General features: G+C 37.6%; 3 protein-coding genes and 1 long non-coding RNA gene across 5 annotated transcripts; 1 reads left to right on the top strand and 3 right to left on the bottom strand.

Annotated features, from left to right (window-relative positions):
• Window positions 1–65,349: 65,349 nt before the first annotated feature.
• Window positions 65,350–82,254, bottom strand: LOC127956657 (transcription intermediary factor 1-alpha). 2 transcript variants are annotated; one of them, XM_052554778.1, is made up of 18 exons: window positions 81,728–82,254; window positions 80,600–80,718; window positions 80,336–80,483; window positions 80,024–80,156; window positions 79,391–79,507; window positions 78,776–78,890; window positions 76,577–76,723; window positions 76,266–76,380; window positions 74,123–74,532; window positions 73,709–73,840; window positions 71,389–71,503; window positions 71,197–71,242; window positions 70,653–70,782; window positions 70,224–70,444; window positions 69,194–69,326; window positions 68,971–69,045; window positions 66,279–66,425; window positions 65,350–65,891 (listed from the first exon to the last, which is right to left on the bottom strand). In XM_052554778.1, exons 1-18 carry the CDS (start codon window positions 81,981–81,983, stop codon window positions 65,559–65,561), a joined length of 2,892 nt encoding a protein of 963 aa, XP_052410738.1. In that variant the 5' UTR covers window positions 81,984–82,254; the 3' UTR covers window positions 65,350–65,558. The 2 variants fall into 2 exon arrangements, with proteins under 2 accessions (XP_052410738.1, XP_052410739.1); XM_052554779.1 differs by having other exon boundaries at window positions 71,389–71,500.
• A 3,227-nt stretch (window positions 82,255–85,481) lies between these two features.
• Window positions 85,482–87,214, bottom strand: LOC127956756 (uncharacterized). The gene is made up of 3 exons (XR_008153632.1): window positions 87,177–87,214; window positions 85,782–85,938; window positions 85,482–85,693 (listed from the first exon to the last, which is right to left on the bottom strand). It is a non-coding gene; the product is annotated as an uncharacterized LOC127956756 (long non-coding RNA).
• Window positions 87,215–92,799: 5,585 nt separating this feature from the next.
• LOC127956645 (ras-related protein Rab-21) lies at window positions 92,800–101,369 on the bottom strand. The gene is made up of 7 exons (XM_052554725.1): window positions 101,008–101,369; window positions 99,951–100,010; window positions 98,788–98,895; window positions 98,428–98,491; window positions 97,774–97,828; window positions 94,366–94,454; window positions 92,800–93,894 (listed from the first exon to the last, which is right to left on the bottom strand). Exons 1-7 carry the CDS (start codon window positions 101,137–101,139, stop codon window positions 93,752–93,754), a joined length of 651 nt encoding a protein of 216 aa, XP_052410685.1. The 5' UTR covers window positions 101,140–101,369; the 3' UTR covers window positions 92,800–93,751.
• A 3,225-nt stretch (window positions 101,370–104,594) lies between these two features.
• LOC127956668 (tyrosine-protein phosphatase non-receptor type 5) lies at window positions 104,595–129,826 on the top strand. Its single transcript, XM_052554790.1, has 13 exons — window positions 104,595–104,816; window positions 108,673–108,965; window positions 114,873–115,016; window positions 116,320–116,430; window positions 120,810–121,159; window positions 123,267–123,456; window positions 123,639–123,723; window positions 125,180–125,259; window positions 125,488–125,625; window positions 125,708–125,818; window positions 125,989–126,146; window positions 126,539–126,652; window positions 128,029–129,826. The coding sequence occupies exons 1-13, from the start codon at window positions 104,759–104,761 to the stop codon at window positions 128,120–128,122; spliced, it is 1,926 nt and encodes a 641-aa protein (XP_052410750.1). The 5' UTR covers window positions 104,595–104,758; the 3' UTR covers window positions 128,123–129,826.
• The last annotated feature ends 14,353 nt before the right edge of the window (window positions 129,827–144,179 follow it).

Below are 144,179 nucleotides of genomic sequence, written 5' to 3'. Positions count from 1 at the left end.
TGAAAGTTATTTTTTTTTAATTGTGTTCAGCAATGCGGGGTCATATTTGAATTTGTGACCCGGGTTGAGAACCACTGGTCTATGGTCACCACCTAACAAGTGGATAGCAAGGTACATAATGGAGTGCCCTCTAGAGGAGCTCATGGGTACTCCAGCCGTTTTAGTTTCTGATAGTTTTGTTTCTTTTCATTTTCGTTTTTGTATTTTCATATTTAAATGAAGAGCAAACAAATGGATATCTGTTTTGAATATTTTGTATCTGGGAAAAGGTTTTGCATGAAACCTAATGTATAAATATGCAAATATGCATGTTGGGATCATTCAGTCTGCTTGTTGATGCAGGTAACTTATGTGATCTGGTGATGAGATGGTTTTATTACATTTTAACGCTTAAGCTCTTTTTTATTGAATTGTGTTTGTGGAAAGAACATCTAGAATAACAACAGTTTCAGGATCCATACATACTTTAAATCCATCACCAATGGACAGGCTGTTTCAGTTGCTTTTTTTCTCAGGTAAGTATTTTTTAACAATGTTTTAGTAAATATGTCTTTAAACACTTTTGGAAAATTAATTCTCACAGGTCAGTTGTCTAGTTTTTGCTTTAACAATACATAAACATAACCCAGTGACTGAAATTTAAATATGTAAAAGTAAATTTAACCAATTTAACAAACTATAATTCACTATAATTTCAGTGGAAATCTAAAAATATCACTTTTAAACTGTTATTTGTATTATATAATTGAATTTTTAATTGATGAACTTAAAAGTCAAAGGAGATTGTCCCATGGTGTTTTTATGCACAATGTTTTTTTGATTAATTTGTTTGATTAGAGTTCCCTTTCACAGGAACTCAAAGCTGCATTATAATGCAATGGGAATATATTAGACTGATGATACTAAATAAATGCTCATAAGAAGTTGCATATTATCACCCTTATAAGTGCACATATTTCCTTAGTGTACATTAGTCAGCTAGTTGTTCCAGTGACTCACCATTAGGTGGATTATTTCTTCTTTTGAGAGTTGCACCAGAGGCTGTCAGGAGTGCATTCATTCTTGTATGTTTTCATCTTTGGTGACAATGTACGTACATGTACGTAAGTGTGCATAATCTGTTTGGGAGTTTGCACTGTGGGAGCTGTGCTGATGGACATGACCACCCCCGCTTGCAAACTCCTGAGTAAAATAATATTACTTGAACAGTATGTCAGAATTTTTTCTACTGAGCTCCACATACAATATAATTTCATTCACGAGTTAACACTTACATATAATTAACAGAGTAAAGGTTTTGGTTTTTTGCATATTCGGCGTGCTCAGAACTCCAAACCAGCAATACCTCCCAAAAAGCAACAGAGCAAACAGACAGCCGTCAACGAATGAACAACCCCCCCCCAAAATGAGCACCAAAATTTGGTGGGAAGAAGTCTAGTCCTTTAACCTGGAGGGCCCACACAAATTCCAACGGGAGCAGCTCACGGCGCTGGGTGGATGGGCCCTACCAGCTGATGGATGAGGAACAGTGTGAATTGGGGCACTCAATCGGGAAGGGTCTCACTGGTTCTTGATGGGAGCAGCTCGTGGCATCAGACCGGTGAACCCTACTGACCAATAAAGGAGGAGCAGTGTGTTTTGAGCTGTCAGACCAGGGGTCCTTACTGCCTCCAACAGGAGCAGCATGCAGTGTTGGGAAGACAGGCCGCACTACCCGATGGACGAAGAGCAGCGTGATTTGGAAAGTGTGATCAGGAGGGCTCACACCTCACTCTTGACAGAAGCAGCTCTCAGCATCAGACAGGTGAGCCCTACTGGTCAATAACGGAGTGGACGGGTCTTGAATCGCCTGAAGGTCCACATAGCATTTAATGGGAGCAGCTCACACCGTCATATGAGTAGACTTTACTGGATGATGGATGGGTTGAACTAAATTTGAAGTGCCTAGCTGGCTAATATAGATAGACAGGTAAGCCTTGTCGGTAGACAGATGGATGAATGACAGATGAAAATGAATTGTAAAACTGAAAGTTATTTTTTTTTAATTGGATGGACTGATGCACTGATGTTTATGTGCATATGGCATAAAAACTAATTACAATTCATTTTAGTTTTTTATGGCATATGGCATATGGCAGGAATGTACGAAAAAATCAATTAAAGACATTATCAAACAGACGATGAACACTATTAACAGCAATTATTATATGATGCAATCAAACTTATAGCAAAATTGGGTAGTTCTGTATGTTCTTTCAGGGTTAGCATCATCTGAGGTGCTCTGAGTGGTTGGCATTATCTCTTCTCAGGTGTTCTGGTTCCAGACTGAAGCTTGTGTAAATTTTTTGTTATCACGGAGAAACAAATAGAGATATAATTAGCATAGCTGCTGTTCCAACCAACTTTAATTAGTTTAACCCAAACTAAATAATAATAATGTGCGTTTGATCAGATATAATTGCAAAAATTATGAGATCCATTATTTGAATGCTTGGCCAAAGTGATGTGTTTTAATCTAGATTTAAACAGAGAAAGTGTGTCTGAACCCCGAACATTATCAGGGAGACTACTCCAGAGTTTGGGTGCCAAATGTAAAAAAGCTCTACCTCCTTTAGTGGAATTTGCTATCCTAGGTACTACCAAAAGTCCAGCATTTTGTGACCTTAGGGAGCGTGATGGATTGTAGCATGGTAGTATACTAAGACTAGTTAAGTATGCAGGAGCTAATCCATTTAGGGACTTAAAAGTAAGTAATAATATTTTGTAACTGATATGGAACTTAATAGGTAGACAGTGCAGAGACTTTAAAATTGGTTAATATGATCATATTTCCTTGACCTGGTAAGTACTCTAGTTGCTGCATTTTGGATGAATACTTGTAGCTTGTTTATTGAAGATGCAGGACAATCACCTAGCAGTGCATTACAATAGTCCAGTCTAGAGGTCATTGTTCCACGTACTAGCTTTTCTTCATCAGAAACAGGTAACATGTTTCGTAGGTTAGCAATGTTTCTAAGATGAAAGAATGCTATATTTGTAATTTTTAAAAAGATAAGTTGCTATCTAATATAACACCCAGACTTCTGACTGTAGATGAAGTAACAGTACATCTGTTTAGTTGCAAATAGTAATCTACGAGATTATGTGTATACTTTTTTTGGTCCAATATTTGATATCTCTGTCTTATCTGAATCTAATAGGAGAAAAAGATTGGTCATCCATTTTTTTACATTTTGGACACACTCTGTTAGTTTAGATAATTTTGAAATTTCATCTGGTCTGGTTGAGATATACAGTATTGTTCAAAATAATAGCAGTACAATGTGACTAACCAGAATAATCAAGGTTTTTCGTATATTTTTTTATTGCTACGTGGCAAACAAGTTACCAGTAGGTTCAGTAGATTCTCAGAAAACAAATGAGACCCAGCATTCATGATATGCACGCTCTTAAGGCTGTGCAATTGGGCAATTAGTTGAATTAGTTGAAAGGGGTGTGTTCAAAAAAATAGCAGTGTGGCATTCAATCACTGAGGTCATCAATTTTGTGAAGAAACAGGTGTGAATCAGGTGGCCCCTATTTAAGGATGAAGCCAACACTTGTTGAACATGCATTTGAAAGCTGAGGAAAATGGGTCGTTCAAGACATTGTTCAGAAGAACAGCGTACTTTGATTAAAAAGTTGATTAGAGAGGGGAAAACCTATAAAGAGGTGCAAAAAATGATAGGCTGTTCAGCTAAAATGATCTCCAATGCCTTAAAATGGAGAGCAAAACCAGAGAGACGTGGAAGAAAACGGACGACAACCATCAAAATGGATAGAAGAATAACCAGAATGGCAAAGGCTCAGCCAATGATCACCTCCAGGATGATCAAAGACAGTCTGGAGTTACCTGTAAGTACTGTGACAGTTAGAAGACGTCTGTGTGAAGCTAATCTATTTTCAAGAATCCCCCGCAAAGTCCCTCTGTTAAAAAAAAGGCATGTGCAGAAGAGGTTACAATTTGCCAAAGAACACATCAACTGGCCTAAAGAGAAATGGAGGAACATTTTGTGGACTGATGAGAGTAAAATTGTTCTTTTTGGGTCCAAGGGCCACAGGCAGTTTGTGAGACGACCCCCAAACTCTGAATTCAAGCCACAGTACACAGTGAAGACAGTGAAGCATGGAGGTGCAAGCATCATGATATGGGCGTGTTTCTCCTACTATGGTGTTGGGCCTATTTATCGCATACCAGGGATCATGGATCAGTTTGCATATGTTAAAATACTTGAAGAGGTCATGTTGCCCTATGCTGAAGAGGATATGCCCTTGAAATGGTTGTTTCAACAAGACAATGACCCAAAACACACTAGTAAACGGGCAAAGTCTTGGTTCCAAACCAACAAAATTAATGTTATGGAGTGGCCAGCCCAATCTCCAGACCTTAATCCAATTGAGAACTTGTGGGGTGATATCAAAAATGCTGTTTCTGAAGCAAAACCAAGAAATGTGAATGAATTGTGGAATGTTATAACAGCTGAGAGGTGCCACAAGTTGGTTGACTCCATGCCACCCAGATGTCAAGCAGTTTTAAAAAACTGTGGTCATACAACTAAATATTAGTTTAGTGATTCACAGGATTGCTAAATCCCAGAAAAAAAAAATGTTTGTACAAAATAGTTTTGAGTTTGTACAGTCAACGGTAGACACTGCTATTTTTTTTAACACACCCCTTTCAACTAATTGCCCAATTGCACAGCCTTAAGAGCGTGCATATCATGAATGCTGGGTCTTGTTTGTTTTCTGACAATCTACTGAACCTACTGGTAACTTGTTTGCCACGTAGCAATAAAAAATATACTAAAAACCTTGATTATTCTGGTTAGTCACATTGTACTGCTATTATTTTGAACAATACTGTATAGTTAAGTATTATCAGCATAACAGCGGAAACTAATCCCGTATTTTTGAATAATATTATCAAGGGTCAACATGTATACTGAAAATTGCAGAGGACCTAGGACAGATCCTTGTGGCACTCCATACTGTTTTTTACTGGTGATAAATGAGATGACTCCTCGTTTAAATAAACAAAGTGGTAGTTATCGGACAGGTATATCTAAACCATTTTAACCCTCTGGAGTCGATTAACAGTATACTTGTTATACAAGTCATTTTCTCCTGATAACCCTGAAAAGAACTTAAATTACACTTTCAGTTTTGAACGTACAGATAAGAGCAATATGAAAAGGGTTTACTTTTTTTGTATACAAACATAATAACAACATAACTTTGTGCACTTATAAATAAAGATAAAAAACAAGGTGTGCTGTCTGCAGCCTTTGTCTGCGTTGATCTTCATTTACAAACACGTCATTAAAATGAACTGCAACTCTGTGAATACTCAACGAAGAGAGAGATATATTTATAGAAAGCCTAACATGTATACTTTTAAACTAAACAAGTGCTGCCAGAACCAGATATTCTGTGATGAAGTAATCAATATGAAAACAAAGCGATGTCCGTTTTTCACGTCTCCCTTCATTATCTAATGTGACTACGCCCCCGCGCTGAATGCTCTATTCAGATTTCTAAAGTTTCAAACTGAAGCGCGCGGCTTGAATACGCCCACACAGAAGAAAAAGCATGCAGACTGTTCTTCAAGTTTTTTTATTTTACTGTTTGCTTCACGACAAGAGGAATAATACATTATTCACCACGAAAAGATGTGATGTGGTTGAGAATTTGAGATTTGGATTTCCTCAGAAAAAAAGGATGAAGTGCTTTATTCAGCAGAGATCATAAACATGAGTAAGTCTCTTTTTATTTATTTATATACTTGTACTAGTTTTCACATAACGTGTAAACATTTTACTAGTTAGATTTTTTCCAAAGACTTTTTCAAAACCATAATTCCTGACTTAATGTATAATCAAGTTAAATATTATGAAGTTTCAGTAACACTATACAATACTATACCATTCAGAAGCTTAATGTAAATAAGATAAATGTAACAAATAAATGTAACTGTAAAAATGTAACATACAATGCTGCTCTTTCAATTTATTCCCACTAAAAACCTGAAAAAATATTCTTAGTTCTTTTCAATATGAATTATAATAATGATGATAATAACAATACATGTTGTTTTTGTAGAAAATAAGATTGTTAAAAGGATTTCTGAAGGATTGTGTGACTGGAGAAATGATACAAAAAATCCAGTTTTAAAGTCAGCTTTGATTGTTCCTAATAAACTGTTTAACTGCTCCCCCAAGTGGATATTATATTATGTTGTGGGATAATTAAATATATTCTAAATAAACTACAAACATAAAATGATATAGATTTATTTTGTCCTCACATTCTTTCTTGTAACTCCTCAGACTAATGTTGCTTAAAATATCATCATAAGGGACTTCCGGTTTGGTGAGATGGCGTAGACACGCGTTAAGTCTCGCTACCACTTTTTTTTTCTGTAATAGTTTTAAAACCCCACGACTTCTTTTACTTCAATACCAAGTGGGCAATATTTTTATTTCACACATATTTGCATCAAATTATGGCAGCTAAAACTACAAAACAAAGCAAAAACGATCAGAAAGTCGAGGCGAGGGGAGACGACGGCAAAGAGGTTAACATGGCAGCCATCGCTAGCCTTTTTGAGGAACACCGCTTCGCTCTTTCTGCATACTTTAATACTGCCGTTTTAGCACTCGAGGTAAAGCTAGACCAAATTCAAACGGCCGTGACAGACCACGCCTCAAAGATTGCCTTGCTCGAGACACACGTAAATGCACAGGATGAGCACGTGCAAGCCTTGGAAACGACTTGTAATATCCTAACAGAGAGCAACGCTAAATTGCTAGCCAAATCTGTAGCCGAGTCCCCAAATGGATCTCGAGTCATGTAGCCGGCGCAATAACATAAGAATTATTGGACTACCTGAATCCATTGAAGGGCCCTGACTGTCTATCTTCTTCTCGGAACTACTTGCGGAAGTATTTGGGGATGGAGTACTGGAATCCCCGCCGGAATGTGATAGAGCCCACCGGTCGCTGTCGGATAAACTGAAGTTGGGGCAGAGGCCCAGACCTGTTATCATTCGGCTACATAAATTCCAACAAAAGGAAAAGATCATCCACGAGGCCAGAGCGAGGAGGGGAAAGCTTCACTACCAAGGCACACCTATCTCTATTTACGAAGACTATGCGACGGAGGTGATGGAACAATGCTCCAAGTACAGAGAGGTGCTATCTGAACTGTACAATCTTGGCCTAAAACCGGTGCTGTTGTTTCCGGCTAGGCTCACTATCGTGACGAAGGATGGTGAGAGGAGAAGATTTTCATCGGTCACTGAAGCTAAGGCCTACATTGCATCTATTCGTCCTGCTGAGATCAAAACTCAATGAGTAATTACATTGAATTCAATGATACCCCTGAGGTCAACAGTGGATTCTTATGGGAAGCCCTTAAAGCCTTTGTTCGAGGTCAGATTATTTCCTTTACTTCGTACATGCGTAAGGCTGAAAGGACTAAGAGGCAGGATATCCTAGACAAACTCCTCAAACTTGATGAAACTTTCGCTGTCTCTCCCTCACCTGCCCTTTATAAAAAACGACTTCTGTTACAATCAGAATATGATTACCTGATGACTCATATTGTGGAGAGACAACTGCAGCAATCCAAGCAACGTTTTTTTGAACACAGCGATAAGGCGGGTAGACTTCTAGCCCAACAGGCCCGTGCAGTCAGTGCCTCTAGATTAATTCCAAGAGTTATGTCCCCTAGTGGTAATCTTATTTCAGACCCAGCTGAAATCAACAGAGTTTTTTTAGACTTTCACATTAACCTTTATTCCACTGGGCAGTCTTCAGCTTCAATAATGTTCCCCAACCGACTAAATTCTTTAATATTTCCTAGAATTGATGAAGATTTGGCTAAGGAATTAGGCAGCCCCATTTCCCCCGAGGAAGTCAAAGAAGTGATTAACTCAATGCAAAATAAGAAATCCCCAGGCCCCGATGGGTTTACAGTTGAATTCTACATTCTACTTTACTAGTCCCAATTTTAGTGAGGATGTACAATAATTCATTTCAACAAGGCCAACTCCCACGACGCTGTATATGGCTCCTATATCCTTGCTTTTGAAGAAAGACAAGGTTCCCACTTCCTGCGGTAACTACAGACCAATTTCTCTACATGTATTAAATGTAGACTACAAGATACTAGCCAAAATTCTTTCTCTCCACCTCTAAAATGTAATGCCATCCATAATTTCATTACATCAAACAGGCTTTACATTGGATAGACATTCTTTTTTCAATACTCAGAGATTACTTGACATTATTTTCTCTCCCTCATCTAATACCCCTGAAGTCATAGTTTCATTAGACGCGGAGAAAGCTTTCGATAGGGTCGAGTGGGAATACCTGTTTTTTGTGTTAGGAAAATTTGGGTTTGACCCCAAACTCATTTCTTGGATACGGCTTTTGTACGCTTTCCCGTCTGCATTGGTATATACCAATGGTGTTCGATCGCCACCTTTTTTACTTCAGCAGTGGACGCGTCAAGGCTGCCCGCTTTCGCCTTTGCTATTTAATATAGCTATTGAGGCCCTGGCCTTCTGGCTTCGAAGTCACGATGCATTTCAAGGCATCACACAGCATGGATTGGTCCATAAACTTTCCCTTTATGCAGACACTTTGTTATTGTACGTCTCCGACCCTATAGCTTCTCTCCCCCCAATACTATCTGTTCTAGAACAGTTTGGCCGCCTATCAGGGTACAAGTTAAGGACTTGTCTCTTAAGCTAACCTGGAAGCATGATTTGGGCATTGACATTTCCAATGACCAGTGGAAAAACATTCTCAGTTTAGTTCACTCCTCATCTATTTGTGCTAGACACGCCCTAATACAATATAAAGTGCTTCACAGAGCTCATTTCACTAATGCCAGACTGGCTAAACTGTTTCCTAACAGAAGTGATGCCGATCATCTTCACATGTTCTGGTCATGCCCAGTGCTATCAGATTATTGGTCCGACATTTTCAGAACTCTCTCACAGGCCCTCAGTTACACTATTGTCCATAATTCCTTGACTGTCCTGTTCGGCCTTTCCCCAATCTCATGTATACCAGCTACAGCGCACTGCGTCATTGCCTTTACTACTTTGCTGGCCAGGCGTGCCATCCTCCTTAAATGGAAGCATGTTTCTCCTCCATCACATGACGACTGGATAAGAGAGGTATTGCAATGCATCCACCTTGAAAAAATTAGACATTCTCTTAAAGGTTCGCTGAGATTATTTCATAAAACCTGGAGCCCTGTACTGACTACTATTGAAGGCCTTATCGGGATGTCAAGACCTCCTGATTAGTCTTCTGTGGGGAGGGGGGAGACTTTTCTTTTTCTTCTTTTGTTGACTGTTTTTTTTTTTTTAACTGTTTATTTATTTATTTATTTTTAGTTTATTATTTTTAATTTATTTTATTATTATTTTTTATTATTATTATTATTTAATCTACTTGTGAGTGTTACTTGTGGCCTTAGGGGTGGGGGGGTTGTTGGGTAGGGGTCTATATTGCTGTGTAGAACTGTTCTGTTGATTTCCTTTTTCTTTCAGACACCCAGTTTCATTTTAAATCTGTTGTAACACCTCTTATATGTCTGCAGAAAACTTAATAAAAAAACAATAAAAAAAAACCCATCATAAAATAATGAACATCAAAATATCAAGTGAACCCATAAATGGGCTGATACCATATAAGAAAGGCTTTGCAAATGAAGCAAAAACATTTTGCGTGCTATTTTTGGACCCGGTACCGGGTCTGCAGAGTCAAAGGCTAAAATTTTAGACATAAATGGAGGATTTGAAAGGGGTCTGTAATTTGACAGTTCAATAGGATCTAGTCGTGGTTTCTTAATAAGAGGCTTAATAACCTCCAGCTTGAATGGTTTTTGTGACGTGACCTAAAAATAATGACATTTAGTGGGTAAAGATATAATAAACATGTTGTTGTTTAGATGCAGTGATAAGTTTATTTTCCTCTTTTTGTCCTATAGTTTTAAAGCACTGCAGTTTATCTTTGGGTGCGATGGAAGAAACTGAAGTGTTAGAAGCTGTAGAATCTACATTTGTTGTTGCATTTCGGATATTATCTATTTTATCAGTGAATAAATTCATAAAGTCATTACTATTTAACTGTGAGGGAATATTTATATTGGGTGGCATGTGGTTATTTGTTAATCTAGCCACTGTGGTAAATAAAAACCTTGGATTGTTTTGGTTCGGGTTTGTGTATATGCTCGGCCCTGGCAGTTTTTAGAGCCTGTCTATTGTTGCTGTTCCATGCAATTCTAAAAACTTCCAAGTTAGATGTTCTCCATTTGTGCTCAAGACTACGAGTTTCTTTCCTAATGGTTATTGCTGTTATACCATGGCACAGTACGTTTATCTCTAACCTTTTTAAATTTATGGGGGCATCAGCTTCTAATGTATTAGAGAAGAGAGTGCCCATGTTGACAGTCATTTTGTCTAGTTCATGTGTATTTATGGGTACATAGAGAAGTTGAGATAAATCAGGCAGGTTATTTGTGAATCTGTCTTTGGTGGCTGGAACAACAGTTCTTCCAGGACGATAATGCAGAGCCATATAGTTGGTATCAGTAATACGCAGAATGCATGATACAAGAAAATAACATCAGTACATTCATTTTGGGGAACAGAGAAAAAAAAATCCACACCGCTGGATCTGATATGATGGAGTCCTTCTGTCATTTACTGGAACACAGGAGATGGAAGATCCAAGTGCAGTGTGAGTTTTAATAGGGAAATCCAAAATCAGAAACCAAACTAGGAGGGGTCATAACCAAACATCAGTCCAAAACAAACAAACAGGGAACAAGAAACTAGAACACAAGGATTGCAAGGAAACTTGGTGACGGAAAGTAAGGACTACCATGAAAACAAAATGAAATAGACCGGATTATATAGGCAGGGTAATTACTATCAAGTGAAGACACCTGAGTGCAATTAACAGGAGTGAAATTAGTGTGATGAAGGGACAAGGCTTTGTGGGAATTGTAGTGCCTGTGGTGAGGTGCCTATGGGGAAGTGAGACCACTAGTGGACACCCAGGGAAACAGAGACCAGACACCGTGACATCCTCTCCAAAGGGAGATATTTAATTTAAAAAAAAATCAATTTTCAAGAACTGCACCAAATGGCTTGTTTGGACTACAGCATTGTTTTCCAGCAGTTTGTGATGTCACAAAATGGACCTTTAGAATATAATTAAAATAAATCCAGGCTACAGAAATGGTTGGGGGTGGAAAGTGGGGAGTTAAAAGGCTTGGTTGAGTGGATCAGACAAGATGACGACAAAGAAGTGCTGCTGTAGTGTCAAGTTTTGAGGGGAGTCATGAGGGAGTACAGTTGCTGGTTTTGCCTAAAAGACAAAGCAATTACTACTTTGTCGGGACAATCTGCTGTATCTGCATCACAGCCTGTAAGCGTGTTGCATCATTTGTTTTTGTGTGTGTTATTTACGTTTCAAAGTATAAGTTCAATGCTGTTTCGGTGGTGTAACCAGTGCTTAATTTGGAAATTGCGAGGTGCCGCAACACTCAGAATCAGAATCAGAATGAGCTTTTTTGCTAGGTATGTTTACACATACGAGGACTACCCTCTGTTGTCTACTGAGGTCCGATTTTTTCAGCTGAGCTGAACCAGACAGTTACTGAAGTGCAGAGGATGGATTCAATGATGGTGGAGTAGAACTGTTTCAGCAGCTCCTGTGGCAGGTTAAACTTCCTCAGCTGGCGAAGGAAGTACAACCTCTGCTGGGCCTTTTTCACAATGGAGTCAATGTGAATGTCCCACTTCAGGTCCTGAGAGATGGTGGTGCCCAGGAACCTGAATGACTCCACTGCAGTCACAGTGCTGTTCATGATGGTGAGTGGGGGGAGTGTAGGGGGGTTTCTCCTGAAGTCCACTATCATCTCCACTGTTTTGAGGGTGTTAAGCTCCAGGTTGTTGAGAGTGCACCAGACAGCCAGCTCTTTAATCTGGCTGCTCCTATCAGCTCCTATCTGTAAGTAGACTCGTCACCGTCCTGAATTTAGTTTCTGCCTCTAGGATGGTATAAGATGAACCAGAAGGTGATCAGAACGTCCCAAAGCTGCTCGTGGAACAGAGTGATATGCATCCTTTATTGTGGTGTAACAGTGATCCAATATATTACTGTCTCTTGTGGGACAAGTAACATGCTGTCTGTATTTTGACAGTTCACGGGAGAGATTGGCTTTATTGAAGTCCCTGAGAATGATTAAAACAGAGTCCGGGTGTTGTTGTTCTGTCTCTGTGCTCTGATCAGCGAGTTTCTGTAAAGCCAGGCTTATTTGCACTTGTGGAGGAATGTAAACACTCACCAGAATGAATGAGTGAAGCTCCCGCAGTGAATAGAACAGCTTGCAGTTGACAAACTGCATTTCTAGATCAGGACAGAACATCTTCTTTAACACAATTACATCTGTACACCACCGTTCATTGATGTAAAAGCATGTCCCACCGCTGCACGATTTCCCCGTTGAACAAAGCAGAGTAACAGATCCGGCATGTGATTACAGAAGGGAAAGGTAACGGAGCATTCGCGCAGTCACATTGGTGGACCAGTTTAAGTGATTAAGAGCGTGCATCAGTTGCTTTTAGGGTCTGTAAGGTCATTAATAACCCGGAAATGCCATGCAGATATAAAACAGCAATTTCCTGGACTATAAAAAAAAAAGTTTTGAAAAGTTGTGGAATTTTATTTGACATTTCGCTGTATAATAGAGTTAGGCCTATATTTAATTATATATTCGCGCAATCACATTGGTGGACCAGTTTAAGTGATTTGTGAGTTGAAGACTTTCACTCGCAATTCGTGACAGCTGACAGAACTGTCACTCGACTACTCGGGTCATTGTTGCATTGTCACAAAAAAAATATAATTTGCACCACAACCCTTATGAAAAATAACCATGGTTTTATTATAGTAAAACTGTAGTAACCCATGGTTTTTTGGCGTATTGACTGCCATTTGTAAAACCACAGATTTACTACAAATACCATGGTTAAACTATGGTTAATATAGCAAAACCATGGTTAATTTGTGGTTACCATGGTTTAACTACAGTAACCATGGTTTTTTGGTTTTATTTGTAGTAAAACCATGGTTAATTTTCATAAGGGAAGTATCTTAATCAATTGGTACTCAGGCGCTTCTAAGGCTGTATTATGTGCCCTCACAGTCACATCCAAAGTTTGTGCATCAAGCCGCCTCGCGAGTATTCTTTAAGAGTTATTTTTCATAGTTTGTTGAGTTTAAGCAACCCATCAATATGATGTCTGATGGGTGTTCACAAATAAAACAGATCATGGCACACTCTACTAAAATACGGTGGGGGAGGTTGGGGGGGGGGGCAACTTCATTGTTGGTATTGTAACAGACACATGCACTTAACATTAGGCTATATGAAAAACAGGCTCAAATGGAGTTAAAAAGGTTTTTGGCTTGCGAATGAGGAGATCTGTGTTTTGTCTGTAAACAGAATGGCAAGTGCATAGCATTTTACACTTTCATCAACTTTTACAGGTTATATAACACATTTATTGTTGCTAGGCGCTTACTTTTTCTTATTGTTTAATTCACTTGGCCAAAATCTCATGATATAAACGATTAAGCGCTTATCTACAGGATATTTAATATGTAAAAAAGTAAATTGGCTAAATGGCAAAATCCTACTTCTAGTGTTTGAGTAAATAAAATGCTATACTATTCAAACAGTTATTTGCCTACCCTTAAAGCGGAGATCTGTCCCCTTAAGGCAGTGTGCGGCGCGTCAATCTCAGTGGAGACGGGTGAAGTAACTGAGAGCTGAGAGCTTGAGGATCCAATGGCGTTACATAGATCTTACTGACAAGCTCAGTTTAAGACTTATCATTGGTTAAATGTTTGCAAAATAATAATAACGGATTATCATAGAGATACGAAGACTGGATAGTTTTTTCACAGCACATCTGACTGGATTAGAGTATGGCAACTGCCCTACTCTGCCATAGAGCCCTGCACGGGCCTCAAATTTAGGCCCTAGCCCGGCCCGTGTCCAACAGCTTCTGACTAAGAAGCTTATACTACTGTTTCAGCTACTAAAACAGTTTTGTATGTAATAGCAAAGTATTTTTTTTCTTTCGTTTTTATTAAGGTCAAGGTTAAGGTTAATTCATGGCTGTTTAATGGTCTGCTTTTATTTGTGTACATTTAAAATATCAACAAATGTTGTGGTTTTGTAGAATGGGGAAAAAACATGATGTGCTTTCCGCAGTCTCGTCTTTTACAGGAGTACAAAAATGAACAGAAATTCGAAAAAAGGCGTGTCTAATGATGAGTCAGGCTCGGCAACTTCATCCTTGCGACACAGGCTCAGAAAACACTAGTTTATTAGTAAATTATTCAAATATATCCTTACTATTTCCCCCCGGTTTCGTGTTGTTTCCACCAGCGCAGCAACTATTATATTTTTCATCACTAATTGATGGGTCTAAAATATAAAAATGAGGGGGAGCCTAAAACAGACCCTACCCGTGTCTAAACTATGACCGGAAAATTTTACCAAAGCTGGCCCGATGAGCATAAAAATGGCGGAGCCTGTCGGGCCCAGGCTGAAAGGCAGGGCTCTACTCTGCCATATGGAAATGCCGGCCCTCTACAATGCGAAAACCAGTGTGTTTTGTTTAAAGTTGCTATTATCCACATGGATCTTTAATATGAATCATTTTTGGTATTTAAATATCACCGGCTAAAAAATAACTAGTAACCAGTACTCTAAGTAGTTTTTGAGAGGAGTACTTTGTACTTTTACTTAAATACTGTTTTGACACCAGTACTTTTAATTGTAATTGAGTATTGTTTCAGCAATGTAAAATTTTCAGTACTCTCTCCACCACTCCAAAACAGACCTTTTTTTTTTTTTTTTTTTTACTCTCCAAAGTGAATACATTTTGAAAAAATGGTTTTCGCGTTGTAATGTAGACTGTGGAAATGGAGGCTTTTGGAAATTAAAAGGCATTTTTAGTCTGATAATTTTATTTTCTTTTCAATTCATATGTGTATGTTTCATAAGCCTGTCAAGGCACCTTTTAAGAGCTTATATTTAGGTATGGGGATCTGCCAAAATGAGTTGCCGGATCCAGATCTGGCTTGTTCCGGCACAAATTAAGCACTGGGTGTAATACATATTAACGTTGCACTTATCTGTACATAGTTAATGCAGTTGTTTTTAAGTGGTTGTTGACATCCTATCTAAAATGTGATTTAGCAAAAAAAAAAAACAATAATGTCACCACACTCTAATATGTCTTGCAATATACGAGCGTGCAAAGGTTCTGTGCGATCCTCTTGTTTAATATTCTCAGGGCCTGAATCTGGCTCAAATTGATATGGCAATATTGATGCCATCCTTAACTAAACTGAAGCAGAGGGAGCTTGCTGCTTTGGCAAGGGTGAAACACCAGCTAAATCCCACACTCAGCAGACCACTAACCTCTCAAGCTTACCTCCACATTTTAAAAAACCGCATTGAGCTGGATCAATGCACTTAAGGCTGTTGGCCCGGATGGCATTCCTGGTCCTGTGCTTAGGGCATATGCGGAGCAGCTTGCAGGGGTCTTCACAGACATTTTCAACCTGTCCCTTACCCAAGCAACTGTGCCAATATGCTTTAAGTCCACATCCATTGTGCCAGTGTTGAAACACTCCTCCCCAATGTGCTTAAATGACTACCGCCCCATAGCACTCTCTCCTATTGTTATGAAGTGCTTTGAGTGTCTGGTTCTAGCACACCTCAAAGACTGCCTCCCACCCACACCAATTTGCCTACCGTAGAAATAGGAGCACAGAGGATGCAGTATGCACAGTTTTGCACTCTGTACTCACACACTTGGACAATAACAACATATGTACGGATGTTGTTTGTTGACTTCAGCTCAGCATTTAACACTGTCATTCCCTCCAAGTTGACCACAAAACTTGGAGACCTGGACATTAACAACTCCATCTGCAACAGGATTATGGACTTTCTGACTAACAGACCTCAGCATGTTAGGTCAGTCCAAACCTGCTACACCACCATCACACTCAACACTGGCGTACCACAGGGCTGGGTTTTGAGTCCATTCCTCTACACCCTTTACACCAACGACTGCAAGCCTGTGCATGGATAAAACTCCATCATTCAATTTGCATATGAGACGACGGTGATTGGCCTCATCAGAGACAATGATGAGACTGCCTACAGGGAGTAGGTACAGTACAAGAAAGGAAGCACGCATGACCCAATCCACATTAATGGGATGGTTGTTTAACTCCTTACCCCTCCTCTTCACTACATCTGATATCTTTATTTACAAACAAAAGCAAGCAAAAAACTGTAAACTTGTTATTACTTGCACTATTGTCTTTTCATCCAGAATACTGAGTAGTCCATTTGCATACTGGAATATTTTCTATGCACTTTACTGTCCATTGTACTAGTGTAAATGATGTTCATAGTTTCTGCCTATAGTGTGCATACACTTTTACATAATCCATCTGTATAGTATGTTCATAGTACAGCTATCTGTATATCATGCTGATAATATTTAAAATCTGTAAATTATGTCCATAATACTGCCTTATTTGTATATTTATTGTACATTTGTTACATATTGTAGACTTTATATATTCTGTACTTACTGCTTATTGCACTTCTGGTTAGATGCTAACTGCATTTCATTGCCCTTACATGTGCAATGACAATAAATTTGATTCTGATCTGATCTAATAATGTTATGCTCGAGGCTCTGCTCTCTGGCCATAACTTGTTTTTCTATAACAAACTATAAAATATTTTCTATAAAAACGTTAATGTCCAGGCAGTGACAAATAGCTTGTTTTAAATTTTATTTAATTACATTAATGTTATACGTTAATATTTACAATAAATATTTTAACTGCTAACATGTAAAAGGAACAGTGCTGTAAAAAAGCACCTTATTTGTTAAAGAGTTTGCAAACCAAAATATTATTACACTTTTTTTCATATAGCAGTTGGCCTTCTTTTAAATTAAAAAAGTGCACTAATTTTGAATGCATTATTAGTTTTGTGCATAACAATGCGATTAATTTTGATTATTCACAGACAATTATGTGATTAATCACGATTTTTAAATAAATTATCATTGCCCAGCACTAATAAATGTAATTATCAATGAAGATTCGGGAGGAGCGCGTCAGATACTTAGCCTAATCATCACAGGTGGACCACAATCAAGTAATCAATCCCACAGTATAAATATCGCTGACTTACCTCTATCCATTGACGGTTTATCAGCATGCTGGTTCGCTTCGTCAGTCACCTTATGACAGACCCAATTTTCGTACCAACGAAGAGCGCTAAACCGGGGATTTATAAGACCTGCTGCTTTTGCCGGACCCGAGATCATTTCTACCCAGCCAAACACGGCCGTCGAGCAGCATTAAGCGTCATCGCGACAGCTGCTATCCTCGCCAAGCCACACATCGTGGCCAATAGACCGTGCAACTCCGAGCTCGTCTTGCTCGATACACGATCGTGCCGCCCGAGACCGAGCTCTCGTCGAGCGCTGGATTGCAGCAGAAAGAATCCAACCACGGCTCAGCCTTTCACCACGGCGTTCCGGCCGAGTGGCAGTTTGAGGCCGCTTCCTCTAGCGGCGCAGACTAATACATTTCCAGGCGAAGACGCTAAAAAACAGGTTCTTCTTTTTCTTCATTGGATCTTTACGGCAGTTTGCATTCAAAGTGTTGCATCTAAAAGCAGTTTTGCGGCTAAAGTTTTGTTAAACTACGTCTTGACGTAGTTCCGTCTTCTACTAGTAGCGTTTTATGGCGGTTTTGGCAAACCAACGTAAAGGTGCATTACCGCCACCCGCTGATCCGGGGTGAGGATCCCGCATATATTTGGACTACAGATACACCGTTCCGTCGGATGATGATGCCACTTTTTAACCACGAAGCCAAAGGCATTAGGTTAGATTATTGTAATGCCTCGTTCTCAGGCCTTCCAGCTAAATCGTTGAGCAAGCTTCAGTATTCTGCCCACGCTTGTACTTCTCCTCGCGAACACATTACACCGGTTCTTTCACAATTACACGGGCTTCCCGTAAACGTGAGAATTGATTTTAAAATTTCTATCTTAACATACTAGGCACTTCATGGGACTGCACCTGAGTATCTTTGTGAACTCATCAGTCCTTATATTCCATCACGCTCTCTTCGCTCTCTCTTTCACTTCACCAGCCATAATTTGAGCTAAAGACCATGGAGGAAAGAGCCTTTTCATATAAAGCCCCTAAGCTATGGAATGTACTTCTTCTACACGTCAGATATGCACCTATGTTGGGCGTTTTTAAAAAGTTGATTAAGTCACATTTATCCAAGACTGTCTGTCTTTAATGAATTGTTGTATTGCTTTTGGCGTTTGTTTCTACAAATAAAATGCATTATTATTATTATTATTATTATCGTTACATTCGCCTTACCGCGCACGTTTAAACCTCGCCGAAATGATACAGACATAAGTTCAAAAAAAAAAAAAAAAAGTCTCTGGATAAAAGTGCCTGCTAAATGCTTAATTTAATTTAAAATTTTAATTTCCATGCAAGTCTTCTGGTAGGACCAAATCATTTAGGGACCTATTTTACCATTCACTGGCGTGATTACTCAAAATTAATCTAAAACGCATCTGCCCTCGTGTTTAGATGCAGGATAGCAAGCGTGAGTAAAATTACCATCGCCTTTTAAGGACCGTAATCCGAAAAAACCGGAAAGTAAATCTCTTTAGAAACCACTTGGAAGCGAATAGCACATAACTGCTGTTAACCCATTTGCTGCAAGCATCGCCAACGGCCCCAGTCTACGTTTCATTTTCACAGCACGTTAAACATCACTCTCTTACTTGATCTGGATAAACCGCGCATCAATTGAAGTCCAAAGACTTTGGCTTTTATATTTGACCAATATTTCGCTAAAACATAATTCCAGTGATTAATTTTCCATCATGTCAGGAAAACTATTCCTATTCCTGAACGGTAAACGTCAAAGTGTTAGCTCGTGGACAAATGTTGATCATGGATCTAGTCAGAAAGAATCATGAACAGAAACATCTTTATTTTGGGTATATAATTTCTGCCTCCATGCCAAAAATGGGGGGTGTCTGGTAAGGGGTTAACGTTACTGCTATAATCATGTCTTTCGGTACAACGCCTTACAAGACTAAAAAACATGCTCAATCGTTTCCAAAGGCCTCTGTTTCCACAGTCCATAATACAACGTGAAAACAGCGTTCCAAACGTATCCGCTCGGGAGTCCGTCTAAAGAGCCCGGAGGCCAAATGAGAGGAAAGATGCTTTTCCAACAGGAACATAATAAGGTGGACAAGGCCTGAGGAATTGTCAAATCAGGCAACAAATTGCTAAGCTGGTAACACAGTAGGCTACCCATCCATTTTTAGCTTGCCCCATCAAATATTACTAACACTTTTTACTCTTCCCACAGCCAACATCTACAGCAGCCGAAGCAAGTAGCCTTTTATGTACCTCTTCACTGCCGCAGCGGTGTCTGCTCCCGCAGGAGCCTTTCCTGTACCTCCCCACTGCCACTGCAGTGTCTGCTCCCGCAGGAGCCTTTCCTTTATCTCCCCACTGCCGCTGCAGTGTCTGCTCCCGCAGGAGCCTTCCTATACCTCCTCACTGCCGCGCAGTGTCTGCTCCCGCAGGAGCCTTCCTACACCTCCTCACTGCCGCGCAGTGTCTGCTCCCGCAGGAGCCTTTCCTATACCTCCTCACTGCCGCGCAGTGTCTGCTCCCGCAGGAGCCTTCCTACACCTCCTCACTGCCGCGCAGTGTCTGCTCCCGCAGGAGCCTTTCCTATACCTCCTCACTGCCGCGCAGTGTCTGCTCCCGCAGGAGCCTTCCTACACCTCCTCACTGCCGCGCAGTGTCTGCTCCCGCAGGAGCCTTTCCTATACCTCCACACTGCCGTAGCAGTGTCTGCTCCCACAGGAGCCTTTCCCGTTCTCCCCACTGCCGTAGCAGCGTCTGCTCCCGCAGGAGCCTTTCCTACACCTAAATATATAAAAAAAAAAAAAAAAAAAAAAAAAATACCACACATCACCTCCGCCTAAAGGCATGCCATGCATCCGAGGTTGCGGTGATAGCATCATGTATCGACAATAGCCAAGACGATATTAGGCCCATTTTCCAACCAACGTTTTTTTTTTTTTTTTATAATAATCATTAGGTGGCCTACCTTAAATCGGCTATCAAACCGCTCCGTTATCCCATCTCAGCACTGCACTTCCCGCTCGCCCGTGCTCTCAAAGGATGATGTGAGCCCGTAGGTTAAAAAAAAAAAAAAAAAAAAAAAAAAAAAAATTCACTGGACAAGCGAGATGACCGTAGTGCCGACTACATGAACTAGCAGTATTTAAATATAGTACTTCTACTTAATACCAGCGTATCAGTACGTCCGAAAGTATATTTTTTGATTATTGGTGATTCCATAGGCTCTTTTCGTGCACCTGCATGGTCAAAATGGTAAATAGTAAGCTCAGACAGTATAAAGAATCTTTCTCTTACTCCACCCATGCACGATTACATCGTCGATATGTACCATCGATCTCACGTGCTGACAATGACCACATCGCCGATACATGGCACCTATTTGGGGTACACTTGCACAGGAAATCCAATTTATTTTTGCAAGCTTAATTTCGGATACTACGACTGCACCAAGATTTTTTCTGACTCATTATCGGAAGCAGCTCATTGGATTTGCTAAACAATTATTCAAGTAAGCCTCACAGCGTCTACCCTCGTAGACAAATAAATCATCTTTAGTATCGAACTCCCTGCCAGGCCCTGCAAGAGGGCTCCCGGTTGAACCAACCTTTGCCTTCTCCATTCAACTATCAGCAAAGCTTTCTCGTTTGACATTGCAAGTATTAAAATCCTGCCAGATGCTTTCCCACTTAAGCAATCTTGGACTTTCCATCCGACCACCAGCGAAGCTTACCCGATTAAAATAGGCCGATTAACCAAAAAAAAAAAAAAAAAAAAAAGACATTTACCTATCGAACACCAATGAGTACATTGCAGCCCAAACAAATTTTCCCTCCGATGGCAAGATGTACCCATCCAATACCGCAAGTTACGTTTCGCCAAACACTAACGGGCTCTTCGCAGATAAAACAATCTAAATTTTCCCTCCGATGGCTGGAGAGACTACCCATCTGGTGTCGCAAATTTTAATAAATATAATAAATAAAAATAAATATAGAAAATTAAATAAATTAATAAATAAAAAGACACCGGATGCTGGCCATAGCCTCCCGACCAGATAACCTTACCTTTTTCAATCCTATGGCCGGCAAGGCTTCTCTCTTCGATGCCAAGAGCTTGAGCTCCCATCGGATGCTGACGAGAGCCTCCCGGCCAGACAACCTCACCTTTTCCATTCTGCGGCCAGCAAGGCTTACCCGTTCGTTGCCAGGAGCTCACACTCCCTTCGGACGTAGGTGAAAGCCCCCGGCTACCTGCTTTGCCATTCTGTCTTACGTACGGAGAGGTTTACCCATCCAATGCACGGAGTCAGGGCTCCCATTGAATGTAGGTGAGAGCTTCCCGGCTAGACAACCTTACCTTTTCCGTCCTTTGGCCAGCGAGGCTTAACCGTTCTATCCGGGAGCTAAGCTCCTGTCGGACGAAGGTAAGAGCCTCCCGGCCGGACAACCTTTTCCGTCTTTCAGCCAGAGAGGTTTACCCGTTCGATTCCTGGAGCTAAGCTCCTATCGGACGTCGGTCCGAGCCTCCCGGCTAGACAACCTGACCTTTTCCACCCTCGGCCAGTGAGGCTTACCCGTCCGATACGAGTGCTCCCATCGGACGCTGGCGACAGCCTCCTGGCCAGCCAACCACGACCTTACCGCGTGGTTTAGGTTACAAACCTACAAGCAAGCTGTTCAAATGCTGCAAGCACCAAACACACAATAAACTCTCCTTCCTTCCTATGGTCGCCAAGGCTAACCCGTCTCTTGCCGGGAGTAGCAAACTCCCTTAAAACGCCGACGACAGCCTAACGACCACACAAACTTACCTTTTCCATCCTACGGCCTGCGAGGCTCACCCAGTTTTGTCCCCGCCGGACGCTGGCAAGAGCCTCCTGGCCACCTATCGTTACCTTTTCTGTCCACCATCCGGAGAGGCTTACCCGTTCGATGCGTGTGCTCCCTTCGGACGCCGGCGAGAGCCTCCCGGTTAGACAACCTTACCTTTTCCTTTTCTATGGTCAGCGAGGCTTACCCGTTCGATGTGTGTGCTCCCTTCGGATGCTGGCGAGAGCCTCCTGGACAGACTTGCTTTACGTTTCCACTCTACGGTCGGCGAGGCTTACCCGTTCGATGTGTGTGCTCCCTTCGGACGTCGGTAACAGTCTCTCGGCCACGCAACTTACCTTTCCATTTGACGGTAGGCGAGGCTTAACCGTCCGACGCTACGAGTCTCGTCCTCTCGCCAAATCCTGCAAAAAAAAAAAAAAAAAAAAAAAAAAATAAATAAAAAAAAAAAAAAAAAAAAAAAAAAAAAAATAAAATAAAAGCTACCCTCAGCTACTCTCACATCTTTTAACCCCGTCTGGCGAGGCTTACCCGTTCGATGTTCTGAGTTAGAGGCCCCATCGGATGCTGCGAGAGTCCTCCCAGTCGGGTTTTCCTTTCCAACCCTCCCGTCCGCCGAGGCTTACCCGTCTGTCGCGTGTGCTCCCTTCAGACGTCTGGCGAGAGTCTCCCGGACGGGCCTATGCTTGCCAGCCGCAAGCGAGTCTCATCCATCCGATGCCGTGAGTCGGGATCTCCCTTCGGATGTTGCCAGAGTCCTCCTTGTCGGCTAGCCCAAAAGCTTTTTATCTGCCAAACCGAGAGGACCCAGACGTCCGTCATCCTGAGTCTCAATCTCCTGTCGGAGGCTTCATGGGCCCTCTCGGTCAGCGTTAGGCCCTTCACCCACTGAATAGCAGGGGCTATCAGCCAGTAGGGCCCGTACGCCGACACCGTGACCTATTCCGGTCGAGGCAACTCGGGTCCTCCCGGTCGGGCACCACAACCACGCTGCTCCTCCTCATCGGCCGGTAGGGCTCACCGTTCCAACGCCAAAAAGCTCCAGTTGAGCATCGGCCCGAGCCCTACCGACCGGGCGCCAACAACCACGTAGTTCACTAGCTGCAGCCGGTAGGGCCTACTCTCCCAACTCCCATGTCGCTCCCTCGTACGTAGGCCCTTCCAGCCTGCCAACGAGATGACTTCTCAGAAACCAAATCAGCCCCCGCCAGTACTCTGCTTTTATGGGGGGGCATTCTTTAAACTGGCGGCTGTCCTCTTGTACATTTGCCTTTTTGGGGGGTACTCTAGTTTCGGGCAATTCCCGAGCTCGGAGCCCTTCCCCGGACAGCACGCCAAATACGCATACCATACCTCAGCTAATTATATGTAAGCTTGAACTAGTGAAATGTAATTATCAATGAAGATTCGGGAGGAGCGCGTCAGATACTTAGCCTAATCATCACAGGTGGACCACAATCAAGTAATCAATCCCACAGTATAAATATCGCTGACTTACCTCTATCCATTGACGGTTTATCAGCATCCCTCCTCCACCCCATCTCCTCACTTCAAGTTCACTTTACAATATACGGGGAAGGGGGGGTACTCTAGTTTCGGGCAATTCCCGAGCTCGGAGCCCTTCCCCGGACAGCACGCCAAATACGCATACCATACCTCAGCTAATTATATGTAAGCGTGAACTAGTGAAATATACAAATATATGTGTTGGGATCATTCAGTCTGACTGTTTCTGCAGGTAGCTGCTGGGATCTGGTCATAAGTTTTGTCTTGTATTACTGTACATTTAAATGCTTAAGCGCGTGTTTGTTTAATTGTGTTTGTGTAAAGAACAGTTTCAGGTTCCATACATACTTTAAATCCATCACATCAATTAACTGAAAAATCGCTGCAATATATAGGGCTTGGGCGCCAAGTTGCATTCTGGGACGTGGCGGCCATGTTGCCAGCTTCGCGAATGTAAACATACAGTAATTTGAACAAGAAGAGCAGAGTTGGGAGAAAGAAAAAAAGATGTCAAAATTGCGAAAAGGTTGTGGGATTTATAGGGATACGCTAAATAGGGATGCCAGGGACCGGTATGTGGACAAAATGGCAATATTAACGGTTTGGATCCATATGAAATTCCCAACAAATAGTGGAGTACCGACGGAGACTTGTTGCAGCACTTTTGCATTACAGATATCTTCGGCTACCTTGTTTGTTTTGTGAGCGCCTACACTTCAGAATAGTTCCGAAGCTACAAGTCAAGTCTCATGTACAGTTCACAAATGGATTGGTTCAGGAGCTGCAAATCATAGAAATGGAACAGCGGCAAAACAGTATACAGTAATCCGGTAAGCTGCGCTCGAACGTTACCTAGCTGCTAGTTTAGTAACCGTTAGTGCTAACAACCATTCACACATGGACTTTTAACAATGTGTTTCAAAAGTGTAGTTAGTAGCTGTCCACCCTCCCGTTTTTCCGGGGTTCTCACGTATTTGAGCTGTTTTGCCGCTGTCTTCCCGTTTTAGTATTTTCCTGTAAAATATCCCGTTAGCCCCTCCATCAGACCTGTCAAGTCTCTGTGTTGTTGTCCTGTTGCTACTCTTTGCCATTCCAGCGAAACAGATGTTTTCAAAGCATCGTTTTACTTACTTGAAAGCAACCTTAGCGTGATTTTGGGCTTTTTAAGATAGCGTGGTTGTTGTGAGAGCACGATTTCACGCCAATCTGTAACTACAGTCACGTTAGTCCTAGCTTCACAAATCGCTTAATGTTAGTTAATGCAGCAGTTTTATAGTACGAATTTTTGCTGTCAGCAGTGGGATAGCAACAAAAAGATGAATGTTGAAATTTCCCGTATTTTGGAAGAGTAACTCGAGAAATTTCCCTTATTTTCAATGTTGACTTAAGCTATAGAAATTAATATTCAGATGTTATGGTCTCCGTGGTCGCGCCTCCAAGCAGGAAAGCGGTGTAAAGTTAATCCATTCACATTTTATTTTCCCCATGGCGATTATGTGTTGCGCTATTACACCCCACAATACAGCAACGATTGAAAATGGTTAAAATAGATTTTTAATTAATCAAATTAAGACACACGGATGATAGGAGGGAGTATGTCTAAACACTGCGCAGTAGTCCGAGTGGCAGTAAAGGAGGCTGTCAACGTGGCGGCCACGCCAAGTAATGACGTCACGACGCCCAAGCCCTATTGGCAGTTGGAATCAGACACGGATTCAATTCGAGTATGGTTGTAACAGTGTCATGAACTGTACAAGGTTTTAAATGGGTGTAGTTTTCTTCCTCACCACCAAGGGGTCATAGTGTGCTCCATGGGTGCTATAAAAGTAGTGGTGGAAATTATGATTCTTTCTAGTGATTCGTTCATTTTCAGTTCGTTCACCAAAATGATTCGTTCAGAATCGTTCACTGATTCGTTCAGTGACCATTTCTTCGTATTACACAAAATAAGCCAGCAAATGGCAAAAAAAAGTGTATTATGTTGTTATGTCTTAAGTCAACGAACGTATTCACTTGTTGCAAAAACTGATCTGGCTTTATTAAAATGTGTGTATAATCGCATTCAATATATAAAGTCTAATTAAGTTGTTCAGATGAACAAAGCACAAGGTTTTCTTGCCAAAATAGCATTTTAATTGTTTGGTCAGACAGTTTGTTTATTATATATTCACATTCATCAATCGTGGATTAAACGTGGAGTTGCTAAATATCAAAACAAGCGTATGTGCACAGTACAGTATAACTGCGCTTTGCATTTTTGCGAGATTGACATGCTAAATGGCAGACTGACCCGGTTTACTCTAATTCATTTCGTTCACGAACGAGATAAGCTATGTACCAGTTCATTTCATTCACGAACGACATTTATCCGTTCATTCAGCTCGTTCACGAATGACATGTGTGCCAGTTCAGTCATTTCAATCACGAACGAGATTTACTAAATCATTCAACTCGTGCACGAACGACATGTGCTTTGCCGATTGAGAAACGTGATTGGTAAACGGTTTGCCAGAATATACCCTGACCATCAGGTCAGTCATTTCATTCACGAACGAGATGTATCATTCAACTCGTGCACGAACGACATGTGTGCCAGTTCAGTCATTTCATTCAGGAACGATATGTATCAGCTCATTCAACTCATTCACGAACGACATGGGTACCAGTTCAGTCATTTCGTTCACGAACGATAAGATCTCTAGATCTAGTTCAGACTCATATGAAACTCGTTCATTGAAGGGCGTATTCGTTCACTACATTCAACAAATCAAATACTCTGTCACATCTCATACTCGAAGGCTATTGGCTCGAGGTTGAGTAATTCTTTGACAGGATGAAACAGTTGTTACCCGGTTCACTGAGCTGCGCATGCGCTGCTTATAGCGCCGCGCTGCTGTGGAGGGAGGAACTTCACTGAACGAGAAATATGAGTCAGTGGATTACGTGAACGAGAACGATTCGTTCACCTAAAAGATTCGTTCAAAAAGAACGATTCGTTCACGAACGACACATCACTATATAAAAGCTGAGGAAGTAGTAGAGTGAGACAGAGGAAAGTGCTGTGTGCCTTGTGTTCCTTCTCTGTACTGGGAGATCATCCTTATTGAGAAACTTGGTTGTTTGCTGCTCAATTGTAAGTAATGCTACTTGCAACTACTAAACTACTAAATGGTTTTCTGAATAATTTTGATGTTCATGCTTCTCTGTATATGTGTCAAATGTAGTTCTGAGGCAACAGTAATTTGAGGTTGTCAATCACAAAAATTAAGAGTAGGGTTTCCCTGAATATTTGTAGATTATTTTTTTTATTTTTTTTTATTTTTTTTTTTTGTAGAAGGATTTTGGTTATGGGCTTCATTTTCCTTATACATCAACTCATGCTATGGGAATAATGTGGAGGTGTTATCATTGAAGAAGAGACTGATGTGCCTGGGCCTATGGGACACTTCAGGTTATGTGTCTGGACTTTATCACAACAATCAGTATTCTTGCCAATTATAAGGGTTTCTGTGGTTTATTTTACCTTTATGTAAAATTAATGTAAAGTTAATGTTTGATTTCTTTTTTTTTTTTTTTTTTTTTTTTGGTCATTGATTGTATTGATTTGATTTGAGAAGGTTTACCATTTAATATGGGTTATTTATGTATGGTAGCAATGGAAATCTTTGTAGTATAGAACTGTATTGACAGGTGTTGGTTTTGGAAATGTTATGTTTGCATGAAAACAAGAACTTGGCAAACATGTTTGAGATAAATCTTTATTTTTGTAGCTGAGTGTAATCTGAAGAAATACAGTTGATCCCTCCTTCTAAAAATTGTATAGCTGTTTTTTTGTTTTGTTTGAGAGATAGAGAACCAGTTATATGGTTTTAAAAATCCCTCATAGCAATTGCCCGTGTCAAGTAGCTGGCAAAATACCAAAAGTGGCGCATTTCTTGAAAGATAATCCATGAACTGCATCATTAGATATGCATGATATATAAAACCAATTTAAAATCATAAAGCATAATACTATTGTGAATTCACAAAAGCAACATAAATGTTATTTAGCCAAACAAAGATTAGATCACACAGTTGTAGCATATAAGAGTCGAGCCAGACAAATTAAAGAGTCGATCAGGACTGTGGTTGAAACACCACAGTCACTTCTTCGGGTTGGTCATGAGTCCAGCCTCCCCAACATCTTCAGGACAGCCCGCAAATGCTGCAAATGATATTGCCAATCCCCACTATAGATGATATTATAATCCAGGTAGGCAGCAACGTGCAGACTGACGTGAGAATCCTGTCCATCAGACGCTGGAAGGTTGCTGGAGCCCCGAACAAACTGAAAGGAAGGGTGTCAAAATGGTGTAATCCAAACGGCCTTGTGAAAGCTGTTTTTTCTTTGGACATGGGAGATAAGGGGATCTGCCAATACCCTTTTGTTAAGTCTAGTGTCGAATAAAAATGAGCAGCACCTAGCCGATCAAGCAACTTGTCAATCCTGGGCATTGGATAAGCGTTGAATTTCGACAAAGCATTCACTTTTCTGTATTCCACGCAGAACCAGACAAAGCTATCAGTATTAGGTACTAAAACTATCGGGCTCACCCAGTCACTGTTGAATTCTTCTTTTAACCCCATATCTAGCATGTCTTCTAATTCTACCTGAACCATTTTCGTTTTGCTCCGGTAAGCGATACGGCCAGCCGCGAACTACCACACCCTGCTCGTTCTCAAATTGGTTCTGGATGAGGTCTGCCCAACCAGGTAGGGTGAAAACACATCAGCAAATTCTGCTTGCACCTTTTTTACATCATTGAGCTGGGAGGGTGAAAGGTGGTCTCCACCAGGGGCCAGGCAGAGGGATTGAGTTTTTAAGTTCGCCTCTGGTCCGAGATCCTCCTCTCCACACACTACCATTGCCAGCATCACTGATTCCACCTCTGACAATTTAAGTATGTTGAGGTGATAAATTTGATGTGCCCCAACCCATCTGTTTGTATCACCTCATAATTGAGATCTCCCAGTCGCCGTGTGACCTCGAAGGGCCCTTGCCACTTGGCAAATAATTTTGAACTAGAGGTAGGGAGTTATACAAGAACTTTATCTCCCGGTGCAAATTGATGAAGTCTGGCCCCCCTGTTGTACAGCTGACTCTGCCTGTCCTGGGCCTGTAACAAATTCTCCATTAAAAGCCGTCTCAGATCTAGGACATACTGAATTTCATTTTTACTGGTTGAAGGTCCGTCCTCCCAAGTCTCCCTAAGAACGTCTAGTACCCCCCAGGGCTGATGTCCATAAAGGAGCTCAAAGGGGGAAAACCCCGTGGAGGCTTGGGGGACTTCCTGTATGGCGAACAAGAGGGGTTCTAGCCACTTATCCCAATTTTTGGCGTCCTCCCATATGAACTTTCGAATCATGGTTTTCAACGTGTGCGATTAACCCGTTAGCCTACCCCTCAACTCGCATATGCAGTGTTTATGAATATATTAAATGAAACGGAAAAAATTTAATCTTGACAAACTATATATCATTATAAAGCTCTAAGCCTCAAGCATCCAGGACAGTTCGCTGTTTTTCAATGGAAAGCGTATAAAGACTGTATTTGCTACATTTGTGTAAGCAATACACATGAAAACATGAACAATGGAAACGTTGTACATACCAGATTCGTCGTAATAACGAGTCATAAACACATCCACAGCTGTAAATCCTAGTTAAGTTAGAAAGGGAAGGATCCACTTAACAACATGGAGCATGTTTAGTCCAATGAAGCAATAACGTTGTCATATGGTCATAATTCCTTTGTTTAAATTTCAGTTCTGCAGTGACAGAACTGTTTGTGTCCGTTATGGAATAACTCATGCTAAGAAACTGCATCTTGGTAGTAAAAAAAAATGGCATGGTTTTGCAGCGTACAGCGTCACAAACAGAATGAAACGATCCAACGGAAAAAAAGTGAATTTAAGATAGGCGAAAGATAGTATATTTGAATTCTGGTGCTCTATCGTGACGCACTCTGACGCACCTGTCAGCTGGTGGAGGCGGAACCTATAGCAATCTCCTTTTTCTTTGTTTTATTTTTCAACAGTTATATATATATATATATATATATATATATATATATATATATATATATATATATATATATATATATATATATATATTATATATGTTTTATGTTGAATGTGAATTTATCTGCATTAGGGCAGGGATAAACGATTATTTTTTAAACGATTAATCTAGCGATTATTTTTTCGATGCATCGATTAATCTAACGTTTAATTTTTTTCAGACCGATTTCATTTTGATTATATCCCCATTAATTGACTACTAACAATTTATACATGTTGATTTACATATCAGAATGAAAAAAACATGAATTCCTTAACATTGCAATATATGTTTATTGCTCTTAAAATTACAAAATAAAAGACTAAGAATGCATTACTTTGCACTTGTATAGAGATAGCATTCAATAAATTCTTGAAGCCTTGAAAACACATAGCTTACTGAAACAAGCTTACTGAACACATAGGGCCTAGCTTACTGAAAAGTTCTTCTTTCAGATGAAAATAATAACAACTTGATGTCTAGCATTCAATAAAAAAGGTCACCCAAAATACTTGTTTAGAGCAATTGAAAGAATACAGTAACCAATGTAAACTTGAGGGCTTTAAGCTAATACAGAGAGTGCTTTTCCAACAAAAAAAAATTATTAACAGTGGGAGCCAGCAGCCTGTCATGGAGAAAAAGAAAATCTCTGAATGCTCCACGTGAAACTTTGGCATTCCACCCTTTTTCTAGCGTGTCTAATGATTTTGGTTAATATGCACGAGAGAGAGAGAGCGAGAGAGCAAGACATCGCTCGTGTAGTTTGAAGACTGTGAGTGTGCGAGCGCGCGTGAAACTTTGGTGTTTCGCACTTTTTCTATCGTGTTTAATAATTTTGATTAATATGCACAAGGGAGAGAGAGAGCAAGAAGCGCTCGTGTTGTTTGAAGACTGTTAGTGCATCCGCGCAGCCGGGGCTCTCTCTCGTACGGGCCCTGTCAGGCCCAGCAGTCATTCTATTCTACATCACTCACCGATCAAATAAGGCTTTGACAGCCACCAAAAAAAAGATCAATGCAGAAAAACCGCTGGATTGGTTATATAACGTTGGACAGAATGTTGATTAGGCCATCGCGTATATTCAGAGCACATAAGGTAAACGTTTTATCAAACGTTTTTTAGAGACATAAAAACAGGTCGACGAATCGATGTGCATATTTTGCGTCTATGTATTTTTTGCATTGTCCCAGCCCTGATCTGCATGATTACCATCTGTTTGAGTGCAAATCAGTGCAAATCAGCTCGCTATTACTGTATGATCACGGCTATCAAAGTGAATGCATCTATATGAATAGAGAGAGTGGATTATTTACTTTATGGCGCATTTGTGTTATTACCATCTGTATAATCAGCACAGCAGCACTTATTTGCATTGTAATTCATTGTAAATGCTACCTTTCTAGCAATCTCAGGATTTTCTGTAGGTGGCATAAAAAGTTAAATCTTTTTTTCTTACTCAAATTATTCTTATTGTATTTTTCTAGTGCTCAAATAAATCACTTATATGATGTCTAAGTTTCTGTCTAGTGTTTTATAATTTAAAAAAGCTATGCAGTTGTATGTTTAATGACTAAATCGTTTTTTAGAAGCCTTCAATACAGTTGGTAAGTATTTTTTATATATTTGGGGGGGTGGGGTTGTAGACATAGTCTCATAAAAATATTTGCAGGAGTTTCATTTTTCATGTTATCTTACTCCGATTTGAAGAGCAGTTGTTCAGGGTGAAGAAACTGGCCATCAATAGAGCGAACCTGATCAAATGCATATTTTAGCATTTCATCGTGGGATTGCTCCAGGGGAAGTCAACCCGTGCATGGTGAGGATGATTCTCTCCAGAGCACTCAGTTCCCCAGAAACAGCTCCCACAGGTTCCGTCTCAGCTTCCCCTACCTGAACCACCGTTACCTTCCTCTTACCCCTTTCTCCCCAAGAGGCATCCACACATAAATATCCTAATAACTCATTAAAGGCTGGCCAAATGGTTCCCAAAATTAGCGGATGCCGGAGGGGCTGGTTAACTGTCGCCTCTATTCTATGTTTTTGTCCCCTAAATTTAATTTCAACGGGCAGTATCAGATAATCCACCCCTTCCTGTGCACACATCACATCTTAACCATGGGGCTATTATCCAATGCCCTAGGTTGAATCAGGCCTTGATGAATGGAGATTTGGTTGAAACCTGAATCCACCAAGGCCTGATATGTACCCCCCCTTGATACTCACTGGTATCTGGTACTGGCCAGCTTGATCGGGGGCGGCCTGTGGCACGTAGGGGACCCGGATCAGCATTCCCACCTCCATCACCGGACACCGCAGTGCCAACAAGCTGGCCCAGACTTTCCCCCATCTTTGTGGCAGAAAGCTTGTCAAGGGATTGACGTGGAGAGAGCGGCGGGGGAGCAGATGAGGTGAAGGGCTCGTTGGATAGGCCCCCTCCATGGGGTGGTGCCCGGAACGACACTCCTGGTTCTCCTGGGCCTCTTGTTCTCCACCTGGGTGCCGTCCTTGGCATCATCCCCCCACAGGACCGGGGAAGAGGAACAGGCCTGGAAGATTAGCCGGAGGAGGGCGAAGAGAGAGAGAGAGAGAAGCCGCAGAAAGGGGTTTACCGACCCCTTGGAATGCCATCATTTGATCCTCCGCCAGCTGGATGACATGGTCCAGCGACGTCGGGCGGTGGCAATGTCCCCATTGTGCGGTCCTCTTTGTGAGCCACACCACGAACTGCTACAGTACAACCCGGCCGATGATTTCCTCGACATCGCTTCCCTCAGCCATCAGCCATTTGCGGCATGAGTTGCGGAGCTGTTGTGCCATGATTAAGGGCCAGCCAGATTCGTAGAGGCCCAGTGACCTGAACCTCTGACGATGTTTTTCTGGGGTCTGGCCGATCCACTGGAGTATAGCACGTTTGAGATCTTTGTAGACCAGTAGATTCTGGACTCACAACTGGTATGCAGCTATCCTGTGCTTCTCCGGACAGCAGAGGGATGAGCCGCATTGGCCAGTTGGCGGTGGGCCATCCTCAGCGGACTTCTCAAATAAATCCATCATCATTGGATCATCCTGGGACCCCATTTTTATTAAGCGGAAGGGGCAAGGAAGAGTCTCTGGCTGGCGAGGGAACGGCCCAAATCCCCTGGTTTATCCAGCTCCGCAGCAGCTCGCAGTCTTCATGTGGGGCCCTGAGGATTGACTTGAACCGCTGATCCTCTTCCTCTTTCAGGGCCAGCAAGCCTCGATGTTGTTCTTGATGAAGACTGGCAAGGGATGGGGACTGCATGGCAGTAGCCCCATTTTGGAGAATATCCGTGAACACAAACTGTGTATGCTATTCTTTGTCAGCTACGACACAAGGATACGTTTTCTACTTGTATTTATGGTTTGATTTGAACGAAAATAGAGCATATGTGCAGTGCTACTGACACAGAAGAGCATACTCTGCTTGCACTCAGCGGATTTTCTTCGAAATGGCGCTATGGTGATGTGGAGAGACACACAGGAGACAAATTGTTGAATAAAGTAGTTATTTTTGTTTTCTTTGTGTACAAAAAGTATCCTCGTCACTTCATAACTTTACAGTTAAATCACTGATGGCAGATGGACTATTCTGATGATGTCTTACATTTACGGATTTGGAACAACATGGGAGTAAGTGATTAACTAATAAATTTAGTGCTGGGCAATGATTAAATTTTTTAATTAAATGATTGTCTGTGATTAACCGCGATTAATCAATTAATAATTAATTTACTGTAAATCTTAACTCATAACATATAAATTAAATATAAAACAAGCTATTTGTCACTGCCAGGACATTAACATTTTTATAGAAAATATTTAATAGTTTGTTATAGAAAAAAGTCCAGAGCCTCGATCATAACATTATAACAGGCATCTTCCTATTAGAGACCTGCACGATCCCGGGACCCAAGTGCGGTGCTTGACAGCACTTGATGTGCGGGTAGAGACTTGTGTGTGTGTGTGTGGGGTGCGCGAGAATAATTAGGGTGTGCTCACACTAGGCAGTCTTAACCCCTGAAGCCTGGTTTATTTGGGTGGGTTGAAAGATGTGGGCCAGAGCGCAGTTCAGTTATATATTGATCAGTGAGTGTGAGGGCTAATCACGCCAGAGAGCAGATCTTTTGATGCATGCTGCATGATTGTGTGAATATTTCTGAGCAGCAAAATCTTTTCTCTTCAAAATAATAGTGGAGTATGGTTTGTGAATTCAGATGCTTAGCCTAAATTATTTTATCGGGAGCATCCCCTCCTGTGACCCATGATTTTTTCTGTATATGCATTCAGAGTCAGTAAGCAACAGACTTTCATTATAATAATAATAATAATAAGCTAAATGTAAAATAATTTTTGGCGGTAGTCAATTAATGTGTTAACATGATGATAACGTATAAATAAATAATAAATATAAATAATAAATAATATATATGTATGTATATGTGTATGTATTCGTTTTTAATCCCTATCATGAGGATCATCACATTTTGACTTGATGCAATAAAAAAGTTTAAAATCTTTTCTAGTTCACCTAAAAATCTGCTTCATCTCAAAAATGTTTGCATGCGTTTTTCCTCACGCTGTAACATTCTATACTTTTCTCAACAGGATTCTGCTCATTTACTGGGGGCATCTCACGTGAGTATGTTGTAATTCAGGAACAGAAGACTTGGAAACAAGCACAAGCTTACTGCACAGAAAATCACATTGACTTAGCTACTGTACAAAGTGATGAAGACTGGGCAAATCTACAAGCTGTAGTTAAAAAAATGACCAAGATGACTTGGATTGGACTGTACAATGACATCAGTAGCTGGCGGTGGTCTTATCAAAATAAGGGAATTGCATTTAGCCCCTGGAGCTCTGGAGAACCAAACAACGGTAATGGACAAGAGGCTTGTGGTATGACATATGGAACCTCATGGAATGATTTGGATTGCAGTTATCCACTTCCATTCTTTTGCTTCAGTGGTAAGAAATTATAGAAAACAATGTTATTAATGTAAATATTTTGAGTGAGCAATGTAGTCAGCCTAGCATACTAATAAACCAGTGATCTACATTATACGCAGGTATACGCAGTATACCCACTAGGAAAGGTCAAGGGTTTGCGTATACCCACTTAAAAAAGCATGAAGATACATAACAACATCATTTTGTGACAGACCTTTCACACGTTCATTCATAAATTCACCCTATCTGTGTTGTGAAGCACCGACTTTTTGATAATTGCGCTGTTTCTCTTGACAACTATTGTTATTCTACAACTCTTGCGCAGCACTGCATGTGCAAGTTTGAAATTAACTAATGTGGATCACTAAAGGAGATATCATGAAATGATTACACTCTTTTAAGTGTTTTCGTAAGCCTACCCCTGAAGCTGCTGCTGCTTCGGGTGACACTGAAGACAGATGACAGGAACGTTAACACTAAAGAAATGACAAAGTTAGCCAGATAAGGGTGTTATTATTCTAGGCAGTACAGAAAATGAGGTTCATGTTATTGTAGAATTACCTGGTACATCAAAGTGGCCTATTCATTATCATTAATGTAACTTTAACAGCAGGGGATTGTTGCCATGTAAGAAAAAATATTAATTTCAATAAACAAAATGTTTATATTAAGTTAGACTACTTGTCTTACATTGTCTGACTATAACAGTTTTTCCTCATTTTGCTCTATTTTGTTAACTAAATAGTTTCAAACAAACTCACAACTGAGCCACTGCACATCTCCATTCAAACAGTGTTGTTTTTTTTCCTGAATGAATCAGCCATTCGAACGAATCAATTGAGTGAATGATTCAGTGATAAAATCAGTAAAATCAAAACGCTTATGAGAGACTGCGCATTGCGCTCTTGTCTTTTTCTTGTAGGACCCTGTACGTTACAGTACTTAATTAGTTTTAATCACCACCACAGCATCTTATCTCCACTGGCAACATGCACGATTTGTATCGATTGCAAGTGATGTTGCAGGTAGAGGAGAGTGCAAGTGGCGATTGCAAGTTACTACGCAATTTAGTTTCTTTTTTCTTGTCTTCACTACATGGCTATTGTAAAATGTTGAGAGATTCAAACCAAAAGTAATCAATAAATACAGAAAAATCTATAGAATAAAAAAGACTGCAAGTGATGTCACTAGCTGAAGCACAAGTGTCTGAGAGTACAAGTCTGAGATTGCAAGTCTGAGAGTGCAAGTGCAAGTCTGCAGCCAGACCCTTCTCCGTTGAAACGGTGCCAGAGAGTTTTCCCAAAACTGCTTTCACCATTCATTAGGGCTATATGATTTTCTCTGTCTACCCTTCAGCCTTAAACACTCTGCAGCCATGTTCCAGTGGTTGATGGAGTTGGCGCTGAAAGAAGTAAGAGGTAAGAGTTGTTTTGTATACATTGACAATGTGGTAGTTTACTCCAAGTCTGAGGAAAAACATCTAGTCCACCTAAAGAGCAGTCTTCCAGTGTCTTAGCTGAGCGTGTTTCACCCTGAACCTCCAGAAGTGTAACTTGATGCAGAAATCTCTGAAGTTTTTAGGACATGTAACTTCAGCAGAAGGAATCAAAACTGACTGCTAAAATTTAAGCTGTTGCAAACCTTCCTGTCCCCAAGTCTCTGAAAGAAGTACAACATTTCCTAAGTATAGCAGGATGGTACCACAGATTTATCCATTAGTTTTCAGAGAAAGCCGCCCCATTTTATGCCTTGGACTGTGGAATGTCTGAGTTCTTTTGAATTGATCAAGCATGGATTGATCAGTGCCCCAGCTTTAATGGATCCAAATTTGTCAAAGTCCAAACTGACAAGAGTGAAATTGGTTTTGTAGCAGTCTTGGTCCAAAATGGTAAGAACAACCGTTTGAGGTGATCACTGATCATGCAGCTCTATCCTGGGTATTTAACAACCCAAAACCATCTTTATGTCTGATCCAATGGTCCATTCGCCTGCAGGAGTTTGATTTCACCATCAAGTATCATAAGGGTCAATGCAACATTGTACCAGATACCCTCTCAAGCAGTTTCCCAGATACCTCACAACTCACAATGCTTTCACAGATAAATCCCAGGACTCATCAACCACTTTCTCTGCATTTCCTGTTGAATGGTCCGACATTGCAATATTCCAACAGGAAGACGCAGAAATTCAAGAACTCATCACAAAAACCAAAGCATCCATTGACCCAGATCCCACTCACATTCATTACTTGTTTGGAAAATGGATTTCTGTTCCGCAGTATGCCGCAAGGACCGAAAGGGCCCAAACCTCAATGAGTAATTCCTACCTGGTTAAAGGTTCTATGACATGGAAATTTCACTTTATGAGGTTTTTTAACATTTAATATGAGTTCCCCTAGCCTGTATATGCTCCCCAAGTTTCTAAAATTTTAATCGGTGTAAATCGAGATTTTGCTATCTTTCTCTGCCTTTGAGAAAAAGGAAGCTCAACCAGGCTGATCTTGAATCTCCTCGTTGTGACGTTATAAGGATAAATGTTACCTCCACTTTCTCTGCTTTGCCCGCCCAAATATTTACATATGATTCAGTCGCAATGTCAGCACAGGCGTTACAAACAGACTTTTATGATATGGATTCAACAGCACCGCCACAAACAGTGAGTAACAGTGTTCATTAATGCATGATCTGTGATCAGCTAGTTATTCAAGTTCACATAGACTTTCTTTCTAAATCATTTAATACTGTTTATACATCAGGGAATCAAGCCAGTGACTATACAATTAACTTCACGTTGTTTCTCTTAGTGGCATGAAACAAATCTGTTATTTAAATTGTGATTTAACTACAGAGAGCGATCAAAGAAACGCTCCCTTTATTTTTTGGAGCTGTCACACATTGCGAATATATCTGCACTCTTGCCTAAACTGCCGTTACAATGAATGACGCTGTTATGCTGCACAACGGAGCTCTTACTGTATTCATGTGGTGCATTCATGTGTTTGCTGTTAGTTGTGGTGAAAACATTTTGTGAGAGAAAATGTGTTGCAATAATGACGAGATCACTGCATACACGCGATAAACAGACTCTGTCTACTCAGTGCTCATCACTGCAGCCTTTCATGTGATGGGAAAAGATCGAAAAAAATAATTATATAATCAACACTTCTACAATTCGTTAATCTCAACAGCTGTAATAGTAAAAAAAAATATATATATATAACTATATATATATATTACTTGTGGAACCCCTCTCAAATATATATAAGAATTTTGAATGTAAAGATGTCAGCCAATCACAACTGTTGTCGTTTACTCGGAGTCTCACAGCAGACACGCCCCTTCAAACAGAGAATTCAAGCCAGAGGGCTAATATCAGGATATAATTTGTTTTTGTTTTTCTAAATTTTAAATGTAAAAATCATACTAACAATATAAGTACACCTAATACATTAAAAAGCATTTAAAGAAAAGGAAATAATCCATGTCATGGGTTAGGTTTTTTACCTATAAGACATAATTTTCTCAACTAGGCACAAAACAACCCTTTAAGTGGACATCTTGGCAGGCTCAAAACTCTGTTAAGACTTGTAGACATTTGCTACTGGCCTACTCTACAATCAGATATTTGGCAGCATTGTAAAGAGTATCAGGTATGTCAGCAGCGCAAACCATCTATTGCAAAACTAGCCAGCCATATGCAGTCTACATCAGTAGTGGATATGCTGGTAGTTGACCTCATGGGACCATTTCCCAAAAGTCCAAAACAGAATGATCCTCTTCTGGTAATTTAGGACTACTGGCCACTGTTGCATGGCACAAAAGCTCCAAAGATCACACGAATCCTGGTGCAAAAATTCTTGGGGCACCCCAATATATCTGGTATCTGACAGATGATCCCAGTTTACTTCGCAACTGCCTGGTCTTCAAACAATGGAGTGTCATTCAAAAACTAGCCACTACTGCACACCCTCAAATAAACCTAAGACAACATGTCAACCGTACTCTCCAAACCATGATCACTTCATATGTTCAAGAACATCAACGCAATTGGGATAGATGGTTGGCAGAGTTTTGTTTAGCCATTAACTCAGCTTGGCAGGAGAATATAGGATTCACTCGAGCCGAAGTCATGCTCAGCTCGGCTTCAGCTAAAGCTGAAAGGTCCTTAAGAGAGGGTTACAAAAACACCTGACCCAGACAACCCTGCATACCCAGTTCTGGAGCGGTACAAAGAGTTGTCCAGACCAAGATCCAAACCGTGCAAAGGAATGTGGAATGTGTACAAAAAAAAACTTCATTATTAAAACTTAAGATGAAAAGCTTTCTTCCAGGTTAGAGATTTGGTTTGGGTTCGTACTCATCCCGTCACAGGATACCAAAGTGTTTATGGCCAAACTTGCCCACATGGAGACACAGTCATTATGTACAAAGGATCATGGGAGACTGAAGTGTCCATAAGTTGTACCCTTCAAAAGACTTCATTCTGAAGGGCCCTTTGAAGTGGACAGTTTTGAGCACTTCGGTTTGGAACGACCCTTCAATATGGTGGCCGTGATTGTTTTTCACTCTGAGGTGCCCTTCGGAGGGTGATGTATCCCGTTTGGAATGCACCATTTTTTATTCCCTCCTTCCCATTAATGCTTCACACTCTAGTCCAGTTGGTGGCAGTAATACACCATAGGTAAGCTTGTCAACTGCCATTAAATCTAATAAGAAGCAGCAGAAGATTCCGTTTGAATCCCTCATGGCTTCTTTGTTATACAATCAATCCTGGGGTGTATTCCAGAAAGCGCGGTTAACTTGCCGTTAGCTACAACCTGAACTTTTGGTTGATTAGACTTAAACCTTGCTTATTTGAGGTCTGTGGTTCCAAAAATGCATCAAATAGCAAGCGATGAATTGATGAGTCACTATGGAAACGGATGCTACAAAAAAGCGTACCAGGCTGTTTCTTTGTTTCTTCTTTTGTTTGACGGTTGTTTAAATGCTTAGTGCATATCACCACCAAATTGATGTTTTTTTTTCCCGTAAATTTTTAATCCTTGAGTATATGAATTATATTGTTTGTGTGATGCTAATTATATATTAAGTAATGTCAGATATGTATTTTGACATAGAATTTAGACATTATAGAAAATGTGAGATGATAATATAAATTTTTATAAAATAAATGTATATAATAAATTAAACATTACCTTGACTATTTTATTCAGATAACTGTTACATATGCCAATAAAATAAATATAATAACCAAGTAAGGATAATATATTATCTTATTTATTACTTATAATAGTGCTTCATCAAATCATACAATTCAGTAAGCAAAGTTTTAGTATAAGTATTTGATCCACTACCAACCAGCAATTATTATGGCTCCCACAGATTGGTTATGTCAAGTCAAGTCACCTTTATTTATATATCGCTTTAAACAAAATACATTGCGTCAAAGCAACTGAACAACATTCATTAGGAAAACAGTGTCTCAATAATGCAAAATGACAGCTAAAAGCAGTTCATCATTGAATTAAGTGATGTCATCTCTGTTCAGTTTAAATAGTGTCTGTGCATTTATTTGCAATCAAGTCAACGATATCGCTGTAGAAGAAGTGACCCCAACTAAGCAAGCCAGAGGCAACAGCGGCAAGGAACCGAAACTCGTTGACAGAATGGAGAAAAAAACCTTGGGAGAAACCAGGCACAGTAGAGGGAGCCAGTTCTCCTCTGACCAGACGAAACCAGTAGTTCAATTCCAGGCTGTAGAAAAGTCAGATTGTGCAGAAGAATCATCTGTTTCCTGTGGTCTTGTCCCGGTGGTCGTCTGAGACAAGGTCTTTACAGGGGATCTGTATCTGGGGCTCTAATTGTCCTGGTCTCCGCTGTCTTTCAGGGCAGTAGAGGTCCTTTCTAGGTGCTGATCCACCATCTGGTCTGGATACATACTGGATCCGGGTGACTGCAGTGACCCTCTGATCTGGATACAGACTGGATCTGGTGGCAACGGTGACCTTGGAATAAGAGAGAAACAGATATTAGCGTAGATGCCATTCTACTAATGATGTAGCAAGTACATAGGGTGTTGTTCCCGGTTCCGGTTTACCAAATTAATGCAGCTGCTGCATTTTGGACTAGCTGTAGTTTGTTGACTAAGCGTGCAGAACATCCACCCAATAAAGCATTACAATAATCTAACCTTGAGGTCATAAATGCATGGATTAGCATTTCTGCATTTGACATTGAGAGCATAGGCCGTAATTTAGATATATTTTTGAGATGGAAAAATGCAGTTTTACAAATGCTAGAAACGTGGCTTTCTAAGGAAAGATTGCTATCAAATGGCACACCTAGGTCCCTAACTGATGTCGCCGAATTGACAGAGCAACCATCATCAAGTCTTAGACAGTGTTCTAGGTTATTACAAGCAAGTTATGTGCCAATGTGGAACACAGATTAGTCCTACCACTTTAAGAAGTTACTCCTAATGTCAGCTCGTTAGGTTTTTATAAGACATCTGTTCACACAATCTGTATCTTCCATTCCAACTTCTCCAACCACCATGGGCAAGATTGTAGATCTGCACAAGGCTTGAATGGACTACCAAGACCATCACCAAGAAGCTTGATGAGAAGGATACAACTGTTGGTGTGATTATTTTGGAAACAGAATATATACAAAGCAACCATCAGGCCTTGGTCTGGAGCTCCATGCAAGATCTTGCCTCATGGGGTCATGAGAAAGGGGACGGATCAGCATCTAACTAAATGGGAGGAGCTTGTTAATGATCTTAAGGCAGATAGCGACCACAGTCACCAAGCAAAACATTAGTAACACACTACGCCGCAATGGACTGAAATCCTGCAGTACCCACAAGGTCCCCCTGCTCAAGAAGGCACACGTACAGGCCCATTTAAAGATTGTCAATGAACATCTAAATTATTCAGAGAAGGTTTGGAAGAAAGTGCTATGGTCCGATGAGACCAAAATTGAGCTCTTTGGCATTAACTCAACTCGCTGTGATTGGTGGGAAAGAAATGCTGACTTTGACCCCAAGAACACCATACCTACAGTAAATCACAGAGGTGGAAACATTATGTTTTGGGGTTGTTTTTCTGCTAAGGGTACAGGACGACTTCACCGCATTGAGGGGCAAATGAACAGGGCCAAGTACTGTAAAATTTTGGATGAGAACCTCCTTCCCTCAGCCAGAACACTGAGGATGGGTCATGATGGGTCTTCCATCATGACAATGACCCAAAACATCCCGCCAAGACAACAAAGAAGTAGCTCAAGAAGAAGCACATTAAGGTCATGAAGTGACCTAGCCAGTCTCCAGACCTCAATCCTATAGAAAATCTGTGGAGGGAGCTGAAACTTCGAGTTACCAGAGGACAGCCAAGAAACCTTAGGGATTTAGACAGGATTTGTTAAGAGTAGTGGATCAAAATCCCTCCTGAGATGTGTGCAAACCTGGTGACCAGTTACAAAAAACTTCTTACATCTGTGCTTGCAAATAGTTATTTCACTCACTGACTTCACCCAACTTCTAACCTTTATATAATGTGTTCTTCTTTTATTTAATTTTTTTTGCTTGCTTGCTATTCTGTCTTTATCCGTTAAAATAAACCTACCATAAAAATGACAGAACCTTCATTTCTTTCTGGGATCAAATTAATATTTTCCCCACCGTATATGTTTATTGAATTTAATGATGTGCGAAAAAGTGAACTAACCCTGGAACATAACCTGCTCTGGAGCAGGTTATCTTCAGAGAGCAAGTTACTATGGTTACTGACATACCCTGAAAGTAACCTGCAATTTTGGAACCGAAAGCTGAGGTTATCCGATCGCTTATCCTCAAACACACCCGTGTGTGTCACATAACCTGCTTTTTGGAATACCCCTCCAGGTCTGTGAAACATTTAATTTGCTGCAAACCATAGATTTGTTGTTTTGTTATCATATTTTGATGTCTATGTGTAATTTTTGTCCACTTTTGTTAAGTTAAACCTTAAGTGGTCTTTACTGTAATGTTAAGTGGATTATGTTTGTTTGGTTTCTGTATGGACTCATATGGTTGTAATCTTTTCTAGAGGATTTTTATTTGTTCCAATTCATGCTAATGTTGCATGCTAACAACTATGAGGAGAGGATGTACAAATTTGGTGTTCCTTTGAGTGTGTTATCACACCTCTCCAAGGATTATAAGCAAAGATACCTGGCCTACCTCTGCAAAGCTTTCTACATTGCATCTGTTGTCTCTTCAAAAGATAAGATAATGTTAAACTACTCATGAATTGCGCTAATTTACAAAACTGGCACAAATCGTCATCAGCATTGTTGGACATTCTGTATTCAAAAACCTGCCAATTTATTCTGGACATAGTTTTTTTTTACAATTTTATTATTTATTTATTTAATTATTTTTGCTAGGGGTATTTGTATATTTGTTAGGCATTTAAAATGGTGTTTGGGAATATTTGGTTTAGGTAGTTTAATACCTAATGACCTTTTTTTTTATCAATAATTTGTTACACCATAGTACATCTTGCACAATTTAGCCCCCCTTTTACTCCTAAAATAGACCCAGTTTCAAATAGTCAGAACAGTTATAGTCTGGCTTCAGCATTGACATTACTGTGTAAAAAATAGGACTGGTAAGCGATTCAATTTTTTAATCTAATTAACTGCATGATGTGGTGATTAATTAATCTAATCAAATTTTGAGAAATTACTCCCAAAGATAATTTAAATTCATGGACTTGGACCATGTGTGTAAATGATGAAAGAATTTACATTTTGGTTGGGTGAACTATAACTTGAATAATATATTTGCTTTATTTTATTAATAAATCATTAAATGATTTCTTTAATGAAATGATACTCTAAATAATAAACTAAAACTATTAGTATGTGGTGGTAAATGTCTTAATGATTAAGTCATTGAGTCATTTTTTTCATTCATTTGATTTGTTCAAATGGCTGATTCATTCAGGAGTGAAGTAAATGGCTCTTTATGAATGGTTCATTGAATCATTAGGATTGTGCGACTTGAAGCGGGTCATCACCATCAGACCGATCGGTGTGTGACATCAAAGTACCGCAAGAACTTAGAGAGCAGACAACTCCTTGTGCTTCTCAATCGCTCTCGAGGTACTTTGATGTCATACACCAATCGGTCTGTAGTGCCACTTCAAAGCCAACGCATATGCCAATGGTTCAATGTGCCAAATGGTTCACCAAATTCGTTCAAATTGTGGATTAAGAAATTAAACGCTGTGGGTTGATTGGAGATTAACAGTTCTGCTTTGTCTTTATCTTCTGGTTGGCAAAATTGAGCAAAAGAGACAACATTGGTTCTAAAATAACACAATATTAACTTCTTAATGAACTGTTGTATGATTATCATATTTGCACTAGTGTGATGTTGCACTAAGATTTCTTCTCATGGGATATTTATTGACTATTATTTCAAACGGCGTTTTGCCCCATATCTTGAATTTTAGGGACATTTTCTAGGCTCCATCACGCAGTAAGTTGTTGCCCTGCCTCATATTAGTCATCAATCGACTGTATGAAATGGCAGATGATCCACATAGGCCTGGGGTGGGGCAAGTTCGTCAAATGCATTAATAATTTTAAAGAGTTATTTTTCTCCATAATTAATTAATCTAATTAACACGTTAAATTACCAGCTCTAATAAAAATAAATACATTTTCATACATTTATTATTATTATTTTATTAACTTTTTTTTTGTTACAGAGAATGGAGTAAACCAGTTTGTTTTCATCAGTGTTAGCAAGACCTGGAAGGATGCTCAGAGCTACTGCAGACAGTATTACACAGACCTGGCCATCATTCAGAATCAAACTGAGCATAACCAGCTAAATGTGTTGAAACCAAATACAAATGCTTGGATCGGACTGTTCAGAGATGTGTGGAAATGGTCAGATGAAACAGAAGTCTCCACTTCATCCTTTACTAGACTGCCTTTACAATCAGGGCTGCAGAGTCCTTGTGGTGTTTCAGATCCTAGTGGTATAATCAGTTATCAGGTCTGCTCAAATGTTCTCCCTTTCCTCTGCATGCAACGTAAGTTTCATGTCTGGTCCTTAGCTACTAATTGCTCATTACGAATATCAGCTGCTCTTAAAGCCGTTGCTAAACATGACTCGAATCTGAGATACATGCTCATAATTAAAGTGCAAATTAAACATAAAATAATACAGGCTTTAGAGTTGCAGTATTTATAGTATTTATGCATGCAATTGATCCTAGCAAAAACCTGCTATCCATAATTACTGCTGCTATGTCCAACAAGCCATGCCGCTCTCGCACTACACATCATGTTCAAAACAGTAAAAATACATGGCGTAGCAAAGAGGAAACTGACAACACATCAGCCGACAAGACCGAGCAGGTTACTTCTATGAAACAAGGTCTCAGCATTCAAATTTTGTCATTTTGTAAGAAATTCAAACAATACCATTTTGTGACTCTTTAATGTGTCCTGACAGATCACTGTGCCTCAGCTTAAGCAGTACATGAACCTATCGTCTTATTTTATTGATTGTCATATTAACTTAAAAAACAAAATAAACATGAATGAACATCAGAACGTATTTTATTTCAACCACAGAAAGATGTCAATACACAACATCTTTTAAGTTTAAGTCCTCTGAAGTTAATTGTGCTATGAACACAGTGTAACGACTGACAGGACACAAAATGCCCTGAGAGTATCTCATCTGACTGCAGTTTACTATTGTTCTACTGAAGCTCCCTCATCACCTTAACCGTTTCCGTGCCCTTTGACTATCACCTGTCCCTGAGGCAAAGTGAAGTGTACATCTAAAAAGTCTCCCATTTGATGTGGCCATAAAGATGTTCTGCATTCAAATAAATGCATTTCTTGTAAAGAAAAAAAAACTGTAAAAAGCCAACCCTAGATCCGCCCTTGCATTAACTGTATTAAATATCGTTAACTGCATTACATTGGAAAATGAATCGTCTGCATCAATTCACTAATTTTAACAGCACTACTTTTTATATTCTAACAGGTGCAAAGAAACAGATTGTAAGACTGAGGGTCAACTCTGGTCAGAATATAAATGATCCTGCAGTGATCACTGTTATCTTACAGAATGTAAGTATTAAACAATTTCATAAATTATGCCTATATTTTAATTTATAATTTTTAAATTCCTTTAATAAAACAACATGCATTTTTGTTATTCATTACATGTCCTTTATTTTGACAGAAACCTCTTGGGAAAAAGACATTTGTCTGTAAACTGATTAAGAAATTGTTGCATGTTTAAACGTGAAGCACTGTATATTTTATTCACATTATTTATGCCAAATTAGCCTAAAACAAGAAACGAATAAATTAAAACTGCAAGGTTTAGCTAAATCTTAATAAACCGTCCTCACGATTAAACTCAAGTTCTCTCATTATAATCAACAAAATGCACACGATGTAAAAAAGAACTTTATTAACTGACAACTTAAGTGTTTTTAAAGGGAGCCTTCTTTACTTGCTTTCAGTGCTGGGCGATAGCATATGGCCTAAAAAAAATCTGATTTATGATTTAAATCAATTTTAAAATCAATATTCAAATGACAAAGAAATATTTCAAAACAAGTTTTAATATAGTTATAAATTTATAACTAAGACAAGATGATAAAAAAACTGTAATGTTATTACCTTAATGCTGGAAAGACCTTTATTTTATTATTATTTTTTAAATAATTTTTTTATACTAGCCCATCATGCATCTAACCATCCACTCTGCGTTAAGAGCTGTTCAGATTCAAACTGGCAGCTCCGCACTGAGTCAGTGTCATGGACGGAGGACAGAGCAAGTGGAAATATATTTTCTATTCTATATTTCCATCTCGTTATGCCGCTGGTTTAGGTTTTTTTTTTTCTTATATAACTTATTTGTAAATAGAGCAGTCACTGTCTGTATCTACACCGGATGCAAGAGTTGTCACCTGTGCCCCACTGTGCTAAAAGTGTGTCTAAACTTGATGACATCACACTACAGTGTCAAATCATCTGAACGCAGTGTCAGAACATTTAGTCATAAACAGAACGAGCATCAGTTGACTGATGGGGGTCTTGTCCAGTGTATCCATCACTGGGTTCTGTTGTCTTTTGTCAGATCACGCCTGTTGTGTCCGTTGTAGACCTGGTGTGCGTTTTTAATGGGTTATGTTACAGCCCTGCTTGTTTTTTATGTTTTTATTAAATATCTGTAATGACTGCATGGTCATATAATCATATTATTTACGGCAGCAGAGTCTGTGAAAGTAGCTATAGAGCAGCAACAACAACTTCCTTCCGCGCGCAGAGCTAATGCTGATGCTGATGCTGATGCTGATACTAGAAACACCGCTCCACCTTCCCTCCATGCATCTGTTTAAATTATGCTTTAACCCAAAAATAATCAGTAAAAGAAACAAACATACTACTTAGCTTTTAACATCCCACTCAACTCTTGCAGTCATTATAACCTGATCAAGCCATAGCTAAATATGTTTAACATGAATTCTTGCTGCATATGTAGTTATATTACGGGCTGTTGGCATGAATTGTACTTGTGATGGAGGCTCTTGAAGCGAGGGAAAACCGCGACGCTCAGACTCTTAATACCCTCTCCTCGCTCCAGTGTTTCTCTGTCAGACTCGCGGGGAGGGTTGAGCCACTCGGAACTACGGCAGCCTGAGTGGTGCGTCGGTGGATTTTATAAAGAAAACAGATTTTCATTCAAACAAAATGATGTAAATTACAAATTCGAGATAATCGATAAAATCGATTTATCACCCAGCCCTACTTGCTTTCATATCATTTTTTTTTTTTTGATGCAGCTGAATTTAAATGCAGGTGTGTAAAATATGTGCAAGATTTGCACTGGACGTGTGATGGTAGATGTGCAGCATTTATTCTTATTTGTTTTATATTCATTACAAATTTTGTTTGGCTTTATTTTGGATAATTGCATGTAAAAAAATAATTTACGTTGTAATGCATAGGCAAAATGTGAATTAATATTCATATTCAATTCAATTATTAATGTGCATTAATGACAGGGTGCATTAATATTCAACATTCAACAATCTGTGAATGTTGCATTTCTCTCGTCGGAGAGAGCCAGCACGGTGAATTTCATCTTGCACCCGACAAGAAAACATTGGTTTATTAATAATTAAAATGTCAAAATTTTCACAATTATTAGTTTACTTCTGCATGTGCTTTGTGGCAAACTTAATGCATGTGCTTGAGTGCGGAATATATTAAGACTTGATTATGTTTACTTAATATAAACCTCTGATTAGTTGAATATAACAAATGAACGACTAGAAATAGAAAAATCTTACATGGGGGCAGACCATTTTTTAGTCTATAACAACAAAACAACAGTCCTATATAAACCAGTTCAGCAAGTGAAAGCCTCATAAGACACTGTCCATATGAAAGAGCAAGAGATTCACACCTTTATCTCGACCCCCACAAGCCATACAAAACCACCCCCAAAAACCCAACCCCTTCCAGCTGAACTGAATTCGGTCATTTTTTTTTGGCTCTGAGGAACGGTGTGTTACTGGGCTGAAACATGCCGCACTCAGCAGCACTACTCTTTGCATTCATTATTTTCTCCCAGCCCATATTATTAATTTCACAACACCATAATGATAATAACAAATTATCAATTAATAATTAATCATTATTTTACTAAAATCATTGTGATTTGTGATCGTGGATGTTTGCGGAAGGCTTTAAGACCAAGCGGAATCCTCTGCTCCCGCCTCACAGCGGCGGGACTCCGCTCACTGATGCAGATTCACTGTCTGCAGTTTGACTTTACTAAATCAGATTGAGGCGAATACAACTTATTGATCTTGAGACCAACATTTAGCAAGGCAGGAAAACATTCATTCTAACGGAAGGAAGACATATTTCATTGAGCTAATGCTGTTAGAGAGAGAGAGAGAGAGAGAAACTAGTCTAGGGCTATTCTTAAACTTGGAGCTCATTATATTGAAGTACAAATCCCAAAAAAAAAAAACGTAATGCATTTTATGAATAATGAAATGTTATGAAAGGTATGCTTTATTTATTCAGATGCTGTATGGTTGAGATTATATTTTAGTTCACAACTTTAAGTTCCATTGTTTAAAAAAAAATGTTTTATTGGCTAACGTTTCATAAACCTTCAGTTGTTATGCTCTAAAATCCAGGGCCATTTGTAATTTCACAGTATTTTCACCACCTAAATCAGTAACCTTTAAAGTAAAAATTCTATAATGGTCAAATTTACTCAGGCCAATGGTATTTTTAATGACATTTTATTATTTATTTTTGAATAATTGTAGCCTACATAAATATTTGTACAAGGGCTTGAGTAGTCGAGCGCTGTCGGAAAACAATCGGCTACTTGAGCATGCATTAACCATAATGCATACAAAAGTGTTTGCAAGTACGACGTACATTTTAGGATAAAAATATTCCTTATCTATGTTGCATGTACAAATAAAATATGTAATGTAATAATTAGGGTTGTGCCTGAAGCCGAATACCTTATTCGGAATGGCTCGGATAATAACTTCAAAAATGACTAACAGACAAGGAATAATTTTGCCTGAATACTCGGCTGAAGCTGGCACAGTCTGATGGTTGCTAGATAACAGTTGAGTCAGGGGATCACTGCAATATTATACACAGACCTCTAAAGTCACAAGTGTGAAGTGAATGAATGTAAAATCTATGAATGAAAAGAGCCCAAATCAAACACTGCATTGCTTTTGCCTCATTGTGCATCTCTTAGAAATCAGAGCTATGCAAAAGTAATATCACCTATAATTATACATCATATGCATTTATTATTTGTATATATTCAAAAGGCAATTATTTAAAGCTGCGCTGGCGTCTCAGTCTCTCAAAAACCAAATCAGTTCTCTCTCAAGAGTAGACTAGTAATCAGCTTAGATACAGATACATTTTCTATTCATCCTACATGTTTGCATCTGTATCTTTTGTTGGTTTGCTCGGCACACACATTTGTTTAGTGAAGGTCACTAAACATTAAGAATCACTTAAAGAGTTCTGCATAATGAAAATTTGCGCATTGAATGGATTCAGTCGTGTTCAAATGATCACTAAACGTTTGTCATGACATCTCTCTGCTTGCATGATAAATATTATTTTAGAAATGTATAATTATTTTAGTTTAACACGACATACTTTTTCAGTGATAACTACGGGGAAAAAAAGATAAAAAGTCATAACTGTCTTATCAAGTAACTGTACTACGTCCGAATGCAGATACGAAAAATGTTTTGATTGTTACAGACAGAAATACTGGCTGTTACATGAAAATGTAAATATGTAATGTCATAATTATAGTTCTCAAATGTACATATGTAATGGTTGCATAAGGATATACATTAATAAGCGTTTATTGATTTAAAAAAAAAAAAAACACGAATTAATGTGTTTTCATTTACAATAGCATGAACCACGAGTAGTCGAGTAACTGAAGTATTTTTTTTTTTTATAAAAATTGACTGGTAATCAGTAGTCTTGCAACCCCTATACCCTACAACATTAATTAGTATTTCTTTATTGTAAAGGGTACATTTAAGGCTATCTGGGTGCAGACGTAAATAAAACAATCTAACAGGAAAAAATTAAGTTAGAAACATCTAAACTTTTCAGAAGCAGCAATTTCACCACAGGTCATGCACATCCTTTCCTGTAACAAAACTAAAAGCTAAGCTAAGATGGAGAAACAGCTTATTATAGCTGTAGAAGGATAGCCATTTTTTAAATTAATTTATTAACAGAGCTACTGCAAGGGATTTTTAGTGCTGGAAATACATTTATTTTTTGCTAAAACTTTTTCATGGAGAGCGGGTCATGGTTCGCCAGCAATAGCAGACGCCACTGGAGCACAGATTACAGAGTGCTTTGGAAAAAGGGAGAAAGCGGCATGCCTAGCGTTTTCCAAACGTTTTCAATTGAGACATCATGCAACGTGGTTTTGGTTTGAAAGAGAATTATTTGTTATTTTTTTTTGCTGGACTCAGTCGAGACCAACGAGAACATTTGACGAGTCCAATGGCCAAGTCAGAGACAAGTCCAAGTCCAAGACCGCACTCGAGTACTACAGCCCTAGTTCTGACTGTTCATTAGTCTTATAGCTTGAGGTATGAGTCAGCTTGTGCACGATCAGATGCTGCGGAGACGTCTTCCTGAGGGCAGCAGAGAGAGCAGTCTGTGGTACTGGTGGCTGGAGTCACTGATGATTCTCCGTTTTTTTTTTCTTATACATGGTCTGGTGTAGATGCCTGGAGGAAGGGAAACTCACCTCCAACAATGTGGCAGTTAGTTCGCATGACCACTTGCAGATCTTTGCAGTTGCCAGCTGTGCTGTTCCAAAACAGGCAAAATTGCTCTCCACAGTGCAGATGTAGAATGTTCTGAGGATGCTGGAGCTCATTCGAAAATTCCTCAGCTGTCTCACAAAGAAGAGGTGTTGATGTGTCTTCTTCAGGACTGCTTCTGTTTGAGTTCCTGTATGTTCAGTTCTGTTCTCTTCAGTTCCATTGTGCCAAGAGGTTCTTCAGAAGTCCCCATCAAGATTATAAAAATGTGCATAGAGCCCCAGCCTGCCACCACACAAATGTCTCCAAAGATCCACTATTAGATGACTGACAAACTTTCTAGCAGAGAGAATTTGAATTCCAAAAGTTGAAATCAGCCCTTGTGCCTTGTAAGCAAGAGCAATAGTATTTTCAACCTCTTATTCTTTGATCTGAAATACCTTCACCAAAACAAAACAAAAAATTGATCACACTATGCCACTGGCTTGTGCAGTCAATGTTAAAATGAAATGCTAGAGATTAAAATTACTAGAGCTGAAAATCTTTGCCCGAACCCAACAGGACAGTCAACAGTTCGGGCTTAATTTATATAATCTTACGCAGGCTCGGGCCGGGCTCGGGCTTGCTCTCTGGTTTGCGAGGTAAACCAGCGGCCATGTGAGTGTTTCAATTAGCACGAGAAAGATGCGAAAATGGTTGCTGATTTGGTGTAACGGAGGCTTGCCTCTGGTGATTAGGTTTTGGTTGCACCAGCAACTAAAGCCAAGTCTGAGGTGTGGATACATTTTTACCATGTTTATAATGAGAATAATGAGTGAATAATGACGCACCATCAGTGAGCGCAGGAATGTGCTGAAGACATCTACAGTGGATTCAATCATTTTCCTCCACAAAAACATGTAGATCTAGCCTAATCTCTGTGAGGTAAGGTTTTTCAAATGATAACTAAATATTCATTGAGCCTTAAATGCATAATGTTGACAGAGTATTTACGCTAATGTTGGCATTATTCTTTTATTAAATGTCAGCTGCTAATGGCGAAGCAAATCCGGTGGAGCCTTTATCTTAATTTCATTTTAAAAATTTAAAATTTATCTTAATTTAATTTGTTAAAAAAAGACTTGTTTTTATTAGTGCGTTGGTCTTTTTATAGGCTAAATGAGCCTATGTCTATTTAGTCCTGAGACGTTAAGATGTCACAGAGGACTTATTTTATTTCTTTATTCCAACTTCCAAGTGGTGTAGTCTACATTAGTTTTGAATAATGTATGTTAAAACATGTATAAATGACTCATTCTTGACAAAAGGCAAAGAGCTGTGTGTGTGCACACATTTGAATACTGTCGGGCTGTAATCGGGTTGGGGCTTTTAAAAAGCTGTCAATCAAAATGTACTTCTCAGGCTCGGGCCGAAACCTGTATGGCTCGGGTCCTGTCGGGCCTAACTTTTATGGCCCGAATACAGCTCTAGCCCTTACAGCATGAAGACTGTGACCTTTGAAATCTTTGCCCCGAGGTACTGACAAGGTGTCTGTCAAAATTCCCTGGAGTTGCAATGCTGCCTGAGCATCATTTGTGCACCTCATGAAGATAGGAATTGCTAAGGCCAGGCCGAATGGAGAAACTTAGAATTGGTCAGCTTTGCCCCCAAAGGCAAAACTAAAGATCTTCCCATGTTACAAATTGAAGTTCAAAAGTATGCAAATACCATGATCAGGCATAAACTACCATGCTTATTTGGTGACATAATATCTTCAGTTCATCTTAAGAGCACTTCAGTTGAAAAGAAGTATGCATTATCAAAATTGGACCGCAAACACTCTAAGATTTAAATAACCTTACTAAAGAGAGCATTAGACTTTTATGACTGAAGTTTGATGATGAAGACCAGGTTGACTAAGGCCTATATCAATAAGGCCTACATCAAGCAATACAGTTCCCTGACAATCTTTGCGTAAGACAAACTGACCGACTGCTGATGACTTTACCAATTATTTCCCTGACAAGGTGGCAACCATCAGCATCCAGTTCTCCTCAACACTCACCAACTTCCCCCCACACACATTCCACTCTTCTCTTCCTCTTTTACACTAGTGGATAACAAGGTCTTCAAATTTCTCTGTTGCAGCCATTCTACAACCTGCCTCTTAGTCCCAACCTGTCTTCTACCTACAACAGGAGATCTCATTAATGCTGCTGCCTGCTCTGAATCACATCATCGATATAACTACAATGACAATTTACCTCCTTCATTTACGCAGGCTCAGACAACCTTACTGTTTAAAAAAAAAAACATTCAGTGTTGTCTCATCTTAAATCTGTTAAAAAAGTTTTGAAAGAGCCTATTGCTAAAACAAACTCCAAATCATCTGTCCTTTTTATACCGAACCAATCTGCTCCCTTTGACACTGTGATCCTTCTTTGAACATCGGTTCCCCCGTCCATATTTTTTGACTTGGACATCACAGGTGTTTGTGGCTTCAGTCACATCTCACATGGATATATTTCAAGGTTTCACAGAGAGGAGGGGTGTCTGATCACATCAGCTAATCACAGGGCTGTCTCAACCTTTCAACAAGCAGCTAAAGCAACAGCTTTTAAATCAGAATTTAATGATTTTGTAATCCTAAACCAATGCAATGTAATCCTTTCTGCATTTTTTCTCTACTACAAAATGTTTCATTTAAAGTGCACAGCTGGAGTGCTGTCACCAGAAACATAGAATGTGGCCGAACAGGAACAGAGAGGATAAAGTCAGATATGTATCTGCAGTCTGACACTGTTCTCCAAAGTAGTCTGTGAACTAACCCTTTACGGTACGGTCCCACATATGGGATTTTTATTTCCATGCCCCTCAGAGTATGGTCCCACATATGGGATTTAGAAGGTTCGGTGACGTTGCATAACTGCCAACATTCAAACTGTGGTTTCGTGCATTGGCTGGTGCTGAGCCAGAGAGAGATATGCACTGCTTTTGTCATATTATCAAAGTTATGAAGTGTTATTAACCACAAAATGCATATTTTAGGTTTCAGACATTTAAGTACACATAAATACTAGTATTTACAATACATTTAGAGTTTGAAAAATACACACATATGTCTATGGAAGCAACAATAACAATCCATGCAAATGTAATTTGCAGATGTTTTTTATTCATATCAGATACACATAGTGTAAGTAACTATAAAGTTTACTCTATTCTTCACCCAGTTCACCTTTGCCACATATTACTTGTATTTCGGGAGAGATTGATGAATTCAATTCGCATGCTGTAAATCCGACTGACAGGACTCTCTATACTACAGCGCGAACAAACACGGTGGCGCCCGTCTCACATTACAGATCAAGATTATTTAGAAATGTTTTTATATGACAAAACACACTCATTTACACATATTTATGAATCAGAATATCACTCTGGGGAGACCGCTAGGATATTTTAAACTCACCACTGAAAAGGTTAAACTAGCTGAGTGACCGCTTCATTTAAGTTTTTTTTCCCAACCCTGCTACACATTCTGGCAAAATCTTATATATTTCGTATGCAATTGTTGTTTACTGCTAGAAAATGTAAAGTAATACGAATCACTGTTTTACTTAAAGATTTCAATGGTATTCAGATGTCTCTCATTCTAGTAACAGTGTTGCATATTGCAAACCATAGAAAAAAATTAAAGAAAATCGCTCATATCATATTTGATTTTTCTTTAGATAAAACAGAAGCTGAAGGAATGGGCTATAGAAAAGGAAACAAAAGTGACATGGAGAGTTCAGGCAAATGGATATGTTTTTTCACGAGTTACACATTTTTAAGGTAATTTTTCACATTATTAAAATTTGCAAGAATTAATAAGTGTGATGCTCTTCTCTGTAATGGATTTAAACAGATTTCACTCTCCTTATGTACACCTAGTTTCTGCGGCAGCAGTGGTGGTCCTGATTCACTTTGACTCCAGCTGTGTGCTCAGACGTGTCAACCCTGTTGCAGGATGATTGATATATTGTAAACTCTGTCAACAACCTTAAAACAGTTCAATTCAGTTTTTGTTTTAATGATTTAATTTAAGGTTTATTTTAGCACAGTTATTATTTTAGTTAGTAGGGGATGTAATTATGTTTCCTAGTAAAAATAACAACACTTTTTCATCTTTTACTATAAAATGACTAATGTTGTGAAAGATACTTTTTACCATTACATAAATAAATAATTTAGAGCAATTTTAATACCAAGTCCCTTTGTACACATGCAGACCTAAATTGGGCAAATTTAGGAATTGACCTCTCTTCACTTAATGAGTGTGAATTAGATCTGAACTGACTGCAACACACCATATAATATTCTGGAAAATTAAGTGTTCTCTTAAAAGTAAAATATCAATAAATCAATTGCACACACACAGGCCTTCATATAAAACAATGTACTGCAAGTTCACTCAGTTCTATTCATTCCTGTTTATGATTTTTTTTTTTTTTAAAGTGGAACATTTCGAGATTTTTCTTCAACTTTCCATGATTTTTTGTAAGCTTTCAAAAAAAAAAACAGGAGGCTTTTGTAAATATTTGTCATTCACATCAAAACTTTTTCAATCTTCAGAAAATACATACTGTTGAAAGGTCTGAATGTCATATTTGGTGTGTGTTTTTTAGTAATGTTGCGAAATAAATTTGTGACTAGAAAAAAATAAAATAAAATAGTCCAAGTGTCACCTGGTAGCTAGTTTTGGAATAATGGCTAAATAAAAATCTAACCTTAACATAACCTATTTACACATATGGCTTTAATTTTAGAATCAATTTTAATTTTAAAGAGACCAACCTTAGGTCTGGATTTCAAAACATTCATGACTTAAACCAGTTTAATTTCTGCATTTTCATGTCTATATTCAAAATAAAAGTGTGTGGGAGTTGGGGGGTGAAAGTTAAGTGGTTAAGCACAACTGATGAAGCCAATCAAGTGAATCTGAAATCTTTCTACTAAGAGCCATATATAAAGTATGTCCCAGTTCAAGCACAAACACACATCTAGTTTAGGCTGTGTTTCATTCCCTCAACTCAAAAAACCAAGGTTATGAAAGTAAAAGTAAAAGTTACTTTCAGATTTCAGTTCACATGACCATATACGTGATACTTTACAACCTTGTTGAGAGCAATGCCATTGCTGGCGTCTCTCACAGATTACAGCAATTTATGAGTGAACAGATAAGTCGTTCAGTTGGTTCTTTTTGGCAGAAATTGACACATCACCTGTAATGTTTTACTATAATTCATCTCTGTCAGGATCAGGTCGATAGGGTTCCCCATGGCGAAGCCTATCTACTGCACCATCATATTAGTATCATGCAAAGTTTACAGTGCTGCACAGCTCGCAAAAAACTAAGGGTCCGGGCCAGTCCCATCAATGGTTTTTAGAAGCTTGGCATAATAAACTTTGAAACATGGACATCATGCTAAAAGCTATCTTCAAACCTTGTTCTCTTTCTTTTCCCACTTTATCAGATCAATATAAATAAAAGATGTAAAATGAAAATTTAATCTTTAAATAATGAAAAAATATAGTTTGAACTAAATAGTATCAACATTGAACTGACTCAAGCTAAGTAACAAGCAACATTGCCGTTTGATTTTATCTCATATCAAAATTGATGAATTTCATATCCCCACACCTTTTCCCCAGATCAGTGGACGAGAGAGTAGACCTACAATGCGCCAGATATAACAAATGTTGCCAGATGTATTATATACTGAATATAATGCTTTAAATAATTATATATGTGTAATTACTTTATTAGCAAGAACTTGGAATGATAATTCCTAGTAATAAATGATTTAGTAAATATTATAAAACTGGATAGCACATCCTCTCAGAATAGTATAATACAGGTGCATCTCAATAAATTAGAATGTTGTGGAAAAGTTAATTTATTTCAGTAATTCAACTCAAATTGTCAAACTCGTGTATTAAATAAATTCAATGCACACAGCCTGAAGTAGTTTAAGTCTTTGGTTCTTTTTATTTGAACAAGATAATTAACAAATACCCACCAATTCACAACAAATCTCAACAAATTAGAATACGGTGACATGCCAATCAGCTAATCAACTCAAAACACCTGCAAATGTTTCCTGAGCCTTCAAAATGGTCTCTCAGTTTGGTTCACAAGGCTACACAATCATGGGGAAGACTGCTGATCTGACAGTTGTCCAGAAGACAAGCATTGACACCCTTCACAAGGAGGGTAAGCCACAAACATTCATTGCCAAAGAAGCTGGCTGTTCACAGAGTGCTGTATCCAAGCATATTAAAAAAAAGTTGAGTGGAAGGAAAAAGTTTATAGCGCTTTTTACAATAAATATCGTTACAAAGCAACTTTACAGAAAATTATTTTTCTACAATATTTAGTAGTAGCTTGTAAGTAGTGACTGCCAGTTTGTGTACATATGACAGGATTTTTAGAAAAATTTATACAAGACGTAGTCAGCCAGACGATGAACATTATTAATAAATAATTATTATTATATGATGCAGTCACACTTGTAGCAATATTTGTTAGTTCTGTTGCTGATTCAGGGTTAGCATCATCTGGGGTCATCTGAGGGGTCAGCATCAAAAAAATCCTGTGGCAAAACATAGAAACAAATAGAGAGATCATTAGCATAGCTGCTGATCCAACAAAGTAAAATTAATTAGTTTAACCCAAGCTAAAGAATAAGAATGCGCATTTGATCAAATGCAACTACACTCACAATTTAAGATACATTACTCGAATCCTTGGCGAAAGAGATGCGTTTTTAATCTAGATTTAAACAGAGAGAGAGCGTGTCTGAACCCCCGAACATTATCAGAAAGGCTATTCCAGAGTTTGGGAGCCAAATGTGAAAAAGCTCTACCTCCTTTAGTGGACTGGCTATCCTAGGAACTACCAAAAGTCCAGCGTTTTGTGACCTTAGGGAGCGTGATGGATTGTAACGTGGTAGAAGGCTAGTTAGGTATCCAGGAGCTAAACCGTTTAGGGCCTTATAGGTAAGTAAATGATAACCGATACTCAACTTAATAGGTAGCCAGTACAGAGACTGTAAAATCTGGGTAATATGATCATATTTTCTTGACTCTGTAAGGACTCTAGCTGCTGCATTTTGGACTACCTGTAGCTTGTTTATTGAAGAAGCAGGACAACCACCTAGAAGTGCATTACAATAGTCCAGTCTAGAGATCATAAATGCATGAACTAGCTTTTCTGTTTCAGAAAAAGATAACATGTTTCGTAGCTTGGCAATGTTTCTAAGATGGAAGAATGCAGTTTTTGTAACATGGGAAATATGATTTTCAAATGACAAGTTGCTGTCTAATTTAACACCCAGATATGACTGTAGAGGAAGTAACAGTACATGTGTCTAGTTGCAGATTGTAATCTTCAAGATTCTGTGTAGTGTTTTTTGGTCCAATAATTAATATCTGTCTTATCCAAATTAAATTGGAGAAAATTCTTTGTCATCAGATCTTTTACATTTTAACACTCTCTGTTAGCATAGATAATTAAGAAGTTGAATCTGGTCTCGTTGAGATATACAGTATTGTTCAAAATAATAGCAGTACAATGTGACTAACCAGAATAATCAAGGTTTTTAGTATATTTTTTATTGCTACGTGGCAAACAAGTTACCAGTAGGTTCAGTAGATTGTCAGAAAACAAACAAGACCCAGCATTCATGATATGCACGCTCTGTGATTCCTCTCTTTGGTGCAGGTATGATATCAGTCATTGCCTTTGGGATGTTAAGGGTGTCTGACCTGGAGTAAAGATCAACTCCTTCAAGGAGAGCACCTTCAGGTGGACCACTTTGGCAGGCAGCCACTTGAGTAGCATGGAATGTCCCTTTTCCATCCAGAGTGTATTTGTTGATGTCAACATTGACCGCTGAGAAATGAACAAAGCGACCCTTTACCAGATTTTGTGCAACAACGGCACCCTCATTACCCATGGTCTCCAAGGTCGTCTTAGCCAGTTCAGTGTCAAGTATTATTACCTCACAGAAACTCATAACATGACCTGCATGGTGAAACATGTTCACCAAATCCTTCGAACATTTAGCTTGATGAAGGGTACAGGCAAGTCCAATGTGCTTCTGCAATGCCACATGGACCATGTTCAGGAACATATCTTGATCCTTATGTTTGAATGTAGGAATAACTCTATGAATATTGGAGGTGTCGCCTTTCAACATTGTTGATACTGGAATATGCCGGTGTTTGGATGGAACCAAGACAGTATTTGCCCTCAAGACAATCAGCTATTTGTTCCTTGAAGGAGTTCCTTCGGCTTTGAAATCTAGATGGTATATCTAATCGAGCCTCATTATTAATCTAGCTAGTGTAGAGTACCACACATGTACAAGATCCAGAATATCTGCTTGATTTGCTGAAGAACTTTGTTAAAGTTCTTGGCAGATCCACTCTAATGGCATGTCTGTGCTTGGAAGTGACTCCATGCGTTTGGTCCTACGTTCAAACCTGGTCTTGCAAGTCATGTGATAACTTCCTTCTGCAGCTATAAGATCATCTACACAAGCTAGTCGCACTCTTAAGAATGAATCACACTTTGCTGCTTGTAGGATTCTGCTGCTGAATTTCATTTCTTGTATTAGATGTAGTTTTTCTTTCTGATCTTGTTGGCAAAAGATACACTGCTTCCAATCTATTAGAGGTATTTTGCTCCGTAGAGTAACATTTAGCAGAGTTGGGGTGGATGCAGATGAACTTGGTTTGCTATCTTTTTTCAATTCAGCCTTTAATTTTGTCATGGTTCTGCCTTCATGTCCTGACTTTTCTCTAGTCTTGAGGCAGGATCATCACAGACCCGTGTTTTGTGTACAAGCACATGGCCTTGTCTTTGGGCCATGTGCTTGTGTTGTCTCGTTCCCTTGCCCCGCCCCCCTTGTTATCCTAGTCTTGTCGTGATTGCCTTATCTGTGCCACCTGTTGTTTCTTAATTAGTTCCATTATTTAGATCCCCTAGTGTGCTCTGTCTTTTGTCGGTTCATTGTCTCCTTATATGTGTTTCTACTTGTCAGCCTCGTGAGAGAGTGTATCCTTGTCACCCCTTTGAGAAGTCTTTGTATATCCGTGAATGTTTATTTGTAGTTAGTGTTCTAGTGTTTTGAGTCTTTGTTTATCTTGTCAGCCCAGTCCTGTTTAGTTATTTAGTCTTTTACCCTAGTCGTTGTTTTCCCCCTCGTGGGTTTTGTTTTCCCCTTTTGTGTAAATAAATCCTGTGTTTGGTACTTCCTGTCTGCATGGGGGAAGTCGTGGTGGGGGAAGTCGTGGCCTAATGGTTAGAGGGTTGGACTCCCAATTGAAGGGTTGTGAGTTCTAGTCTCGGGCCGGACGGAATTGTGGGTGGTGGTAGTGCATGAACAGCTCTCTCTCCACCTTCAATACCACGACTTAGGTGCCCTTGAGCAAGGCATTGAACCCCCAACTGCTCCCCGGGCGCCACAGCATAAATGGCTGCCCACTGCTCCGGGTGTGTGCTCACAGTGTGTGTGTGTGTGTGTTCACTGCTCTGTGTGTGTGCATTTCGGATGGGTTAAATGCAGAGCACAAATTCTGAGTATGGGTCACCATACTTGGCTGAATGTCACTTCACTTTCACTTTCATTTGAGTTCATCCCAACCCCTCCACATGACAAATTTCCTTTCTAAATCACGTTTATTCGACGGTCCTTATGCCATAAGAATTGCTGAGGCAAGTCTCCTTGAAGTATCTCTGTAAGTCTATTGGTTGCATCTCGGAAATTGTCATGGTGTAATTTCATCCGGAGCTGTCTTATAGTGTCAGCTGACTGGAGGCCATCCTTACTAACTGTCATGAGATTTTTCTTATTGTCTTCCTGGCATATGATGCATAACTGTGGCTCAGATGACATTAAGCTTTATTGGGTATGGTCTATTTCTTCAGCCATGGTTTTTTTCACCAATTGACTAAATCAGACCTACAAGAAAGAGTTGGTTCCCAACCTGTAATTTTTCCTTTTTTATTCAAAATATTCACAAATGTGTTCACTATGGCATGAAATATCTGATAATACGATTGTCAAATATATGCAAGTGTAAGTGTTTTGTTGTTTAAACACCTTCTGTCACTTCTGCCATGCTGGGTGTCCACTAGTGGTCTCACTTCCCCATAGGCACCTCACCGTAGGCACTACAATTCCCAGTAGCCTTGTCCCTTCATCACAGTAATTGCACTCCTGTTAATTGCACTCAGGTGTCTACACTTGTTTGTCATTATCCTCCCTATATTAACCAGTCCTTTTCTGTTTGTCTGGATGGAGTCCTTACTTTCCATCACCTAGTTTCCTCATGTTCCTAGTTTCTAGTTCCTGTTCCTGTTTTGAATTGATGTTTGGTCATGACCCCGGCTTGTTTTTGACTCTGATTTGGATTACCCAATAAATCTCACACTGCACTTGGATCTCTCGTCTCCTGTGTTCCCGAACGTGACACCTTCATAAAAATCGCATTAATTCTGATCTGATATGAATAAAACGACAGCTCTGAGCGCGCCTCTCTCTGACTCAGTGCCATCCAATGTACTAAAGCACATTTGAATTCACTTGATCACGTGATGCACTAACCGTTCTAATCACATATGCTCCAGGGACCAGCTTAGACTGATCACACGAGCGAAAGGGAAAAATTAATTTTAAAGTCTTTCCTCCAATCAATCAGTGTAAAAGCAAGTGTGTTAAGTTGACTGACTTTGATTATATCTAGTTAATCGTGCTAATAGGCTTTTTTTTTTAGTGATCAAAAATACTAAAATATTTACTGCAGTTATTTAAACTACTTAGATATATAGGGATGTTTATGAAAACATGTCACATTATGAAAATATACACTGGACATGACATTACCTGTTAGCTGTCTTATATTTCCCATCAGCCATTCTGAGTGTGAGAGTGGAGAGAGGCTTAGAAAGGGTAAGCTCGGGGGAGGGATGATATTGGGGAGGGCAAAGGTTAGGGAGTGCATTACAGCACATTTGACACATTTTACCTCAAAACAAAATACAAACTAAGTAAAAGTAGCCTGATAATATTAATAATAATAACTAGTTAATAATAGTTCAGTTAAAAACAACTATTTTTGCGATATCTAAGCAGTTTCTTCACATGACATCTCAAATCTGAATATGGCATTAAATTGTCCATGTAGGAAAACTTACAAAAGCACATTTATTTCATGTTTGTACCTTGTTTATTCAAAAAGATACAATGAAAAATAGATTTCAGCCTGGTGGTGGGCATTTTGAATGTCTTAATTTTGAGGCATTTTTGGACATTTTTGAGCTTCATATACAGCAGATTTGGATTCAGCAGCCCTTAATACTCCTAAAAGTGTTATATAATACAAATAATCACAAAATGCCTGCAGCACTTTAAAAAAGCACATTTTCAGAAATTCTGCCTGGACTATTAAGCCACTCCTGAACCACAGACAACGTTAAGGGGTTCTTACCTGGGCTAAGAAGAAGTCCATAGTCTTCTTTTCAGATGAGAGCAAGTTTTGTATTTCATTTGGAAACCAAGGTCCTAGAGTCTGGAGGAAGGGCGGAGAAGCTCATAGCCCAAGTTGCTTTAAGTCCAGTGTTTAGTTTCCACAGTCTGTTATGATTTTTGGTGCAATGTCATCTGCTGGTGTTGGTCCATTGTGTTTTTTGAAAACCAAAAGTAACACTGCACCGGTTTTACCAATAATTTTTGAGCACTTCATGTTACCTTCTGCTGAGCAGCTTTTTGAAGATGCCGATTTCATTTTCCAGCATTTGGTTTGTCCAACTTTTTCTTCAACACTTTTTCCTTCCATTCAACTTTCTGTTAACAGGCTTGGATGCAGCACTCTGTGAACCATATTCTAATTTGTTGAGATTTTTGTTAAATTTGAGCCAAAATCATCACAATTAAAACCTGTTAACTGTCACCCCGTCCCCCCTGTGGGACACCTACATTTACTTCACTATATTACAATTAAATCTAATCTAATCTTGACAAACTATATATTGTTGTAAAGGTCTAAGACTCCCAAATATATATTTTACCAATGTTTTTTGTAAAAAAAATTATCTAGGAAAAGTAATCGATTAATTTATGACAAGAGTCCACCCTCAAAAATCTAAATTATAACTGGAGTTTTGACCTTTGTTTAAAAAAAAGAGATTTCTTTGTTGCCTTTTTCTCTATCACATTTTAGAAATCATCAGAAATTATATATCGACTGAAAACTTAAAATCTCAAAATTCATCCTTTAAAACCCATTTTAAAATCAGACATTGCATTACCATGAAAATGGTACATCAATATCATGTTACAAAATATTTTCATTCATGAATTATACAAATTTAAGTTTGGATTGTGCACTACAAAGTCAATGTTCAAAAATGTGAGTGACAGTTAAGGGGTTAAAAGAACCAAAGACTTAAACTACTTCAGTCTGTATGAATTGAGTTTAATACATGAGTTTCACAATTTAATACATGAGTTTCACTAAACATACTAAACATACTAAATCCTGTATTTAAGCATTGTGCTTTTACATTTACATTTAGCAGACACTTTTATCCAAAGTGAGCTACAAATGAGGAAAATGGAAGAAATCAAAATCAACAAAAGAGCAATGATATGCAAGTTCTGTAAGTCTCGTTTTTCTCAATGCAGTATATGTAGTAACTATCAACGTTTCATAATTATTATATTGCTGCCTTAAATTGGACTGGAAATTCAAAATCACACACAGAATGACTAGCCTCTAGTCATTCTGTGTGTGATTTTGATAATCAGAACATGGACATTTATTATTAAGCAAGAGCATGGTCAAAATACAAAATTGAATGTATTTGGGTGAATACAGCATAAATTCATTCAACAAGCATTTTAGAAATAAATGACTTTTAAAAGTAGTATTTTAATTTGTGTATACAACTGTTCTCTGTTATCACTTTTTACAGAAAAAGCAATAATTCCTATACCAGTGTTTTGCCAAAATCTGATTCGATAAAGGGCTGCTTTTCGCAGAGGAACTGCAAACTTTAGACCACTGCCTCACATTTCACTCGTACCTGAAAGATTTCATAACTGGCTCCATAACCTGCCCATAAACCAACAGTACTAAGATCAGAGAACATATTTGAACAACAAATTAAATTAAATATTAGTTACTCAGTATTATAAAGAATAAAATCAATTGATGTTATGCAAGGCAAAAGGCTTTTCCATCATGTGAAACAACCGCTGCAGACACAGCTGACTGACCCGTGTTCGAATCTACCTTATGGCAAACATTTTTTTTTTTTTTTTTTTTATAAAAATGTGAAAATAAGGTTAAGGTATGTTTAGGGCTTTTGTCCCAATTAGGTGGCATCCATTTAATTATCTGAAATAAATCAACAAGTTTTTCACAGATATGCCACAGAAGAACCATTCTCAGTTCACACTAAGAACCATTCAGTCAAAGGTTCTTCAAAGAACCGTCTCTTTTATTACCTGACGAACCTTTTGCCACCAAGAACCTTTTGTGAAACAAAGTTTTGTTCTCCAAATGTTAAAGGTTCCTTATGGAACCATTTAGAAAAAAACAATTCTATGGTATCGGGAAGCACATTTATTTTTAAGAGTGTTGTTGCCCAGTTAAAAAGAAGTATCAGCTTCCCTTTGATCCTCTTGAAATTAAATTGTATATATCATGCATATAATTAAAACGCTTCATATGATCCTAAAAACTTTAACTAAAGTCTACTTAAATGCCTGATTATGTTACAAATTATGTGTCAAGGCTAACACATTTATTGTAGTATGTTGGTAGTGGGTCAGTCACAACAACCCCTTATGTTATTCATATTGGTCAATTCATATTTCCTATACTTCTATTTGTTCTCTTATTTGATGCCTCAAACCATAACTACTCAAGCATTCTCGTGTTTTTTAATTACTTTTTGTGTGTGTGTGTGTGTGTGTGTGTGTGTGTGATGCTGCATTTGTAATCTGGACCTGAACAGTCATAATGTTATCTTTGCAGAGAAATGGCTTTGTTTGTTCGTTTGTTTTTGTTCTAAGTAACTTTGTAATTTGCCATCTTTCATTACAGCACATGAATAAAATTAAAAAATTCAAACGGACATCTTTTAGAAGTATTTATACAGGTATTTATTATGCCTATATTCCACATTACATTGCTATATTACATATTTAGTGGTCAAACTGTATGTTTTCCATATGCTTAAAACAATTAAAATGTACAGTATAATTATTGCAGTTGAACCAGAGGCTCCAGACTCTAGGAAAGTGCATGTCACCGTCCAGTCTTTAGAGGATGAACAAGGAAGATACTTTCAGGAAGTTGGATCTTTAGTTGCTTTACTGTCCGTTTCAGCATCTGCTGGACTGGATCCTGCAGGAGAGCTTAAGTTCTCTGGCTTCTTCTCAATGTCTTTAATGTGCGGTTCCCCCTGAGGGAGATCTTCACTGGAGGGTTTCACGATCTCCTCAGCTGGAGATGTTTCTTGTGGAGGCGTCTTTGATAAGGGACTTGAATCATCAGGACACAAAGCAGCAACGCTCTCCTCCTTCACGCCAGGAAATGTCCGGTCTGGATACAAGAGCTTCAGCTGTTCCTCAAAGTAACTCTCCAGATTAGCACCCACATTGGCCATCTCAGTATCTTCCTACAAACAATACACAACATTACACGTCACATGTGTGATACTTCTCATTCAAGAAGTACCAATGTTTGTACCACTGTGTGTTCAACAGAAGAAATCACGAACTACTTGGTAGAGCACATAATGTAAAATGCATTTTTTTTTTACTGAAATTTGAAGTACATGACAAAATTTTGGGGGTGAATTAACCCTTTAAACCATGTTAAAACATTTATCATAACCTTCGAACAGGATTTGGTTAACACAACATTATCTAGCAGTCAATTCATTATAGATGGAAGGTTTATAAAAGTCGACAACAAGCCCTAAATAATTAAATAAATAAAAATGACAAAAAAATCTTCTCTATATCTTGAAAATAATATTGTAAATCAATGCGAGGCAGCATACCTTGTGGAAAGTTGCACAGTTTTTGAAAATCAGCCTGACATCCTCAACAAAGTCCTCAGTACTCTTGTAATTGCTGTCCTCCAGTTTGCTTCTGATCACCGACAGGTCCATTGGCGTCTTTATTATCTCACTGTACTCTGGCATCGACTGGAAATGTGAAGTGTGAACAAGGGACGGAACAGAAAACAGTCTTTATCATTAAATGAAAAAAACTACAAGTACGTACTGTATATCTGGTCACCCCAAAATCTGAAGAAAAACCTAAGAAATTATATTACGCTTACTGACATGAATTAAATTATTGTACTGTGACATTATTTATCATGTATGACACTTAAGCACATTTTCCTTAAATTAAAATTTCTGTAATGCAAAGAATCTCCATACCCTTCCAAACACAATGATTTACATATTAATTCCGTTTTTATTTAAATCAGCATTAATTGAAGGCAGTAAAACTACTACTTAATGTATAAATATTTTAACATGTAATGAAAATGATTAAGTTTCCCATTACTTTATTAGTTAATTTAAGATTTCCTATTATACTTATGAAAAATAATGTCATGAATAATGTCATGCAAAAATACTAGATTGCTACAGTATTGTTCAAAATAATAGCAGTACAATGTGACTAACCAGAATAATCAAGGTTTTTAGTATATTTTTTATTGCTACGTGGCAAACAAGTTACCAGTAGGTTCAGTAGATTCTCATAAAACAAACAAGACCCAGCATTCATGATATGCACGCTCTTAAGGCTGTGCAATTGGGCAATTAGTTGAAAGGGGTGTGTTCAAAAAAATAGCAGTGTCTACCTTTGACTGTACAAACTCAAAACTATTTTGTACAAACATTTTTTTTTCTGGGATTTAGCAATCCTGTGAATCACTAAACTAATATTTAGTTGTATGACCACAGTTTTTTAAAACTGCTTGACATCTGTGTGGCATGGAGTCAACCAACTTGTGGCACCTCTCAGCTGTTATTCCACTCCATGATTCTTTAACAACATTCCACAATTCATTCACATTTCTTGGTTTTGCTTCAGAAACAGCATTTTTGATATCACCCCACAAGTTCTCAATTGGATTAAGGTCTGGAGATTGGGCTGGCCACTCCATAACATTAATTTTGTTGGTTTGGAACCAAAACTTTGCCCGTTTACTAGTGTGTTTTGGGTCATTGTCTTGTTGAAACAACCATTTCAAGGGCATGTCCTCTTCAGCATAGGGCAACATGACCTCTTCAAGTATTTTAACATATGCAAACTGATCCATGATCCCTGGTATGCGATAAATAGGCCCAACACCATAGTAGGAGAAACATGCCCATATCATGATGCTTGCACCTCCATGCTTCACTGTCTTCACTGTGTACTGTGGCTTGAATTCAGAGTTTGGGGGTCGTCTCACAAACTGCCTGTGGCCCTTGGACCCAAAAAGAACAATTTTACTCTCATCAGTCCACAAAATGTTCCTCCATTTCTCTTTAGGCCAGTTGATGTGTTCTTTGGCAAATTGTAACCTCTTCTGCACATGCCTTTTTTTTAACAGAGGGACTTTGTGGGGGATTCTTGAAAATAGATTAGCTTCACACAGACGTCTTCTAACTGTCACAGTACTTACAGGTAACTCCAGACTGTCTTTGATCATCCTGGAGGTGATCATTGGCTGAGCCTTTGCCATTCTGGTTATTCTTCTATCCATTTTGATGGTTGTCTTCCGTTTTCTTCCACGTCTCTCTGGTTTTGCTCTCCATTTTAAGGCATTGGAGATCATTTTAGCTGAACAGCCTATCATTTTTTGCACCTCTTTATAGGTTTTCCCCTCTCTAATCAACTTTTTAATCAAAGTACGCTGTTCTTCTGAACAATGTCTTGAACGACCCATTTTCCTCAGCTTTCAAATGCATGTTCAACAAGTGTTGGCTTCATCCTTAAATAGGGGCCACCTGATTCACACCTGTTTCTTCACAAAATTGATGACCTCAGTGATTGAATGCCACACTGCTATTTTTTTGAACACACCCCTTTCAACTAATTCAACTAATTGCCCAATTGCACAGCCTTAAGAGCGTGCATATCATGAATGCTGGGTCTCATTTGTTTTCTGAGAATCTACTGAACCTACTGGTAACTTGTTTGCCACGCAGCAATAAAAAAATATACGAAAAACCTTGATTATTCTGGTTAGTCACATTGTACTGCTATTATTTTGAACAATACTGTATATTCTCATATATTTCACAAAATAGGCTTCATTTCTTTACGCAAAACACAAGGTCCAAACTAAATCACATACTTACGCACTATTCTATGACATTTTGTAGTATAAATATTGCGAGTAGTGATCGCACTGAAAATTCTAAAAGGAAAAAGTGCACTTCAAATACCCGGACGATGCACTCAACCGAAAAAATTAAGTGTGGAATGTTGGACACTTCATGCACTCAATTTTCGCAGCTTTAATTATGTCGCGAAGGGGCTATCAGACTCTTATTATTAATGACAAAATAACCATATAAAAATCATAGCCTACATGGTTGAGTACATGGTGTATAGTGCGTCATTTGGGATGCAGTTAATGTTTTTCTTTGAACTGAAATTTGACCCACATGCTTAAAATATTTTTGTATTATTTCCCCAATGAAAATAAACGTAGTTCATGCCATGTGAGATGGAAGATCCTACCGATGGTGTAACAGGCTCCTGAAAATCCATGCTGAGCTCATTGGAGTAAAGACGAAGCAGCAGTCGCTCACACTTCTGCATGAACACACAAGAAAAATTGCAGCCGTTTTAAAAGATATTCGGAATGTAAAACAAATTTTTAAAACTTAATAGTTCTAAAGTGACATCTAAAAATAAAGCTTAACTAAGGTAAATTAATTAGTTAACTGAAATCAGGTCGTACTCTTTTATCCACAGGAGTGAAAGCCTCAGAATCTGGATCCTGTTTCACATTGTTCGATTCTCCGCTAGCACTGACGTTATACTCCATTTCAGGTGAGGTAAGGTCCCGGCAGAACGTACAATACCACTCCCCACTACAGATACACACAAACACAACGCACATACATAACTACAGCACTATCAATAGAAGAAAACTACAAGCATGCCCGTTGCATATTAGCAAAAGGGTGACCATGCTCAAAATCATAACATTAAATAAAATGTTTTTAAATTAAAAACGATATTGAAGGGATGGAACGATATTATCAGTATCGTGATATCGCGATAGCACAACTGTCTCAATATTATCATGGTCACATGACGATTTGAAACGATAGGTATTCCGAGAAAATGTGTAGTTTGTAAAAATCAATTTCAACTACTTATTCTAACATAAAAGGTCTTTATAGTTGTTTTTGGGACAAGCTTAGTATAGTATCGGTCAAAATCCCTTCGTCAACTCTGTTTTTGCTGTTCATTTCAAAGTGAAGAGCACACATTGTTGAGGCGATCAGCTCATGAGCAGGTGTTTTCTGTGCCTCAGAACGGCTCCGTTCACAGTGAACTGGTTTATTGCATCGGCTTTGAGTTTAGCGCATGTTTGGGGATTCATTTTCTTGGCAGACGATTACAGCATTTCACTAGATTATTGTATCGTGAGATTTTGACATCGTTGCATGCCTACTTTGGGACAAATGCAACAAATGTTGAAAACACTTTTGCTACTTAAAAATCATGATAGTTGTTTAGGATTTGTTGGTGAACAGAAATGGTAAACAACTGCATTTATTTAAAATAGAAATCTTTTGTAACATTGTAAATGTCTTTACTGTCACCTACTTACCCCAAACATTTGAATGAAATATTAAGCAGCAAGACCTGTTTTCAACATTTGTCGCATTTATCCCAAAGAAGGCATGACAATTCTTCAGTACCAAATCAGCATGCGACATTGACGACTGGAGAAATGATGATTTTGATTAATCGGATACCTTGGAGAGGCAGTCAATGTGGGAATATGGCAGCTAAGATGGAAGACTTTGGGACATTTGTCACAGCAGAGCAGCTCTCCTCCGTTCTGGCACACCGCGCACCAATCCTCATTGGGGTCTTCATCTGCTTCTGGGGTCTTCTCTGATTGCTGCTCAGCCTGCGGTGTTTGAGACTGAACACCTGTGCTGTCTGGAAGACTGGCTTTAGCACTGGTGTTTACCTACAGTAACACACACAAAAAAAAAAAAATGTTTTGTGTGTACCTGACAAAATACATGAATTTGCTCATTTTACTCTTTTAAAAACATGGGGAAAAAAACTGAATTTTGTGGTCTTTGTTGTTAAGATCTCAAATCAGAATAAATCTGCTGTTCAAATCTAATCCATCTCTGATGGTGCATTCTGGTGCAGAATGAATAAAATCTTACAAAATGAACTTCATCATCCTCTGGTTCATCTTTGATGACAATGACCGGCCCTGGAGACGACCTGCGTCTCCTCTTGGAGGGGTTTGACGGGCCACTCTGGGGGGCTTCTACACGCTTCCAGGAGCCAGAACTTGGGAACAAATAAAAGAAGCAAACAACAAAATGATTAGATGTGCATTTTATGAGGGAAACTGCAAGGCAGTAAAAGAATGGAATATTTTCACACTGTGATGACGTTTCAATTATTACTAATGTAAATCCATTTTATATATTTTTTTTTTCATTAAAAAAAAAAAAAAAACTAAAAATTTACAACGCTGTGTTATATTAAAAATCTGGTTAACATAGCTGCAAGACATTTTCACGTTTTAATCTTAAATCTTTCAAGTACAACATAAAATCTATACGAAGCAAAGTTTGTTGCATGTTTGCATGCATTTCCGGCTTAAATAAGAGAAAGAAAACTAATGTATTAACTTCAGAAATCAAAACACACATTGACTTAAAGGAACTCAGAACCTTGAATTAACAGAAGAATATTTACCTGGTCTTTGGTTCTGATGATGTGACGGACATTTGTCTTCCTTGTACTAAAAGTTCAATAAAATCAAGACAATATTCAGTATTGTATTAAACAAAGCATTTGAAACAGAGCATGTACTAGGCAGAAAGCATTTATGTCTCCAATCAACAAGACAAGATGGTTACCAATACAAGACATTATTTTTGGCTGTACCAGTTCGTTCTGTAGGTGTGGAGAGGTGACTGGGTTGATAACTGGGCCTCTGAGCAGACGGCTGCATGCTGGGATCAAATCTCCTGTTCAGGTACGACGTTACCTGCATGTTCTGCTAAAAAAGTACAAACAGAATTCTGCATATGTATAACAAATGAGTAATAGCTGCTGAAAAAAATCATCTTTATCCTCACAGAAATTGATTCCATTATAAAAATATATTTACACATAACTCTTAACATTATTTCACAATACAACATCTTTTACTTAATTTAGGATCAAATAAATGCAAATAAACATACTGTTTAATTATACTGAGGCACTACATAACAAATTACTTTAACGCTATTATGTAAACAAAAACTGTTTGTGTCAAAAATGTATTAGTTTCAGTATCTGATTTCATCAAGTGAGCTACTGATAATCCACTACCAATAGAGATCCACTACAAAACTGCACACTTATATTTAAATTCCCTGATAAACTTCAAACGAAACCGAAGAACGAACTGATATGACATCATTTTCGAAAAAAATCAGGACGAAACAAAGTTTGTTTTGAGTTCGTTTCGGGAGTTCGAAACAGCTGACCAAAGCAAACTTTATGGGGGAGTTTGTTTGGCTCCTAAACACCTTTGAGCTTCCATTGGTCCATGGCAATTACGCAAAATGTGGGTGTGTTATCAAACTCAAACTTCTTGACGTGCAATTAAAAATAAAAAAAAAGTTTCTCATTAAATTGAGGTCAGGCAAGAGAACAACATCTATCATTAGCAACATAAATGTGTCGAATCGCTGAGCTGGCACAGATATATTCACACCTGCACGACTGCTCACGGACATTCTTTCAAGATTCAGAGAAAGCGTTTAATTCCTAGAAAGAAATTGCAAAGAAGCTTGGTGTCGACGACCAGGAGTTATAAACAATGTTTGAAAATGTAATGTAATGAAAAACTAGTTTTCCAAAGCCATGAAAAGAATGAAAGGAAAGAGTAAAGATATAAAGTAGCAAGTACAAAATACGTGTTTCAAATAAATGTTACCCCATACTGCTACTGATGTTGTTTTTCTTTCAATAAGCGAATTTAAAGGATATACAATAAATAAAATGCCAAACGATCATAAAATAATAAACAATAATGTTTTTATTAAAAGTAAATCATGACGCCACATATAATATAAAAAGCTATAAGAATTTATCCAGTTTAATAAAATAAAGCCCCTTTCACACTGCCATTCCAGCAAATACACGGGTAAACTGTTCCGGTAATTGTTCCCGGGTCGTTTGATTTTGCACTTTCACACTGCCAGTGATTACCCGGTATATGTGCGTGCTTTCACACACAACCCTTGAAGATCCCGTAACGACACGTGACATCAGCGCGTGACGTGTAATGTACGAGTCGAAAAAGGTTAGGCACATTATACTTTCACTGAAGCAAGCGAATGATCTCGGCGTCAGAGCGGAAAGTGAGTAACTAACTGATCTCTGCTTCATTACAGTTTGCACATATTTTTTCATCGCGAACTTTGATCTTCCTTCAAATTAGCTGGTAAAAGAGTCGCGTAATAACGTGTGTAATCACTTCGACACGGAATTAGATCTGGCTTTTGTTCACACAGTGCTCGTCCCGGGTTCTGTGTGAACAAAAAAAACCTGGCAATGTTACTAGGTCCCCGACCCGGGTTCAATTCGGTAATCAATCCCGGGACGTGGTTGCTTTCACACAGAAGGCGACCCGGCAATGTTCCTGCAATATGCCGGGTCCGACGTGCAGTTAGAAAGGGGCTAAAATGAACACTAATAAAATGAAGTAACAAACTGATATTTCTTTTCATATTATGCTAATGTTTTTAGACTATGAGACATTCGGACTTCCCATAAAGGACTGATTATGGTTCTTTCGTATTTCAAACATGATACTTGACTCTGAACTTCTGCTAAACATTATTCTTTTGTCTATAATAATCTGACCATTGGTGCCCGTCTCACACTTAGATTGCCTACACTTCATTATCACATCGTTGTTGTGTTAAGGTGATACACGTGAACGTCGCGAGTTTACATCAGTCTACACCCCACTTCTTGCAGTGCAGAGGTGTCAATGTTCGAAAAACAGTTTAACGTCATTCATCCTTTTCAAACGTCTTTTCGCCCCCAAACGAAGAATGAAAATGAACTTAATTTAAAGTATACCAGGGCCTTAAGACTCAAGGCATTTACTCAAAATCCACTCAAAACAATTGACAGTTTTTATAACAGATATGCTACATTTTTAGTTTTCACTCAATACTGATAACATGATGTCCAGCACACTCACCTGATTGAGCGTCTGTGGAGTGGGATGTGAAGCTCCACTGGAGAAAGCAGCACTGTGCGGATAGCGGCTTCTTGGATGCACCTCCATCGGTTTAAGAGGGTAGGTGGGATTGTTGATAAGATCCCTCAAAGTCTTCAAGACAGAAAAAAACAGCAAGTTTAGAATAACACAATTGTTTTTCCATTCATTAATGAGCATCATATTAACATGTACACTACCAGGCTGCATTTATTTGACAAAAAAAAAAAAAACTGTATTATAGTGAAATGTTGCTATTATGTAAAAGAATAGTTTTCTATTTTAAAATAATTCCTGTGGTAGCAAATCCAATTTTTACGCAGCCTTTACTCCAGTCTTTAATGTCACATGATCTTTTAGAATTTATTCTAATTTCCTGTAATATTAAAATCATACCTGTGGAGGTAGGTTAGTGGGCTGAAGCATAGGTGGCGGGCTCCGTGCACCATATCGACGCCCATGTTGAGGCATGCTGGGTAATGCCTGAGAGGGTGATCCGCCCTGCATGGGTCTATGTGGAGATGGCCCTGGTAAGCGCATGCCGTGGTACCATGACCACTGGTTGGGCGTTTGGTGCCGGTTGGCATGCTGGGAGAGTTTCTCCACCTGCATCTGCAGCTGGGCCAATGTGCTTTGGCGCTGTTGCTGTTGCTGCTGCTGCTGTTGCTGCTGCTGCTGCTGGGAATGTGAGTTTTGGAACCCCGTATGAAGACCATCGGGTCTAGGGCCTGGGTTCATTTGCTGGAAAGGAAATGGCTGTGGGCCGCTGGGATGACGCACTGGAGTTTTCTCTACCATTAAAGAACCTGAGAAAAGTTGATAAGTTGTACATTTGCAAGAATTTTACACAGGCAAGCTATTGAAAGTGCACTCCCATTGACAATGGATATATCTGCGGTTATCCATGTAGCATTACAAGCCAGAGCGGATACAATGTTGCAATAGTGTTTAACTGAAGTCTAAACTGACTGTCTAAACTAAACTTAAGTAATGTTTCTTTGCACACTTTCCTAAAATAATTTATCCTTAGTTTAAATAACCTTTTTTATCATGCTACTAAAATTGCCAATGTGGAGTCCTGAATTTCTAATCCGTAAACAGCAATATATAAATTCATTAACTTCTATTTTTTGTCGGTAGCCAGAAGTTTTATTCTTGGCCAGAATTTACTACCATATTTTCCGGACTATAAGTCGCACTTTTTTTCATAGTTTGGCTGGTCCTGCGACTTATAGTCAGGTGCGACTTATGTATCAAAATGAATTTGACATGAACCAAGAGAAATGAACCAATAGAAAACATTACCATCTACAGCCACCAGAGGGCGCTCTATGTTGCTCTGTGCTCCTGTAGTCTACTCTGAAAACAGAGCGCCCTCTCGCGGCTGTAGATGGTAATGTTTTCTCTTGGTTCTTGGTTCTAAATAAATGCGACTTATAGTCCAGTGCGACTTATATATGTTTTTTTCCTCATCATGACGTATTTTTGGACTGATGCGACTTATACTCAGGTGCGACGTATAATCGGTATAGACGGTAATCCTTTCCCTCGTTTTAATTAAAGAAAAAAAGAGGAAATAAATATTATAAATGTAGCCATGGTTTACTTAAATGAATGAAAAATTATAAAAGAAAAACAATAAAATAATATAAAATATAAAGCTATACAAAACTATGGGCTGCAACTAACGATTATTTGTTTTTGTTTTTTGTTTTTTTTATTAATCGGATTAAAACCCATATTTTCTTTATTCTAATTTTACTGACAAATCGTGTGCTTAACATACAGTGCTTAATTTATAAGACCACCTGTCATAAGACAAAACACAAACATTTTAGGAACCGGTCAAAAAAAATCTAAATACTTTAATTCTCATAATGTTAAAATATCAAACTGAAACAACTAAACCGTATTTATTCACATAATAACAAAAACTGCCTCTTTTGCCTTTGATAACTGCTCAATATACTTGCTGGCATGGTTTATGTACGTTTTGACTAATTGGGTAAATTAATAAAAATAACCCTATAAAGCACTTGACAATATTTTTCTGCCTTTCTTTCACAGATAACAGATCATTACTTTGCAATCATTGATTGTAAACGGTTAACAGCATTGTGACTGATAGAAGTTATCGGTTAAATGTAACTATTAGTGAATAGTAAAAGGTACATTTTGCTTCTTTTTTAATTATCCAATGTTGGTGTTTTAAAGCATGGTAATTATTTAAAATATTGTTTAAAAGTATTTTCACAACACAAAGAAACTTAAAAAAAAAAATTAATACAGACTATAATGTTCCTTATTTATTATTCAAGAAAACAGTAAAAGCTGACAGGGGCTTCATATTTAGATTTTCATTATTTATAAGTTTGTCAAAAAAAGAAAGAAAAGAAAACCAAATAAAAAGATTCAAGAAAAGAGATACATTTTTACAATCTATAATTTACCCCACACCTGACAATTAATTATGGTTGTCATTTTTTTCCCCAGTTTCAAAACATCACTCGTTGAAAACCAGTGTTTGTAAAAATCTTACCAAGATCCACATTTGAGGCCCAAAAAGCAGATCGACTTTGAAACCGAACCAAACTCTGGGGAACATGCGAGATGCTGCACTTTGCTCGCATGAGGTACTGGATTTGACAGGTTATCTGAGACGAGAAAAGGAAGGAGAGACCCTCATCCACACAGCAGGCTGACCACAATTAGTACATTCAACAGAATTGTGATTATTTGAGTTAACTGAGATCATTGTAAAAATATTGCAAAGTTTAGATTAAAAAAAAAACTATTATAATCACACAGAAGAGAACTTGTATGTTTCGTTGATAGTAGAAAGACACTTACCAACCGCTTACAGTACAGAAGGGCTGTTCCACTGTTACTGGCTGTGGCCCATTTTGTGAAGTTAATCACATGATCAAGATGTGTGGAGAGTGATGTCACATCCTGTTGTTGCTTTTTCAAGAAGGTTTCATGGTCCTTTGTGATTGTCTAAATAAACATGCTTTTGTTACCTCACACAATTCACCACGATCAAATTCGACTGCACATGCTTCCCAACTAGTTTAGCTCCAGAACAAAGATTTTACATTAATCATCAAATGGTGACCAAAAACGTGTACCAAAATTTTATATTTTACTGATAGCATGTGTTTTGCTGCAATTCAAGCCTATTCAATTAATGTAGTTTAGTTGCCATTTTCTTCTACATTTATTATTATTATTATTATAAATTATTCAGGGTTTCTGCAGGATTTTTAAACAAAAAATTTAAGATTTTTTAAGACCTTTTTTTAAGACCTGCACAAATAAAATGAATACCATATGAGTGGGGTAGGGCAATGTCTATAGTACCATATTAAACTGTAAAATTACTGTAAAAATAAAGCATCATTTACAGTTCAGATTCAGAAGTTTTCACAAAATCAAAGTTTTATAAAATGTTACATTTTTTAATTTCAGCCTTTGTCAACCATTGTCAAGAAAATGAATGAGTCAAAAGTATTAATTATTATATTAATTTCAACAATTATTATCAATAAATTATTATATCAATTAACTTAAATTCTTGCAATAAGCAAGCGATATTGTATCTGCGATATTGACAAAAAATATTTTATATTGACTACAGTGGACAACTGACTCTGATTTTGATTTTTATATTCTTCATATTCTGTGTGGTCAGTTCACAGCAGTGATAGAAATTCATAATTTCCATCAAGTTGTGTAGGTAATTTTACCTTTAAGCCATTTTTTCTAAAAGTGTGCACCTTGCACTCTTGCATTTGGGTTGTTACCAAGCAAATTAGATCAATATCAACAAAACGCATCAGAGGAAACACAGAAGCTGCATTAGAAGTGTCATTTAGATTCATTTACACATTGTTTAATGCAGCTCTGAGGGACATTAAATATTTTAACCTACGTTTACAAATGCATAAATAATGTTTTGATATTTTAAACATAAACATTGAAAACAGATGTTTGAAATTATTAAAGAAATGAGATATATTAAATGTGAAGTAAAAACTGCCAGTAGGTGGCAGCAAGTCACTGTAAATAAGCAAGTCATTGCGTTTGAACCGAATCATTTAAACGGATGATTCAGTCAGGAACAAAACAGTGTCCTGTTACTCAGAGACGCAAAACAGTGCTGCGGCGGTGTTTGAAATGATTTTTGTAGAAGAAATAGAGCAAAACCGAAATTAAACGCAAATCTCTTATAATTAATTACTCGTTTACTGAATTGTTGTATAAAATCAATATCACATTTGTAATCATGCTTACTTTTGGAGACAAAAAAAACTGCACTCTTCACGTGATATAAACTATATGAAATGATATAAATGTATACATGTGACGAGTGGGACGGGGCCGAGAGCCGTGGGAACGGAGCGAGGCTGGTGGAGTGGTTGGGAAATTAGCGACACCTGCTCCACCCACTGGTCTCGAGTCGCACAGAGGAGATCGGAAGGATACAAAAGAGGAGCGACAGCAGTGAAGGAAGAGAGGGGACCAGGCCTGGGTTTTATTTTTGTGTTTTGGTTTTGTTTGTGTGCGGCAGTCGTCCGCGAGGGGCTGTCTCGCTGTTTTGCGTTTGTTTTCTTATTAAAGTTTCTTTAAATATTCGCCAGTTCCCGCCTCCTTCTTCCCGTGAATATGAATGTGTGAATCTGTGAATGTGAATATATTATTTTACAGCATTACACTGGTGCCGAAACCCGGGAGGAATGAGGGGCGCGCTGCCAAAGATCCCTCGCCGCTGTGCCACAAATTTTAGACCTCCTGAAATCATAGTTAAGACTTTCTTGTAAAGCCTTAATTTGATACAACTAAATTTAGGACTTTTTAAGACCCCTCGGAAACCCCGATTATTGTTTGAGAGGATGCTTATATTTTACTTTGTCAATATCAACATCTATTATTATAAGGTTTTATGATACAAGAATTTAGTTTAGTTTTTCCTTGCTGTACATAACCCATAACAACCTAAGACGACCAGTTGGGAAGCACGGCTCGTGATGATGAAATACTGGACACTACCTCAAGTTGACTGAACAATAACTTCCCCTTCCTGTTGATCTCCATTATGAGATTGCAGATAGATTTTTTTATTTCATTAGTCACAGTCTTGCGGTTTTCGTCCACCTGCTGTAGACTGAGAAAAACAGGGAAAATATGCCATGGAAATAAATGAAATGTGTTTTTACGCACAAGACATCTTAACAGGTTTCCTACATGTTGACACTTCTCCCACTGCATTTGTCATTTCTGGGTAAGTCGTTTTAATAGTGATCACATATTCCCAGTGAAATATCTCGGGAGTCGATCTTTGCTAGAAAAACGTATATTCACTATGCATTCACTAAAGCAGGGTTTCCTGAATGCATTAGATGCTAAATATTTTCAAAGCTCTGCTCTGAGATTTCACATTTGTTTACATTTCGTATAACATCTGATCTTATTAATTATTAGCTTATTATTAACCCACAAAACCCCTTGCAGAAACAAAAATACTGTACTACAGAAGTGTCCATGACATTTCCAGGTTTTCCATTGAGGAAATAAAGTTACTGTATATCTAGGTATAACCATGTGAGTTGGGAACTCTGGCTTCAAAAGTTAATATTAATTATAAAATTAATAAATGTAACGTACCCATTGTTTATGGTATTAGATATGTCCTCTATAACTTTCTTCTTTTCTTGAAGTTGGCAGGTCATATTTTCCAGATGTTCCTTGTGGTTTTTATACGCATCTTCTAGAAACTGGTAACTGTATTAGAAAATTCTCTGTTAGCTATAATAATGATGATGCCATTGATATTTACATACACGTTAAAGCAACACACATCTATAGGGCAATGAACATTTGTAGAGTACTCTATGATACTGAATGGGAAAAAAACATGAAAATGCACACCGTTTCAAAAGAAATGAAGGAATGCTTACCACACTGGACTTTTAATAGCATTTAGTTCATCCAAAAATTTACCCCAGCAGATTTTATTGTGGAACACAGATGAAGATCTTTTTAAGAATGTTGGTAAACCAACAGTTTTGTGATCGCTGACTTTCATTATATGGACACACGCACATACACAAACTCATTTATCATCATCTTTCATGTTCCATGGAAAAAAAGTTCAAAAATTCAAATAATGACAACAAATGACAGAATTTAAATTTTGGGGTCAACTATCCCATTGAACATTATACCTATTAATATGAGACTAGTGTGCTAAGAATTCCTCATTTATTCCTTTAATGCGATCATAACTGTGGGCCGTACTTATGGTCCTTGTGTTTGAGGAGCTGACAGTCTCTGCAGGTGAGGAGATCGCAGGTTTCACAGAAGAGCTTCAACGGCTCCTGTCTGTGGATGTCGCAGAAGACGGGCTTCTGTGTGGACGCACCCATCGCCTCTGTGAACAGGAAGAGAAGCGCACTTCAGAGAGGCCCTACTGCAAGATTGCAGAGCTCATTTACAGAAGTTGCAGTAAAAGATTAGAATCAGTAGCATAACCAAAACCAAATGTCTGAATATCACTGCATTATATACAACCCAACTCCTGCCCTACTTCTCACAAGTTTGGGGTCAAACCTGAGGACATCTCTGTTATTTGCCGAACTGTGTGATCTCTGGTGAACTTCACGCGCTGGTGAGCGTCGATGCAGGTAACGCACAGAAACTCCGCGCATTCCACGCAGAAACCGCTGGCCTCCGTGTTATCGTCACAACTCATGCAGAGCTGAGAGCAAAAGACGCATTTCATCAGAGACATCATTTCACTCTTATATTTCCTAGTCTTTTACATAAGGAGCAGCGTCTCAGATGTGTGACTGACTGAACCGAACGCATGCACACCTGACAGCTCTTCTCCATCGTGCTGCTCGGCACCTCCACAGAATCCTTGACGAAGAAGTTATCCAAGACCTCCACGTCCATACACTCCTGCTGACAGACTGGACAGCGGATCATGTTCACTGATGAAACACAAAAGAGAAGAGCGGGAAAACATATTCAATACCAAGTCACCAGAATGCATGATACAAAAGAGGACAACTGTTATTAAAAACTGAAAAAAAAACAACTGTCGCTGTCATTCTGTTTGCGCTGTGGAAGCTTGTCACTAAAACAAATTCCTCATACGTGTAAACGTCCTTGCCGATAAAGCCCTTTCTGATTCTGTGATCATATAGTATGCTATATATAAATATAATGTAAAATATTTAGATGCAAGTTTAGCATATGCAGAAAAATTAATACACTTGCCAAAGCACAAAATATTAAATTATTCAAAGAGGCCGTCTTACCCCACTATTGGGACGCAATATATTTCTAAAGTGTCACTCATATAAAATTCTTAATCAGCGATTCAATTTCAAATGAAGACAATTTAGTTGAATAATTGAATAACTGATGACAAACAGAGCAGAACCAGAGTAAATCATCATTCGAAAAGTCATTTTAAGACGCGTTTATTCATACACTGTATGCATTTTATGGGTCAACATGATCGAGTTTTCTTTTATGCCAAAAGTTATTAGGATATTAAGTAAAGATCATATTCCATGAAGATATTTTGTACATTTCCTACAGCAAAGATATCAAAACTTAAGTTTTGTTTTGTAATATGCATTGCTAAGAACTTAATTTGGACAATTTTCTAAAATTTTTTTTTTTTTTTTTTTTTAAATAGTTGTATCTCGGCCAAACATTGTCTTATCCAAACAAACCATACATCAATGAAGAGCTTATTTATCCAAAATCTTCTCAACCAATCTGGTTTTGTGGTCCAGGGTCACATATATGTTCAAAATACATTATTAATTGCCCATATTTTAACTGAAGATCAGCTTGGCATTTTTCTTTGTTCTAAGCGTGTTGTTTTCTAGCAGCTTCGGGACTTTGTAGTGTAGATCATATCTTCGTCTTCTAATGGGGTCAGTCTTGTGTCTTGTGAATGAGTTAGAAGTGAAAGCGAACTCTTACTCTGTTGCGCGTTGCTCGCGGCGCTGGAAGGTGTATTATGAGACGGTAAGCATCTCTTACAGAAGGAGTGCAGGCAGGGCAGCAGTTTGGGCTCTCTGCTACTGAAGCTGAGCTTACACACGGGACACACGTCCATCAGAGCCATCACCATCATCCTCACACTGCCCTGAGCTTCATCAGCGCGCTTACTCTCCGCCTCGTTCTCCACGACGATCACCACATCATCGGACTCCATCTTCTCGCTTCCATCCATCATTTTATTAGAAGAAGAGCATCCGTAGAAACATCTCAGCGTCACAGCAGGAACTGCGGCTGTGCTGCAGTCCGCGCGCTGGTCTTAGTAAACATCTGAACGAATCGTTAATGATAGGTGAAACGAAAAGAATCCCTACTGCGTATTCGCTTATCAATTGTCAATAAAGTTTAAAAAGGAAACGCACGGGCGTGTTGTTGCCAGAAGCATACGATGATGAGGCCACAGATATGACGTCGCACGGCCTCCATTGTGACGTGTTGCCACGGGAGCCGAAGGAGGACAAATATATCACGAGAAAAGAAAAAGTGGTAAGATGCGGAAACGGCAATGAATACAAATAAACGAGTTTGTGAGTTCTATAAAAAAATATATATATAAGTGATTTATTCTTGTTTTTTTTAAAAGTTTGTTAAAAAGTTTTTAACATCATTTTTGTGACGCAATAATAGGAATGTATCGTTTTTTACGACACACGTTCTCGTTATTCCGAAAAAACGAATCGTTTTAAGGAAATAACTCGCTATTTATGACGCAAAACTAAATGACTGGAGATTTTCCACATATGTGGAAAGCAATTCACCCCTTAGGTATGTATGGGGTTAGAATTGTTGCATTATTCCAAATAAATAGATCAGTGGTTCCCAACCTTTTTCAGCTCGCGGCCCACACAACCAAACACATATGTTTGCGCGGCCCACTTCAAAAAAATTAACTGACCCCGCTATTGTTGGGTTAATAACTTAGTACTCAGAAGCTAGATTTTAAACTATATTTATTGAATAAACTAGGGCTGTGCGATATGGACAAAAAAAAAAAAAAAACTATCGCGATTTTTTTGATCAATTTTGCAATTGTGCTTTTACCATCATAAATGCATTGAGGATTAATTTGAAACATATTTCCAAAAGAAAACCAATCAGAGCTTTATCAAAAAGTTGTAACATCTCTAGAACAGACATAAGTCAAAATTATCACTATAGTGAAGATGTAAAAAAATGTATAGACTTGTGGCAAAAAAAATAAAAAATAAAAATCCTGTATACAGGGACTTTTTTTTCTTTTTTGCCATGCATTGTTCATAGAGCTCATTAATTGTAGCGGTGCCTCAGGTGTTGCAGTGTGTATACAGTATGTGTATGCGCTCAGCAGTGAGAGCGCTTAAATATAACGCGAAAGCACATTAAAATAATGCACGAGTGCAGATTTCCTCAGGAAATTTCCTCAAGTCGTGCTTGCTCAGATACACGCTGCTTTGCGAGGAGAGCGTGTGCACACTTAAAACGTGTCTCCTCTCACTTAAACTGCATCGTGTTCACTAACAAATTCACTCTATGCTCATGTGTTAGACATGAATTATTTCGCACGTTTTTATTTCTAGCCTTTTACCGCAGTGAGAACGCTCTGATCCGTCAACATTGGCTCAGAAAAAAGGCGCATCACAGACAGTGTGTGAACCTGGAGTTAGGCATATGCGCACGCTCAAATCGTGATTTTAGGACGTTTTCTTTTAATCGCACAGCCCTAGAATGGACTGGAAATGAACAGAAAATAATTGGCGGCCCACCTGCAATACCACCGCGGACCACAGGTTGAAAACCACTGAAATAGATTATTATCCATAAATAAATGTAACGAGATTCACAAAAATATATCAAATTCACAAATAAATGTAAAGAGTTTCACAAAAAAATATAAAACTCACAAATAAATAAAATGAGATTTGCAAATAAAAAAATATATATTTACAAATGTGTTTAATGTCAATTTGTGGATTTGAAACACTTCTAGCGTCGATGTGCAGATAAATCCACAAATAAGTGGACTCCACCCACCGTCTACTTAACCCAATCAGACAACGCCCATGTTGCACTGACCAATCGCAGCACGCTCTCTCTCCAACCAATCACGTTTTGCCTAACAACCAGGGCAGGATCAGACACATGAACGCGAGTCACTCGCTACAGTCTCTTCAACATGGCCGATCAAGAGGAGTAAAGACAGGTGAGTGATGCTAACACAGTAATTAACTGAAGTTTTACCAGGTTCTTGATATGTCATCATTTGTCATAACTAGTGAGGTAGTTTGACAATTTACACCATGATTTAATAAGTTATTATTTGCTCTCAAGCACCATTTCGAAGACTGTCGCATTTGTCTGCCACATACATCAAGGGTGTCTTAATTCTAAAATGGACCATTATTCATTGTGAGGTGTAAATTGTTGTAATTTCTTTACTTTTGAATTTCTTTACTTGTGGCCTACAAAATGCGACCTCCTTGAGGAAGCAGCCATCGAAACAGTCAGCGGATTTATTTTACATTTAGAATTACTGAATTAGTTTATTAGATTAAATAAACTATTACTTAATATTGAGTGCAAGATGAAGAATATGTGAAGCTGCGGGTAGATTCGATGTGCGCCTGTAGTAAGGTTGCCAACTGCCCTAATTATACAGATATACGTTTGGGGTAAGATCTTCCACTGCATATTACATGAGACTCGGTTTTATTCCCCCTTGTCACCCCCCGCAGTGGCATCGTCTCAGATACTACGAGTATGTGTGAACTGAGGGTCATAAGCTGTTGTTACGTTACCTGCAATGCATGACATGACCACAGCCTGTTCATAGATTTATTGTAATTTATTATAAAGCACATTTGAGGAAAAATTGGTATGTCGTTCAGGTTACTATGATTGGAAGTATTAATAACATGTATTTAGTTACCACTTATAGTCCAACTGAACTTCTTGTACTACAAGTGGTAACTAAATACATATTGTTTTAAATAGAGGTAGTATATTAAAAGCACATTTTAGTTTATGGTGTCTCAAAAGAGCACAGTTGAGTACACTTAGATGTTCTTAAGATTATATTTTTTATTAATACTTTGCAAATCAAATTAGCGATATTTATTGTTTTAATATGTATTATAAATGGCTTAATTACAATATAAATCCTGTAAAAAGTATTTTTCAAACTTCTCATTCTAAGACTCATTGCAGTTTGACAGTTTTAATGCATACAACCTTCCATAAAATGTTAAGAGTTGTTTGTATGCATCTTCTGATTATTTTTCCACACAGTTACTACAGACCAGCTACAAAAGCTTACATCATTTTGGACTGGATGGGAAGTCCCATCCAAGAATCTCCAGGTAAATGTTTGGAATGGAAGATACTTCAAGGCTTCTACCTGCAGCAGGACCCTGATGATACCAGCTGAAATAACCACGATGGATAACTTTGCATCTACATTGCAAGCTTGTGCTAACACATCCTCCACTGGATTTGGACTCATTTAATTCTGGACACTGGTTCTATGTAATTTTTTTTTCTATGTACAAGTAATAATAATAAAAAAAGTACTTCAATAACATTTTAAAATAAATTTAATTATTTTACATGTCTTAAAAGGTTGTTTCCACAAGTTTTACTTAAGATACAACTATATATACACATTTACAACCTTGCTGTCAAAATTAGAGCAGCAGAAATAAACCTTCAAATATCCCTTTATTCAATCAAAGTCTGTACATATGTGAGAGTCTTGAGGTATACATCTACTCCAAATGAATCAGACACTTGCAGTGGGTCAATTTGCTCATTTGTGAGTTGTGGCCTGTGAATTACAGGCACGTTGACTGCAAAGTGAACATGGTCAGCATCTCCACCATCTTGTTCAACTGCCATTGAGTCTGAATATTCCATCTAAAGGTAAACAAATAAATCATTTTAAATATGGGGGGTTAATCTAACAGAGCAAAACCAATAAAGCATTGTAAGAAGAAATAATTACCTCAGGGTTAATTATTGGATTCTGTCTCTGGCCAAACACATTCTCTCATCCAACGAACGATAGTTGTATGAGTGACACCTAAAATGTTACTGATGTTTTCCTGGGGTAATCCAAGCTTCAGAAAGTGGATTAGTCTGTCATTTGCTGCCTCACTGTCCTAAAATGCATAATAACAAACACAGAACATTTTGATCAATGCAATAAACCTTGTTCATAATGAAATATTAGTCTAATTGGTAAATACAGCACAGTACTTTAGATTTTTTTATTTTTAGCAGATAGCCAATATTCCAACAATATTTTAAAATGTAACATGCTACATGACCAAGTGGTCATTTAATTACCTTAAAAAAAAAATAATTAATAACACAGACGGACGGATGGGTTCAGAAAACACCAGAGAGGTAGAAAACTGGGAAACACTAGTTAAATTACAAATAACGTTATAGTTTTATTTTGGATGTTACTACAGTAATGAGCATTATATATAATAGTAATTAGTGGAGCGGCTTGGCCCTGGTGTCAGATCCCTGGCGATGATCTGCACTAATGCCCGAGCAGCACTTTCACCTTGTGCAGAAAGGCCCTGAACAAACAGTAAGTAAACACAAACTGCAGCCAAATATTTAACTGAACAGACTGTAGTTTAAAGGTGCATGGAGTAACCGTTCCAGTTATATACAAGGGAACATAATAATGAGGAAAGCCAACTTTTCACTAGTGATGGGAAGTCAGTTTTTTTTTTTCGAAAACTGGTTCTTTTCGACAGTTAATTTCAATTAACATGTCATGCATTCCAGGTAACGTAACAACAGCTTATGACCCTCAGTTCACACATACTCGTAGTATCTGAGACGATGCCACTGCGGGGGGTGACAAGGGGGAATAAAACCGAGTCTCATGTAATATGCAGTGGAAGATCTTACCCCAAACGTATATCTGTATAATTAGGGCAGTTGGCAACCTTACTACAGGCGCACATCGAATCTACCCGCAGCTTCACATATTCTTCATCTTGCACTCAATATTAAGTAATAGTTTATTTAATCTAATAAACTAATTCAGTAATTCTAAATGTAAAATAAATCCGCTGACTGTTTCGAGGGCTGCTTCCTCAAGGAGGTCGCATTTTGTAGGCCACAAGTAAAGAAATTCAAAAGTAAAGAAATTACAACAATTTACACCTCACAATGAATAATGGTCCATTTTAGAATTAAGACACCCTTGATGTATGTGGCAGACAAATGCGACAGTCTTCGAAATGGTGCTTGAGAGCAAATAATAACTTATTAAATCATGGTGTAAATTGTCAAACTACCTCACTAGTTATGACAAATGATGACATATCAAGAACCTGGTAAAACTTCAGTTAATTACTGTGTTAGCATCACTCACCTGTCTTTACTCCTCTTGATCGGCCATGTTGAAGAGACTGTAGCGAGTGACTCGCGTTCATGTGTCTGATCCTGCCCTGGTTGTTAGGCAAAACGTGATTGGTTGGAGAGAGAGCGTGCTGCGATTGGTCAGTGCAACATGGGCGTTGTCTGATTGGGTTAAGTAGACGGTGGGTGGAGTCCACTTATTTGTGGATTTATCTGCACATCGACGCTAGAAGTGTTTCAAATCCACAAATGCACAGGAAGCGATCCACAAATGCGTGCAGTAATTTACAAATGCACAGACAGCGGTTCACAAATAAATGCCAGGTAGAGTTGTGTTTGTGACATTAAACACATTTGTAAATATATATTTTTTTATTTGCAAATCTCATTTTATTTATTTGTGAGTTTTATATTTTTTTGTGAAACTCTTTACATTTATTTGTGAATTTGATATATTTTTGTGAATCTCGTTACATTTATTTATGGATAATAATCTATTTATTTGGAATAATGCAACAATTCTAACCCCATAGGTATGGACCGGGCGGCAACCTCCCGCTCTCTCGAGAGAGGCCAATAAGGAAGTGACTAAAACTGCAATTCATCGACTGGCCGCTTGAGGCTGGCTGCAAAAGGGAGTCAGTCTTCTTCTTCTTCTTTTAGAGTTTAACTGGCGGTTGGCAAACCAACTTAAGGTGCATTTACCGCCATCTACCAGACAGGAATGTGGTCGTCGAGAATAGTCAGAGGGAATTATTCACCTATGCGCATACTTATTATATAAATATGTACATATTAAATACGGCAGAACAACCCCGTATTTTTGAGAAACCTCATAACTTGATTTTTAACAGTTTTAGATACATCTCCTAATAAATTAACTAAAGTAAGCGCTTTCCCTTCTTTATATAGGACTGATGTTAAACAACTACGCTCTTCCATATAATTATTACACTCTATTAGGACATGTTCAACTGTTTCTGGCTGACCGCAATAATCACAACCTCCTGTCTGATGTTTCCCTATACGGAGTAAAGATCTATTGAGACCTGAATGGCCAATTCTTAAACGTGTTATCACTGCCTCTTCTCTCCTACTTCCATCCCTAGATCTTCCCCCTCCCACATTTCTTTGCACACAGTAAAGATGTCTTCCAGTGTCATTATTATCCCACTGCTCTTGCCACATCCCAATCACTTTTTCCTGAATAATAGATTTCCCTTCAGCTTTGCATAGAGGGACATTGATGTTAACCTCATCCAATTTCAAGGCCTGTTTAGCTAGAATATCCACCTCTTCATTTCCATCAATACCTACATGGGCAGGGACCCAAACAAACTGAACATAAACACCTTTACTATGCAGCTGGAACAATATATGGTAAACTTTGTATATTAGATCTAGTCTGCATGACTTTCCTGTTTTTATGCTCAATAATGCAGCTTGACTGTCTGAGGCAACTACAGCTCTGTTTATGCCCCCAATATAATTCATAACCAACCAATTAAGAGCTAAAGCAATGGCAGTGAAAGGGAGTCAGTCCCGTAGACTCCCCATGTTAAAATGCCCAACTTTACAGCAGAAAAAAAAAATCATGTTTACAGCCTGGTTCAAAAAATGATTTTGGTCTAGATTGCTAATTTTGCTCTTCATGACAACTGTGAGGGGGGTGGATTTTTTTAAAACTCATCAGTTTAAATTATATTAAGACTTAAAGTTCTGCATAATTAAGGGCGTGGCCACTTGAGTGACAGGTGGATTGCCGCTGCTGACAATGCCATCCCACAAGGTGGGCGTGGCTTCAGCAATCAGCTCCCGCCTTTTTGCCCATTTTCGATTATCCGGGAGAGTCGCGCGGGGACGTGCTGCCAAGATGGCGACGGCCCGCTCTACACACTTTAGGCTTCAAAACCAGGCGGCAAGGAACTCGACCTAATCACATGTGAATTGTACCCTTTTTGCAATAAAAAAAAAAAAAGGAACTCGACCGGAAGTTGAAGTCGGGTGGGGGCTGCCATCTTTTAGCAGAACTTCACTTGCGTTAGCATTCCCATTCCCATATAAACAGTTTTTGTAAAAAATAGGCTAACGATTGCATCATAACCACTCGACTCTCTGTCACATTAACGTTACCGTACAGACAGGAGGAGAAGCTCGCAGGCAATTAACTTAATACGGCGTACTGGCGTTACATTTTAAAATACTATACAAAATAATTAATCAGAATACTTACTCCTGCTCACTCACGACAAAGAACTCCCCGCTCAAGCTCGTCGTCTCTTCAAGATTAACGACGGCAGTTTGCACGCACAGCTACTAGAAAATTTACATCTGTCAGACAGGTTGCTGACGTCGTCAAGCTTCGTTTGAGTCTGCGCGTCAGAAACGTAAGTGCTAAAAAACGCTAAAAATGGGCTTCACTTGTCTCAATTGAGTTCCAATGGGGTCGCTGTGTCCATTTCTTTTACTGTCTATGTTCAAAACCGCTAATGAGGAGTCTATGGGTGACGTCATGGACACTACGTCCATAGTTTTTTACAGTCTGGTATGGACCAGTAGTTATTTTATTAATAATAGAAAGAAAGAAAGAAATTGTACTACTGTATTTTAATGCAGATTCCTTGAGTGTAGGAATCAGCAGTGTTCCTTTAGATATTCATTGAGAAATTAATAGGCAGAGCTGCATAGTACTGATGTAATCAGATTCCAACAATTAGTCATTAGTGTAAATTACAATTTACAACTGATTACAGCAACTTTTAAATGTATAACATGATAAAATATTATTCACACAATGGCTATATACATATATATAATTTTTTATTTTATTTTATTTTTTTACTACAATTATATAATGGCCATGTAAATGTTATGTAATTAATTTACATACAAACCATACTTCTCAGTTTGTGCGGAACAAAAGCACCTCTCAAACAGTTTGACAATGTATGAAACTAATAATTAGGTGGTGATGTACAGGTGCATGGAAAAGTTAGATTAGTTAGTTTAGTTAATTTTTTGTCATTTAATTAAAAAAAAAAGCAAACTTTCTTATATTCTAGATTCATTTTAGTTTCATTCTAGAGTTTTTTTGTTTTAATTCTGATGGTTATGATTTACAGCTTAGGAAAATTACAAATTCAAATATTCCATTTTGAGCTTGATTAGTTTGATTAATTTTGAGTATAAATACTGGGTACCTCTTGGGCTAGTTTAGAACATGCAACCACAATTATGGGAAACACTACCAACTTGGCAGTTGTCCAGAAGACAATCATCAACACCCTCCACAAGGAGGGTAAGCCACAGAAGGTCATTGCCGAAAGGGCTGGCTGTTCACAGAGTGCTGTATCAAAATACATTCATAGAAAGTTGACTGGAAGGAAAAATTGTGGTAGGAAAAGGTGCACAAGCTGGAGTCAGCACATCAAGAGTCACCGCACTGAGATGTCTTCAGAAAAAGGGGTGCAGCTGTCACATTCCTAGAACCAAGCCACTCCTAAACTAGAAAAAAAAACATCAGAAGAATTTCAACTGGGGTAAGGAGAAAAAGAACCTCTTTTCAGATGAAAGTAAATTTAGCATTTTATTTGGAAATCAAGGGGAGGCACAGAATCAAATCTGTTTGAAGTCCAGTTGAAGTTTCTGAATTCAGAGATAATTTGGCTGCCGTGGCGTCTGCTGGTGTTGGTCCATTGTGTTTAAAATGCACAGACACTATTTAAATGCACAGACACTATTTAAACTGAATAGAGATGACATAACTGAATTCAATGATGAACTGCCTTTAACTATCATTTTGCATTATTGAGACACTGTTTTCCAAATGAATGTTGTTCAGTGCTTTGACACAATGTATTTTGTTTAAAGCGCTATATAAATACAGGTGATTGATTGATTTTATCCAGTCCAAGTCAATGCAGCCATCTACCAGAAGCTTTAGGAGCACTGTATGCTTCCATCTGCTGACAATCTTTATGGAGATGCTGATTTTATTCTGCAGCAGGACTATAGCACCTACCCACAGTGCCAAACCACTTCCAAGTGGTTTGCTGATCATGATATTACTGTGCCTGATTTGCAAGCCAACTCATCTGACCTGAACCTCACAAAGAACTTGGGCTTCAATACGCCTCAGCAGTGGCACAGGCTGATCACCTCCATGCCACGCCACATTGAAGAAGTAATTCATGCAAAAGGAGCCCCAACCAAGTAATGAGTGGATAATTAAACATGTTTTGGAGATCTTGAACATTTCTGTTTTGTAAATCTTTTTTTTTTTTTTGATTGATTGATCTTCAAGAAAATATTCACATATTTTGAAAATTTTCCTAAGCTGTCATTACCATCAGAATTCAAACAAAAACTCTTGAAATATTTCAGTTTGTGTGCAAATGAATATAGAATATTAGAAAGTTTGCTTTTCAAAATTAAATTACAAAACATAAAGCACTTTTCCCTTATATTCATTTTTTTTTAGATGCAACTGTATAGCTGTGAAACACTTCTTCATATCAACTGTCCAGTGACTTTCAGTTGATTCTGGAAGTCTGGAGAAAAATATTTCAAACCTGAAAGACTTTGGGCATGTAATTTTCATGTTTGTGTATTAATATTTGTTCATGTAATGCAATGATTTTTTAAAAACATTTTGAAAGCCAGGTGGTCCAAAACAGTGCTGGGCAACTAAACACAAAGGACAGTCATGAGCAGATACCACTTAAGTACTTTGTATTAAAAAGTAGAATAACTCGAGTTCAAGTTCAAAACATATATGATTTAGTGTTTTGTGCAGTAATTTTTTTTGGTGGGGTACTAATTCTGTGCAGGTTTAGAATGGCCCTTTAATGATAAAGGCTGCGGAGACTGCCATGCTCTCGCTTACTGAAGCCTTGAGACTGGCAAGAGCAGCTTCCAAATCCTCAGTACTAATCTTGCTGGATCGGTTTACTGCTTTTGACACCTGATCCTCCTGTCCACTCTCATAAAGATAAGCATGTAAGAAACCACACTCCAGTGGTTAAATTTTCTCAGGTAGGTCCTTCAGGGTGTCTTGTAAGGGTGAGGTTTCTAGTCACAACTTCTTGCTACTGGGATTCCTCAAGGTTCAGTGCTTGGACCACTTTTCTTCTCCATCTACATGATATCGTTAGGTTCTGTCATTAAGAAGCATGGCTTTTCTTATCATTGCTATGCTAATGACACTCAACTCTACTGTGTGTGCTTCTTATTCCAACCAGACGATCCGAAAGTAGCTGTTCTCCTGACCAATAAATAGATGCATATTAATCAGACTCCCTGTGACAGAATCATTTATGTGCACTCAGTTAAGCCCTCTGGCAAACTGAAACCAAGGAAACAGAATGTTGGTTATGCATATAACCACGGTTCTGACAGAAGACTTTTAGGGCAGACATTTATTGATATACATGCCATTAAGTTCACATAGTGAAAGTTTTTATATTGAGCTCTTAAAAATAAGAAGGACATTCAGGTATTTCACTGAGATATGCCATCTGTTGATCCAGAACCATGGTTATATGTGTAACCAATGTTTAATGAAACTGTCTCACTGTAAAACCTTAGAAATTATGTAAACACATTTTTCCAATGATACATGCTAGGAGGCAAGTGGGTCAATCTAGACACTTTTATTTAAAAGGCACAGAAGGCTCACAGCTGCACCTCAGTGTTTACAGGTGATGTGGTTGTGGAAACTATTAGTACTTTCAGGGCAGGGGGCACAATTAACATTGTAAAAGTAAAAGAAAAAACCTTACCACAGCCATTATTATTCATTATACATTTGTAAAACATTAATTTTGAATATTGTACACTTTTCTGACTCACTACTGCAATTGCTAGCTTAAAAAAAGTACACAGTATTGGATTTTTTTCCCTGTAAAGAATTTAGCAAGCAAACAACAGATTTTTTCTTATTCTTTTTTAAGTCTGGATAGTGGTAAATCAGCAAGTTGAAGAGAAAAGACAAAATCTACGAGGAGTTTAAATGTTCTAGATGGATTTTAATGTTGCATTTTTAAGAAAGATACAGAAGATATGAACGACAGAAGAATGAGACTGTATAAGAATGACACAAGCCCATTGATTACAAGAAGTACAAAGGTCTTTGGACATGTAAATGTTTGATGGAATTGTAAATAAGTTATTAAATAATAAAGAATTTCTTTTTTTCTTAGATGAAACTAGGATTTTAAAGATTCTACATGCACAACACCTTGCCAAAAGAAGAAAAAAAGTGCTAAAATATCAGATTGAAAGGGAAATGAATCAGTGCATGTATTGTTTTTATAAGACTGGGCATTATTGTTTGATACCTATTTGTAATAATTTGTGTATATTTTCAATATGGGTCAAAATCTGGCATTTTTTGGCCCCTAAAGTCTGCTGGCAAAGGATGGAGTTATAAATCAACCGTTTCAATAAAGAACTGTTAAAGAAGTGACTTGACAGAGCTGAGGAGCTTTCGCAGGTGAGTGTAGCTGTGGGAAGTGGCAGTTCTTACACAGAGGAGAGCGAGAGAGGCCGTTATCAGTCCCAAGTAAAGGTAAAAGGGGGAAAGTGTGTTTAGCCGGAAGAACAACAGCCTCCGGCGGGCATGGCAGCCTGGGACTCGTCGTCAACAATCTGTACGCCTCTCCGGGCTGTGCTTGTGTGACTCGTGCCGTTCCCCCTTGACCTCTCCTCTGCCTGAGCCGTCTCCATCATGCCTACAGACGCCAGTGAAATGACAAAAATGTAAGACTGATAAGTAATGAACTAAACTCTTTTATAAACTCTTTTAAGTACTGTTACATGATGCTCTGGTTCTGTCAAACATAAAACTCTTACCCGTTTAGTTTATGGAACCGATGCCTTTCAATTAAAAGAGTCTTATTGACCTTTTTCTGAAAGTAGTCGACAGTCGTATGTATTTATTTTTGACAAAACCTATTTTTTTCACTTTTTTTTTTTTTACTGGTGATTTGATAAATCCAGAAAAATTCAAATATATATTATTATTACTGAATAAAAACAAAAAGCTCCAGGTTTGCTGTGCTAGTTTGTAGGTTTGCACAATTTGGGTAAATAACAATATCAATCATTATCAATATAACTATAACATAATAATAATATTAATTTATTATTATTATTACTGACAGACTGACCGACCATATGAACAGCATCTAAAAATAACGTACGTTTACACAGGTCCAGAAACAGCTCCTCAATGCCTTTGTTTAATTTGGCTGATGTGTGATAGTGTTTTGCCCCCACTGACTCTGCGTATCTGAAAAAAGACAAAAAAATATATAACTGAGGACATAAAAACGATTTATACAGATTTCCTAAAAAGTCATTAATAAAATCTCCCTTAAAGCTAAAAGATTGGTGTAAAAAATGTTTAATTTGGCTTCACCTAAATGTATTCGAAAACAGGACATAAATGCTGATTCTAATTTTATTTTTGGAACGAAGGTTTGTCTTAGATTAGACAAGAGTAGGTTGATATTAATGCATTTGTATGTAAAGATTATGTCGCTTAATGAAATACATTTTCAAATGCAAGACATAAAAACCATCATTTATTGCTCTACTCCTTTCAGTGGTCTAAAAATTCTGAACACCTGTTCATGAAAGGCTTTAAAACCATGAATCCAGGATGTCCAAACTTCTTCCACCTTTAACGCAGTATTAAAGCAAACATAATTCAAGTAACAAACAAATAGAAACTTAAGGAAAAACAAGAATGACTTGACCTGATTGCAAGAATGTGGACACCCTTCAACTAAATACTTGGTTGAAACACCTTTTGCTTTTAATCGTTACTTTTGAACAAGAGTCCATCAACATAGCACATCTTGATTTGTCATTTTTTCCTCACGATTCCTTGCATAAGAACTCCAGATTTATCACATCGCAGGGGAATCTCCTGTGTATACGCTGTTGAAGGGATTCAAGTTTTTCAAATGGACTTAGATCGGAGCTCTTACTCAAAAACATTCTTTAGTTCTTCAGAAGCCATTTGTGTTTGAGGTTACTATCAAGCTGAAAGATGAAATTAAGTTAATATTATGGCCCAAAGGATAAATTAGGTTTCATCAGACCATATAACATAATGCCATATGGTTTGGGCAAAATTTAGGTGGGCTTTTTTTGGCATGCGATGGCTTCCATCTGGCCACCCTACTCCAGATCCCAGATTTATGAAAAATAGACTGTTGTAAACAAATCATTTCGATTTAAGATAATAAGACCACGTTAATAAAAAAATGTTTTTTATAGATAAATCACTTTTACAACTTTACTTTTCTGTGAGAGTTTGAATGTGATTGGCTTATTCCAAACAGAGTTCCACACCTCCATTATATAAGGGTTGGCACAGTTATACAATCAAGTACATTTTATTCTTTTTTAACATTCATTTTGTTGGATTTAACATTACTATAAAGGTTGAGAAAATATCTGACTTTCTGCATTACTACATAAAAACTTTAACAGGGGTACATAAACTTTTTAAACCCACTTGTGACTGATCTTCTGATTGTTTTAATCATGTGACCAGTCTTTTAGGGCACGTGATCTAAGTATAATATACCATATTTAGCCTGAAAGACATTCTAGTTTACGAATATATAAAACTGCTTTTACATTTATAATATATACAAAACCAACTGTAGTCACATAAACATTTTGCCGAGTATGATGTCTGTGTCAGGACGCTTTGACCAATACAGCCTTTTACAAGTCAAATCTGATTACTTATTATAGCAACACTGCTGATAGCTTATAAATGGAGCCTATTTATTTATTTATTAAAGCCATGTCATCAACAAATCTTATCTTTATGGCGGAAATAGAATAACAAAGGTCATACAATTAACAAGAAGCTATAAGACATTTAAGATTAACACTACTACACAAAAAGAATAAAAAACATTCAGTTGATACATTTTTCAATACATACGTTAAACATCTCTGAATAAAATTGTGGTCTATTTACATTAAAATCAGTACAGTCCAATAAAAAGTTTACCAGTCATTTAATGTAGTTTGACAAGGAAGGCATGATGGTGGTGGCTCACCTTTTAATGAATAACTATGTGTCTTACATGCCTTAAAAAGCACCTAGTAAAAACATTGTGATCATACCAAGATTTGAAATTAATAAAAAGAATGTTCTTCTTATACTAGGATTTATTTTATGTAACTGTGATCCATTGCATTCATCCCATTCCTTCTGCCATGTGTTATTCAATAAAGAGTTTATAGATCTTAGGGTAGAATTTGACACTCATCCTTGAGGCTCCTTTGCAGCAACGTCTGCTTTCTCATTACCAGATAAGCTATCAACTTTAGCTAACATACTTTTAACTATGGGATGGTCACTCTTAACAGATACAGGTGAATATTAAAGTGTTAGTTCACTCAAAAATGAAAATTAGCCTGTGTTTTACTCACCCTCGAGGCATCCTAGGTGTATATGACTTTCTTTGTTCAGACGAATCCAGTCGGAGTTAAATTAAAAATTGTCTTGGCTCTTCTAAGCTTCATCATTGTGGTCAGCAGGTGTTTTGGTTTAACGGTCCAAAATGCCTTAAATAAAACGCGCGCATCAATAATAAAAAAAATTTTCGTCGGATGACCCCCACACGTATGCATCGCGCACGTGCGCCTCTGAGCCATGCTAGTCTCGAGTTTGTTTACAGGAGCAAAAGAAGCAAAGTTTCCTTACTTTAGCAAAGGAAAACCAGTCTCCTCTCGGCTTACATCTTAATTCTCCAACATTTTTCTTTTACAAATACTCATTTTGTACTGCTAATTCGTGCCGTTTTGTTTTCTTCTCTTTCTGCATTCGTCAATCACACAATGCCGACGTCCTACGTCATCCGCCAGAACTGCTGACTGTTTCTATCATTTCTGCTATCGGTGTATGACTATCTGTCTATCCGATTTATTTAACGTGTTTTGGACCGTTAAAAAGAAACAGTCCAATCATTTAACGTGTTTTGGACCGTTAAAAAGAAACAGTCCAATCATTTAACGTGTTTTGGACCGTTAAAAAGAAACAGTCCAATCATTTAACGTGTTTTGGACCGTTAAAAAGAAACAGTCCAATCATTTAACGTGTTTTGGACCGTTAAAGAGAAACAGTCCAATCATTTAACGTGTTTTGGACCGTTAAAAAGAAACAGTCCAATCATTTAACGTGTTTTGGACCGTTAAAAAGAAAACACTACAATGGAGCTTAGAAGAGCAAGGACAATTTTTTTTGCAAGAAGGAAGTCATATACACCTAGGATGGCTTGAGGGTGAGTAAAACACAGGCTAATTTTCATTTTTGGGAGAACTAACCCTTTTAGAAAAATCTTGTTCTTGTCCGTTTTCTATATTTTCCTAGGCCAGGAATACAGCATGAGCTTCAAGCTGTAAAAATAGAACTTTGCCCTGGGATTCTCATGCCATGACATTGATCTCTAATTACTGCTGTGTCTGTCAATTTGCATGTACAAAACCACACGTTAAACAGAAAGACACAGTTTCCTTCATATGGTCCGTTATCTACAATGCATATTTAAAAATCCTGTAAAAACATGATAAGTACATACCCCTCTGCTTCCTCCACTGAAACATGTCGGTCTTTTTCCAGGTCAATTTTATTGCCTAAAAAAAGATCTTACAGTAAATATTCACAGCAGATGACCATTAATATTATAGTTAAAAAAAAAAAAAAAAAAAAAAAATAGTTAAACCGATATGAAGTCAAGTTAGCTTTATTTACTTTATACAATACAGATTGTTTCAAAGCTGCTTCAAAGTAATAATAATTAAAAAATAACAACAATCGATGATGCAAACTTTATCAAACATAAAACAAATCCAGATTCTGCTTAAGTATATTATAGCAGCTAATAAAAAATAAAGTTTTCACCAAATCTCAAGTTTTTCAAGTAAATCCTTTTTAAGGTTGTGCAATCAAGTTAATATCTGACCAAATATTTTAAAGATTAGATTAAAATTCTTAAAACTAAATTCCTATGACTGTAAAATAATTTCTTTGGGTTTCCCAGGCTATTATTATTTTACAATTCTCTCATATTTTCTACAACCAGAATAACCCTGTAACATGTTTATATTTATTTGGCAGATTTGCCACCAAAACGGGGGTGGGGGGGGGGGGCATTTGTAGAATTCAACTTCAAACTGCTACACCAAATGAATAAGTAACAAATGTGTTAAGACACAAAACATTTGTTACTCACCTACTATACATAAACAGATCTCATTCCCCAACATTTTCCTTAACTCTTTTACCCAGTTCTTCACCTGCCAAGGAAAAAAAGGTTAGTCTGATACATACAGCAACATGAAACGATTATGAATCATATTTATCAGATTTATCTAAAAGCTACAATACGGGGGTAACACACTTTTTAAAATAAACCCTCCAAAAGGGGATTTTCACAGCAATGCCATAGAAGAACCAGTTTTGGTTCCCCAAAGAACTTTAAGAGCACAATAGTGAACTTCATAGTTGATTTAAACCATTTATCATCTGTTCTCATATATTTATAAATTGGTTTTGCCCTTTTAAATGTATACGTAAGTGAGAAAACATTCACCTTCTGAAATGAGTCCTCATCTGTGACATCATACACCAATATTGCGCCATTGGAATCTCTGTAGTAGATGGGTCCAAGGGCATGAAAACGCTCCTGACCAGCAGTGTCCTGTGCCAAACATAAACACATACTCAATATATAAAGAAACCACAACTACAAGATCAGATCACAGAAACTTGCACTGAGAAAACACTCTTTATCCCCTCAACTAAAAATGTTGTTGCTGCTGGCATGAGCAAAGCTCACTGCTGATTCTGAAACATACTCAGAAATAGTAAATAGTAAAAAATAGTAAATAGTAAATACAGAATACATGCTACTGCTAGGTAAAGAAAGCCTTTATAGCAGATCTAGACATGTAGTGCTGGGGTGGAGGAAGGGCTAAAAAGTACTGATCGGTGGTCAGTTGCATAAAAGGCTTAGACAAGTATTACAAGCTAGTCATGTTATAATTGCTGTTTTCTTTAGAGACTGATTGGCTGTCTTACCAGCTTGGAAGAACCAATCAGCTACTATAACTATAGAGTGAAATTGTTGGAAGTAAAGCACAAATCTGACACTTTGAGCATTCTTGTGTTTGACTCCCTTGATTCTAAAGTCAATAAACAATCTAAACTGTGTTCCTGTAGCTTGGTAGAGCTAATTGTAATTGGTAGAGCATTGCGCTTGGATAAAAGCGTCTGCTAAATGCATAAATGTTCAATTTAATTTAAAACTCATTTACTTTAATACATGTTCTAGGTTTCAGTATAAATAATTTACTTATATGTCATTGAAAATAAATGAATACTAATTTCTTAAAGCTTTATAGTTAAAATATCATACAACTTAAACATACTATATAGTAAAAAAATATATATAATTTGCTTTGCCTCACATCTTTCCTATACAGCTGACATCCCCTCCAATCACTGTGCTCCATTTTCTGTTTACGCCCACTTTTAAAAATCCACAAGTCGAGTCCAACTTTCTCATTGAATAAGTGAAAGAGGATGTGAAAGGCACCAGTTTTCATGCTGCTATATGCAAGCATCCCACCAACTATTGAGAATGAGCTGTTAACTCTCACAGATCAGTAACATCTATCCAAAAAGAAAGACTTAACTTAATATTTTATTCAAGATCAACCTCTACACAAATGCGACAATCACAGTGTGACTCACCCATATAGCCAGATTCACTCTCTTTCCTGTGATGTTGAGCTTTTTTGTGAGGAACGACGCCTGCAAACAAAGGCATAAACGCATAAAGTGCTATTAATTTACAAGATTCAAGTCTGTTTACATTTCAAACTTTGTGTGCCATTTACCGCCATAGTAAACTAAAGACGAACACATCAGTTCAGACATGTTTTATAACATATGTGTAATGTTTAGTTACTAGTTAGTTATCAAACCTTTGTATGTTACATGCCTTGAAAAAGTTAACTGATAACACATTGCAGGTTTCACAGTGTAACAGCAAGGCCACAGGAGCCTTTTCTGTGTTTTATAGTCTGTTACACAGTAACATGGATAAACTAGCATGAGTCCATCCTCATTCTAAACGTAACCACACTGATGAAAACTGAATTAAAGGTTTTGGTTTCTATATAAAAAAGAAAATTACAAAGTAGGAGGCCAGAAAGCTTCCCCTAATGTTACCTGAACTCGAGTAGCTGATTAATAACTAACGTTACTTAAGTTAGCTAAGTTAGTGTCCACATCAAGATTTGTGATTAAATGTATGCAAATGTTTACAATGATCTTAAAGACAATAATTCTATGTGGTAACATGACAATCCGAATGCATAATTATCATAAAAAATTCGACAAATTGTGTGTATAAAATGAAAGCATAGCATGTCACACTGTAGGCCACTGCTTGACATGTTAAATAGGATATACATTTTATACACAGTTACATAATTATAAACATTATTATATGGGGTAATTACTGTATACAGTATTTAAATATCGTAGTTATTATTGTGCTGACGTAATATGCATCACCATATAGGCCCAGGAACATATAACGAAAAAAAAAACTGATTTACAAACTTGAGAGCAAAACATTTTGACAAACTGCTGATAGATCGTCAAATAAATCGACAAAACTGTTCAAATGTGGCCACACGTTATTTATTTAAGATGAAAGCATAACCAAACGAGTGAAGACTGGGTCATGGACGCAAGTCAATAATGACCAGATCGGATCCGGCTGACAGTCTCTGTCTCTCACCTGAAGAGTGGTGATGTGTTTGTCGTTGAATTTGTTCTCGCAGTATCGCAGCACCAGCGATGTTTTCCCGACGCAGCCCTCCCCCAGCAGCACCACCTTGAACGAGTACGTCTTCCCTCCAGCCGCCGCCATGCCCAAACTCTCCGCCTGACACAAAAACAAAGCCTGATTCGAGCCTCTAGCCGATCACAGCAGCCATAGAGCTCCACAGATGACCGCAACACACGCAAACAGCCACCGATCCGCGCTTCGCGTAAAGTCTTCGCACCGATTCCTCTATTAAACCCTGCTTCGCTCCTGATGAAGCTCTGCCATCAATCTAATGGCGCTCGGCTCTCTGTGACGTGACGGAGAGGGGGTCAGGTGATCTGCGATTGACTGTTTCCTATGACGAACATACGGGAAACTCCTGCAGGGGGCGCGCGCTGGCCCACAAGAAGATCAGTTATCTTTTTTTTTTTATTGCAAAAAAAAACTTGTACAAACATACAAAAACACAGGGAAGCGAGATATAAATACATTCCAACAAGAAGCAAATATAAAATAAAAATAGACATTCTGGATTTGCCCATAAGATGATCAGTTATCCATTGAGCTGCGTTCATTTTTTATTTTGTATTTTTTGTTTCTGTAGTCATTTGTTTGCTAAAATTTCTGATCATATTGTTCAAAAGCATTAAAATATCTAAACATACACATAAATCCGCTTCACCATTCATTCTCCATAAAATGCTTTCAAAACTGACTATGTTTGGTCCATCATTATCAGCTCAGAGAAAATGAACAGTAAGCACGTGATAACCGTGCTCTGGACTGTGAATAATAGCAGGTATGAACTTAAAACCGACATTTAAACCCTTATGAAAAGTAGCCAGGGTTTTATTGTAGTATTTATTCGTTTATTTTGGCGTATTGATTACCATTTGTATAACCACAAACACCATTGTTAAACTATTGTTAGTGTAGCAAAGCCATGGTTTTTACCATGTTTTTTGTGGTTATCATGCTTTAACTATTGTAACCATGTTTTTTGGTTTAATTTGTAGTAAAACCATGGTTTATTTTCATTAAGCATCTCCTTACTCCCATTATGACGTTTAACTTCCATTCTATCAACTGAGTATTTCTGCATAAATGACAATAGAAAGTCATTTGACTTTTAAAAGCAGCAGATAGGCCTACCATATAACTCACCAGTGCTAAAATGTACAAATCTAAATAAGGTAAGATAATAATACCGGAGAAATGCTTATAAACTGCTTATGTTCTTGTCGATCGACTGTCAAACACAAACTCTTAACCAAGCTGCATTCAGTGTGTGTTCTGTTGCTTAGTTTTTAAACGTTTTAATCCAAATGAAAGCATTTTAGAAATAGGAATGCAATTATTGATTCAAAGATTAATATAGTAGGCTAACCTAGTAGGCCTAAAGTATAATTTTTATTTTATATTATGTAAAAATTTGAATAAGCTACTTAAATATGACTTGAAGTTTTTTTAAAAACTAATTTACAAAAGAAATATAAAAAAGCATACTAAAATAAAATTGAATGCTGAATTAGTAATGTGTAAAATATCTTTACATATAAGCTATATTTATTTATTTATTTATTTTCTAGCTTATTCTATTTTCTTTTCATTTATTATACAATATTATAAGAAAGCGTCTGCTAAATGACTAAATGTAAATGTATAAGCTGCTTGTTACGTTCACTCTCCAGACATGAAGAGCAGTCAAACCATTTCAGATCCAAGATGGATTCAGCACCAGGAGTGCAGTGACGACTAATCACATAAAATACATCCGGTCTATTTTGGGCCATGCATTTTGGCAGGGATGCTTGTCGCTGCATGGTGAATGTCAGATATCAGATCACCATGGCAACAGCAGAGCGCTGCATGTTCGCCCCGAGACGACGCAGCAGTGAGACTGACTTGGCAGATCTGAACACAATGAATAACATCCTATGTGTCGTCTTAATAGTGCATGAGTAAACGTTGAGTTTTAGAAGGATTGAAGATGGTGGTGATTATATAAAATGCAAAATCAGCTTACATTTCTCATTTTCAGTAAGTTTAATTTGAAGTGCTAAAATGCCTGAAATTAATGATAAAAAAAAATGAACAAATACTATAAGTAGTATATCAAATAACACTATGATATGAAATTATTAGAAATTACCGTACTCATTCGTGCAAATCAGCAAAAGACATGATATTGCAGCCATTGTCCTGATATTTTATTTTATTTTATTTATTTATTATTATATTTTTTTCTTTGTTTCATAAGCCCAACACATTTTATATGAATGAAGAGCCCATGTGACTTTTCCCTTTTAGTCTTTTCTTGATCAAATCTGATCTATAAAAGAACCAAGCGATGCTGACAACAAAAGAGCCACGTTTCTAACAAGAAAGACATTTAATATGTACACACCTGTTAAGTTTTCGGTGCCTTGGGATTAGACATCTGATAGAATCAAGTCTTTTGACTGAACTGAGCTAACGCAATTCCACAATGAAGAAACTCATCCTTTGTGAGAATGGGGATGTTAACACAACATTATGAAAATGCTATATTTTGCAACTGTGCATTTACTATGTAATTCTATATATGTCTATATAGTATTAGGTCATTTAAAAATGTCACTCGGATGATTATATTGCAGCATTATGGAAAAGAGATAACACATAAAAAATCAATAAACATAGGCTTATCATCAGCTTGTCAAGACACTAAACAACTGGCTTGACAAAACCTTGCCTAAAAGTTGCCTGGTCTTCTTGGTGTTTGTTAAATGTAGACAGCCTGGACAACTGTCAGTTGTTACTGAAATTAAAAGTAAGGGATTTTTGATCATCCAGTTTAGGAAATAGTATACAATACTACTTCTAATAATGCTAATAGCCTGATAATAATTTAAGATGTGCAGATCTATTCATTTATTGAGGGATTATATATATATATATATATATATATATATATATATATATATATATATATATATATATATTATATATATATATAGCTAACTTTAAAAGCACTGTACGTTTGCTCATGTTGGCAAGTAAAGCTAATTAATTTTTCAGCTTATGTTTTTCCTCCTCCTACTCATTTTCTCTTCTGAGAACTCATGAACAAATCGTTTCTTCGAACCGGCTCTTTTAAGATTCATTCGAACAGAATCGCAGAGCGTCAAGTGTGAATCACTAGACTAAATAACTCTGTGAGTTGGGTGGGTGTTTGAATGCTAAACAACATAGTATTTACAGAAACACAACCTACAGAACTAAACATAGAACAAAGCTGGGATGAACATTAATTCAGGAAAAGCCCAATGCCCCGTCCCGCGAGCTCTGAATGTGTTATGTTACAAAAAAACCACAATATTTTAAATTGTGATTTTAATTCTGGTGGTTGAGGAGATTACCCACTTCTATGTAAAGTGCTCTGAGTGTCAAGAAAAGCGCTATATAAATGTAAGGAATTATAATCATTGTTATTTATGTTCTTGACCGGACGTAACATATGGATCGGCGTTTGAATCGGTTCTTTGAAGTGAATCAACAAAACGATTCTTCAAATGGATCCTCTCAGCGCTAGAGAGACACACCGGGGTGTGTGATCCTCAGCAGATGAAGAATTATTGTATTAAACAGCCATCGTTTCAGTGTCTTAACCATAGAGACACTGCAACCTCGACTGATTTCCATAAAGCCATAATGTATTTGTAGTACGAGAAGAAGAAAAATGTTCGTGGACACGGCATTAGTCGTTATTTCTTCATTGATGGGATTGCACGTCACAGGTGAGGCTAAAAACAAAATCGATATCGTCTGTTCGTATAAATTCCTGCTGTAATAATTTATATCAAACGTATTTGCTATTGAAATTAGTGAACTGGGCGTTTATTTGGCAAAATACACGGTGTGCGTTTAAGAACACGGGCAATGGGATCATTTGATGGGGTAAATGAAATCTGTAAACAGTGCAGGTCATAGAACAAAGTGAAATATACGGACCTTTATTCGACAGGGAAATATTTATGGGTCATTATACGAAAACGTGCCATTTTGTGTCCCTCAGGGAAAAAAAGCTCTGTAAATCTTAATAAAACATAAAAGAAATAGAATATTTTATATTTTAGTTTCCATAATGTCTCATAATATAAGAATAAATTATTTTCTGTTTCTTTGGTTTTTAAAGGATTTTAATCACATTTTTGTACAAAGCATCTTGAAGAAATGTTGAAAATGGCCTGTCCCTCAGTAAGATTTTTCTACTTCTACTTGCTATCGAGGCCAAAAAAGTCAAACTATCATAAAAAAACATATACTTGTATAAAGCCTTAAGTGTCAGTTCATTAGTCATAAATGGATTTTATTCTTAACGTGTCAAATAAAATAAAAAAACACACAATTTAGTCGGGTCCCTAGGTTCTCGTCAACCCTGTTACTTTTTATAAAAACACCTCTTTAAAGATAATGGACTGTTCCAAAAGTTGCATCAGTTCCAGGAAGTGACATTATCTGACTTTCATGAAGTTGATGGTAGAAGACAAGTAAGTGTTCTCTTCTTTTTAATGAATTTTCTTTGAGGTTATGTAATGTCTGAAAGACAGGGACACGCTCATTGTGTCAGCCCTGTTACCAGAAAAGCATATGTTAAAAAGTTTTTTGTACATATTTAAAAATTTACATATATGATAATATTTAAGCCTCTCATTAAGGCACGTAATGTAGTGTCATTACCTATACCTCATGGCTAGTAATGGCCGGCAATAACCTTTTTCGTCAACCCTGTTACCGTCAACCCTGTAACCATTCCAGGGTAAGAGGGTTGACCCAAGTACGCTTTTGTGTGTCTTACCCATGTTGTATACACAAGAAGGGTTAAATCAAGGGCAACTGGACTAGGTACGTCCATATTTGAAGCTATTGCCTCTCATCCAAGGGGTTTCTTCATTTCTAAATGACTGATGGGGAGTGCCAGGCATTTAACCTCTGTGGGGTTGTCACCCCTGAGCCAACCCTTCTTGGATAACTATGACCTGGATGACTGAGAATTTTAACAGACATACTTTTCTTACAAATAGTATACATAATATACATGTTTTTACAGTTTTTATCCCTAAAAATCATGTTTTTTTATTTATTCTACTGATAGATAGGCTAAAATATGTTGAGGTTACTGATCTATACTGATACACACAAGTGCATTGGGTTTTATAAATGTGCTTTATAAATCAAAAGTCATTATTTTTTTTATTATGAGAAGTCAATAAATTAACAAGCTTTTCAGTTTGCATTTGGGATACTCTCCATACATGCACTCCATCCAAATAGTTTGAAAAAGTTTTCTTGTCAAAAAATAAATCAAGCTTGTGTGACTTGTATGATTATTTGATGGCATGTGAACTACTTACATTTACAGTATGCTACACAATCATAAATAATCAGGGCTGGGGTGTAACGAAATACATGTAACAGCGTTACGTATGTAAAATACAAAATATGAGTAACTGTATTTCGTTAAAATTACATTTTAAATAAGGGGTAATCAGATTACAGTAACATCTGAAAACTATTTTAGATTACCAGTGATTACTTTTATTTTGATGTAATTTATTAATTTAATATTTAAGTTTGGGGATTTCAAACAATACCGCGACTGATTTTTTCCCGTTACAAGCACATAACGACACAAACATTCTCCTAGAAATCACACTATGCATTCAGTCAACAGATCAATACGAAGCATGCATAAAATAAAGGTTTATGAAGTCAAACAATAGCTTTATGTGGTTTACAGATGAACTTCTTTATTCATTCGAAATGTTCAGTATCATCTTTGGCTCGGTAATGCAAGTTCACGATTCAATTCGTGAACAGATGATTCTTATTCGTGAATCTTTTAAAATAATAATTTCCTTTATTTATTTATTTAATGAAACCAGTGTGGAAACCAATGCTTCACTAACGGGATAGATCTGGGTCAGGGTATATTCTGGCAAACCGTTTACCAATCAAGTTTCTCAATTGGCAAAGCAAACTGTGGTACACGCCACTACCAACACAGAATGGGTAAATCTGTGTTTTCTCAGCACAATATCATAGAAAGTATGAGGTTTGAGAAGTAGAAGGCGGGGCAACAGTTAAAACATTTTAAAGTTAAAGTTCATGCAAACAGATACGTTTCGGTTTTTCGGTCATTTTTATGCTAAAATATCTCAATAGAGCCGTCTACATAATATGCTGATTAGTCATGTTGAATTAAAGGTTTATGAATGTCCAATTAAGACTCCATTACAACCATAATTGTAACTCAAACAAGCAGTATAATCAATACGGTAGCTGTTGTCAACCCTGTAACTGATGTGTCAACCCTGTTACTTGTATAATATTCTAATATAACTTAAAAAATGTAAATAAAAATGTAATCAATTAATTGTAAATGTTTAGTAAGAGAGGCTAATAATCCACTCAAAATTGAATTGAGGTGTTTAATTTTTGTTTCCATACATTTTTCTTAAAACAGAAGATGCTGGGAGAGTGTAATTTGGAAATGAACGTATTCATCCCCTTAAAAAAATAAAACTTTCAATATTCTCAATTCACAAACACTCTTAATGTAACAAGGGGGAGTATATCTTCCACAGTATATCAGATTTGTTCTATACATGTATTTAAAACCTTTTCAAAAAGTAATTAATATGTTGGTAACAGGGTTGACCAAAAACACACATTTAAATTAGTTAAATGAAAAAAATGAAAAAAATAAGATAGCCTGAGATGGCACGGCACATTTTCCTGAGAGGTAAGGATCTACTTAATCCAAAAAGGGGCTTAAAGATTTTCAAAACAGAAATTTGAAAATCAAACATTAAAAGTGGGAAATGGCACGTTTTCGTATAATGACCCTTATATCCTTGTCTTTCAGTTCTAAACTGAATAATAATGCATCCAAGCACAACCATTTCTGAAGCTTAATCCAGGTACAGAAGAAATAGCTATGCACATTCATTTTTACAGAGTATGTGTTCATTATTAGGTTGTCTTGTGCCTGTGTATGCTTCTGCATTACTGTAATTGATATTGCATGTGGTTACACTCCATTATTATGGTTATGCTTCTCATAACAGACTTAAATATACCTTACTTCACTTATCAAGCACTTAACATATTTAATCATGTGCAGTAATTATTTATTTTGATCGACTTGAGTGCAATAAAACATTGATGTGGAAACAATTTTTCCTTATAATTAGATAATGGCCTACATTTCGCAAACAATTACAAAGAATAAAAAAGCTTCCAGTGGACAGTTTTCAAAATATTTTTTCTTACTATAAAGAACATTTTAGTAATCTGAAAAAAACGTACTCTGTACCCCTAAACTTAACCTATACGCTTTATCAAGCGGCCAAGCCGATATCATTGCAATTATGACTTATTCAAGTTATTATTCAGATTTGTTCATATGCAAATGTACAAAATAAGCCAAATGAGGCCAACTTTAAATAAGCCGAGTTTGTAAGCAATATGCTAAATCAGTATAAATATAAACTGGAGAGTTGCGATCCTACACAGTAACTGGTCAATCGACTATTCCAGATATTATAAAGTAACAGCTATGATGTGAAACTCTGTTTGTCTGTATTTCAGGGGGCATCTCTGTGGACAATGAAGTTTATCAGAGACCGCATCGGCGCTTGGCTAACGGATTGACTGGCCCTGTATACCAGCATATGGGTGTTCTCGGTCAGGAAAAGGCTTTAGGATTTAATGGGGAATTGCTTCAGGCCCAGTCCCGTGGACGGCTGGCAAAGCTGATGCCCGCAGGGTTTCTACGATCCCATTTCCAGAGAGCTCCACAGAGGCAATCAGATGTCAGCTTCCTGCAAAACACTGACCATGTGGAGAACAAGCCTGTATCTGCCCACCATACGGTCACAATGGTGAGCGCCTACACAACTTGTGATTCTTTGTGAAATGTAGAAGCCTGGGGTGTTTTAATTTGCTTGATTTGAGGTGTTTTGTGTGGTACTCTAGGCATATTAATAACAGTAGACATACTTGCCTTAGCTTTGACATTGGGTCTGGCATTGAACATTTGGCAACTGTCTATACATACCAGATTGAATGATGTGTATTTGTGAGTATCACAGTGATGGGGATGTGTTTTATGGTGGAGGGAGATGAACTCTCTTACCCTCAAAGGCAATTACACTAATGCACCTGATGCGAGACCTCTGGAAGCTTCTCCACTCCCACGAGGTGTCCAGAAAAATCAATCACGGCTCACGTATATCACCACTTCAGTGCACAGCACTGCCTGTGAGAGTCACACATTAATTTATTTATTTGCTTTAATGCCGATGAAGCTTAATATGGGATGTGCTCAGTACACAAAAGGTGACTGCAATTTGCCTGTCAAAATGAATTCAGGTTTGAGAGCTACTTCAGTGTGGGTGGTAATTAAAGTCAACATGAAATCAACATCATCCCTGTTTATGTCATGAATGTCCTGCTCTTGTTATGTTGACTTTGTAGATTTCTTGTGTCCCTGCTTTCGTTAGTAAGGTCATCATGGTTTGCACCAGTGTCTTTATAGCCCTTGAATATCCACCTTATTCCTATACCCCATAACGGTTTGCGCAAATTATGGGTTTAACTTTCGTTAACCTGTAAATAATCAGTGAAAGGTTCACTCTACCTTTTTGTTTTTTTTTACTGGTACAATGAGATGAGATAATTCTTCTCACCCTTCAGCCATCGAACATTAAAATGACATTTAAAAGCGTAAAAGCATAGACAAGGTACTTTCAACAGACCACGAATTGCCCAAAAAAGCGCAATTCCTTACACAGCAAAAATGGACTAGTGAAACATCACTGTAGTAATTAGGGCTGTCAAAATGGATGAAAAACTAAATTCAATTTTTTTCAAAATTCTAATTATGTTAGATTTTAAAATGCATAATTTCAGTTAGGGTGAGGCCAGAAGAGGGCGCATGGAGCAAAATATTACTAATGCACATTTATTCAAAGCATAAGATAACACGACTATCTGTGAAAAAAATGCATAACGTTTAAAATAATGTTTATAAACAATTATAATTTAGTTGCTTGAAGAACTATAAACAAAACCGCATCATGTATGCATGTATAGTTTAATACAAATGGCTAAAAGCCAATCACAAAGTTGAACTTGCATTAATTTCTAAACATGCAGCTCTTTTGTGCAAGACTCAAGTGCAACGGTGATAGATGTTCCTCTAGAAAATGCGCAAAACATGCATTCTGTGTAAATGGCTTGGTTTCAGTTTTGACATTTAATCAAGATCTTTAATCAAGATCTTTTCCGCATTAATGTTCAAATTACAATATTTGTAATTAACAACACAGCAGCGCCACATCTAGTCTCTTCAACTGGATAAGCTAACAAAAACATTTGAAGGATAACATGTAAATTACATTCTTCATTCATTCTTCACTTCATAGAGTGGACTACAAGAGAAAAATTTAAATTATTCAGACACTTTGACCTGACCACATTTTAAGTGTTTTTTCTTTAATTGCTAAAGCAAACTTTTTACACTTTTTACTTTTATAGTAAAATTGGTAAATTTACTAATTGGTTTACATAAATTTGTATTATTTAATTGTGTACTCAAATGTAAAAGCTGACAGCTATTCAGCCTAATTCATTACATACCTTTCTATCAAAGTTATCCAACATTAACAACATGAAGTTGTTTTGACACAGTTTAACTCTAAGTTCTTGTCATATCTTACTACCATTTTCTAAACTATTATGAATAAACTGTTATAATGTGAGAAATGTTGAAGGTGTCTGAATAAATTTTGGTTTGACTGTATGTAACCCTTGGCTGTTGGGCTGGGCGATATATCTAACGATATGATCCTGCGCATCTAGTCAATAAATCTGTTTCCTCGATTACCGCTAAATCGGCATTACCTGCTTTCAAATGGAGCGGCATTTAATAGACAGAGCCGTAGATCACGGACAAGCTATGCAATATCACGTTCATATTGCGTATTCAACAAAGGCGATAATGAACGTGATATTGCGTAGCTTGTATATAATAATAAAAATAATAATAATAATAATAATGTGTATTATTTAGGGGTGTAACTGTACATGTATTCGTACCGGACCGTTTCGTTACAGGGCTTTCGGTACAGTGCATGTGTGTACCGAATGACCGAATGCAATATTTTGTATGAATAGGAAACTTAGGTACATTTTCGTGTTTCCAAATGTACATATTAAGTGGCAGAAGTCTCCGCGTTCAGCGCAATTCAGCGCAGCTGATTCTAAGGCCGGTGACACACTGGCTGCGTGGCGTTTCTGCTGCATGTCAGTTGCGTGAAAGCTGCCTCGCGTTTTCTGTGTCTTTACACACCAGAATCGTGTCTGACGTGGCGCTGGCGCGCTGCTGCTACTGTAGGTGACATAGCGGGAGGCCGCCAAGGCGCCAACAGACCAGGATCTTGTCTTCACGACAACAATATCTATACTTCATGTTGAGCATAAATATAAAGCCTACTGATAAAGGACACCGTCAACAGCATTGACGGCAAAATAGACTATGTTTGACAGGTGCTATATGCCAGTGTGTCACTGGCCTAATGTTTTCAAAAGGCATCACGCGAGTGTGAACATCACTACAACTAGGAAAAAAACGATTGTAATTCAAACGCAGCTCACGTCGGCATTTAAACAGACCTTTGCTCTTAATTTCGATCGGTCCAACGCTATAACGAAATCTGAGCAGATCTAAAAACTGAAACTGTTGATGCTGCAACTTTACACTTGGGAAAAGTTAAATATATTTTTTAAATATGAGCAGGTCTACAAGCTGGGATTGGTAATGGTGCACTGTAATCATAGTTATTTATATTTTTCCATTATATTTTATTATATGATATTAGTTTGAGACTGAGAGTATTTTATTTAGTGGAGAAATTTTATATATATAATATTAAAAAGTATTTAAAAAAAGTGTAAACAAAAAGTGTATAGTAATGAACAACCTGCAGTTTAATGTTTCCATTTCTTTCCCTTACTGTACCGAAAATGAACCGAACCGTGACTTTAAAACCGAGGTATGTAGCGAACTGTGATTTTTGCATACCGTTACACCCCTAGTATTATTGTAACATATACAGTATGTGTATGTGTATACTAATAATAATGCAGCTTAACTCTTAACTGTTGATAAAAAAGAATTATTTAAAGTCCCCGTGAAACGGAAGTTGCAAACGACTTTTCTCCAGTGTTGTGACGTATTTCCGAGAGAAACGGAATAATAAAAGAGGGAAATAGTGGGCGTGGCTTATTTTCCAACTAGCACCTGATTGGATCTAGATAAGTAGGTGTGTTCAATTGCATGAGACATGGTTCATTTCAACTCACCGTCGTCAAACTTTGTGAGGTACCAACGGTGTACACTGACGGGACAGCGTTATCTGTTAATGACAGATATTTCACAAACCCCATTTCGTTTTCTGTGCAATTTTTGAAGCATTCGCGTGTGAAGTGCTTCGAGCACATCCGTGACCACTCTGTTATCCCTCCTTCCTCGAAATGTAAAAAATCGAGCCATCTGGACCGTAACGAGGGAATTTTAGAGAAAGGGAAAAGTGTTCAGTGAGTTCCACAACCAAAAATCCACCTCCTCGCCATCTCTCCTTTCACGCGCTGTCAATGCACGCACACACACACAGGCAGCCTGTCTACTGTCAGTTGGAGGGGCGTGGTTACGGATTAAGCAGACACCCAATTCCTCAAGCCTACGTCATCAGTGAAGGTCCTCCATTGCAGAGGGGAGGGGCATTTTCAGATTTTGATTAAAGATTATGAAGCCAAAAAAATTTTTTGTGTGGATTGACTCGCATGGATGAATTGTTCAGCACAAAATGATCAATTTAGGCGAAGAAAGTAAATATAGTCTATTTTGATTTCATGTGGACTTTAAGCTAGAATAACATTATTATTTTTGTTTAAAAGTATTTTGGTGTATTTCACATTCAAATACTCTTACAGCAAAATATACTGGAGGCCATCCAATTTGAGTGAAAATCATCATCAAAAATGGTGGCGGGGAAAGAGTTAATAATTACTCTACAGCTGAATCAACACTTTCCATGTGTCACGTAAAATGAATTACCTCATCTCGCCAGAAGATGGTGTCTGAAATGTGCTCACTTCTTTTTGTTTGCTCATTCAGTGGACTGTACTAGCGGAATATTATTATTATTATTTTTATTTTTATTTTTTGCTGCACTTTTTATCAGAGTGAAAACAAAGAAGATCATCCAGCATAGAGAAATAACAACAAGAAACACAGGAGAAACTTATATTTTTATACTAATTTTATATGCAAATCTGCTTGATTTTAATATATTTCAAATCTAATATCATATTATCTGTTTATCATTAATCATATAAAAAAACAAGTAGACTATCATTTGTTGCAATTTTTTTTTTTTTTGTGCAACTGTTGAGAATCATTTGTGGCAACGTGATATGCCACACAGTATATGTTGCAACATTTTGTACCAATTTTACTTTGTTAGTGGTATATATTATAAAATCAATGGTATCTGTTCTAGACATCATTACCTCAATGTGACTGAATCCGTGAAGTTTCTCATAATCAGGTGGGCGTTATTGACGTTTAAATGTGGTCATGTGTTTGTTTCATCCGTCTGACATCAATCAGGAAGCCACAGGAGTTAAGAACGAATCGTTGTCACCCCTTAGTTTCAATAAAAGCTTTTTCCGACTGAGGAGGAAGTTTCGACTTCTGAACGTTACACTATATCATTGTTTTCAGTGTTCAATGATCTTTTATCTCAAGATCAAGAAAAATGTGATTCCTTCTGATATGAGGCCTTTAAAGTCTTACAAACGTTTAATCTTTTCATTGCATCACACAGGGTTGTCCCTGTTCTTTTGCTTCTCTCAGTTCCCTTTGTGGTTTGGGAAACACAGTCAATGAAAGATTTGTTTCAAAAGGTTTCTTGCGATCTTGATGTCACTGTTCCTCTAACAACTGATGTTGTAGCTTCTGCTCAGACCACCAGAGGGCACAATCCCCAGTCGTTACTTTAATTAAGTGGCTTTTTTGTGTACTTCTACTTTTAAAAGTTGTTTTTAAAATCTGTAATTTTACTTTTACTGAAGTATATTTCATTACATTTCAAAAAACATTAATTACTGAGTAAAAAAAATAAATACATTTGCTCCCTGGAAACTACTTAAAGGTGCAATGTGTAATATTTACAACGATCTATTTACAGAAATGTAATTTAATATACATAACTATGTTTTCAGAGGTGTAAAAAGAACCGTTAGGTTTTTATTACCCTAGATTGAGCCATTTCTATCTACAGACACCGCACTGCTAGGGGTGCGCCGAATCCGATCACGATCGCCCAATCGTTTATGCGCATCTCATCAGTAAAGCCGTTTCTCTAATCAGCGGTAAATTCCATCAGGTGCGTGATTTCACATAGAGCAGCTGTTACTACACAGAGCCGTTGTTAACTGAGAAGATGCGCAAATAAACGCTGAAAATGAAGTGGATTTGCGCAGTTTCCTCTAGAAAATCCATTCTCATGATGCTAGGGATGTTTCCAGTAAGTTCTGGATTGCTGTTTCTGTGATTTACAGTGAAGCTTTTATATTGAGTGTGTGTTTTTTTAAACTGACTAGACAGATAGATAGATAGATGGACGGAAATACAATTTCTTACAACAGTTAAAACATTTAACTGAAAACTGTTCAGTTGACTTCAGTTGTCTAATTGTAAAGGATATCCTTCATGGTTTTAGGAGGAGAATGATGACATCGAGCTGTACGTGTCGTCTGTCGGAGCATCAGAACCTGTGGCTCATGAGGAAATGATCCGATTGCTCAACATCAACACCCTTCACCACAGCTCTGGGCCGCTTGCCACCACTGAAGCATCCACTGAGGTTTGTGTCTCAACCGTTGTAGGATGAGGTTTCAGTCAGATGTAAAACTGCGGAACACGCAGATGTTGCATTGCCTTGCATTAGGTGAATAACAACGGTAGCAGAGTAACAGTCCTGCCTCCTACGTATTGACCTTTTCTGGCAAACCTGTCCGATTTGCATCAGTGGGCCATAATGAGAGCCACCATCATTTGTGCCGCTTGTTCAGCTTTTCAGCGTCCTTTGGCTGTCTCGAGCTGTGCTGTCTGAGACGTCGGAGGCTAATTCTGACACCATTCTAATGCTTCAAAAAGATTTTAAAATACATATGGAAAAATCTGACCACCAAAATGTCTCTTTCTTCTTAGCACAGGAGTCTCAATATAATTGTATTATCTGAACTCTTAATTTGTTATTTGAAGATTATAAAAAAAAGAAAGAAACTTATGTTAAAGAGAAGAATTAAAGAAGATGGTATAAATGTATTGCCTTTTAAGGGGTTAAACATTTATAGTTTCCCATTTAAAAATTCCAACTGAAATAAAATACAATATTTACTTATTTCACCTAGTTTATACAGTTATAAACTAAAACTAATAAATCAAAATTAATGAAAACTATATAGGCAATTAAACTGAAACCTTAAGTGAAACCAAAGTGTAAAATATTAAAAATATAATACTACAATAGCATATCAACTATACTAAAATAACACAATATTTACTTCTCAGTTGGAGAAGCAGTTTTTTTTATAATATAAAGGGTATAATGCATTTTATAGCATTTTTGGTACTAATGATGTTTATAATATAATATAATGCAATGTACATTACTAATTATAATAATGATAATAAATATAATATATAATACAATTATTGTAGTGTTTTTCCACTATTTGTAAAATATTGAAGATGTTTTGCAGTATGACAAATTTTGCAGTATGTAAAAAGTACAATAATTTATGTAGTCTCTCCATTAATATGATCTAATTAGTGATAATGTTTAAAATATTTTCAAACTGAATATAGAACGTTACCTCACAGGACCCTGCTGTTAACTTCCCAAGTACAGGTGCATTTCTGTGTGTGTGTGTGTGTGTGTGTGTGTGTGGGCAGATTCAGGGGGCGGAGTCAGCTTCTGTCTAGCCCAATGTCAATGTCTTCCTTAAGATCGCACTTGTTGATCCCTGTATTACTTTTACTCAAGCACGGTCCAAATGTGTTTTAATGCTCTCAAACCTCCCGCCTGATATAGCACTGCAGATCAGCTTGACATTGTTGGATTTCACGGCTGTTAATGTTCTTGTCTGTCTGGCTTTGAGCAGAAGACCGTTTTCAAAGACCACCATGAGAAGAACAGCGTTTGGGGTAAAGACGGCTTCTATGTGCTGGTTATCTGCCTCACAATATTCATCATCGTCGTCACCTGTTTAATGGTATGTATCTCTCAGAGGCTTCTACCATATGCTTGATTTTTATAGTATGTGATGCAATGTGGGAAGATACAGCCCTCTAAAAGAGTGTGTGTGCATGGTGGCGAGTTTGCATTAATGACATTGAGCTCTCGCTTATGGGATTTATTATCTACGCTTCAGAAGTTTCTCCTAAAATTCCTTCATAGAAATACCAATAGATTCAAATGAGTAGATAGTTGTTAACACTTCAAAATGACAACTAGGAGAAATATTGGAGTTGGTATTGAGACGCCTAACTTCTGATGTGGGAATACTGGTGTCTTTCTCAGGAAAACAAACATAGGAGAAGCAAGAAACTTTGGTAAAAGTCAAGTCATCTTCATACATGCCACTTCATACAATACACATTTTTCCAAAGTCACTTCACACAGAAGTTTAAACTTCTTCAAATATGAGAAAAAGTGAATTCTGCTGTAAATCAACTCTAAATGGACAAGAGTGTGATTATTCAAACCCAAGTCTGTTCGGTGTTTTGTTCACAATTTACTCTCCATTTCATCTCGGTGCTTTTTATAGAAATAGATGCGATATTAAAGAGATCTTATTTGTGATTAGGCCGTCCTGCGGTTTAAAAACACTGAATACTCGTTCACTTCTACAAGTTCTGATACTTCCTGTTTAATGCTTGTCTCAGCAGAAACCCTTGTGAAGTTAACGCCAACGGTTTTTAAGATTAAAACTCTGATCATTCACGTCTGTACGCACAGAAGACACTTGGGTTGTATTATACCTTGAGTAATTGTGAGAAAGACCAGAGACACAGGATATGATACAGAAAGAGTCATTGCAAAGCGGATGTATTGTGGCAGAGGAAGTCGCATGGTTTCCTCTAGTGGTTCAGCACTTTAAGGGATCAGCGCTGCCATCTTGATCGCACCTGACTCTGCCCTCTGATTGGCCGACGTTTGCTCTTAACGTTTAAGTCTGTCTTAAGTCCGGTAATGACATCATCGCGCGTCCTCAGAGCACCCGCTCTCTCTGGCGCTCATGGACTGAAGAGCTTAAGGAATAATTACCATCTTAAGCTGTGAGCCGCGTAAATATAGGGACAGGACTGGTTTTCACACTTGTTAAAGGGTTAGTTCACCCCAAAATGAAAATTCTGTCTTTAATTACTCACCCTCGTGTCGTTCCAAACATGTAAGAACTTTGATCATCTTTGGAACAAAAATTAAGATATTTTTGATGAAATCTGAGAGCTCTCTGACCCTCAATTGACACCAATGCAACTGAAATGTTCCCAGGCCCAGAAACGTAGTAGAAACATTGGTTAATGCCTTTAATGCATTGGACCACCAAATATAATGATCCTTTTGCATGAGACATCCTAAACAACTAAAGGCAACTATATTATATATATATATATATATATATATATATATATATATATATATATATATATAATAAAAAATATACCTAAAATATCAGCCGTAAAATATTTACTCATTACGGTATAGAATAAAAAGTATTCTCATAGCTTCGCAAAACTGAAATTGAGCCACTGATGTCACATAGCCTTGTTTTACAGATGTCTTACTATGTTTCTTGGACCTGGGAACATTTCAGTTGTGTTGCTGTCTATGGAGGGTCAGAGAGCTCTCAGATTTAATCAAATAAAAAATATCTTAATTTGTGTTATGATGATTAATGAAGGTCTTGCAGGTTTGGAACGACACGAGGGTGAGTAATTAATGACAGAATTTTCTTTTTGGGGTAAACTATCCCTTTAATTGTTTAGGCGTCAATCATGAATCATTGTAAGAGTATGAATTGTGGAAACAGCTTTTTGTGCTTGTAGGGTTGCCAGATGCATTTGCAACACAATTCAACTACATTAAGGGCCAGTAATGAAGGAAGTGTTTGTCTTTTTGAAATCAGGCCTAAAGATGCACTGAAACCATACAACATCTCGTTGTGACGTGATAGAGACCTCTTGTGGCAAACTTTGGAATTCCTGGATGCAGTTGTGAGCACATTTGTTTTCAGGCATGAAAAATGTGTCATATTTAAATATTTACGAAGGAGTTGTATTGTTAAAATAAATGTAGAGGGATTTTTTTTTTTGACTAGATACCCTGGCTTTTCCATGTCCTGGTTTCTTTGTAGACTATTTACTATGAGGATTACTTTGAATTGTGTAGATGAAATTAAAGCAATATTGAATTAGTTTTAATCATGAAGATTATTATAGATCATTTAATTTCTCAACAACAATGGAAACCATCTAAAAGTATTCAGAGACTGAATCAGTTCATTAAATATGTATGCTGATTGGGTAAATCAATATAGTTAAGTATTTGTAAGTAAAAGAAAATCTACCAATTTAATTTAATTTTAATAAAAAAAAATTGCAAATAGTAAAAGCAGAGTAACTGTATTATTGTTGTATTATTATTATTATGGAACACATATTCACTATTAACTAAGAGTTTTCCCTCAATAAATTCCTAATTTGTTTCTTATTAATAGCATTAATATTAGTATTGGGCAGAGTTAAGGTATCTAAAATATGGTCATGCAAAATTAGGTATTAATGTGCTTTATAAGCACTAATGGATAGCCAATAAGCCAGTTATAAGTATGCTAATAAGCAAATAGTTAATACTGAGAATTGGTCCTTATTTCTTATTTTTCCTTAATAGAGCGACCATGTCTTGTACACATAATGTATGATTTAAATGGGTATAAAATGGACAGCTAAGCTGTTGAATATGGTTAAGAGCAGCAATGTTAGTAACAGGAATAAGGCTGCTGAGGTTAGATACAAGTAGTGGTGAGGAAGTGTTGTGTAGTTCAGATAATGTGATGAAATATCCTGTGAGATCTTAAAGGAACACTCCACTTTTTTTTGAAATAGGCTCATTTTACAACTCCTCTAGAGTAAGACAGTTGAGTTTTACCATTTCTTTTTTAAAGGGGGGGGGGGGGGGGGGGTGAAATGCTATTTCATGCATACTGAGTTTTTTACACTGTTAAAGAGTTGGATTCCCATGCTTAACATGGACAAAGTTTCAAAAATTAAATTGTACGTTTGAAGGAGTATTTTTGTTCCCAAAATACTCCTTCCGGTTTGTCACAAGTTTCGGAAAGTTTTTTTCGAGTATGGCTCTGTGTGACGTTAGATGGAGCGGAATTTCCTTATATGGGTCCTGAGGGCATGTCTGCTGGAAGAGCGCGTGCTCCCGCATAGCAGAGCACTGAGAGAACAGACATTCACTGATCAGAGCGATTCACTGATCACAGCGAGAGCGTCGCGAAATGTCACAAAAGAAGTGTGTTTTTGGTTGCCAGGGCAAGACAACCTGCACAGATTACCAAAAAAAAAAAACAGCATTAAGGGACCAGTGGACGGAGTTTATTTTTAAAGAACATCGACGGAGTTGTGCAAGTGTTTTTGTTTGTTCCCCTGCATTTCGAAGATGCTTGTTTTACAAACAAGGTCTAGTTTGACGACGGACGTATCGTTTATTTCTTAAGGATGATGCAGTCCCAACGAAAAAGGGTCACGATCGTGTGTTGGAACCGCAGGCGGTGAGTAAAACTGCATCAAATATCTCTGCCTCCTTGTTAGTTCGTCCCCTCCCATCGGAGACCCGGGTTCGAGCCCCGCCCGGAGCGAGTCGTTGCTGCTGCTGCTCTCGTTCAGTTTCAGCCTCGGGATCTGATTCTGGATCATAAATAAACGGCTGAATCTGACTGTTAGCCATGGTTTGTTTTGGATGATGGTTTTTTCCTCACGGTAATGTCACAGTTAGCTTCCACATGCTCTCAACGCAAAAGCTTACTCGCGCTCGTGATTCTTTAGCTCCGCCCACACGTCACGCCTCCAGCTGGTCGTGTTTTTCTGGGAAAAATCGGTACAGACTATCTTTCTCTTATGAATATAATAAAACTAAATACTTTTTGGAGTTATGAAGGGTGCAGTACTACTCTATAGGTTTTCAAGATTAACAGGGTATTGAGTGAAAACGAGCATTTCACCCCCCCTTTAATGCATTCAGCCGAATCTGGGTCTGGCGGCAGCACTTTTAGCTTAGCTTAGCATAGATCATTGAATCTGATTGGACCATGGGTGCAGCATTGTGCTACCGCCAGACCTGGTGATCAGCTGAATGGATTCGAAAACGGTAAAACTCAACTGTTTAACTCTTAGGGGAGTGAAATGAATTAAGTAGGAGCATTATTATAATAATGACAATCGTCATTCGTGAGAGTTCTAAAAAAATACATTTTTAAACATGTAAAATATTATTTATTTCCAGATTTAGGGTGACCTGGACAAGGTTTAACTAGCCGCGAGTAATAGATTAATATTAAAAATGAATATTTCCTTTCCTCAGGTGCTTTACCGAATAAAGGAGAAGGAATTCTTGGATCATCAGCTCAAAGACCCATCCCCGCCCAGCCGGGACATACAGCTGGCACCCATCCCTGTTCATGGTGCTCAGCCCCCTCTGACCCTCAAGAACAGTATGGTCCAGGCCAACCAGACGTCCAAACCCAGTGCCACCCTTTCTACCAGCAGCACAAGCGCCCCATCCTGTAACATCAGCATCCATCCGACTCATTCCAGCGTGACGGCGTCAGAGCCGCAGTGCCCACCGGGCCACTCTGTGGCTGAACTCAAACCCACTGTGTCCTCCACACATTCACCCTTCAGGATGAAGTCTGTTGCAGGCCTGCAGGAGCGGTAAGACTTCCTTTATGCATGAAAGACTTTTGATTTATAGGGGTGCTATTATGCCCTTTTTATATAAGTTGAGGCATTTGAGGGAGTTCAGAAACAGTGCTGACTGATACATAGAATATAACTCTCTAGGGAGGGGACTTTGTGGTTTGTTACTTTGCAGATCGGTTTCATGCCCAAACAACAACGTTACGCACTAAAGGAAGTTAAAAGTGTAAAAAGAAGAAAAGTACACCTTTTAAATGAGTTAATAAAAAAGGAAAAATGTCATTATTTACTTAATTTCATATTGTTTCAATTGTAAACTCCTTTTTGAAGGAGAGTTTTAGAAGAATCTGCTTTTTTCAAGGTGACATTGCGAGAGGATTTATTCAGTTTTTGACAAAAATCATTGATTTTTTGTGTGGCATAACTAAATGCAAATGTGCAGAATGGAATAAGAGACTTCAGAGATCTTAGCTTCGCAAGCAACTTACTAGATTTTAATGACATAACCAAGCTTAATACACTCTATGACAGGGATTCTCAGCTCTGGGATTCTCAGATCCATTTTCGAGATCATATGTGTGTAAATGTATGCTTCTGACCAACTTTTTCCACTTTTTATGTTATTTTAGCAAGAAATCAGTATGGTATTTCAGTATTTACTTAGTTATCACCAAATCTGTTGTCGATCATTAAACTGTCGTGCTAATAAAAATGGATCTCGAGGGACAGGGTTGAGAACCCAAGACTTAATTTTCCATAATAAAATGTTTCTGTTCAGACAATTCATCTTTAGACCATCCTGACAAAAATATATGAAATTCAACTTGATTGGTCAAACCCTCAAATATTCTCAAATATTGCAGGATTGAATTTGACGATCAGTGCTCCAAAATCTCCATAATGCTTAGCTGTATTGAAACAAAACCTGGTACATGTCAAGATAAACATAACCTGAGGCTACGCACAGTTTTAGGACAGTGTCAACTATAAGAAATATGAAATATATAACTTATAACGTCAACTTGTTTAATTTAGTGTGGCATACAGAGGTGATCAATACCAATTTTTTTTTCATGGCAGCCCTGCTGAAACAATCAATAGAAACCTTCACAGAATTTTCAATGGTTTTAACTGGTTATAATGGGAATTCTATTGTTTTTAATGGAAAGTAATTGTCCCTGTTGGTCTCTACTGGTAATCTGTCATCTTCTATTGGTGGTTTTTTAACACCACTAAATCCTAATAGAATATATCCCAGAACACATGACAGGAAACCATTTTTTTCATAGTTAAAAGTTGATGGTTTTTAATGTTTGCAATAATATTTGTAGTAGAAACCATTCAAATTTTATGATGGTTTTTATCGTTTTGTTTTTTTTTTCAGCAGGGAGCAGTTTTGTTCTATAGCCATTTTACCTTAAAATACTGTATTTTACAGACACTTGAACATATGATTATGAAACCTGGTATGGGTCATTGGCACCATGGGAATAACCTAGAAGTTTGTGGTGAATATTATAATGAAATGTTACATTTTACCTGCTGGGATGAGATTCCTTGGGTCATTCTGAGAACAATGAACATTTTCCTGAAAACCTACTTTCTCAAACTCCACTTAGACCATTGGTCATAATTTATGAGTTTAAAAGTTATGGATTTTATTTTGCCAGACCAAACTTATACCATATAACAAATCAATTGTCTGAAACATGCGTTCACCTCCCATATTCACTTTGATGCAGCAAACATTGCTTTGGACCCAGTTCGCATTACAGCACATATAAACACAGGAGCAGATTTCCGTTGAGGCAGGAACCTTTCACTTGAACGCCCCCCTTCTGAATTGCAAACTTGGAGAAACCACACCAACTCTAGCTAGAATCCAATATGGCTGCTCAATCCATTAACAGAAGTGAAACAGCAGTAATATATTGTTTATTGGCTTTTTTTTTTCAACCTCCAACCTAAGCAATGCTTATGTCTTAGAGCATTAGGCTAGGGCATTTTTATTTCTTATGCCAGCAGGTGCAAGTAAAGGTAGATTTGTTCTACCACACTTACCTGACTGTGTTTTGTTAATGGTTTCCAGATATTTTTGATGTGTCTCTGTTGTCTCATGCAGACGTGGATCTAATGTCTCGCTGGTGCTGGACATGAGTGCTTTGGGTTCCGTTGAGCCTTTGAGTAGTGGGGTCGTGACCCCACGTGAGCGTGCCACTCAGGAATACCTGCAGTCAGCCGGTCGGGTCCTCTCACGGCATCAGCTTCGTGACATCACTCTGAACACACCGCTGCTGCATGCAGAGTTTGCCGTAAGTAACACACCAGTGCAATAAGTAAGTTCAGCAATAATTTGGTTCAGGTCGGCTTTACTTAACCATGGGAATTACAGACAGTTGGGGTTCAGTTCGGCATCTTTCAGTGCTTCTGTTATGACAGTTTGACAATTTCTGTTGTATTTGGTTTTCAGAACGTGTACTTTTTTTATCCACAGGAAATTCCAATGAACTTTGTGGATCAGAAAGAACTGGATATCCCAAATCATGGATCAAAGAATAGATACAAGACCATTTTGCCAAGTTAGTATTAGAATTTCTAATGAATGGCTTTTAACTGTATGTCATTTTACTCTGAGCCGAGTGTTTATCTGGAGGCAGTAGTGGCCTAATTGTTAGAGAGTTGGACTTGTAACCCAAAGGTTGCAGGTTTGAGTTTCGGTACGGGCAGGGATTGTAGGTGGGGGGAGTGAAATACCAGCACTCTGTTCCACCCTCAATACCACGACTAAGGTGAGACCCTTGAGCAAGGCACCAAAACCCCAGTTTGGAGCACAAAAGGAGAAATTTTGAAGAATGTTCACACTGCTTTTTGCCATAAAAATGTTAATGAAAACAGGAGTGATCTTTAAAACATTAAGTACAATAGACACTTTAAAAGTGCTAATAGTGTTGTCAAAAATACTGGTACTTTGGTACCAATTTGTTTCTGAAATTTTAAAAACATATCCGTTCTACTGTATTGGTAGTACTGAGTACCAGGTAAATTCAGTTCCCGGTGACAAACTCTGCTTTCAGATATTACCATACCTAAACACAATAAGTACGAATTGTTATTCTACAGTGTAAAAAGATTTTTTGATCATAACAGGAGTTTTTAAGTGAAATCAGTTACAGTGACTACAAAGATTGAGCTTTTAATGCAATGTTTATTTAAAGAACATTGGATGGGTAATATTTGCATTCATAATTTAATTTAAAAAAGTTATATTTTAAATATTAAAGAAAACTATTAAAATCAAATCGTTCCAATAGTTTTTGATGCAGTGCTGAACTTGGAACAGAGAAACTCTAAACTCTTTACTGGTTTGCATACAATTTTTACTGGTATTGATATTGTGTAGTGAACTTTTGGTACATTATTGTGACAACACTATTGCAATACTGCTACATTTACATGATACAAAATTATCATTTAATAATCGGATTGATGTCTCAATTGGACTAAAATGACTCAGTCCTAGCATAATTGATTTGAATGACATTTCAGTCCGATTGAAAGTTATTGCAGAGTGTGGACCTTAAATAATGTGCATATGGTTACATTTTATGAACTAGCCAGTAGCAGTTATTACAACAGTTTTGATGACATCAGACTGCACTTAAGCTTCTCATTTGATTTTCTGTCCAATCAGATACTCTAACTTAGTATCAGATACTAGATCTATACCTGTTATAGTTATAGTTTTTCACACTTGTTCACAGTTATTGAGCCACAAAAGAAAGTGCATTAAAGTTTACAGAAGTGTTTCATGCTAGGAATGTCCTATATACTCTTTTTAGCAATATCAATCTTTTTTCACATGAATATTTTCTTTCACTAATTAGTTGAGAAGGATGCCATTGTATTTTTCTTGGCTCGATTCTGACTTGTTTACACTGTTCTGAAAATGTTTGTTTGTTTTTTAAATTTCCTCGTGTTGTGGTGAATCGAATATAATGCTACAAAAATGTTCACACAATTCACATTTCATTTCAGATCCACATTCCAGAGTTATTCTGAAGAGTAAGAACTCAAACGACCTGCTCAGCAGTTACATTAATGCCAACTACATAAGAGTAAGTTCAATTTTCAGTGACACGCTCACAAATTCTTCAGTAGCCCATGACAAAGTGCCACTTAATGTCCTTCATGAGGAAACTTAACTTAAATCTACTACTATCCGTGATTGTAAAGTGAAACATGGTAATAGGAGAGTTTAGTTTGATCTCCAAATTAACCTAAGTATCCAAAAAGAGTCATTATGCTATTAAATCTGTTTTAAGTTCACCACTTCTTGTCTCCAGGGCTATCTCAAAGATGAGAGAGCCTTCATTGCCACTCAGGGTCCAATGATCAATACGGTGAATGACTTCTGGCAAATGGTCTGGCAAGAGGACTGCCCTATCATCATCATGATTACTAAACTGAAAGAAAAAAATGAAGTAATTTGCAATAAAAATATATTTAATATTCTTAATATGACTAAATAGACTGTCGATGTACATAACGGTTTTCCTTTTTCAGAAATGTGTTCTGTACTGGCCTGAGAAGAGGGGGATCTATGGAAGGGTGGAGGTCTTCGTTAATAATGTGAAGGAATGTGACCACTATATAATCCGCTCCCTTACACTAAAGGTATTTGTATTAGAAGATAAACACTCTTTAGAAAAATGGTTTTAGCATACATTTTAATTTATAAATTTTGGCAGACACCATACAAATGGACTAATACGAGTGGAATCGGTCATCTAAGAGAATTACAATGGCCAGATACTGTAATGGAGCGAATGTTTTTGTATCCCCAGCAAGGAGGCCAGAGTCGTAAAGTGCAGCACTACTGGTATACCTCATGGCCGGACCATAAGACCCCAGAGAGCGCTGGACCCCTGCTGCAGTTAGTTAATGATGTTGAGGAGGACAGGAGAGGCTTTACATCCCGTGGGCCGGTTATTGTACATTGCAGGTACAGGAGCTTACCAGCAAAATATTACGAATTGTCTAACACTTTTCCACCATTGCACGATACGCACAGTATTGTTGATGTAATATAGTAAAAAAAGTTCATAATTCAGTTACAATACAAACATATAATCAATCGGTAGCACTTTATTTTACAGTCCTGTTCCTCATGTACATACTATGTACATATTATAGTAATTACAATAACTATGTAATAACTAGGTACTAACCCTGAACCTACCCCTAAACCTAACCCTAACCCATGCAGTTACCTTGTGTTACCAGATCTTCCTTCTTTCTAGAAGTACACTATAAGTACATGTAAGTACATGTACTGTAAAATAAAGTGCAACCAATCAATCATTAACCATTTAAATTATCTTTGACCTTTTGTAGCGCTGGAATTGGTCGGACGGGGTGTTTCATAGCCACGTCAATCGGCTGTCGTCAGTTGGAGTTGAAGGGAGTTGTGGATGTGCTGGGAATTGTGTGCCAACTTCGGACAGACAGGTACAACTGGTTCAGTATTTTGAAATACGATTATGAAAACAATTACGAATATGAATACAACATAAATTCTTGAGTTGAAATGGCTGAAGTTCTAGGATAGTTCACCATAAAACTAAAAATATTTCATCATTTGCACACTCTAAAGTTGTTGAATTTCTTTCTTCTGCCAAATACAAAATAATATATTTTGAAGTATGAGAGTAAGCTAAAATTATAAGGTTTTTATACTATGGAAGTCAACTGGGCCCAGCAACTGTTTGGTTACCCACATTCAGAATATCTAGTAACAGAAAACTCTGACATATAATACGACACCTGACATTGCACCTCCCACCTGACACAACACCTTCAACTGGGGGCTCGGCAGACCAAGGCCGAGCTAGTGGGAGTGAGGATGAAGGATGAGCCAGGTGGAGCCAAAGAGAGTGGAAGGCTAAAGAGCAGGTGGAGGTCTGGAAGTCTAGTAAAATCCAAGTGACGATGGACCAACAGTAGAGACCACAGAGGGAACGATGAGCCTATGTCTTCACAGGGTGAGTGGGATCATGGACTCCGAAGCCGGAGGTGGAGCCAGCATTGAGAAAATGGAAGCTCGAGGTGGAGCAGGTGTGCTAGATGGAGCCAGAAGAGAAGAAATCGAGGAACTGGTTAGAAATAGTGAAGAACAGGAGCCAAGAAGCTGGGTTGGACAAATCCACCAGAGCTGGGCCAAACGTGGAGAGGTGTAAATGAGCTTGGAAGCTGGATTGAACCAACAGAGTAAGAAGGTCCAGGAAAGTGCTTGGAAGCAGAGTGCCCAAAAGGCCTTGGGGTTGGGAACCTGGGCAGGAACACACTCCAGAGAATCTAGATCTATGAGATTCAGCTCCAGGATGGACATGCCGGAGGGCTTTGTAACAGGAGTGGGTTCTTGGGTATGCCTTGGGTCCGTAGTAAGCATTGGCTCTGCCCTGGGAAGGACTGGAGTAGACAGACGGAATTGGAAAGTAGCTGGATAGTCTCAGACGTGCTCTATTTCCATCTCTTCCTTGATGAAATAGCCATAGATCATATCTGATGTACTGGTTGGAACAAGTAAAAAAAATCCTCCAAAGGGGGCAGCCAGACTGGTGGAGGTTTAATAGCTAGTCCTAGCTAGAATAAACACAAACATGTAGGTCTGGTTTCACAGACAGGGCTTAAGCAATGCAGCTCAGTTATGCATTTTAATCTGTAGATTCACTGTTCGAAAGAAAATCACATAAAACACTTCTTTCAGCAGCTAAAACAACTACAAACAAGCTAAAAACTATAACATGATTTTCATCAAATTCTCATTTTAATGGTGATGGTTGTTGCAAGGCTTGACTGTAATCATGCGGTGTCTTTTTCCACAGGGGTGGAATGATCCAAACGGAGGAACAATATGAATTTGTGCATCATGTCTTGAGTCTCTATGAAAGCCGCCTTCCTGTGGAGCCTGGACCGTGAACAGCTAGAGGAGCTTCATCGTTCATACCAAGAGATCTGCTATTGCCATGAGCTTTCTGATTCAGGAGAGGAGACCGCAGATAATGTTTGTGAAGATGGATCTTTGTGGAATTTTGTTCTGTGCGTGTCAAGGCAAGGGTTGCACACATCACAACTGCCGGCAAATGTATTTCTTGGCATATTTTTTAAATAGCCTCTTCCGTGCTTTCCAAGGCCACTAGTGTTAAGTGTCACTGTACAAGGTCTAGTTCCACTAAACAATGCTTTTTAAAAACAGTATATACAGCATAACATTTTTTTATATCATTTTCCTGAATATATCTGAATATAGGCTTAAATATTCTCAATTGTTTTCATGAGCAGTATAAATTAGGTATTAAAATTCTGTGTGTCATAATACGATCATCAGATGTATTTTATTAGAATACATATTTGTTTTTCACTTTTGTACTTATTGGTTAATGGTTTGTAGGCATATTTTATTCTGCTGATGCTAAACACAATTTTTAAATATTCAGAATGTGTTTCCTGTGTTTCTGCTACTGAATCTACAGTGGCGCAACATAATATTTAGTTTGAGCTGCGGTTCACAGTCTGAACTGAATGTTATGAGAAAAGGACTGGATGCCTCAGAATTTCTTTTGCGTTGGCACTGCTGAATTCACAAAACAACAGCAAACCCAGAACAAATGACTTTTTTGAGTGGATTCCTTTAAATAACTAACACATGTGGAATTCATCAACATTTGAATTGTTCTAGAGACTCACTAAATCTGTCACTGATTCTTTAGTGGATCCTGAATGATTAAGTGGCTTAAAAAAAAGAGAATCAAGAGGAAAAAAACAAACGAATTTGGGGAAAAAATATTTCAAATTTAAGAGGTGTTACTTGTGTATTATAATTATGAAATATTCATATTAATGCATACACAGTTTTAGTGTGAACGTTCATGTATGCTGGGACCACAAGGGTTTTGCTGCTAATACTGCATTCGTTTATGGCTTTAGAAATTAAATATGTTGTATGAAAGTGAATATTTCTAATACATTCGTTTTCTATCGTATTTATTATTCTGAAAATGATTGTTACTATTACCTGATACTTTTATAAACTATGGTTATTGTCAGTGTGCACTGTAATGCTATATATTTTCCACTGTGTGGGCTTAATGTTAGGCAGTCAGTGACTTTTCCTATTTATGCTTAATGATGATTAATGTTAATTGAATTTTGTAAATAATAAACGATCTATCATAACCACAATAACAAGATTATAAGCTGCACATATAAATGCCTCAGACAGTGAGGGTAGTAGTATAAGCAACCCAAACTAACGATCTGAGCTGTTTTTATATAATACTTTTGTTGTGGTCGAACTGATTAGTAATGTGTATTGGTACAGTATGTATATTAGAAATGCGTAACTTAGAAGTTTAACTTTAAGAACTATAAATTTAGAAGCTATTGGTTAATGCTATACAGAGAGTTCTTTCCATTTACATTGTGTGTTTGGTCCTATAACAATGTTAAACCGTCACCTTAAGCCATAATATCTCATGTTTACATTCTTGGCACTGCAAGTTCATCCAATATGCCCATCTGTTATTACCTCCGTCATGTGAAAAGTGTTTTTGTAAAGTGAAACAGGAATTATGATTCTGACTTTATGGTCATTACTGCCAATAAATGAACCTGGGTTGTCAATTCCGATTTAATTATTTCTGTTCTAACACTCTTACTTTTCTTATATCATACATTAGAGTTGTCGGGGTGGGGGGTAAATTTAGTGTGACCTGCTGTGTCATCACAATTGTGTTGCACTGTGGTACATGTAGTTTCCCGAGGTATACATTCCACACAGCACTAGCAACTTAAGCTTTATTAATCTGTATAGCACGTTTTAATGCAATTTTGTTGCCCGAATGGCTTCACAAATTTGAAAGAAAGCATATACAAAGATTAAAAACAATCAAATCTAACATAAATTGTAAGAATAAACCACTTAATGAACCAATCAACCGATGACAAATACCCTTCATCAGGCACTGGTGTCAAAAGTATTCACGTTCATTACTCAAGTTGAAGTATAGATACTAGGGTTTAAAAATACATTTGTAGAAGTTGAAGTATCAACTCAGGCTTTTTACTCAAGTAAAAGTGTAAAAGTACTGGTTTAAAAAACTACTTCAAGTATAAAAGTAAAAGTAATGTAAAGAACAAAAGCTTAGGCCCACGCAATGGGGCCTGTTGTGCTCTACCTCACCTCCTCAAAAAAAAAAAAAAATTCTAAAGGCCATAGGCCATGACTATAATGTTATATAAAAATATTCATGTTGAAAAATTTGGGATGCACTAGGCTACCTGTTTCAGCCACATATATGTCCATTGAAAATGAACGCACTTTAGTACAATGCAATACATTAAAGGACTAGAGATATATGACTAGTTGCCTATAAGTATTGTTATAGTGGAAAAAGTCAAACTTCAGAGGCATGTCATTAATAACCTTTAATGGAATGTAAATGTACATCCAAGCTTAGCTGCAGGAATCTGCGAGGGCAATGGACAAGAACATTGGTGCAGGCTTAGTAACAATTACTCTTGTGTGGTTGTCTATTTACAATAAATAAACATTAGTGCTGTCAAAATGAATGATTAATCCAAGTGATTAATCAAAAAATAAAAATGAAAAATAACTCATAATCCTGATACCTTCTTGATTGATAGCTTCTTGTATTCGGTACATACGTCTGCTATGTCCAGTGTTTGGGGGGTAACGAGTTACAAAGTTGGTATAGCCTACTTATCACAACATTGTTAATCGCAAATGATAATTTATTAAAACGTCTCGCTACCGAACTACCTACAGTAGCTTAATTTGTGGAGGACGAAGAGAAAGCACCCATTTGGTAAATGAGCCAGTGAGAAATAATAACTTTTTTGTAAGGTTCAGTCAAAAAAAAAAAAAAAAAACACTATGAATAACATTAAATAACATTACAAATATTTAAAATAAATCCATAGCTTTCACCTTGGATGCTCTCATTTCAGTATTTGTGCTTCCCTTAATCTAAGGGTAATAAATGTATTTCACAATCTGGGTCATTATTTAATACAAAACCACACATAATGTTTCTACTGTATCTCTATCACACACTTTGATATTTAGTTAAGATGAGTGCTGTCTGTCACTGTCTTAAATCAGTTCTGTGAATTACTGTAAACTCATTCATTATAAAGTAGCAACAATGTTGTTTGTTAAGTACAGTGTACTATCCAAAAGTCTTACATTAGTATCACATTAGTATCTTCACCCCAAAAAAGGGTTTTAAGCCAGTTATTTATATATTTTGCTGTAGTGTGTCAAAAGGAAATATCAGTTTGCCATTAATTTTAATAATAATCTAGTGCGATTTTAAATGCACAAGCAGTCTGACAACGGCAAAATTAATGTTTGGAAATGTAAACTGATATTTTCTACTGACACACAACAACAAAATATATAAATAACTTAGTTCAGTAAAACTGGAAAATATTCACAGATGATGAATATGAATGATTTTAGTACACGAATTAGGCCTCTTTTCACTCGTAGTGATATAGTAAACGAGCTTCTTAAGCGAGTTTGCCTGAAAACAAGCTTTCCTCCGCTCTGTACACAAAACATTGATCTCAATGCGCTGGCGTCTGAGAGACAAGTCCGAAGGGACCGTCTGCAAAGTGCGAAACATTGAAAAAGGCTACTAATAAAATACTCAATAACTTCACAGTAACGCACTGTAGTATTGCCAAATTCAGTTCACACATCACTGCTCTCCTGCTGGTTATACTACAACTTTAATTTTGCAAGCAATTGCTTTTGCACATTTTTTATGATTTTTTTTATTATAAAAAATTGTTAATAACTACCATTATTGAATATAATAGTTAATAACTTTACTATAACACACTGTACTTCCACTAAATTCAGTTCATACATCACTGCTCTCCTGCTGGTTATACTACAACTTTAATTTTGAAAGTAATTGCTTTTAAATACTTTTTATGATTTTTTATTATGAGAAATAGTTAATTACTTCACTGTTATTGAACATAATGGTTAATAACTTTACTGTAACACACTGTACTTTCACCAAATTAAGGTCACACATCACTGCTCTTCTGCTGGTTATACTACAACACTGGTTATGGAAATAATTGGTTTTACACAACTTTTATGAATTTGAAAAAAAACTGTTAATAGTCTGTGTGTTACCCTGTTATGTTTCAACTTTCAAGTAAATATTGTATTGTATTAAATTAAATTTATTGCATACATTTTGTACTGTTGTGTGTGATATTCCATTTTGCATTGCCTTTTTCAACACTGGAAGCACCTGTCACCAAAAAAAAATTATTGTGTGTGCATTGTAAAAATTCTTGGCAATAAAGCTCATTCTGATTTTGCACAAGATGCAAAATTAAATAATTAAATTTGAAATTATTTTTTTACGTCCATGGATTCTTTTTAAGACTTTTTTTTTTCATTTTTAACAAATATTTGTATTCATGTTTTTGTCTGTCAAGACAACCGATCATTAGTTAATTTATTCATACACTCATTCATTCATTCATTCATTCTTCTATTTTTTTTATTATTTGGTTATTTTTATTGTAATTGTATGCACTCAAATAATACAAAAAAATGTGTATTATTGTTTGGAGAGGACAATTTTTCCCCCCCCAAAAAAAATAAACAAACATTTTAATTGTAAGGAGCACAGCACGACATGAAAGAAAAATAAATAAATCGTGCTCACGATTTACTCATTTGTTGCCTCGATTTACTAACGTGCAGACGATTTACTAGTTCATTCTCTCTATTTATAAATCGTGTTCAACAAGAGGCAACAAGAAGGCAGAGATATTTTAAGCAGTTTTACTCACCGCCTGCGGTTCCAACACACGATCGTGACCCTTTTTCGTTGGGATTGCATCATCCTTAAGAAATAAACTATACGCAAATTCATCGTCAAATTGGGCCTTGTTTGTAAAACAAGCATCTTCGAAATGCAGGGAACAAACAAAAACACTTGCACAACTCCGTTGATGCTCTGTAAAAATAAACTCCATCCACTGGTCCCTTAATGCTGTTTTTCTTATGGTAATCTGTGCAGGGTTGTCTTGCCCTGGCAACCAAAAACACGCCCCTTTTGTGACATTTCACGACGCTCTCGCTCTGATCAGTGAAGTCTGTTGTGCTCTCAGTGCTCTGCTATACGGGAGCGCGCGCTCTTCCGGGAGAAGTGCCCTTAGCACCCATATAAGGAAATTAAGCTCCATCTAACGTCACACAGAGCCATACTCGAAAAAAAAACTTTCCGAAACTTGTGACAAACCGGAAGGAGTATTTTTGGAACAGAAATACTCCTTCAAACGTACAACTTAATTTTTGAAACTTTGTCCATGTTTAGCATGGGAATCCAACTCTTTAACAGTGTAAAAAACTATGCATGAAATAGCATTTCACCCCCCCCCCCCCCCTTTAAAAATACATTTTATAATTAGTAATGACATTGTGGAATTTCAAACTTTATTTTAGAAAGACATACCTGGATTGACAATTTGAAAGCAAATGTGTTTGTGTATGTGTATGTATTGACTTTAACATACAATATTAATTTTAAACAGATTTTCTGTGGTATCTAAATAAATCAGTAACAATAATTTTGCTTAGTTCTCAACAATTAATTTACAATTAATTAATTTGTAATACATTTAATGAATAAATTAAATCAATGTAAAGGCCTGTTTTAGTGTTGTTTGTTTAAAGCACTAGTTACTGTGGCTTTATATGCTGTGCTAAGCCACAGTACAGTGGGTTTACATAGATAGGGCCTATTAGTTGTTTTGCCAAAAGATTATAAAACTGACAGAGATATAAAACTGGCTGTATCTTAAAGAAAAATAAAACCTTTGTCTGTTCACCTTTTTCCTAACTTTCATAGGCAGTTTGAAACAAAATGGGTAGAGTAAAAAGAGGACAGAGAGTTCAGAGGAAAGACTTGTGTGCGGTGGCTGGTGGAATGGATGCTTTGGTCAGAACAATGAAAAGTGTTGACATTTCAAAGAGAAATACAAGTTATTCCTCAGAAATCTGGTCTGAACTCTCCCTGACTCTGTTTGGCCAAGATCATAACAAAAACCGTCATTGGCTATGGGTAATGTGGACCAGAAATCGAAATGGAGTAAGGGATTTGCTTAGTAAACACCAGGAAAAGACAGAAACGACTGAAAAAGAGAAACGTGTAGAGGTATGTAGTAAAGACAATGTAACAGAAAACCTGCATCTGAGCATGATTTGTAATATTGAACCAGAATCAGATGAGAAAAATTAGGCAAAAGATGAACAGCAGAATGTGTCATTACAGTTAAAAGTAGTTAAAGTAGAAGAAGCAGTCACATATGCAGAGGGAATATCAGACAAAGATGAGGAAGAAGAAGAACACCACGACGTGCCTTTGCAGAGTATTGTTGTAGACGAAGTAGTCACAGATGCAGATGAAATATCAGACAAAGATGAGGCAGAAGAAGAACACCACGACGTGCCTTTGCAGAGTATTGTTGTAGACGAAGTAGTCACAGATGCAGATGAAATATCAGACAAAGATGAGGAAGAAGAAGAACACCACGACGTGCCTTTGCAGAGTATTGTTGTAGACGAAGTAGTCACATATGCAGAGGAAATATCAGACAAAGATGAGGCAGAAGAAGAACAACATGTGTCTTTACAGAGAGAAGCACAACTTGAACATGGAAAAACATGGATCAAAAAACTATGGAGAATGTTGCCAGTGGTTTCAAAGAAATTCACAATCACAGTGAACAGGAAGAAATGGCAAAAAATTGTTCCACTGCATGGTTTAACTGAGGCAACCATGGACCCATGTATTGTACAACAGTTTCAGACAGAAAAATCTCTGTTGTACTCTTGCTTTCAAGAGCCAGCATATTAAAAATCATCACAGCTGCAAAATTAATAGCCCTTATTTAAATATTACTGCAGTTTGTTCATTTGCTTCATGCAGTGTAAAATACTATTTTAAAAGGAAAAGTGAAATAGTGGGAAACCCCAGTTAAAATCTCAGTACTACAAAGAGGGAAAATTACACACAAAAAAAAGAGAACGAAAATTCAGACTAGCATCAAATATCAGAAGAGGGAGAATTGCAAGAGCTCTACACAAAGGATTTAGCTAAGTCTTCTACAATAAACTTAAAAACACACCTATTCCTGAACTAATTTCAGGAAACATTACCCGAAGTCTGAATAAAAATGTTCTTAAAGCGATTCGCTTTATTTAGAATTCATGCTGACATGTTTATGGAGATGTACCTTACTCAAAGCATTATGAAAGAATGTGACTTCCAGTTTTACAAAATGCCTGGGTACATACAACACTTTCAAGTGGACCCATTTGTTGTACATATGTACACTGAAACAGGAGTAAGCATAGTTATGCAACACCTAAGAAAGATGACTCCACTGACCTTATACCTTGATGCAACAGTTAATGTTGTTTCAAAAGTGCCTGGCCAGACCAAAAGACTTCTTTACTACTCTCTCACTCTGCCTGGATGTGGTCAGAATGGACAGTAGGTGGACAGCCTAAATGGGCATTACCGCCGTGTGTACGGTAACTGTATTCAGTCGCGTGTTAAAATCATTCACGAAACTACCACCAGGTGGCACAAAGGGACGGATTGCGAAATGAATGTAATTGTAAAATGAGATAAAAGGAGGAAGTAAAACAACAATAACATTATGTTATTACATTGTAAACAGTTAATTTCAAGTTAACTTCAAAACGTAGGATAATCTTAGGCTACAGCCTACTCATTAAAAATTAAAAGAAGACCTTTACACAAAGGATCATATGCATGCTATTGTTATTAAACAGTAAATAATAATAAGGCATACATATATACATGGATAAAAAAAAATAGATGTTTTCATTTCATTTTCATTTCGGTTCATTCTTGGTTTAAAAATAAATCTTCAGGTTCCATATGTAAAGCGAAATGGGAACGTTGCAGCATTTAGCAATAATTATTATTAACTGTTATTATTCTTGATTTTTTTTCAAACTACTAACACTTTGCATTTTTGAATTATGCCTTATGTGTGACCAAATTGAGTATTTTCTGTTTCAGCTGTTTGATCGCGCGGGTGTCTCGCGCACAAATTCACTGGAAACAGCAGGCGTTCACCAGACATTCAGCGTTAGCAGCAGTCTGTCACGGTTCACGAATGCACAGTCTCCTGCTCGTCTCATGTTACGTCATGTTAATTCATTCATGTGGGTGTTACTGCTGATCATCTGATCAGCGGCAGCTGCAGCTCATTCCAACAGCCTACTTAATGTCCTGTCTTTCGTCTCTTGTCTTGTCAGATTGTTGTTTGAGGTCCTCGCGGTTCATGTCTGTTCATCCTTCAGCGTTCCTGCTCATGATCTGTTTCCTTTTCGGCCGCTTCTGGATTACCGCCATCATTCACGGATCTCTCACCACCATCACCTCTACCAACACACTCAAAACACCCACTCACCTGTCTGTGCTGCCGCCGATGTCCCTGCGTCACTCTCCAACATCCACTCATCATAACCTCCCTTCTATAAACATCATTTACTTGCATTTGCCTCCTGTCCTCCATATTAGCGTGACACAGTCAATTTACTCTACATATTGTTAATTATGATTTTTTTTCCATCGAACACGCGTGAACTACAAAGCCTATTTTAACTCATGAATAATAGTTAAGCTGCAAATGGGCAACATTACGAATATGGAAACAGATTTCTCCCGAGTGAGAGAATAAGAAAGCTCAACCTTATGCTTAGCTTTAAATGATTATTATTTGTTTTTTCTTATAGCTAAGCCTATATTATTATATAATGTGATTATGTTTATCCATTAGAATTATATATTTTTAATTATTGTTTTGTTCTGATATATTTGTTAAATTTAAAAGATTTGTTGTAAAGTGAAGTGAACTAAATATATCCTGTTGGTACATTATAACTTATTATTAAGCCAGCCATTATTATTTCTAAATGTAATAAAATGCAACTTTTACATGAACATGATATAAAATAAAAAATAAAAAAACATGCAGCAAATGAAAATAGGTGATTAATCCGTTAAAATGCAACCTATACATGACACATAATGTGGACAGAGTATATACGCTAATGTTGGCATTATTCTTTTATTAAATGTCAGCTGCTACTGGTGAAGCAAATCCGGAGCCTTTATCTTAATTTCGTTATTGCCAAATACCCATCTTAATTTAAAATTTATCTTAATTTAATTAGTTAAAAAGACTCAGTTTTATTGGTGCGTTGGTCTATTTATAGGCTAAATGAGCCTAGGCCTATTTAGAGTGCTGAGATGTTAAGATGTCACAGAGGACTTATTTTATATCTTTATTCCAACTTCCAAGTGGTGTAGTCTACGTTAGTTATTAATCAATTATGTTAAAACATGAATAAATTACTCATTTTTGACAAAGGCAAAGAGCTGTGTGCGTATGAACATTTGAATAATGTCCAGCTGTAAACGGGTTCAGGCTTTTAAAAAGCTGTCAATCAAAATGTACTTGTCAGGCTAGGGCCGAAACCTGTCGGGCTTGGGTCCTGTCGGGCCTAACTTTTAAGGCCCGATTACAGCTCTAGCTTGCATGGGCCTAATCTAGGCTATCCAGGATTTTTTTTTTTTTTCATTGCATCTGAAAATGACTTTGCTCATCACATTCATTTCATGTGCTCTGGCACAGATCAGCCTCCCACGATGGTCAGCTGTGGACAATTAAAAAATGTTTGATATAAAGGTTGTCCCATTTTATACAGGAGTTATTCATTTAAAAAAATCTAATTATACTGTTAGTTCTAATTATATTGTTAACACAAGTTCATTTAGGCTATTTAACATGCACTGTGACACTTTATTCTTTTTAATTTATTATCTCCTTGAGATTTTAAAGTTAGTTTAATAGTATTTAAATTCAAGTTTAAAAATAGGTTTTAACTGCTTAAATTATTTCTTTATGAATTAGTAATATGTTGTTTATTCTTGTTAGAAAATATGTGTTTATTCTTTAAGAAAATAAGGGAAAAAATAAGGGACAATCCAAATATTTGTTTTGCATCATCTATTTATGTAGGCTACAATTATTCAAAAATAAATAAATAATAAAATTTCATTAAAAAATGCCACCGGCCTGAGTAAATCAGAATTTTATAGAATTGTGTAAATTATAGAACCGTTTAGAATTATAGAAACGTTAGCCAATAAAGCATTTTTTTTTTAAACAACGGAACTTAAAATTGTGAAATAAAATATAATTTCATCCATACAGCATGTGAATAAATAAAATGCATACTTTTCATAACATTTCATTATTCATAAATGCATAACGTTTCTGGTGTTTGGATTTCAATAAAGTGAGCTCCAAGTTTAAGAATAGCCCTAGACTAGTTCTCTCTTTCTCTCTCTCTCTCTCTCTCTTTCTCTCTCTCTCTCTCTCTCTCTCTCTCTCTCTCTATTTAACAGCATTGGCTCAACAACATACATCTTCCTTCAGGTAGAATGAATGTTTTCCTGTCTTGCTAAATGTTGGTCTCATGGGTCAATAAGTTCGACTCAATCTGATTTAATAAAGTCCAACTGCAGACAGTGGAGCTGCGTCAGTGAGCAATGTCCCGCGTAATCCATGTAGCCTACCCACCTAAAATAGGATACCACTTTTAAGGCTCCGATGCAAATTAAACCACAATTTCTTTTGAAGAATATAACACATAATTCATATAATATAGATAATATTGCACACCTTTTAAATGTATCAAATCTAAATATCTATATCTATATTTTTCTATATTAATCTATATTTTTTTAATACCATATAATATAATATAATCACAGGCTCAGGCACAGGCTTGACATTTATCCTGTTTGAATTCGTTCAAAGAAATGCACATAACTTCATAAGTACCAAACTTTCATCTGTGTATACTACATATTAAATATATTAAATATTTTAAATATTTTTCTTTCATTTTCCGTGACTGAAGCCATCAAATGTAACACATCAGCGATGCAAAACTGACGTCTATTTGTGAAAATGTGCTTTGATGTGCTTGTTTGATAACTTGTGGTTAAAGCGCCAGTCAGCGGTCAAAAGCTGCAAATAGACTTTACAGATGCCGCAGCAGCGGTAGGTGTGGCGGTAAAAGAGACGTTTTCGATGTCTACCTACTTTACCCCCCCTTCCCCCCCTGTGAGATGCTGACAAATGAACACTCAATACCACAAGTCACATTCTGGTTAACGCAGTAACTCCGAAAACTGTCACAGTACACAAAACTCAGAGTGCATCAGGCAGAAACAGACTTTAGCTGGGCACTGCTGCAAAGTGTTGTGCTAGCATTCAACAGGGAGAGCATTGTCAGCTACTTGGACAGGGCTTTTGATATTTGTTCAAATTTGAAGACATGGAAAGATATTAAAACATTTAAAGTGCTACACATATGTTCTGCACATGTGCTCAAAGCTATCACTCAGTCAATTGGAAGAAAAACAGCAGACAAAGGTTTGAAGGATTTTGCAACCTTTGCATTTGCCAGGTTAAAAAACACTACCTCAATGAGCACAGCACTCAAAATCGTCCGCGCACTGTGTTACTTGGCAAACACAACACCAACATTGTTATGATTAATCTAAAGGCCTTGCAGGACTTAATAAAACAATGCAAGATTCCTGACATAGAAGAGACAGACAAATTATCAGACTGCCCCTTATGTTAAGAAGAAGATGACGAAGACAGAACCAATGCCCAAACAATTGTTGGGAGATCTCCCTTCACATATGAATTCAAGAAGGTCTTGAAGGAGGTACAGGGAGCGATTTAAAAAGTGGATTCAGAGACTACACACAATAAAGAAAATGTTTACTTTTGCCCAGGCATTCTTGATGTCCTTTTTAATATTTACCTTGGCATTTTCCCACTTTGGAGTGGTTTGCTTTTCGGGGATTTGAAGAGGTATGCAAATGACAAAGAAGCAAAACAAGGGACACAAACCGCCATGTTGAGCGATGGTTTGGAATCCTGAAACACTCAATTTTGAGAAAACAAAGGTGACTGAGGCCAGGAACATTTGTCAGAAAAATGTATGGCTCTGTATTCTCTGAACGGTTGCCACTTAGACCCATGTCAAAAAAAGACACCACTCAATCTCAGGAAGGTTGGGCAAAGAGGATGGATGAAAGCCTCAAACTGCCAAGTCAAAATTTTACACTGCTCCATCCACTGTTCCATTTCCAAAGAAAGCAAAGTGAAAATGGTTATGAGTAGATGCCATGTGTCAAAGAGAAGCTTCCACGCTATCTCTCTGTGGGGAAAGCATCTTCTCTTAAGATGTAAGTCTTTTAGGATACATCTTGCCTTTAAACTTCAACACCTCTGTCGAGTAAGTGGTTGAGAAGTTCAGGGAGGCTCAGGTATGCTCAGACGGCTTTCAATTGCTTTGTTCCACGAAGGTCCAGGTCTGAGCCCAGGAAACAACCCAGGAATCCGGGCCCTTCTCAATCTGAGCATCAGAAATTAGCACAGAATGGCTTGTGCCCTTCCCCCACCTGTGGGTAGGAGGAATTGCGGGTCAAAAGGAGGTGGGAACTACCTGCATTAGTATTACCCTTACGAAAGGAAAATATATTTACCAATATATTTCTTAAAATAGATCGTGATATATTGTAATATATTATTTTCCCTTTTTATTTTCTAATATATTATACATTTGAATACATTTAATAATATATTAATGATACATATATTATATAATATATTGCAAAATATACAAATGATTGCCGCTTTCAATATATTGCAATATATTGGAAAAAATAAATATATATAAGAATATATGCCTAATATATTACATGATATTTTCCAATATACTGCAATATATTTTTGTTTCATAAGGGTAATGTGCTGAATGGTTATGTGTATAATCCTCCTGTGAGATTTCTTTGCAGTATCTTTCCAGGACCTGTGGGTTTCTGTCCTTTCTAAGGTAGGTCTGCTGTGAGCACCATCTTGGCTGGATTCAGAACCGGGTGCTTGACTTGCACTGTTACTTCATCCGTCGATACTTCACCAGCCAGTATGATAGCCCTGGTTCCGGCTTCATGCTTCCTGGATCATATGGCCAGGTCTTAGAGGGTTTTATTTGAGCTTTCCTCTCTCGTTCGGTTTAGCACCTCTATAATGCTTAGGAAGCACTAAGCACACACACTAAACTCTGTGTACTTCCTGAAATCCATATGGTGGTAAGTGTGCACGCTATCACTTTAAGCACTTTCTAAAATCCTGTACGGTAAGGGATATGCGCTCAGTTTTGTTCCCTTTCTTTGAGTTGGTTAGACCTTGGTTCCTTGGGCTCCACTCAGCCAGTGTGTCTTTATAAATAAACTTCAAGCATCGCTTCCCTCAACATGAAGGGCTATTTGGGCGGTTCTCATAGTAGATTATCAGCGCTCCCCTTTACCAAAAGGGTTGCCTATGAGTGTACTTACTCTCTTCCTGAATTCGGAGTTCTCCTCTCACATGAGATTGAGTTATCTGTTTTTCTGCAGTAGGTAGACATCGAAAACGTCCCTTTTTCCCGCCACACGTACCGCTGCCGCGGCATCAGATCGCTCCAGTATTATTACCATAGATCGAATTGGTGACTCTCAAACATATTGTTTTGGCATAGACCATTCTATCCATGAGCTGCCATAAGAGTGAGAGCCCCCCCCCCAACTTAGAACAGTATTTAAAATCCATGTTATGGTAAGTGTGCACTTGAAGTCTGCACACTTTCCGAAATCCACACTGTGGTAAGTTTGAACGCTAGTGCTCTGCATCCTTTCTAAAATCCTATATGGTGAGGGCTTTGCGCGGTTGCTTCGTGCCTTTTCTTGAGTTGGTAAAAGTCCCATTCATCTTGGGCACCACTGCACTTATGTATCTTTGGATACCTAAACAGGATGCTGCTACTAGGGATCTGTTGAGACAGTTCCTTCAGTTCCCTGTGTGACAGGTAAGGCTGGGTGATATATAAAAAAAATATGTATCTCGATATTGTGAATTTTTTTTTACGATATTTAACATATGTCTCAATATGTTTGCATCTGCATTTAAATAATAAAAAACATGATTTTCTTTTGCCCATGAACAAAAAACAATTAAGATTAAACAGCTAATTTAAGCAGTTAAAAAAAATCTAGACCAAGTGATCACTTACTGCTTTTTATTAAATGAACACATTTAGGCCTATATGTAACTGAAGTAGTGCAAAACAAGTACAGAAAGTTTATTCTGCCAACTTTTTAGTGCATGCAATTCACAATTTAAACTATGCAACTGGGATAAGTATTTTATTTGAAATTTTTTTTACAAGTTTTTTTAGCTAAGAACACAAGTCTAACTTCGTGGCATTAAACTATGTTCCTACTGACACTAAAAACCCTCTTAGATGGGGAGCTAGTTACTGTAACACATAGCTATTTCCAAAAGCCTTTGCACTCTCTCTGTCTATATTATGAAAACTGGTCAATATAACAGTGAAATTCCCTAATAGTAATTCCAAATGGCCATAGTCTATGTTTCTCTATTCAAACATCAGTGGTCGAGGAAGTGCATTTATTCAGCGATCACAATCGCAAACAATAGTCGAGATCTCATGACAGAACACAGACTGGCTGAACGATGCTTTCATTAGATCGCTAAACGGCGGCCTTTTGGTGTTTTCAAATCATTGACTGCGGCGCTTCCAAAATGTATCCTTGTAACAGCAAAGCTCTGATTCTGCGATTTAAACTCTTGTTATTTGGCAACCCTGCTCATGAAAGCTCTCGTAGTACAGTCCCTGACAAAAGTCTTGTCGCTTGTGTACAAATTGACCTGAAGTGCCACTGATATATATTTCTAATCAAGATTTTTTAACAAGAAATGGCTCATTTTAATCCCAACAGCTTTTGTAATAATGTTTCAGTGCAAAAGGAAACTGTCAAAAAGTATTCTAATATTAACAGCTTGGTAAAGCCCATTGAGTCAATTTTTGCAAGACATAAGTGTTGTCGCTTTGTCATATCAGCTTCCCCTTTGACTAATAGTGGATCAATTAGGTCTCAGGTGTGTATAAAAACAACCCCAGTACACTAGACCTTCACATCAACTGCAACTAGACCTCTGCAAACATGCCTAAGATTTACCCTGAGACTAAAGTTTTGATTATCAAGAGGCTGAAGACCACATCCACTGCTGATGTGGCAGACACCTTCAATGTGTCTCAGCATCAAGTACAGAAGATAAAAAAAAACATTTGAAGACACTGGAGACGTTTTTGATAAGCCCAGGTCAGGCAGACCCCGCAAGACAACTGCTCGAGAGTACCATTTGTTGGCTTGACAATCCAAGGCCAGCCCATTTTCCACTGAAGCAGAGCTCCACAAGACCTGGTCACCTGAAGTCCCTGTGTCAACCAGAACAGTTTGTCGGATTCTGTCTCACAAATGGCCCCCATGGTTGAATCAGTGCCCAGAAGCCAGCACTAAACAAAAGACAATTGAAAAACCGAGTGGCATTTGCCAAGGCCCACAGCCTGCTAAAAGGATGGACGCTGGAAAAGTAGCAGTGGATTTTTCAGATGGATCTTCTGTTGAATTACACCACAGTCGCCGCAAATATTGCAGGAGATCTACTGGAGCCCGCATGGATCCAAGATTCACCAAGAAAACAGTGAAGTTTGGTGGCGGCAAAATCATGGTCTGGGGTTACGTCCAGTATGGGGGTGTGCGAGAGATCTGCAGGGTGGAAGGCAACATCAATAGTCTAAAATACCAAGAAATCTTAGCTACCTCTTATATTTCCAACCATAACAGAGGCCAAATTCTGCAGCAGGATGGTGCTCCATCGCATACTTCCATCTCCACATCAAAGTTCCTCAAGGCTAAGAAGATCAAGATGCTCCAGGATTGGCCAG

This window comes from Carassius gibelio, chromosome B4 (assembly GCF_023724105.1).
Source record: "Carassius gibelio isolate Cgi1373 ecotype wild population from Czech Republic chromosome B4, carGib1.2-hapl.c, whole genome shotgun sequence".
Taxonomy (NCBI): Eukaryota; Metazoa; Chordata; class Actinopteri; order Cypriniformes; family Cyprinidae; genus Carassius; species Carassius gibelio.
This window is presented reverse-complemented; position numbering and strand designations above follow the sequence as displayed.

Excerpts from the sequence above, each read along its gene's own strand:
- LOC127956645 (XM_052554725.1), bottom strand. The coding sequence starts at position 101,139 with ATGGCGGCGGCTGGAGGGAAGACGTACTCGTTCAAGGTGGTGCTGCTG. Across the intron at positions 98,896-99,950 it reads GAGTGAATCTGGCTATATGG|GACACTGCTGGTCAGGAGCG; the intron begins GTGAGTCACACT and ends TGTTTGGCACAG. Across the intron at positions 98,492-98,787 it reads ATGAGGACTCATTTCAGAAG|GTGAAGAACTGGGTAAAAGA; the intron begins GTGAATGTTTTC and ends TTTCCTTGGCAG.
- LOC127956668 (XM_052554790.1), top strand. The coding sequence starts at position 104,759 with ATGTTCGTGGACACGGCATTAGTCGTTATTTCTTCATTGATGGGATTG. Across the intron at positions 123,724-125,179 it reads ATACAAGACCATTTTGCCAA|ATCCACATTCCAGAGTTATT; the intron begins GTTAGTATTAGA and ends ATTTCATTTCAG. Across the intron at positions 125,819-125,988 it reads TCCGCTCCCTTACACTAAAG|CAAGGAGGCCAGAGTCGTAA; the intron begins GTATTTGTATTA and ends TTGTATCCCCAG.
- LOC127956657 (XM_052554778.1), bottom strand. The coding sequence starts at position 81,983 with ATGATGGATGGAAGCGAGAAGATGGAGTCCGATGATGTGGTGATCGTC. Across the intron at positions 79,508-80,023 it reads CTCAAACACAAGGACCATAA|TTACCAGTTTCTAGAAGATG; the intron begins GTACGGCCCACA and ends TTTCTAATACAG. Across the intron at positions 69,327-70,223 it reads ACATTGACTGCCTCTCCAAG|TGGGGAGTGGTATTGTACGT; the intron begins GTATCCGATTAA and ends GTGTATCTGTAG.